Consider the following 144,179-nt stretch of genomic DNA (forward strand, 5'->3'; position numbering starts at 1 on the left):
GCGTACTTTGAGATCCTCTTCCCAACTGCTGATCACTGCCCTTAAGGTTTCACTCTCCCGGGTAGGGGGCAGATCTTTTCATGCAGTTGCCTCTCGGCTGTGGAATAGCTTACCTTTCCCTCTCAGACAGAGCCCTGACCTCCTTACTTTCAGGAAGAGTCTTAAAACGTGGCTCTTTTAGTTGTGATCCCCATTGCAGTGGTTTTGCTTTGTTCGACGTTATGTGGCCTAGGTTTATTGCCTAGAGCTGCGACACTCCGTGGAGTAGCTGTGCGCTTTATAAATATGAGCTAACATAACATAACCTGACAGTGCGCCCACTGTTGGCCCACGAACAGGAGGGTAACCGGGATAGCCATGCATGGGATGCACTGATCTTTGGCGTATGTGCTGGCAGTTGCATATCGGAGATTGCGCAACTCCTCGTGTGCAGTGACCACATCGAGGTGCTCTCCTATTGGGCCGTGTTGCGGATTGGGAAAATGGTGTAGACTGAGCACATCTGCCCAGACCAGTTAATGGATTGGCTCACCCTGGTGTTCCTTGAACCCGACAACGATGTACTATTGGAACACATTGCACATGAAGCTGCGTTGGCATTCATGGACGAGTAACTACGTTCCTGCAGCCTACATCGGATTATCACCCACAGCACAGGTCCCAACACCTTGTTGCATCGTGGAGAATGCTCACATATCCCACCACAACAGGAGGACATGTCTGCCTTCGGCTGGACTCTGAATGAATGCATGTGCTTGGAACTATGCGTGTGTACACACACCTGTGCAAGGTGATGCAGTTCCATGGTCGGAACAGCACAGCGTTGTTTGGCAACGTTACCAATTTGGACACACTGCTGGGGGAGAGTACACACATGGCAATGTAGCACGACATGTGACCTTGTCGGACCCTTTCACCTGATCACTGTCAGCAGAGTAGACGGTCGGTGGAGTTCGGTGGCAGAGCACTAGGCAGACCCCATAGGCTGTAAGTCGTGCCCCCTCACACGGGGCAATGGGCAGACGCCAAACAACACATGACTCGTCCAGCAAAGCAAGGTGAGCTGAGACCGTTGCCATCCGTAATGATTAGTGTTCATTTCGGCCTTCCCATTTCCTGCACCTCGAAAGGTTCCCATGCTACATGCAAGTGTCTTAAGCATGTCCCTGCATGTTGTGGCTGTTGCCTTGTCCGTACTGACAAGCACATGCCAATGAAGTCTACTCAACTTCACTGGTGTCTGACTGTGATGAGTGTTGATTAGATTAACCACTCGTGTGCCACAATGAGCATCGTCCCTACACAGGGAGGGACTGACTGATGCATGTACAATGGGGGTGGGTCCCTTTTGACAGCTCCACCTCTGTGAGCCAGACATTGTTTTGGGATAGTTGCTGGCAGTCCTGTGCACTTACGTGTCTTCAGAAATGTGAGTATGGTGTCCAACCTCTGACCATGTGGAGCAATGTCATAAATCATAACAGAATGTGTTCACACAGATGTGTGTGAGTAGGTATGCGACGTGAAGTTCTGTTGTCACATGTAATGTAGGACACCACTTCTGGTCTGCAACCGATTTGGTCATTCCTACACACAGCCCTATTCAATACATGGACGTGTGCGTATGTTGGGTGGTTGTGAGATTGTTGTCAGCTGATCAGCCAATTCCAACTGGCATCCCAACACACGGCGTTGAAATTCCATGTATTGTTCGTGGGGGTCCTGGGAGACAGCCGTGGTGGTGTGTGTTTCCTGCTGTGTGGTCTGTGCAGGTGGTGGGGGTCACCTCGAGGCAGCTGACCTGCCCTGTTCCTGGGGGTGGGGTGTGATGGCTGTCCATTATCCGTTGGAGGGTGTCTTGACATATGTGCAGGTTGTCCTCAACATCATTACTGATGGGATTTGTGGTCTGCTCTGCAGTAAGTGTTGATTGTCCCTCTGCAATGCTAAGGGGAGATGCAGGTTAACAAAGTTTTCTTTGTATGTTAAAGCTTTGCAGAGGTTTACATACTGACTGCATGACAATGCACATTGTAACTGTTTTGGTGGAGCTGGCGATTTGATGGCAGACAGTGGGATTTTCGTCTACATGACGGATGTGTGGTAGTACCCGTACATTATCATCACACAGTGTCAGGCAATGCCAGATGTGAGTGGACAGTTACTATGCACAAGCGGAACCTGTTGTGTCCTCTATCCTGTGGTGTAGGTGTTGCACTTTGTACCACATTGCCGTCATTGCTGATGTTCTGTGATTGCTATGTGTGTGTGCTGCATTGTGGGGGAGTTGTCCCTGCAGCTCTGATTTTGTGTACCCTTATCCCTTTAAGGCGGTGTGCCTTTGAATTGTGTGCTTTTCGGGGGTTGAAATGTGTGCGACTTGGTTCATATGTGCTCTTGGACAGATTTTCTGGCCTTGTGCATTGTTTGTCTGCTGCGTGTATTGGACGGCATGGGTTGTGGGTGCACGTGGATAAGTCAGAGTGTGACCTGCTCCTTTACGAATGTGATCCACACTGGGCCACCTCCATGTCGAATCGTGCACCATGTCATGTATTTTGGCTGCTGCCATGCTATCGGTCATGCAGTGTCACTTGCATAGTCAGTGTGGCTCACACAGCCGCTGCATTTCGGGATTCATCACATGTGCATGGCTCGGTTGTGTTGTTGGTGATTTGGAGGGAGCCCATATGTGTACATGGTGGATGGAGCCCTACTTGGTGTTTATATGTGGGCTGCAGTGATGCAAGTGTATCAGGGACATGTTCCACAGAAATTGTGCGTGTGCAATGTGCTACACATGATTGTGCATGTGTGCCATTGTCCCCATCTTCCCGGTCCCCCAGTACCTGGTGGTTACTCAGCCTGTCGCTGTTAAGTCAGATCATTTCGAGCTGTGTCCAGGCCCCTAACTCCTGCCACCATCTCCACACTGATGACTGTGGCCACCATTTCCTCCAGCTCCTTCTGTGGCGCAGGACCCCCACCTCCATCTCCCTTGCTGCCTTCCTGTTGGTGGCGAGTTTCTCCTTGGTTTGGCTGTGCACTTCATGCCAGTGCCTCTTCACCTCCATTGACCTCCTCGACACTCCGACTGCATTGACATTGGTGACGATGGACTGCCATATTTCCATTTGGGTTGCCAGTGTCGTAGTGGAGGTGACGAACAGTTGTTGATGGTGTTCTATCACCTCCGTGACGATGAACCGGTCTTCCTGAGGACTGAACCCCGTCTTCCTCTTCTCCTTGCCCTTCCCCGAACACGGGGTTCCATGCTGGTATCCGTGTGGCTTGTGGAGTTCGGCTTGTCCTCTACACTCGGTCTGGGTGCATCCATGGTGCTACGTAGTTTGAATTGGTTTTGGTGTTTTTTTTGTTGTTGCTTTTATAGTGCATTTTCCCGGATGACGCGTGGGAATTGCAGGCCTGTCGCTGGTTTTCGCTGATTTTAATATCACGCTTTGGAGCATCTCAACTTTTTGGACGTTTGTGTTTTGCATCTTTTGTTTGTCGTGTTGGGTTTTACGCGGTCATTTGGCATGAGATCGTGCTGCTATTGGTGTTATTTTCTCGTGATGGACTGCGATATGCATAGTTGCGTTAAGCTGAATTTGCGATGGTTATCACACGTTCTTGAGAATATCCCCCTATATCTTGCTTCTCAGGGACCCTGCTTTGTTTAGTAGTATCCAAATCATGCCATTTTATAAGGCTTATGGGGAGAAGGGGTCCTGTTTGTTCTAAACCATTTACTTTACCAATATTTCGGTCCTGTAAAAGTGATTCATTGTGCGCATCAAGTGTTAGAATAGAAGGATAGGAGAAAACATGCAATTCCATTTTCTCCCTGTTCACACACAAGATCTGCCCATGTTGCAGACATCTACTTGGCTAAGTCAAGGTTTTTATACTCCATGTTGTGTGAAGATTTTTTAGTGTCCTCCAGCGTGAGTAAAGAAGTCCCATTATTTTACCTGGTGAAACCTCTGGCTTGCTTTCTCTCTCTCTTTGGGACCTCTGTTCATATGTAGTAATCATTTGAATGTTTAGTGTGTGTCTTATTCCCCCATTTCTACGGAAGAGCGAGACCCATACTCTTTTTGTGTAAACAATTCTGAATATTGTGTATACCATGTATCCGGCCTTTTGTGCTTGGTAATGCCAGCTATAGAAGCCTTGTCCAGCTTAGTTCAAATTAGTGAAATCCCGTAGGTAGCAGCGGTTACCAAGATTACACCCCCATTGGAGGCTTCCTGGATCACACCAGAGCACGGGCCTCTATAATCCCCTCTCCAAGAAAGTCACAGAAGCGATGGGAAGAGATGTAACACCGTCGGAGGCATAGAACGTGTAGGTTAATAGCCCAACTAGACAGATTTTTCATTCCTAAAACATTCCTATGGCCGGATTACACTTTTGATAATACCCACGCCTACTCTCTGGTTTCACAACACACAAAAAAGTATAGCAAGCTATGATTTACTTTCAGAGTGTGGGTGTTTTGTGATACGCTTTGGAAAAAGGAGAGCCATTACTTTGATAAAATAGCTCTCAGACAATTTGTGGCATGCTTCAACAGCAGGTTCTACATTCAACAAAGTGTGTCAGGATGGGCTCTAACAATCTAGTGGGAACTGTTTTTTGTTTTTTTCGTTTTTTATAGGATCAGGGGATTGGTTATGTAGTTGAACCCTAATCATGACTTGAAAAAAACGTTTGTTGGGTTTAATTTTTCCCATGCACGATTAACATCAAAGCATTGGAGGCTAATGGAAATGATACTATACCTCCAGCCTAATGAGTCTACCTGTTTCATTCCCTTTTGCTAATGCAGCCAAAGTCGGAGGCTTTCTGCAGGCCTGTGAGATCCCCTTTTTGTTCCTATGCTGCTATCAGAAATGTCTTTAATTAGCACATACATCCTATATAACAATTGCCACAAGATAGATATTAACAAAACTCACTTTGGGATTGCTTTTATAGATAATCCTATGGAGTAGACACAAACATAAGATACTTTAAAACATTAGAGGCTCAGAAAAATATTTGAACATGCAAAATGTGAGACGTGCTGCTTATTATGTTTGCATGTTTATATATGTTGCCTTTTTGGATTTTGTGTTTTGTTGGGATGTAGTGTATAGGTGGATAGGTTTTTAAATTATAAATATACATTCATTGATCATTTTTTTGTTAATGTTTTTAATTGATATTGTATTATTAATTTAAAATTTAATAATGTAATTAAACATTTTGCTTCATTTATGTGTATCTCCTATTTTTTTTAATTTAACAAATGGGTGTCTTGGGAAAGTAGTTTATTATTATAAGGAATAATAACTTTTATAAATATCGAATTATATTTGTGATATATTTTTCCTTCATTGAAGAATGTTATATTTAAAATAAATTTGTGTTTTACAATTAAACTATATACATCAAACAAGTTTAATTACAAAAATATATCAGGGTTCAAAAAATCTATTATAAATATGAACCCCAGTTTAAATATGAGCACTCATTTCATTAAAAGGCAATTTAAATTGAATTTAAATTCAATATATTTATTTTTATGAAACTATAATTATGGGTAAAAGGATGGTAATTTATTCGTTTATAACTCCATTGGAATGCATTGTCTGAAGGCTGGCACAGTGGTCCCACATTTTGGTGGAAATATTACTTGGCTCAGGCTTAATCCTCGTGGACCTTGTAGGAGATGTGGTGTGTTTGAAAACCAACTCAAATATTTGTGAGCCAATATGATTATCCTACAGAACAAGTATAATTACTGATTTGGATGTAATTGCATAGGAATGCAATGAGGTATGGGCGACCTATTTGGCCCCACCTGTTGTGACAAATTGCTCTCGGCTTTGACAATTTATCTTCATTTATCTTAGAGGGAAGTGGTGTATGAAAAACAACATAAATATTTGTGAGCCAATGTGATTTGCTTATGTGACAAGTATGATTACTTATTCGAACATAACTGCATAAGAATTCTTTGGGGTGAGAGAGACATGTTTGGTGCCACTTTTAGTGACAGATTTTGCGCTGCTTAGATGATAGTGTAGATGGTTGCTCTACTTATTAAGATTAATATAAATTGAGGGGTATCTGATTCAGCCTATGTCTTGGTGCAAATGTTCTTTGGCTTAGACTAAATCCTAATAGACGTAACAGTGGTATGCATTGTGATTGAAATACAACATATTCATTTTTTGACAATGCAAAGTCTGTAAAAATAGAGTTGTGTCATGGTTTTGCCTTTCTCAAACTCTCCACCCCTTCTCCTAAAAAGACAACCCAGTCCTCAGGTAGGGGTATGTAGTGTTCTTTATTCCATGTTTCTTTCATGTTTTGGTTTTGTTTAAAAAAATAAAAAAATGATAGTAATAGGGCTCTAGATAAGTTGCACTGCCGCAGAGTATTATTCAGGTTTCTCAGGAAAAAAACACAGAGCTTTTTCTTCTGTAAGGTCCTTCCCGTATTTCTGGATTTTTACACTGGCTCTGGGATACCCCTCAAACAAGGTCTGAAAAGTAAATCTGGTCAGGCTTTTAACTAAGGATCAAGTCTTGTTGTCCCCTTCACCCCACTCGTGTTTTCCGTGCATGGCACTCCTCAGTGAATTGTGTGATCAGCGATTTATATCTTACTATTTGCAGTGCTCTTTTCTACCCACCACCTTCTAAAAGTAAGAAAATGTGCACTAGGCACTTGCCTGAGACCACCACCCTCCTGGCCCCTGGTGCTGGGAGTACCAGTGTTAGGCTCCCTTGTTGGACCACTTTACTCAATCGTGTTGCTCCCAGAGTGGTCCTCACGTTCTGCAGCCTCGGTCTCTTCCAGCTTCATCGGACTTCAGGATGGCGCTAGGAGTTCAGCCCTAGCCTCCGGATTTTCTTCTCCCGCATTTTTTCCCTTGTCAGTTGTTTTGCCTCGCTGTTTCTCCTCCTCATTACGGCTCTCTTCTTTGGCGTGTCCGTTCCTGCTTGAAATCTCCATAGCGTCGCCACTCTTGACTACACCCCTTAAATTTCGGCACTCCTGCAAAGATCTTCTGGGGTCTCCTGAGCAGCTAGAACAGGATAAGGAAATCCTGAGTGGAAGGAGGCAGTGGCCATATTGGATGTACCAGGATCCGTACTGGATTGATTACACTGCCCCCTCAACAGGAATAGACGTGAGGGCCATTTAGTCGCCAGACAGTGAGATAAGTCCACATTCGATTGTACCTTGCCTGGGACATGTAGGGCTTGGAACGAAAAAGGCTGTAAATCAAGGAACCATTTAAGAATTTTAGGGTTTGTGTCTTTAACAAAGCAAGCCAAGAAAGTGGAGCATGATATGTGAGCAAAATCAATGAACATCCTAAGAGCAAGTATTGTAGGTCTTCCATAGCCCATTTAATTGCCAGGCACTCCTTCTCAATAGTGGCATAGATAATTTCTCTAGGAAACAACTTTCTGCTCAGAAATAAAATGGGACGCAGGTCACCATTACCATCTGGTGGAGATAAAATTGACACGAGACCTCGACCTAAGGCGTCAGTCTGGAGGACTCATGTGTTTTTTAAAATCAGGGCACATGAGAACAGGGGCATGACAAAGTGAGTCCTTTAGTAGGCGGAAGCTTTTTTCATGAGTGGCAGACCATGGGACATGTTGCCCCGGAACTTTCTGGACAAGTAGGTCTGTGAGGGGGCTGGCCACCTTGGAGAGTTGGGGAATGAATCTTCGGTAGTAGCCTATGAGTCCCAAAAAGGAACCTATGTCCTTTTTGGTAGAGGGGGGTGGACTGTTTTAGATAGCCTCTAATGTATTCCCTTTGGACCGAATGTTTCCCCCCTGGATATTGAATCCCAAGTATTCAATGCGATCGGTACTAAAAGTAGTTTTGTTTGGGTTTATGGTAAGACCTGCTTGCTGTAGGATCAGTAAGACTTGTTCTAGATGTACAAGGTGTGTTTCCCAGTAAGCACTGTGGACAACTATATCGTCTAGGTATGCGACAGCATATTTATTATGTGTACGTAGAAAGACATCCATAAGTCCTTGAAAGGTGGCTGGGGCACCATGAAGACCAAATGGAAGGACCTTAAACCGATAAAGTCCAGTGGGGGTAGAAAAAGCTGCTTTTTCACATGCATACGAGGTAAAGGGGTATCTAAGGACCAAGTCTTGGTGTCCCCTTCACCACACCTTTGTTTTCCATGCACGGCACTACTCAGTGAATTGTGTGACCAGCCCTTTATATCTTACTATGTGCAGTGCGCACTCCCACCCACCACCTTCTAAAAGTAAGAAAGTGCACGCTAGGCATATGCCTGAAACCACAGCCCTCCTAGGCCATGGCGTTGGGAGTTCCAGCGTTCGGTTCCGTTGTTGGACCGCTGAACTCAATTGTGTTGCTCCCAGAGCAGTCCTCACGTTCTGCAGCTTCATCGGACTTCGGGATGGCGCTAGGAGTTCAGACCTCTCCTGCGGATTTTCTTCTTCGCCTGCGTGCTTTCACTCATCGGTTGTTTCGTTGTGCTCTTTCTCCTCCTTGTTACGGCTCTCTTCTTTGGCGTCTTCGTGCCTGCTTGAAACCTCCATCGCACCGCCACTCTTGACTCGGCCCCTTAGATTCCGGCACTCCTGCAACATTCTTCCGAAGGTCTCCTGAGCAGCTAGAACATAATAAGGACTCCTGCAACAATCTTCCGGAGGTCTCCTGAGCAGCTAGAACATAACAAGGACATCCTGTGTGTAAGGAGGCAGCGGCCATATTGGATGTCCCAGGATCCATCCCGAATTGATTACAAGTTGGTTGAATTATTTAAGGTTCACTTAATGAAATCTATTCTATATAAAATGTTGCCTGTAAATTAAATGCTGGCCAAATAAGAGGCTTACTTCAGCCTGAGAATACCATGCTGGCTAAATAGGAGGCTAATTTCAGTTTGCGAATAAGATGCTGGCAAAATAAGTGTCTAACTCATTAGGCATTAGGCAGCCTTGGTTCTGAATCCTAAACGTTTAGCAGTGCCAGCAGCAAGCTGCTATTAAGAACTTTAGGACACTAGTTATGTTTTTTAACAAATGAAGCATTGCAAATCTTAGCTTTGCAAAAGAACACACATCACCTCCTCAGTGTGTCGGAGCAGAGTGGTTGAAACATAATGCTTAGAATGTAAGAATGTAGGCTTTAACTAAATTAAGGATAACTTAGGCCTTTTCATTCATTTTTTTACTGTGATGCTGCAGTCTAACACATGACTGTAGTTGCTATTTATTCTCATTCACAATAAAAATAACTTGTCTGCTTCACTAGCTGAGCGATTTTCTGTAGCTAAGTAAACAGAGTGTACCTTTTCAAGGACAGAGAGACTGTTCCCGTTTTAATAACATCCTATGTAACATTTCATGTGCTGACAACAGATATAGTCTATTCTAGAACTCGCTGTAGTAGAATGGTGAGAAAATCTTCTAATGGATTCTATTGCAATTATTGCTCTTTTGCTTGCTTCCTATTCATTAAGAGCATGTGAACTATGTACTGATGTAGTAAATGTGAGACGTTTTGTATAAATAAAACTATATAAGAGCGTGGTTTCTCCATGCTAGGAGACACTTTCCACATTCTTAGAAAGTGAATCTATGCTGGATTTCTATTAGAACTTTACTGAGTTCTTTGCAGCATTCTTCATGATGTATATACTTATGGGCTACCTTATTGTATGGCCCAGCTTATACATTTCAGTATTTTACTTGTTTGAGTAAAACTTTAAACTAATATCCATGTGGGTCCTTCTTATAAGAAATGTTTAATACTCTTGCCTTCTGTATTTTCATGAGTTTATAAATGAGAGTGTTGGGTCCAACGGGGAGCACCAAAGACCAGTAGGGACTACACCACTATTGATCCGATGTTACTGTGCTGAGTAGAGCAAAATCGTGGGGTGGTTCAGTGCGTTGGCAGATCTGGTAGTGGAGCTGAGGGATCTGTCTGGATCCCTCAAGTACTGATGGGATCCACATAGGTAAATTGGCTTCAGAACTGAGAGCTATGATCACATGGTATGGACAGTTGTGCCCAGAGATTCAAATTGATCCATCCCATATCCTGATGCTGACCAGTGATGATTGTGAGGAGACGAGGACTGATGTGGTAACCCGAACACACAACATAAGTATCAATAGGGATCACTGTGTGCACATAAAGGAGGGTGGACTAAAAGAGGTGCCTTTTGGGATCTGTAATGAGAGATGGAGTGTTGAGATGCAGTGGAAGGACTTCGAATTTAATTACTACGTGGCTGTGATTCTTGGGCTTATAGGAACAGTAGTTATTGTTTCTTTGGTGTTTCGCTGATTTTTTAGAACCGTGCTGTGAAAAAACTGCAGGGCATATCAGCAACAGCCAGCGATAATTATCGCTAAGCGCATTTAGCGCGAGTATAATTATTGCCGGCTATCGCTGGATGATATCGCCGAGATAACGCATTATCATCAATGCTTATCTCCAATGCGATGAATAATCCAGCGATAGCGACAAAATGTGCGATTATCGCTGGAAATCCAGCGATAAAAGCACAGTGATAGGCAAACCCTTGTAGATAGGGCAGGGTGGACTCATCCCTACAATAAACCTCCCATAGGATATAATGGCTAAGTAAGATTCAAAGCAAGCGTAATGAAACCTGCGATAAGCGCAGTTAGCGCTACTTTTATCATCGCTATACGGGTTAGCGGCCAGATTGATAATAGGAAAAAGTTTTGTTAGAGACATTTTCCACGTTATTTTAGTAAGGTATGCCGACTTTGCATATCATTAGCGTTGCGACGCTGGGCGTTAAGAAAACGGGCGCTGAGGCATGGAATCACGCGCTAGCATGTCCTTGCTAATAAAGCGATAAAATTATCACCGCTTTTCGCCCGAAAACGGACGGTAAAGCGGCGATAATTTTATCGCGGCCCCTTGATGATATGCTCCTGCTTTGTTATGGTTTGTGTCGGTTAAAGGTATCTTAGGTATAATTTGTAGATTTATCAGATAGTTGTAGTGTCTGCTAATGTGAGGTGTGCTGTAAAGCACTATCAGTCACACCCAGATACGGACGTAACTTTACTATTGTGAGGATGTTCTAATTAGGGCTGATTGTCGTTCATTCCTAAGTGCACAGAAGTGAGCAGATTGGTCAGGGCAAACTACCACAGGTCGAGAGTCTGCTGTGTGAATGTCATTCTGATCGACTAGTTCATATAGACATTTCATTGTCATGGAAGAAGCCCAAAAAGCTGAAAAGTATTAGAGAGTGAAAGAGAGCAGAGTTTGATAGCACATGGGCTGTTTACATCATAGGGTGTTGCGGAGGTATTGGCTGGCAGATGCCGAGAGCCACACTATGATAGGCTGCCCTTTGCCTTGGTTGCACTGTGATTGGAGAACAAACAGAGAACTCTATGTGTGAGAGGGAGACGAGTGAAAGGAGAGGGGAAGTTATATTGGACATTTAAAGGGAAGAGCCTCGAAAAAAAAGAGTCAGCAAAGGAGTAGAAATTTCCACCAGAAGAAACACCAGCTAGGAAAATAGTGGCAAAGAAAGGGTTACACATGTGTATCCTGCTCAAACAATGGCATCAATACACTGAAAAAGATGGAGAATTACAGTTCCACCTATGTGGCACCTTCCAAATACCTACACTTGAAAATTTGTGAAGGAGAAATTATGATTTAAAGCCTCAACCTAGACCCACTCAATTCAAGGCTTTAAACCTTTGGGAGCAAATGGCAAATGAAAAACATTGAAAGAGATTTGCACTTAAAACCTGCAATAAGTTCTATCCTTTGCAAAATATTCAGGAAGATTTATAAGAGGTAGAGAAGGTGGCGAGAGGATTGATTGAAACGATAAGCGCTTTCCCTCTGATAGCCAGTGAGACATTGGGAAAGGAGAATCCTACCTCTCAAAGCTGGAAACGGAATCAGAAAGTGAAGAGGAGGATGCTTTTATTGACAAACGTCTAAGTTCTGGGCCATCCCTGAACAATGCAGCCCGAGGTCATAGTGGCATGAATAATCCCTTTGGCGAAAACATGAGAGGTTTCATTGCGTCCTTTGTGTACAAACTTAGACCCGAGATCAGTTCAGAGATAATAGAGGATGTGCTTTGCTGGCAGTCAAACCCACTGGATGAGATCCTGTAAAATGAAAAATATTGTAGCAACTCTCTAGAGGCCAGGTGAAAGGGATTGAATGAGAAATTCATGATTGCCCAGGCTAAGCTGCCACAAAATGGAGGAGTGACAGGAATGAATATGACTAAAACAGGATTTGGCTTAGGTGATGTTAGGCTTGGCATCTTTTGGTGTGTTTCCCCTGAATCTTTGCTTTCTAACCTCCCGGTTTTGACTCTGTTTTTGCTGGTTTAGTGTCTCTGTGCACTTTCTCACTACTGTCCAGTGTTAAAGTGCAAGTGCTCCTGTTGTAAATTGTTGTTATGAATTGGTGTTTCCATGATTGACTGATTTGATATACTAGTCAGTCCCTAGTACAGTGCACCGTGTGTGCCCAGGGCCCGTAAATCAAATTCTGCTAGTGGGCTTGCAGCACTGGTTGTGCCACCCACACAAGCAGCCTGTAAATGTAACTCTGGCCTGCCATTGCAGAGCCTGTGCGCAATTTGTAACTGCCATGTCGACTTGGCAAGTGTACCCACTTGCCAGGCCCTAACCTTCTCTTTTCTTACATATCAGTCACCCCTAAGGTAGGCCCAAGGTACCCCTGTGGGCAGGGTGCAGTGTATGTGAAAAGTAGGACATGCCCTGGTGTGTGTAGCATGTCCTGATTGTGAATTACTGCCAATTTTGAGTTTCACTGTTGCAAGGCTCCCTGTTCCCATAGGAAAGAATGGGGACTTTGTTTATAACATCTTATAAATATAACTACCTCTGGGAACAAGGTAGAAAAATAAAGTTTAGTATGCCTGAACTCGGAATCTAAAGATGCATCTTTTAGTAAAGGTTATTTTTACATTCTGTGTTTGAAAATACCACTTTTAGAAAGTAGGTATTTTCTGGCTTAGCCATCCAGTATCCTCTGCTTGGTTTGTGGATTGATTGTCTGGCTTTGGAATGACAGGGGCTGGGGAGGAGCAGTGGCTCCAGAGAGTCTAGATGGGTCAGGGATGGGCTGAATAGACCTGGGCTGCATTTAGAGTAGGGGGAGGAGATTTCTTTTCACCTGAATCGGCCTGGTCTGCCTCTTACAATGCTGTCTCGACCTCCTGCCAGGAAGCTGCACCAGAGAAGACAGAACTGGTTCTGACTGGGCACAGACCCTCTCTGCCTCCAGAGAACAAAGGATTTTGGGCTATAAAAAGTGGGGCCCAAACCCTTAAACTTTAGACCTCTTTTGGCACTGGGGACTGTGTGTTTTCGGCTGCAACAGAAGTAAAGCAAATTGACACCGTCTACGACGCCACTGTCGCCTCCGTGTCCTGAAGGCACCGCAGAGGGCACCACCCAATACCGCACTGCAACCCTGGTCTCCCCGACGACGCCACCTGATGCCGCCACCAAGCCGCTGCTTGCACCGTGACCTGTGGGCACCGCACTCCGCGCTGCCTCACTTCACGCTGTCGCTCTGGTATCTCCGGCGCCACCGCTCCACATTGACATCGACGCTGCTGCTTGCACCGTGGTTCGAGGGCACCGCTCGTAAGTTACAAAACGCACCGACCTCATCCCGCACCGCAGCCTTGGCCTGCCGGTGCCATCGATTCCAGTTCATCAGCCAACGACAGTGCTTCAGCAACAACAAAGCCGCTGCTAGCACCGTGACCTGCCAGCAATGCAACGAGCACTACATCACTTCGCACCGCAGCCCTGGAGTCACCAACGCCGCTGGACGGCCGTCACCGAGCCTCTGCCTGCAATGCCACCTGAGGGCACCGCACGCCGCAACGCTGGACTTCGCACCGCAGCTCCGACACCTGCCAACGCTGGCACTCCCAACTTCAACCGCTAGCAGTTCCATCTGCAACGTGTGACTTTAAGGGCCTTCCGACGCCTGCACCGACTTCCGGAACTGATGCCTGCAGATGCTGTGCTTTCGGAACTCATCGAGAGGTCGCTAACACCCTGCATTTCTGAAGGTAATGTTTTGCAGGTCATACCGACACCGTAACTGGCCCGCGACGCCGCGGTCAGCCAGAACTGTTTGGATTTGTTGTTCACAATGCTGTGATAGCCCCAGGCAGAGCTAACGACTTCAAGGAACTATATTTCAAGTCTATTTTGATTACAGAAGATTTCTAAGTACTGTATTGTGGATTTTTAACGTTTTTGGTCTTGTTGTAAGTATATAAATATATTGGATATTTTTCTAAACTGGTGTGGTGTCCTTTTGTAGTGCTTTCACTGTGTTACTGTTGGCTGTGTGCAAATGCTTGACACACTGCCTCTAGGATAAGCTGTACTGCTCATGCCAAGCCACCAAGGGGGTGAGCAGGGGTTATTTTAAGAGTGTAACTCCCTTATCCTGTCTAGGAAGGAGGGTCCCTACTTGGACAAAGGTGCAAGCCCTTGCCAACTTGAGACCCCCATTTCTAACAGGTGAAAACAGTTAGGAAGTAAGTGTGCATGGGCTTGGGAGATGAGGGAGTGTAAGTAGCATAAACATTGGCGCCTTTATGAAGGTTACTCCCTTCCAAATTTGTAACAAGGTGGGACACTGGAAGAGGGAGTGTTGGCATAAACCCAACAGGGAACAGATGGATGCCCAAATAACAAACCCAGTTCCTCCAATGCTAAAGCCTCGGATGAACCCAAAATTGATATAGCTAGGGTTGCCCAAGATCCTTTGACACACATGCAGATGCAGAATGGAAATCCCCATTTCCAGCAAATTCTTAGAAATCAGCAACTTCCATTTCCAAATCAGACATCATCAGACCCTGTTTGAAAATTCCTTTGCACAGGTCCAAAGATGGTGCCTCGGGAGGAAAGAGGACTGCATACTTGGCAGCTTTGGAAGTGGATCAAAGTGGCCCATATGTGAAAGGAAACATTAATGGTCACCCTTTGCCGTTTGAATTGACAATCAATCAACCTTGTTGCGGTCCCGGACTTACCCTTCTCTGGAAAGGAGATCCAAGTTGTAGGCATTTCAAATCAACAACATACAAATCAAGTTTTAGCTCCTGTTCCGGTAAAGATAGGAACTGTTAGTGATCAGCACCAACTTGTCATGTGTAACTCAAGCCCCGTAAATCTTCTTGGAAGTTATCTTTCATGCAAGCTCAACTACATGATATATTGTATGTCTGTTTAATCAGAAACCCATGCAGCAGATGCCGAGTTTACATTGAAATCACAGGACTCACAGATTTGAATGTATCCCATTTTTCAAAGGAAGATTTGCCCCACAAGATACAAGAAGCAGTCAGAGAGGAAGTTTGGTATTTCACTGGGAAGGTCAAAGGTTTAATCAAAGAAACTGCCCCTTTAAAAATGACCCTGGGAACTGATGCGTTTTTTACTCAACGCGCACATACAAATTGACATCAGAAGCAATACCTGGAATAACACTGAGCATATGATAGAGCAGGGCATTTTGAGGGAGATCATTGGACGTCCATGTAACTCTCTGATTTGGGTCTTGTAAAAAGCAAATAAAAAGTAGGAAATAATGCAGGAGATTATAATGATAAACCAGATAGGCATTCCATACTATCCTGTTGTATCAAACCCAGCTGTGATTCTATTCCAAATACCCCCAGAAGCTGAGTGGTCAATGGTCAGGCATTCTTTTCCATTCCCCTTCATGAGAGCCAGTATTTCTCCACGTTTCAGTTCAGAGAGAAAACTCTTGTGAGGAATCACTCTCCTCAAGGGTATACAGAAAGTCCCTCATACTTTAAACTAGAGATGCTGCAACTTCCATTCAGTTCAACCCTAGTGCAGTACATTGATGACTTGCTCATAGCATCGATAACAAAAGAAGGAAGCAGACAAGAAGCCATAGTCCTACTCAACAATCTTGCTTAGAACGGGCACCAGATCGAGAAAGCAGCCAGAAGGGTGTCTCCGGAGCGCACTAAGGTTGTTCTCAAAATGAAATTCCCGACCACCCAAAGAGAGGTGCGCAGGTTTTGAGGCATGGATGGCTGCTGCCGAGAATGGATTCCCAATTTTCCGCTTGTGGCAAAGCCCCTACAGTGACTTACACAAACTGATGTCAGTGACCCGGTACCAAAGGATGACAGAAGCGGAGCATGGAAGCTTTCTAAGAGCTCAAAAATGTATTCTACAGTGCACCCACTCTTGGAATTCCAGACAACACTAACGATTTTATTATTTTCTGTCATGAACGAGATGAGTGTGCTTTATGTGTGTTAATACAGACCCATGGTGATTCGATTGACCCCATAGCTGCAGCACTGCATAGTTGTCCCAAAGAGGTTGCAGTGATGAGTTTAAGTATAGAGTAAAGAATATTGTGATGGGTCACCCATTAATTGTCATGGTGATCCATTCCATTCAGGTTCTCATGACCCATACACGCACACATCATCTTACAAACATTCACTTAACCTGCTAATCCTTCTAGCTTCAGAAAATGTATCGGTATGTCGCGGCAATGTCCTGAATCCTGCAAACTTGTTATCAAGCCCAGAGGAGAATGGTGTATGTGAATTTGACTGTAATTGTGTAGATGTAATTATGCACAAAACCGAGACCTGACATAGTGGGTGTGCTCCTTACTGAATTAAATCAGACCTTGTTTGTTGACGGCTCATGATTAAGAGACAGACATGGTATTTTAGGAGCAGCTTACGCCGTCTGAACTTTGACCTATAACTGTAGAAGCCTCCTACCTCTGCCATGTAACATCTGCACAAGTACCCAAACTGATTGCTCTCATGAGAGCCTGCTGTACCTCTGACGAATTGAGAGTTCACATTTACACTTGCAGCCAGTATGTATTTAGAGTTCTGCATAATATTGACCAGTTGGGGCCCCAGAGATGCTTTTTGACCTCATCTGGCTCTTCTATAAAGAGTGGCCTATATATTTTGAACTTGTTTGATGCACTCCAATTGCCAAAGGAGATTCCAATTGTGAAGTGTCCTACACGTAGGAGCGGTAATGATTTTGTCACCTGAGGGAATCACTATGCAGATGAAGTCGCCTGATATTGCGCTCAAGTCCAGCACATTTCACCTCAATGAATCATGCAGTGCAGAAGGAGAGATAGCTGTGAATAGGCTACTGAACACTGCAAGCTTTCAATGAATTGAGGGAGATACAATATGAAGCCCTTCTAATTGAGAAAGAGCAATGGGAAAAGGCTGGATGTGTGAAAGATGCTAGTGATATTCGGGTGTCAGGTAATGGCAAACCTGTGTTGCCCGACTCTTTGTTACACACCATGGTAAGACACATCCATTGCCTGAATTCTGTAGGTTGAGATGGTATGCTAATAATTTTCAAACGTCATTGGTATAATCCCTAATTCCCGAACATGTCAGATAATCTATATCTGCGATGCACACTGTGCCAGAAGCAACACATGGGCAAAAAGGCTACGGTAACCGTGAGTCATATAGGAAGATCTGATGGTCCTTTCAACCATCTCCAGATTGATTTTTTGGAGATACCCCAATATAACCAGCTGATGCACATATTAGTCATTGTTTGCTTGTTCTCCTGTTGGGTCGAAGCATATCCCACTAGGAGATATGATAGTCTGACAGCTGCTACGCTATTGCTGAGGGAATTGCTCCCTAATTTTAGGATGCCAGATCATCTCGAATCACTTCAAGGAAGTCACTTCAAAAACAAGATCATGTAGTTACTATGAGCTACTTTAGGGTCTGACAAAGAGATTCCATTGCAGTTACAGACCAGAAGCATCAGGAATAGTTGAGAGAGTGAATGGGACAATAAAAGCAAAAGTGGCAAAAGCTTGTGCCACAAAGTCTCTCAAATCGCCAGATGCACTTCCTTTGGAACTCATAAGCATTTGAAGCACTCCTTGCAAGAGAACAAGATTCTCCCCACATGAAGTGCTGATGGGAAGAGCTAAGAGAGTCCCTTTAGCCTCAGTGGCTGCCCTTGTAAATATTACAGATGATCTAGGCCTCGAGTATTGGAAAGGACTGGCTGATATGGTGCATTATATCTCCCACCAGGTTGATGGTACCACCCCATCTGTGAATGCTGCCCGGTGTCATGATTTAAACCATGGAGACTGTGTTCATCTTAAGCAGCACATTCGCATGTCCTGCTTGGAAGAGAGGTGGAGAGGCCCACACCAAACCATCATGATGACCAATGAAGCTGTGTAGTGCTCTGGATTTCCAAATTTGATACATACCTCCCATCTCAAGGAGGGTTAGACAAACAGAGGAAGAAGAGCCGACTTCTACCAATACTCTGAACCCAACCCGATTTGTAGTCTCCGAAGCATCTGAGGAGGAGGAAAGGCCACCTGAAGTTCCTCAACTTCCAGCAGAGACAGCAATCTCAAGAAAAGAGCGAGAACACAATCTAAAGTCACCAAGACACGTGACTCTAGACCTGAAGTTTTTAATCTGTGGGGCGCAACCCCCAGGGGGGCTGTGCAGTTATGGGAAGGCGGTCGCACATTCCTCAGCCTCTTCAGCTGAAGTTTCATTCAGGGACTCTCCTGTGCTGTAAAACCGAAGCCTGGCAGACAGATAAACACGCCTTTCTATCAGTTTGCTGCTGCAAATGTGCAGAACGACCTAATCTGCAATTGTGAAAGTGAATCTGCAAATATAAAGGATGCTTGGAAGCCAGTACTGGCTTTAATTGATCAAATCACTTGAAGCTTCTTTTTGAGTGGTAATGCAAAGAGTTAGAAACAGAGCTGTGAAGTGCGTGTTTAATTGTCATTGTATTTACTGTCCCTGAGGAGGTGTTGAAGGAAGTTATCTAAAAAAATAAAAACAAATTTAAAGCATTACGTACGGTCTGGATAGTACTAAAATCTATATTTGAGAAGGACCAATTTATTATTAAACTTTTTGAGGTCTTTGTAGTAGTCTATCTTTCACTGTGTGTAAGGCAAGTATTAAATAATGCCTTACATATTCAAAGTGCTTTCTGTCACAGGCTGTGACCTCTTAGCACTAAAGTCACTATTCCCCACTGCACTAACCAAGATTTAATTCTGTGGCTCTCTGTTTACACACAAACCTCTGCAGTGCATTAACTAATAGAGGTTTTGTACTATAGTGCATTTCCCAGTAGCAACTTTTTATATTTATTTCTCATTCAAGCAGGCCGTTATTTTATATGTAGCTAACTGACGGTGAAAGACCTACAAAACATACAGAATATTTTGTTTTTAGACACAGCTTTGACCCCTTCCCGTGTTCAGCCTCTCGAGACCCTCTAGCTCGCCCAAAACTGAAGTCAACAACAGCAACAAACTAATATAACCAGAATTAAATGTTTGCTAAAATATAAGCGTTTGTTTTCATAATGTTAAAAATAAAAACCTTTTTAGAAAAACAGTATGAAAGTACCTGGAATTAAAGAAAGCATCCTACTTGGACCTTACAGTTCATCATTAATGATAGTAAATTTTAAGTTTTAATTATGATGAATGATGTTCAGCAACCTCCAGTTCCATGCAGTTGTAAAAGCCAAGCTGTCAGCATCCCATGAAATATAGTATGGGTCTCCTTGAATGTCTTGCACTAAAATGACTATGCAAAAGACGCACTTTCTCACAGAGATGCATTACCTAAGCAAGATAAAAAAAATAGTACTGTGGCTGTTAATCACAAATCTTATGTGAGTAGGATTTCTTATGTTCCCCATCCTCAGAGTACATTTGCTTATAATGTGTACTATCAATTGTTGACTGAATATACAAAAGTTATGAATATTCAGAATTGTTGTATTTGTTTCTATCTTCCAGCTTCAGCAGCCAATGGATCAGCTTATTTCCACCTACCACTTTCCTATGCTTTTTCTTGCAGCACATTATTGAATTTGTTTGGTGTCAAACACCTTGGAATCATACCTCCACACCAGTAACTGGTGTGGGAGGTATGATTCCTCCCCACAGAGCCTTACAGCATAAAATGGATGCTGCCAGCCACAGACACGAGTCTGCCCTCCTGCTGCTGAGCCAAGCTCGAGCAGGCAGCACAATAGGCATCCTGTCACAGGGAGGTGCAAATACCTCCCAGACAGGATTTAGTGTATTGGAGCTGGGTGGGTGCACTTCCAAAGTGCCTGCAAGTCTGCATGAGGGGCACATTTGGTGTCCCTCTGCATAGTTCAGTTCAAACCAGTCCTGGGAGCCGTTGGCTCCTGCTCTGGCGTGAAACTGGACAAAGGACATGGGAGCAATCGCCCCACTGTCCTGACCCTTTCCTTGGAGGGTTCCCTGAATCTGTCCAACCCTCTCCCGTGGGTACAAAAGGGCTTACCTGGCTTTAGGACCCTAGATTTGACGTGGACAAGATTCTGATCAAGAAACAACTGACCTTCGACCATCTGGACACTCTGGACTTCGCTGTACTTGGACTGGGCCCGACTTCGTCTCCCTCTCCGTCCAAAGCATCGTCTGTGCCCGTGCACCATACAGGCTCCTTGCAGGACCTGTGGAGCATCAATGACAACTGAAGTATCTCCCTTGGGGTGGAGTCACCCCCTGCATTTGCAGGCACCGTAATGCAACTGATCGGTCTGCTGCTCCTCAGCTCCTGCAGACTCTGAAGGCTCCAGCAACACAGGAGGTGGGTTCCTATATTCCTTGAGATCGAGCTGCCCTCTCACTGAGTTTGAGGCCAGTTTCCCTAGTGGGGAGCGCATAACCCAAACCCCTGTGCACCGCGTGCATATGCTTGTTGACATTCCTCAACTAAGTGCATTGGGCTATCGATAGCCCCAACCTCTGCGCACATTTCATACAAAGGACTTTGGCCTCCTCGCACTCTGTGCCCTGCAAGCTGTGACTTTGTGAAACTGCTAGAGGTCCCCTCTAAACTCCTGTGCCTTCGGCCTGTTGGTCCACTTGAAGGACAACACTGTTTTTCATGGGCTTCTCTGGTTACTCCAGGCCTGCCCAGACTCCCCTCGCTGTGGTGAGTTCCCTGGTCCTTTCTGGGCCAGACCGTAACCATCTTTGACCTTCTTCGTGGGTTGCCGTTGCGAAGGCTTGTTGGTGCTCCCACGGACACCGACTCCTCAGCACTCGACATCCTTCGTGGGACATCTCGTATTCAGCTCCTGGTTGTCCTTGAAGTCTCCTGGTCTCTGCAGCTGTAGAGTCAAGTTCTCCATCTTCACACCTGAAGCACTCGACATCGGTGGGCATTCATCTACCGAGCCCCTGGTCACTCCTGAGTAGCCCAGACTCTGTCCCCTCTGCTTTCAGGTTCCTTTCATCAAGAATCCACCTGTAGGTTCCACTGGACACTCTTCTCCTTTCCAGCAGTGGCATTTCCTTGAAGACTCCCATTGAGAACCATAGCGGTTTCCGATGCCACTTCAGCCCTATGCACCCGGCTTCCCTGGGATAGGTAACTCTGGTACTTTGGTATCCACAGGTGGGGTGGCTCTCCAACCTTCTATGTTCCAAAGGGTTTCCTCTTAATCTACTGGGAAGGGTCCTTAAACTTTAAAACTGCAACTGCGACTCTCCCATTCAATTGTACTTAGCACGCGATTGTGTTCTCACACTGCACACGTCCTCCGTGGGGTCCCTACTTACTCACCTTAGTGGTTCCTTGGGGTTCCAGTGATTCTATACCCTCTAGACACTGTCTTGACTTGAGTTGTGGTTCTTATATCACTATTTTAGTATATGGTTTGGTCTCCCCCGGGGCCCACTGTGTATTAGTGCTACTCACGATTGTTTCTGTGCTACAGTATTGTGTGCTTTGTGTTTATCTGCGTATAGCAGATACTTTGAGGTATTTACGGTGTGTTATAACAATAAATACATATTCTTATAATTACTGCGTGGTTCTCCTTTCATTTAATCAATACTATAAGGTTGCATTCTGGTAAAACAAGCTGCTTAACATTCCTTCAAGACTAAGCCTAAAAGCTGCTCTCCACAGCTACCACTTGGATAGCTTTCTAAGGTTATCTTTGACCTCTTAAATCACCATAAGGGTTGTTTGGACTTGTGCAAGGTGCCCACTTTAGTTAGTAGATATCATTTACCAGGCCAACTTCTCGCACATACCATATCTCTAATGCTTTCAAGCATGAGAACACAATTACATTCTTTACTCCACTGACTAACGTGAACCTTACTAACAGTGATACGCATGAATTAACCTGCAAAATTTATCGAGATGAGAAAATCTTTATAGGTGAACTGAATTAGAAGATAAAGAAAGAGGAGGAAAAGGTAGGTAGGGAAGGTAGAATACGAGAAATTGGAGAACCCGAAAAAGAAGAAAGATCGACATCCGAAATTGACCTTAGAGCTAGAGAAAAGAGGGATGTTATGCATGGTGCGCAGACAAGAGGAAAACGAGATAGTGGAAGACGTAGGAAGGAAGGAGCGAATGTGACCATAGCTATTTAGTTAGAAATAGGGTCTTTGCAAAACTGGATGTGAACATTAGGGAAATATATTTTATGCTTAGTGAGTCAGCTTGCTTTCAATTGCAACATAATTGGGTAGGACTTTGTTATGTAGCCTTAGTTTTCCTGAAGATTTATCACACAAATTACCTAAATGAAAAACTTGACAAACACCTGAGAAACAGCAAATGAAGTGTCAGACAAATAATGAGCAATATGTTCGGTGCACTAATGCCCTCGGTAGGAGTAGTATTAAATGATTTGAAGATTAGAAAGCTATCGACCTTATTAGATAAGCTAGCCACAAATACAGCTGGAGAAGCAGGGCACAAGTAGGGGGTACAAGTGAGTAGATGCATCAACCAACTATATGCTTAAATTTGTCCCAGTGTAGATTTCGGACACTGGGACACTTTCAGCAGCAGGTGTAAGTTGTCTGCTTTCGTTCCGAGCAGCAACGTGCAGGCAAGGAGAGGGCTTTTTTATTTAAAATTCTAGCTGCCCCAAAGCTAAGGCCGAAGTTAAGGGACCACGAGGCCTCCTTTTGTTGCAGTATCCTGTCTGGGAGCTATGTGGAGCCTCGTACCTAAATGCAATGGAGGGGAAACAAAGGCATGCACCATATTAATTCACAGCTACTTAAGAGAGGCATGTATTTGACCTTGTTCAGCCCCTGTATATAAGAGATATGCATGCACTGTAACAATGTCAAATGTGTTGGTCTGTTCACAACGTACACAAATAACTATTTAAGTACCACTATTTTGATTTATTTCTTTTATAGCGCTATTCATCCCATTGCAGGGTGTCAGAGTGCTTCACAACACATGTAAACATTCTACATTGACAACAAATCATGTGTGTAAATCAACGTACAGATGTGTTACATAAGACAGTGAGGGTAACAAGGTGTAGGAGTCTCATGCCCTTCATAACTCACTGTGCTATATTAGAAGGATTACAATTTATGAACCACAAGCAACAGAAGGATCTTTGTGTTAAAAGCAGAACCCCACTTACCTAGCTACATAAAATAATAATCTGACATCTCCACGTTACATGATGTGTTTTGCAGGAGACATATTAACCTTCTATGCAATTTTGAATCAAAACTAGGGCTAGACAAAATACACACCCCTCCAGCAAATGTGTGAGCCGCCAGAGTTATCTTGCCATTATTATTATTCCCTGAGATTTACTGGGCACACAAAGATCTCTGTAGCAGGTGCCTTAACCCCATGAGATATTTTTGAATGCAGACTTTGCAACTACAGAGTTACTGTCATATTTTTCATTGCTGCCAATTTCTTTGTGGCAGAGTTTTGAACAAATAAATGTATAACTTGAGGCCCAGATTTTATTTTGGGGGATTGCTTCACTTTTTAGCACAACCCTGACACAAAAACTCACTTGTTAAATCTTGTACTCCGCTCAAACGTATTGTTAATAGAACTGCTAAACATATGTCTGTGTTCTTAAGATCTGATGTTACTTCCTGTGAGGTCATGGGTTTTTGATGCCACTGCTATGATGCTACGTGCAATATTGTGCGCCGTGATGTCATGTACCATAATGTCACTTGCATACTGCCTAACTTGGTTAGTCCCTCCACTTCTGTTTTTTAGGACTTGTGCCCTGCGATCACTAACTGTGATTAAAAATAGATGCTTGCTTTGAGAGCTATGATAATGCAGATTTGCGTCACGCTTGACATGCTTTTGCTAAAGGAAGTGGGAGTCTGCAAATTAACCTATGCAAGGGAATGCTGTGCGTATATGCCTAATGTAGATGACCAGCTTGAAAGTTACATTGCAAGTATTACTAACATAACATAACTTATGAGCTAAAAGAAAGAGGAAACAGGTGCCTGGGAGGGAGTAGGTTCTTTTGTATTATTATATTTAAAAATAAATTAGTAGGTGTAGTCTTTAGTTCAATTTTAGGAAGGAATTGCCAAACTAAGTGAATGGTTAGGAAGTGTAGGTGGAGGAATCTTGAAGTTGCTTCTAACCCCTCTCCTAAGTACTAAAAGGTGTTGCATACGTGCATCTTTTCTAAAAATTGTACACGAGAATGTAATCAATTAACGAGTTAAAATGTGAGAAATGTAAACCTACAGCAATGACTGGGAGGAAAAAAAGAGGACCGATGTTGGATTTGGGGCCTTGCAAAGTGACTTTTATGACTACATCAAACAATTGGAACGTTCTAAACTAAAGAATGAAAAACTGATGATGAGTGTCCTGTGATGAAGATAATTGATGATGTGCGAATATTTCAAAAATCATCGTGGGGTTGTGGGAGCTAGCTGGTTAAAATGTAATGCTCAGAATGTAAGACTGTAGACTTTAGCTAAACTAAGTCCTTGTCGTCCATTTTTACAGTGACGCTGTAGTCTAACATGTGACTCTAGCTGCTATTTATTCTCAGTCAATTGGATAATAAACAAAAGGTTTTAGTTAGCCTCAGATTTCACTGATACAAAACCATGGAAATTCAGCAGTTATACTTACCTGAGCTAACCTCAACATACTCTTGCAATGCACTGCTTATGACCTCACATATTACATCACTCTTGACATGGTCAGTGACATTAGTGGTGACATTTCAAATGAGATCACTGATGACATCATCCTGTGAGTGTAAGTGTTTTGTAAATGTTTCTGAGACTTAAAGCTATATACTAAGCTACATCAAAAGTTATATTACTATTCTTTCAGTACTAGTCATTAGTCGTACTATTTCTAACATATCTCATTGGAGTGGCTGTGTGACTGTCTGTATCAGTGTGTGAGTGGATGTCTGAATGGCTGCATGGGTGTGGGAGTGGCTGTACGGATGTGTTTGTGGGTATGTGAGTAGCTGTATGGGTTTGTGAGGGGCTATGTGAGTGACTGTATTGGAGAGTGAGTGGGTGTGTGAGTGGCTGTATGGCTATTAGTGGCTGTGTGAGTGGCTGCATAGATGTGTGAGTGTCTGTATAGGTGACTGAGTGAGTGCATGGGTGAGGGAGTGGGTGAGTGGCAGTATGGGTTAGTGAGTAGCTGCTTCGGTGTGTGTATAGGTAAGTGAGTGGGTGTGTGAGTGGTTAATGGATATGTGAATGGGTATGTAAGTGGTTCAGTGGGTGTGTGAGTGGTTGTATGGGTGAGTGATGGTGTCACTGGCTCTATGGGTGAGTGAGAGGTGTGTGAGTAGCAGTATTGGTGAGTGGCAGTGTGATTGGCTGTATGGGCGGGTGGGTGAGTATCTGTTTGGGTGAGTAAATGGCTGAGTGAGTTTCTGTATGGATGATTGAGTGGCTGTAAGGCTGTATGAGTGTGGGGTGTCTGTAAGACTGGATGTGGTAGTGCCTGTTTTGATGAGTGGGTGCATGAGTGGCTGTATGGGTGAGTTAGTAGGGTTGTGAGTGGCTACGTGAGTGAGTGATGTATGAGTGGCTCTATGGATGAGGGATTGGTTGTATGAGTACTGGTGTGAGTCTTTGAATGGGTATGTGAGCAGTTATGTGGCAGTGGAGGTGGATATATGAAAAGTTATATGGGGTGTGAGTGGCTGTCTGAATGGTTCTGTGGATGATGTCATCAGTGATGTCATTTGAGATATCATCAGTGATGTCACTGACCATGTCATGAGTGATGTAATATGTGAGGTCATCAGCAGTGCATTGCGAGGGCGTAAGTTTTAGTTAGCTCAGGTAACTATAAATGCTGAATTTCTATGGTTTTGCATGAGTAAAATCTGAGCCTAACTATAATGTCCCTGTAACCTTTGGTTTTTTCACAGAATTTCTAAGGTTTTTTTTTAATTCTGTTTTCTAACTATAACGTCCCTGTAACCTTTGTTTTTTCATTGAATTTCTAAGGTTTTTTAAATTGTATTTCCTAACTATAACATACCTGTAACCTTTGGTTTTTTAATAGGCCTGGGTGTAAATTCCCGCTCCGCTAATGGAGTTTGCGGAATTCGGCAACTCTACTGATAAACTCCGCACTCCAAACAGAGCAGTATTTTTTTGTGCCGTTGGCGAGCACGATTGAGCGCAAGCGACCACGGCTGAAAACCTGTAGCGCGTCAGGAGTTCCCTTGTGGTTGAGAGAGGGGTCGGAGACTCTGACGACAAATCAGCAATCCAGCTGTGAGGGACTCATTTCTTGCAACAATAGGGGTTCTTGGCCACAGACGATCCTCAGCAGCCAAGGGGACTTCATTCTCCAACCAGTACTGTGCCAGGGTGCCCCTTTGCAGATTAGTTGAGAAAGAGGGTGGGGCCTCTGACGACATCTCCGCAATCTGGCTGTCGGGGACTTACTTGTGGTAACAATAGGGCTTCTTGGCCCCCAACGACCCTCAGCAGCCAGGAGGACTTCATCCCCCAACCAGTAGTGCGCCAGGAGGCCCTTTTGCAGAGTGATTGAGAAAGGGGCGGGCCTCTGACAGCATCTCAGCAATCCGGCTATGAGGGATTTGTGGTAACAATAGGGGATCTTTGCCCCCAACGATCCGCAGCAGCCAAGGGGACTTCATCCCCCAACCAGTAGTGCACCAGGACGCCCCTTTTGCAGAATGGCTGAGAAAGGGGGTGGGCTTCCAACGACATCCCAGGGGCCACCGCATTTATTTTATATGTTTAGCCCCAGCGATGGTGGTGGTCCCCGGAGCGGCCCAGTGGGCCCGCCAGCATACATATTTTTAAATGCCTTGGGGAGGTGGTTGTTCCCAGGGGCTGAAGGGGGGCAATGCTGGCCCCCCACACAGTTATTTGAGATTTGCCCTGGTGAGGTGGTGACCCCTAGGGTGTGGGGGATAATGCGACAGCACCCCCCACATAAATTAAAAGCACTGCCACGGGGAGGTGGCGGTTCTTAGTGCTCTTATAAGCCAGAGGAGCGGGCCTCATGGGCCCACCCTCCTATTTTTATATAATGCACCCGGGACCTGACTTAAGCGCGGGAGCCTGCACTTGGTTTTTTTATGCGAATATCTTGATTTCGCTGCATTTTTTTTTAAATGCTTTTTTTGGCCTCGCAGGGTCCCAGGGGGGACCCAAGACCAGGGCTTGGTGGTCAGGATATTCCTACCCTGCCCCCTTTTCTTTTGTTTATATTTTTTTGTGGGACTCGGCTGAAGCCGAGTCACAAGATGGCTGCCAACCCTTCATGGTTGAAGTGTTGGCAGCCAATCAGGGCGCTGCATTTCCCTGCACAAGCTTGATATTATTTATGAAGTTGTCGCAGCCACAGATATCACTAACTATATTCTCTTAAATTTCTCAATAACTACTGATCGGATTTACACCAAATAACAACAAGCATTGGCATAGCCAATAGGTCTCGCTTTTGGGACCTTATAAGTATTTAGTTATCCAGCACAATATCCTTGGTGCAACAACATCAACTGTTGCATGGCTAAACACTTATAAGGTCCCAAAGGCGAGACCTATTGGCTATGCCAATGCTTGTTTTACTTGTGCGATTACCCTGCCTTCTTTTGAACTATATCTGTGTTACAATAAAAGGAGAGTGTTATAAATTTGACATTCTATGTTGAAAAAACATTTGAAGAAAAAGTGACTCGTACAATTCTGTCTGATACGTGGACTAGCGCTGATTATAAAGAGACCATCTTAATGTTGTGAAGATTGCACGTATTCTGCTGATATAAACAAGGGGCGCTTTAGGAAAATGTGATCGATGTATGCAAGTCTAGTTTGCATAGACCACAGTGAAATTCAAAGTAAAAACATTCAAACAATATTACATCGAAGCTGCTTTCCACGCGAACTTCGCGCTTTGTTCTCTGAGGTAAGAAAACACTCAGTTTTACGGTCAGGGTACCGGGCGTGCAGGTTGCTGCTTGGAGATGTCGAGTGTCTGCTTTGTCTACGCCTTGCTGAAAAGTCTGCTCGCGCTTAATACCCAGTTAAAGGAGGCTTTGTTGCTGGCTCGGGGGCTTTGATATTTTAACAAATTGCCTCCTTTTGCCGTAGTTAAGCATGAGGAAGTCTGATATTATGTTCTGTGCGAGCGTCAGGAGATTGGAAACCGGGAGGCATTGTCATGCAGGCCCGGCTGTGCACGCACGGCTGGTGAAAAGCTTTATTGAGGAGACCTGGAACCCCAGGGGAAGGCAAAGAGGTGGAGGGAAGAGAGAGGGGAAAGGGCAATTTAGCGAGGTAAATTGAAATACACATAATGAGATGCAAAGCAGCGGGAGAATTCAGGAATAAAGAGAGGTGCAAAGAATAAAGAGGAAAGCCATGAGCAAGCACTGTTAGCACCTTTCCTAGTATGTTTCCATGTTCCCGGCGCATACTCGCCTTTTTTTTTTTGCCTCTAAGTTGACATCCTGAAATGTTGGCAAATTCAGGGCAGAGACTATTTCTGGACAAACGGTCAAAATTCAGAACAAAAGGGGAAGTCACGCAATAATGTAAAAGTAGCTAAATAGACTAATAAGAAAAGTACCAGTCAAAATAGGTTTTTGGTTTGTGTAATACATAGCAGTAGTGAGAAAAGTTTCATATGTAGCTGGACTTGTTTAAGGATTTAAAAAACTAGCCAAAGTACTAAGCAGAATTTGACTGCCAACACCAGGGACAGCTTCATGCTTAGGGCTGCACCCTCCCAAGAGAACAAGCATCAGCCGCGCGGCCGTGAAAGTGACACGGCCGCGTGGCCTTGAAACTAAAAGTGATCGCGATTGCGCACTGCCCGCGAGCTTAATGAGCCATGAAGAGGAAAGCCAGTTGGCGGCTGCGCGCACCCTGACGAGAGAGGAAAGCCAGATGGCGCCTCTGCTCGTCATTGTGCGCGTAACCGCACGCTCTATGCCACCCGGTCGGACTTTTAAATGCCCACTCACTAAATGTCTCGCCAGTGCAGCGCATGCGCTGGATCAGGCGAGACCTAAAAAGCATAATCTGCGTGACAAAATCCACCTTTCTGCCGAATTTGGTGTAATTCCATTCATCGGTTCGGGCTTTAGTTGTTCAAAGAACCTGTGAGAATTAACATAGGAAAACACTTTTTTTTATCACATCCTTTTTTCTCGGCCTCTGCTTGACGGATCACACTGAAACTTTCCATGCACAACAAGACCTAACGCGACACTTTTTGGGGGAAACTTTTGTGAAGATTCGTCAACCGGCACCAAAGTTATAGGCAAGTGAAAAAATGCTTTTTGAATGGAAACATGGTCTTAAGTATAACTACCTACTGGCAACCGCCAGTAGGTTATATATATTAACATTGCTAAGCAAAAACCGAGACAGACCAGACATAAATGTAACACAAAAGACTTAAACCCTACTTTTATCTTTGACCTGTTCCGTTTTTTTCTTCTCAAAGTCTGCTCACTCTACAAGTGTGACAATTCAGACCTCTCAACTATTAGAAAGGCTTGGGTATCGGATACTAGTCATTTTTAACATACATTAAAAATTAATTAACAACTGTGGTTGTATTCATCTCTTCATTGGACAAATAGCGCCACCATGTGGAAGACTATCATAAGTGCCACTGTAACAATTAAGAGTGGGGCTGCCAAGACAGGAAATCGCCAGCTCAAATTAAGCATTGTGAGGAGACACTTTCTTCACTCTTAGAAGGTGATTCTAGGGTGGATTTCTATTAGAGTTCTTTGCTGTATTTTTCATGATTTGTAGGTCTATGGACTATCTTATTCGATAGCCCAACGTATGCATATCTGTATTTTTACGTATTTGAGTAAGTAAACCATTAAACAAAGATACTTATCGATTGTTCTTATCAAAAATGCTTTAATCTCGCCTTATGTACTTTCATGAGTTTATAAATGGGAGAGACTAGTCCAGCGGGGTGCACCGAAGACCATAGGAAACACACCACTCCCAATTCGATGGCAACGAGTTTAGAATGGTGAAATCATGATGTGGTTCAGCGCGTTGAAGAGCGTTTCAACACTAAAATGTCCAGATTAAGCATACACGTTGTTCTATCCAGTGTGCCTTTTTCCAAACCCTCAATAAGTTCTGCCTTAATTAATGGTGGCTCCATCTGGGTCCTTCTGTTCCAAGACCGAGCTCACTCAAAAATCTTAGCAGGCTCTGGTTTCAATGTTTTCATTGATGAAAGCAATGTGTGTAAACAGGGAAATGGAGATCAACGCAAGGTTCAATCCCCTCTCGTTTAACACTCAGCTGTGGAAGATCGAGCGGCGCTGCACACTTGAACATGGAAGTCAACAGGGACTGCCGTCTAGATTGGCTCCTGGTGATCACGTGGCCACCACTAAACGGCCCCGATTAGCGATGCAAGCGTCGCTGTCACTATCCAGGCGGAAGGGGGCGGAGATACCTAAAATAGCCGCTCTGATTGGCTAGAAGCTGTCACTTGCTCATCAGAGCTGAAAGAGTGGACGGATAGGAATGAAAACAGAGCGCGGGCATGGCGATTCGCTGCGAGGCGTCACGTGCGTTCACAGCTGATCCCGGCCACTGGCTCTGCTCAGTAGCAGACTTTTCCCGGGTGGAGGAGCACGAGCAGGGACCCCAGAAGATTCCTCAGCCATGGCGACCCCTCAAAGCCTGGAACAGTCCCTTCCAATTGAGGTCCAGCACGACCGCCGAAGGAGGCAATTTTGTGTCCGACTCAACGGTAAGAACGTATGTTTTTATTTAGCCTTTCTTCCCCAGGTCGCTACATCACCTATTCCCTTTCCTGTTCGCCTACACTTGTCCTTAGCCTGACCCTTCGTGTTACTTTTCCTGCCTCCGTGCTACCATTGTATCTTAAAGTGATATTTTGTGTTTTCTAAAGTAAGATCCCATTGACGTTTCTCTCGATTACAGTCGTCTCTTTTGCTAACGCTTGCTTGTCTTTGAACCGGGTGTCTATAAATGAGCCCCTCTCTTTTAAACCCCCTTGTTTATTCTAATAACCACTGCTTTTCAGCCCTGTTGTTTATTCATCTGATTCCATCCCTGTATGCTTTCCCAAATTCTGTTTTCTCTCATACGTTTCTTTGTCTCTTGTTGCATCTTCTATTGATTTCTTCCTTATCTCTTTTGCCTGTTTTTCAGCCTGGTCTCGTATTTTGCATCACGAGTTCTCTCCTGGCCCACCTTTTACTCCTCACCCCACTAATGTTCGTTTTTTCCTCAGAGCGACCTCTTGCCCGTTACTCTGAAATTTGTTGTCTTTTTATTTTTCTAAGTTTCTCTTTTTAATCTGTCGAGCCTGGCCTTTACTTGTCTTGGCATAGGTTCCACTGCGTCTCTTCGCCTGCCCCCATCACTTGCTAGCGTCCTGTGCCTTTTGATTCTACTTACACATCTCTGTTCGTAGCCCCCTTTATTATTTCTCCCCCTAGCTCCCTTTTGATAACTCTGCCGCATCCATTGACGTAGTCTGTTTTCTGATCTCACCTATCATATCCCCTGACTTCTTTCTTGTCTCTGGACCTTCCCCCACGTCCTGCACTTTTCCAGAAACATTTTCTACTTTATTTATTCCAGACTTCAATCTTTCTCTCTGACCTATTATCTTTTCTCAAACTCCTTCTCTATGCATGCCTCTTGAACACCCACCATTCCATGCTCTAATCGGCTTCTCCACTTCTGTCTTTGGAACGAGACCCCTGTTCCCGTACACCCCTTGTTCGAGCCACCGTCTTTTTGGATACTGAATCATGGCATGCCCTGCAGCCTCTTACAGCTAATCGTTTGAACTCGTAGGACGCGTTTACTGCAGGGTCTGCTTCCCTTCGTTCTTTCATCATTCGCTTTCATGGTACAATGTGAGATTTCCTGCTTGCACCCAAGAGCGAGAATGTCAGCGTATGCAAATATGTGCAGAGTAGAAAGACTCCTCTGCTGGAAACAGCTGCCGGCTCAGCTGGTCGCCTCGCTTTGGTGACTCCTCGGTGCCAAGGGGAAGGGTGAGCGGGTCGGTGCTGCTGTATGTACTGTTACGCTCAGGAGCCGTGTCCTTGGAACAGCTATTAATAGGCTGAGGTTTGGACTCAGCACTTCGGAGGCTTCTAGAGCACAAAGTATGCCAAATAAATGTAGCCGCTCGCTCATCGCGCAGGCCGTCGCCTTTTAGTGATAGTCGCCCTCAGTGTTTACTTGTGGAGTCTCAGTGACGTCATCCTCCTTTCCTCAAGCACCACAGTGCTGGCAGGTGGCCCCGTGTCGTGTTTATCACTCTCAGTCGTCCCTGCCGCTTTAGCCACCAGCACTTTTAGATCCCGGGGCTTTGATTTGGAATACCGCTCTTTTAACAAAAAATGTATGTTCTTTTATAGAGCATAATCTCATCATAAACTACGTATCAACTAATACAGCACATACATCAAATTTACACAAATATTACAAAGCACAGAAAAAAATTGGAAACGCAGCAATTCCTGTATATCATTACTACTTCTAGGTCCGGATATTCTCTTTTGCATCCTAAAGAGGGTCATTGTTTTTGCTTTCTTTTCATCCCTGCTTATTAATCAAAATATGTTAGTTTTAGCTTTACCTTTCTTGCACAAGGTTTTCTTTGTACTATCGACTCTGACATTTAACCAAAACTCTTGCTGTGCTTCTGGAAGCTGAATTATTATTGAATGTCTGACTGTGTGGACAATGCACCAAATAACCTTGTACATATTTAACATGTGAACATCCACAATGTTGTTCTTCCGATCAGATGCCTTTGACTGGCTGTTGCCTCATCACCCCAGACCATAAAGGAAATCCCACAATAATCCATGGCCTCAACGTTGTCACCCAGTGTAAAGAAAAGAAACCGCTTTCCTTTTTGGCCAGGACTGCATATATGACTGTTTCTACAGTGAGCATTTTAGAATGTTTGTTTGTTTTGATGTCAGCTAGGGTTTAGAGATCATCAGTCGGATGCCTCTTAACTACTCAGCACAACGAATGATGGCCCCTACCAGGCAACACTAGGACCATCATTCTGACTTTCGCTGGATTCCAAATAAGGTAATCACACAATTAGAAGTCCTTACATAGTGCCGTCCTTGGGTGAAAATATTTTTGGTGCTCTATCAGTAGACATGTATTCTTTACTTATAATATCATTAGTATTGTGGATTTCTCCACAGTTTGTTCGGACAAAAGATTCAATCCTAAATATTCTTTCTATAGATGCTTCATAGTTTAAGGGAGTAGGTTTAGGTGGTCCATGCTGCTGTTTACATAATAAATGCTTTTTTTATGGGACAGGGTTGTGAGCTCTGTGCCCAGTGTCTGACTTGGAGGACCAGAGGATCGCACTTTGTCTATCCGTCCGGTTTGGGGAGCCCAGTTTTTGGTAAATCATTATTTTGGGCACACCTGTCATTTGTATAAAAGCACCACTTTGTAGTTGAGGTTGGACTTAACTGACTACTCCGAATTGGAGACTTCTAGGAGAAGAGTTGGCCTAATGGCTAGGGTGGTCGACCTCGAATCTGTGCAACTGGGTTTGAGTCTCGGCAATGATGCTAAACATCCTGTGATTCTGGGCAAATCACTTAATCTCCCCGTGCCTAACAAAAATGAATGTGTCCTCTTGTAAAGAAACTGGTGCTTTTGTAAAGCGCTCTGATACCCGATTCGGGTCAAGTTCGCGATATATAAAACTCTGGGGGGAAAAAAAGGAGGGGGGGAAGGAGACTTCATCCTTAAATTTTCCCTTTCCTTTTGCCTTTTCCTGTATATAGTATAAAGTTTAGCTTGTCTATCGAATATCTTAACACGAGCACGGGGTGTGGGTTCGAGTAATTATTATTGAGGGGACCTTATGAATTTAAGTATATTAGGTTGATTCGCATGCAGTTGAAACGGAAGTTGTGATCAATTGATAAGCCCCATTCGGTGCAAGATAATGCGTAATCTCACAAGAGATGTATACTGCAGAATCTACTGTGATCATGTCTGATGGTCAGTAATGCTCCACATTTTGCTCATTCAGGGCGGAATGTGGGAGAATTTGTATGTTTTGTAAATATTTATATTTTCATGAAACATATATATTTATGTACTCTATACAAGGGTTACATCTGTATATGCTGCTAAAAGTAGGATCTGCCTGCACAGCAATATGCTACAACATGTTACAAAATGGCGATTCATTTGCAAGGTGTTTACTGGTCCCTTCTTTATGTTGCTACTCGGAACAGGAAATGAGGATAAATGTATAAAAGATGGCCGTTTCAGGCACGCCCATGTACCATCGAGAAAGGCGACTACCGAAACGCGTCCGGTGCTGATAGTCATAATAAATCTTGTGGACTTTTCCCCTGTGAGTGCTGTGTCTTTGTACGAAAAGGACGAGGCGTGTAGCTGGAAAATATATATATATATATATATATATATATATATATATATATATAAAGACACATTTCGACCTGACGGTCAGTGTCGAAGCCACATAGTGAAGAGTGCCCAAGCTCCCTTAAAAAACAAAAACGTCACTTATAGATATGGTGAAAAGACTACCATGAAGTCATTCCTCATTTTACATTTATACCAGTTTTACAAACATTATGAACAGAATTCATGAAAAGGAAAGCTCAAAACGTGTCAGCCATCTGATTAAAACTCTTTGCGGATTAAACATTGTGGAGTGCGGGCTCTTGTGTTGGATCCAGCACAGTTCTTGTGTGTGATATTAAGTGGGTCATGTGCCCACTGCCAAGCACCAACCCCAGTAGGCGGAAGTTATCGGTTGAACTGCAGAATAGATAGATATATACTATATCGCCATACAAAAATATAACCAATTCTATAGCAACAATATGATGACTCTTTTATGAAATTAATAACATATAAAAAATGTAAAACCCCCCAAAACACCTTTACTAAAATTACTATAAGCATTAAAATAAATGTCAAAACAAATAGTATAAAACATGTAAACCAATTAATGCATTAACATCTATTTAACCAATATTATGAAAACTGTTAAGGTCTAAGAGTATTAAATGTACTATTCCCACTCAAATTTATGCTACAGTAGGGAAAGTGTTATACTTCGGGGGGGGGGGATTAGATTTACTATTCCTACTCCAATAAGTCCAACTGTAGAGAAAGCATTGGGCTTCGGAGGGTTACATTTACTAATCCCACTCCAGTCTGTGCAGCAGTAAGGAATGTGTTGGAATATCGGAAGGGTGAAATTTACTATTCCCACTCCAAACAGCGCAACAGTGGGAAAAGTGTTGCAGTGCGAAGAGAATAATTTTACTATTCATACTGTAGTCTGAGCGAGAGTAGGGAAAGTACTTCACTTCAGAAACATTACTTATAAGTAACCCCATGAATGTAGAAAAAATATTTAACTCTTAGGGCCTCATTTTTGTTTATTCAATTTTTATTTTACATTTCGGGTATTAAATCAGAGAACATAAGTAAGTTTACAAATTTGGACACTGATGCATTATGGCATCTAACATTGACCAACCATTACAGAGTAATGACTAGTGTACACATAGTATTTGTAGTGCCTAGGTAAATAGGGTGTAAACATTATGCAACATAACATTGATGCAGAAAGAAAACGAAAACCTCACATTTTTCCCCTTCCCTTACTGACTAAATGAGACAACGAACCATATCAGCATTCATATATCACCGCTGTATTCCGTCCACCTCCTCTACACCTTTATTGCATAACATATATATAACGCCTCCTTTGCTTCTTGAATAGTCCATATTCACCTTGGATACATGCAAGGGGTACACTGCGCCTGTGGCCCTACGCATTTCCCCATCCGACTATTACAACCACTCCTGCTCTCTCCCTACTGCACGCTATTCACTAGTTCTTGCACCACTTCAGCTCGGAAGAAGTACTTTGTGATTCCGAGTATTCTTGCCAGGATGTACGGAAGTCTGTCAGTATTGCATCCCATTCTGCCGTCAGCGACTGTTTTCGTACCCCTATAGTGTCTTTGCGATGGAGCGCTACACTTTCTGCCTGTGCCCAGCAGAGAAGTGACTGAAACCTAGCCTTCGCAGCTGGGGATTCAGGGGATTTCCAGCACCTAGTGAGTAACCGTTTGGCAACAATGAGTCCCAGGTCTATGTATTAGGTTGTTACTTTATACTTTTTAGGACTTTGGCATAGTCCTAGTGTACATGTCTCCCATGACCATTCTAGCACGTGTTCCGTGCAGTAAGTTGAATGTTTAATGACTGTTTCCCAGTAGGACTGTACGGTAGTGTTGATGTTAATGCTAATGTTAATAATAATTTATAGAGCGCACGTACACCGGGTGGCGCTAAGAAGGCTCAGATTATCAGCAGACAACTTTAGTTATAGGCTTGTGCAAATAGCCACGTTTTAAGGGACTTCCTAAATTGCAATATGTCAGTGCAGGAGCGGATCTCCAGCGGGAAGGAGTTCCACAGACTAGGGGCGAGTGTGGCAAATCTGCGGCCGCCCAGACGTACTCGTTTGAATACGGGGATGGTAAGAAGAAAGAGATGAGCAGAGCGAAGGTTCCGAGAGGGAGTGTGCCTGAATATCAAGGTGTTAATAAATTTAGGGTTGTTGCCATGCAGGGATTTGAATATAAGGCAGCCCACCTTAAAAGCACAGCGTTGAGGGATTGGGAGCCAATGCAGTTTCCTCAGCAAAGGGGTAGCTGGTTGCCATCTAGGTTGATGAAGGATCATTCTGGCTGCCTGATTTTGGGCCATCTGTAGCCGTTTGAGCAAGTAGATTGGCATGCCCAAATACACAGAATTAGCGTAGTCCAGAAGGGACAGGACAGTGGCAACTACCACTTTGATCAGAGCTTCCTGTGTAAGAAACTGATGTATCTTTTTGATCTTCCTCAGTTGAAAGAAACATTAAGAGATGACCGTGCCAACCTGAGTTTTCAGTGACAGGTCATTGTTGAGGGTGACTCCTAATGTTTTGGCCGATGGGGAAGGGGAGGGAGAAGGGCCTAGCTCTGATGGCCAGTAATGAGGGCCCCAGAATTTATGGCTGTCCCCTGTAAGAACAAGTTACGTCTTACCAGGGTTTAACTTAAGATGGTTGTGGTCCATCCATTGTTGGATATGTAGCATGGTGGCCTGAAATTAGGTAATAGAACTGTATGAGTTATCGACCGAGAACACCAATTGCAGGTCATCTGCATAATTATAGACCATCACATTCCTGTCTTTAAGGGACTGGATCAAGGGGAGAATGTAAAGATTAAACAGATGGGGGGAGAGAGAGCGGATCCTTGTGGGACACCACAGTTGGTTTTGCGTGGTGGGGCCAAAAAATGGTCTTGGCGGACGGCCTGGAAACGGTCCTCCAGGAAGGAGGAGAGCCAACGAGCCGCCATATCTAAGATGCCAGCTTGTTTGACACGGTCGACCAAGATAGTGTGGTCGACCGTGTCGAAGGCGGCGGAAAGATCCAGTAGCACCAGTGCTTGGGAGGGAACATTTATCCGCGTTGTCACGGAGAGTGTCCAGGACAGCCAAAATAACCGTTTCAGTAGAGTGGGCTGGCTGGAAACCTGCCCGATAGGAATTGAGGTATTTAGATTCTTCCAGGAAAGCGGACAGGCATTTGGCTACCTGGGCCTCTAGCACTTTTGCCAGAAACGGGAGTAGGGAAATGGGACGGTAATTAGGTAGAAGTGTGGGATCAGCACCAGGTCTCTTCAGTAGGGGGACCACTATAGCTTTTTAAAAGGCTTTAGGAAGTTTACCGGAGGTGAGCGAATCGTTCAGTAGCGTGAGTGATGGGCCCGGGTAGACTGATAGGCTGTCCTTGACTGTGTGAGGTGGATAGCAGTCAGAGGGCGCTCCTGATTTAACTTTGACAAGGAGCTCCTGAAAGAGCTCAGTACTAATGGGGGGGGGGGGGGGGGAAGCAGATGAGAGCACAATTGTTTCTGTGCATGGTGGCGGCCGGCGACATGGGGGGGGGGGGGAGGTTGCAAAGGAATGCTGGCTTTGATGGTGATTTTTTCCAATGAAATAATAGTTTAGAGAGTTGCACAATGCTTGAGAGGGCATGACCTTTGTGAGGACCCTGTCTGGGTTGGACAATTCATTCCTAATAACAAATATTTCTTTAGAGCTTTTGTTAGAGTTGAGAATACGTGAGGAGAAGTTAGCAGCTTTCGCTGTGATGATGGCCTTCATATATTCTCTCCGGTCTGAGGTGTATAGAATTTTCTTATCAGGGGAGTATTCCCGTCGCCACTGCCTCTAGTTGGCGCAAGAAGTCAGTGTCATCGATTCCCGGAGACGGGTTGGTGCTGGTCAGGGTGTCAAGAGAGTCTTTTTTTTATTGATAGCATTCCATTTCCTGGCAAGGCTGCCTTCGACTGTGCTAATTTTACGAAAAATCGGAAGTATGAGCGTGAATTTTAAGAGATGATGGTCGGACCAAACGCAAGGGTCAATTGTAGGGATTGAAGTGGTCATGCCACTAGTCCAAACTTGGTCTAGGATGTGCCCCTTCAAACGGGTGGGAGAGGAGACCTGCTGGCTGGCTAAAATTTAAGTTAGTAAGAAGGTCAGACAGCTCAGCAGATTGTGGACGTTCAAGAGAGTCATTGTATCAATTGTTAAAGTCGCCTTCGAGGAGGACCTTAGCGTGATCAGTGGCGAGTTTTGCCATCTGCTCGCTAAGTGAAAGGGGGAAGTGAGCCTTCTGATGTGGTGGCCTGTAGACTAATACACAGACGAAGGTGTCGGTGGTGGATTCAAGTTGGATTACTATATTTTCCACCTCATTGAGGGAGAGACAGGGCAGGGTGCTGAACCTGAAGTTGGTGTGAATAATGGCTGCAACTCCCCCTCCCGATTTACTTGATAAACGGTTGGCATGTATGATATAGTAGTTAGATGGTATAGCCGCCAGCAAATCAGGGGCGGAGTCTGCAGTGAGCCATGTTTCTGTCAACAGTAACAAATCAGGTGTATCAGTGAGCAGGAGGAGAAAGATGTCAAGCTGGTGTTTGACAAGGTAACGTGTATTGAGAGAGTAGATTGAAAGAGGCATGGGCTGGGGTTTAGCTAGGTGAGGTGAAATATGCCTGGGGGTGGTGGAGATCTGTATTTCTAGGAATGCACACCTTTTGGTAAGGATTCCTTGTTCAGGGATCAGAGACTGTTTTTCTCGGGTAAGATTTAAAAGGGGAGAGTGCATCAATTTAAGGGTATCTAAGGTGTAGGTGATAAGACGGATATGGTGCCTGGGCGCGGACGGGCGTAGACGGGCTTGCCTTTGGCGCGCGCGTCCGCTGCGCTCACGCACTGCTGGCTGCATTTAGTTCCTGTCCCTGCCCACAGCTCCGCCCTCTCACTGCCTGATTGGCTGCTACAGGGGAAGTCACTCTGGGCAACAGGGAAGCCGGAACAGCCAACTTACCCGCAAGTTCAATTCAATTGTTTTAAAAACACGAGAATACACAGTAAAATGACTCTATCAGTGCAATTTTCTAAAATACAAGTTAAGGTAGCGTTTTGGCAGCCTGTAAAGCGATCTGATAGCTCGAAGCCTATGCAGCCCCATAGCATGTGTAGGAGGTCTCCACCTATCATGCCACATCTGGGACATTTGGCATCATTGTGATTGAAGCATTGATTGATCTTGGTTGTTGTCATATAGGCTCTGTGCATTACGAAATATTGGATGAGTCGGAACCTAGTGTTTTGAGAAATGCGTGTGGGACCTTCTAAGATATCCTCCCATTCCCGCTCTGTGCTAGGTCATTGCAGATCTTCGTCCCCGTGGGCTCGAAGGAATGACAGTGGAGGTGTTGCGTGCAATCTCAAAGAGTCCGCCAACCATCTGGTGAGATGTTGGCCCGTGCCCAGCTCGGGCAGATACTGTATTGTCAAGTGTGTTGCAGGTTCTTGTGTTATATCTCCCCATATTATGCGCAGCACATGCAGCATGCAATAAAAATTGGCCTTGTGGTAAGTTGCAAATACCAATTCTCTGCACACGTTAGAAAGTTAACACATACAGTTACATCAATGTAACTTTGTGGTAATTTTCTAACGTGTGCAGAGGATTTGTATTTGCAGTAGAGTGGCCTGGTGACCACACGCTTGGGGATGTTGTGGTTTTTCCTTACCTAATGCACCGTCCCAGATTTCATGCTATAACCAAATTATATATGTGATAAGACCCTAGAGCGCCATTGCCTATTATCCACCACCAGCTCTGTACATCTTGTGGTAAGTTAGACTCTTCAGTAAGTGCGTTGAATGGTAACAGTTGACCATCACAGTATAAATCTCCTAAGGTTTGGATTCCCACCTCCTCCCATTGGGAAAGCTCTGCTTGATGTCGCCTGGGTGAGCTAAGTATGGGCAGAGAAGGCGCATATGGGGTGACCTTATGTGTGAGTCTTAGACTGCGGCGGAAGCAAGTGCAAGCCACTTTCGTTAGTAGTTGGGTAGGTGACATACCTGCCCTACCAGGATGAAATAACGTCACTAGTTGGAGATGGGTGTGGCCTGGTTGCTGTGTAACGGTGTCTGTTGGGCATCGGGCGCCAAGCCAGCGGGCCACACATTATAGGTAATAGTGTTCCATATTGGGCACAGCAAGGCCACCCCGGCTAGTTGGGAGATGCAGCTTAGCCAATGCTACCCTGCTATGCGTTCCATGCCAAATAAGTTGCCGCATGTCTCTCTCAAACACGCAAAAGAATGCTGGTTTGACATATAATGGTGGGTTTGCAAAGTGATAGAGGAGTCGTGAGAGCACTACCGTTTTCAGAAGCGCTATGCGTCCCAGGACTGCCAGAGGTAGAGTGCCCCAGAATTTCATCTGAACTCTTAGGGTCTCATTATGATGTCAGTCGTAAAGCATTCTGACCGACTTCTTGTTGGATTGGTTTCCGACTGACTTGGGTTCAGGGAGTCCGACCAACCGATTACGATGGTTCTGAACACCATTCGGTCAGACTCCCGTTGACTTCAATTGGAGCCTGTGTTCCGACAGATAACACAGGCTCCCATTGGGGGAAAAAAAGGGATGGATCGAGAAAACCTTGCACCCTGTGGCGGGCACCCCATGGTGCCTGCCACACAGTGCATGGTTGGAAAGAGGGGTCCCATGGGTATCCCCACGGGCCACAACCTGAGGCTTCTGGGTGAAGGGGGGGCCTGCTACAGGCCCCAAAGTTGGTTTCTGACCGCTGATCCCGGCACGGACAGACTGAGTCGAAACGGCTGTCTGAATCCAACGACGTAATCGGTCGGTTGGAAACGCGACCCATAGAGCTTTACGATTCTGCTCCGACTGACTCTCCGAATGCTGGTTGGAACCGATTCGGAGTGACCGACCGACTACCTTGTATCGTAATCGATAGGTCGGAAATGTTTCAGAGTCGGTCGGAAACTTGGCTTCCGACACTGGTTCGGTCAAACCGAATGCCATTCGGAGCCTTTCTGACCGACCATCGTAATGATGCCCTTAATATAAAAAATATTAATTGAAAAAAATATATATATATATATATATATATATATATATATATATATATATATATATATATATATATATATATGATTTTACGAGTTTTATTAGGTCCGCCAAGTAATTTATACCGATTGAGGTGTTTCATACATGCTTTCAATACAGGGAAATCCTTTTAACAATTGGGGTCCCCGTTATTGTTAATAAACCCTCATAAAAGATTTAACTTGCTAACTGGTATACTACTCATAGTATTTTACTCCTTTTATAGTCTAATTTTACATTTTATATTCTATTCTATTTTACTTGATAGTAATTATACTTGGTGATTCCCCGTAAGACTCGAGAATACACATATACTTATTTACAATGACTATTTGAGGCACTGCTCATGATCACTGAGAAGAGACAGATCTGTACCCCATGCGAAAATATAATAGAAAAACTCCATATATGATATACCAACCAGAGAAGGTAAATTCAGGAATGGATAGGAGAGATGTGTTAGAGCAATGACTAGGAAGTAGGATTTTAGAATATTTATATAATTCATATTTTACGGATTTTTATATTTATATTTATATGCACTAATTTAAATTGAACGTTATTTTACAAATTGTTTAACAAGTGTATTATATTTATTAAGTGTATTTATATGTAATATTTATTAATTGAATTCAACTATCCTCCATCACACAGCCTAGGAGGTATTAGGACAGGTTTATATCAAATATGATCACCTCCTATACCATCAGATCATAGCTCGCACTTCTCCCTTCCTAACCGTTTTTACCCCTCGCACATAGTTTTAACTTCATCCTTGTCTTTCATCTCCTTCCGCTTTTGCCAAGCACTCAATATAGTTTTCATTTTAAGCCAAGCTAGTATAAGGTATTTATACCAAATACATCTAGGCAGCACTGCACTTTATTATATTATATGTAATTTTATAATATAACTTTTAATAGATTTAAGAATTCAAACACATAATCTCACTTTATTATTATTATATTTTTTTGCTCCTTCTGATTTACCATAACAATGACATTAATTTGTTATGTAAGAACAAGAAATATTTAATTTATTTATTCACTTATTCAGACTTTGCTATTTTGCACATGATAGGCCTATGACACTACACATTATATATACACTCATTAACTTCAGTTAGCATTTATGCAATTAATAAATACTATATATAATTTTGTGTATAGCGGACATGAATTACTAGTAGATTTGTATCTATGTAAAAGACATATGTATTTACACAAGGCTCGCTGTATTCTTAACAAATCATAAGTATTTTGTCTGTCTTTCATGCACTATGGAAGCACTGGCACTTTAAAAATAGCTCTCACAGTCTGTAGCGTGTCATGTGATCAAGGCCGAGGGACGGCCGAAACGCGTCATGGCGGACTAACTGGTGGTGTGTAACGAATAAAACCTATTGCAGCACGGATTTGGGTCCATACTCGTCTTCTTTCCTCAGAAAATTGTGAAACGAGAAGTTCAAATATATATATCAGTTTACATAATTACTATTGAATAAAATAATTAACAAGTACTCGACAACTTGGCTGTACGCAAAGGAAAAATTCAATAAATGGTAAAAAGTAATATTCAATTAACTTCCCACCCTATACCCCTACAAACCTAAAAGTCCGCAACCAAAATATAAGTGAAAAAAACAATATTCCACAATATACTTCATTAAATGTCAATTAAATGATTGAGTTACAATTACTAATGAATTAATCATTACTTAACTTCTCGCCCTATAAACCCAACCTCCCACTACAACACTATAAATTCTTTATCATTAAATAAAATATTCGAAATCACTTATTTGCTGTTTAAAAAAAAAAATTGATCTAAACCATAGTAACGCATAAAATTAATATAGCCACTAAAATGATTTAAAAAAACAATATTTTTAACTATTCGTGAAAACGGTAATAAACATCCGTATTCTTTAAAACTATATTACTTGCCCCAAAAATCTGTATTCGTGTAAACAATATTAGTGCATCACAATATTTGCGTCATGATATTTAACTTCTGATGATTAAGTCTCCTGATATTTTAAACTCAATATTTTGCAACATAACCGTACAATTTTACACAATTTTTTTAAAATCATTTCGAACCCCCCCCCCCTCCCCCGAACTGCATGATGTTGAGCTGAGGCCATAATTTAAATCCGTTTCTTCATGTTCCAACCCTTCATCCCAATGGGTGTTGAAAAGCTTGTACATAGCAGCTGGTGGGCAGTGGACAAAGCTCGCGTGTTAAAATTCGAATCCTAGAAGCTTGCAGATACTTAGTAAAATACTGCAAGTACACCAGCAGTATGAATATTTGCAAGGTGCAGTCCAGAACTACACCACCACATTTTTAGTAAAATAATCTCAAAGGACATTTTGATTTACACATTAGAGGAGAGCTTCTAAAGAGTATAAACACATACTGGAGAAAGGGGCAGGGGTTAAACGGAGAATAAAATAAGTCCTGACAAAAATGTTCAAACCATTTTTTTACTGCACGAGGTTCAAGGCTTCAACAAGAATGGTGGCATTATTGGATCACGGTAACCTATACACCTTTCAAAACAGCCCCCATTGCCTGAAGCCCACCGGGAAAATGCCAGAGTGGCAACGTAATCTGTCCGCATTGGCTGGTGGTATGCATTTTTTGTGAACCAACTTTGAGCAGCCGTTTTGACCCACACGAGACAAACCACAAATAGCTTTTTGATTCTGTAGCTTCCGGTATTTGAAATAAAAATATTGTGTAACTTAATGCAAAGTAATGGATATGGCTAGGTGGAAAAACTACAAATTTGTCACATTCTAAAGTTATAATTAGGCAATACATGGCGTGTAAAGTTGCTATCGTGTTTGAAAGATCTTTGTTTTTCTTCTACAAAGAAAATGGAGGGAGACTCCCCAATTACGTAACAGGTTTTCGCATAAAGCCTTCTTGAAATGGATCCAGTTAATAATGATCTCTGAAATTAAAAAATCTTCCGAACATGCCACAGCTCCTGATTTAGGGACAATTCTTACTGATTAAAGAGTTGACTAATCGGAATTGTGTAATCATTATGTTGTTTCAGCAATAAGATTGGCGAGTATTTCAACTAGTCAGTTTATAATTGGGCCCATATTAGCTTTGGTATGATCTCCTCTGAGCCTAAGAGATTCATTATAGCCCTCTACCATCAAAGACTCAGTTTTGTAGTCTTTCTTCATGGCCCTCCGCAGTATCGGCTTGCAGCCCACTCAGGTGTCACTCTCAGCCTTCCCTAGTCCCCCTTGTAATCGGGTTTGTCACTTGCTTTAGTAAAAAAAAAAACTGGAACTGCTACGCAAATGAAATGACACCTGTTACCAACAGCATTCCAAATAAAGAAATTCAGATGTTCGCCTAGTAGCCTCTATACATGCCCACCCCCAGAATAGATTTTGAATTTGTAATAATCTCTGATACTGTTGCAAATATTCAGCATCACAGTGGTTGACCTTCTCATATCCACAACAGTCTTATTCAATGGTGGCACAAAAAAGGGATTAAACCTTGAGTTGGTTGGGCTTCTTATCTAGCTTGATTGGACTCATTCTCTGGGACTGTGCTGGAGCTGTGTTCGTTTTCTGGTAATGATTTTCTGTCTGAGCTGGGCCAGTTGCCTGGCCGAGCTTATTCTTATGGGCAGTCGTGTTTATTCTGTCGCATAGTCGGGCATTTTGTGGCACAATAGGGTTAATCGTAGCCATGATTAGGTTTATTCTTTACTGCAATTTGGTTTATTCTCAGATCTGGTTGTGTTTATTCAGTTACAATTGGCTTTATACTCTCGACCCACTGGGTTAGTTTTTTTTGGCACAATGGAAACTGTTCTCTTGCTTAGTTCTCTTTCTCTTATACAGAAGATGGGTATTGGTCTTCAGGGCAGGGGGTGATAGTTTTGTGGTACAGGTGAATTTGTTTGAAAACGACTGTGTTTTAGTCTGTCGCCGATGGGCTTATTCCTTAGTGCAGGTTTGTACATTCTTTGATACTCCTGAATGTATCGCAATGAGGAGCACACTGGTGGTCATGGTGAATAGAATAGTGTATATAACAAAGTAATTATGTTCTTCAAAACCTCTAATAAATTATTACTGATAAATGGTTATTGATGAGGGTATGACCTTGATATTCCTTCTTTCACTCTCATTTACAGTCTTTCCCTTACTCACTCCAAAGCAACTCGAGTTCAAGGCAAATTCTCATGATAAAAAATAAAATTACCCTCTGAAATTATCAGCCATTCGGTCACTGTCTGACAATCTAGAAGCGGCAGGTGCTGGTCATAATGTACAATTGGCTTACAATGATCCTTTTATTCTTGTGTAGCCTGGAGATTCTGGCTCAGTGTGCTTCAATATGAAGAGAACCAGACTTCGTCACTCGAATATGCGCCTTACATTTGTCTGTTTGCTGATATTTTATAGTGTAAAACAATATCTACTTTTTGCATATTTTATTCCTCCATATTTTGTAACCACCTTAATATATTAACACCTGCAAAGTCAGTGAAATACTAACTGCGTGTGAAAAATGGCCGTTTCTTCATTTGTTATTCGTTTATATGGCAGACATTTTATCACTTACTCTAAAAGTTTCTTGGCGCTGTTTAGATTGCACCACTATGTCACTTGATGACATAATTATTGACATTCTGCAGAAAACAGAGTAAAAACTGCCTAATACAAATGCACACTCAGTGGCGTGAGCATGAGTTATTACTAATAGGTTTACAAATAGGGAGCTGGTCAATTTTCACCCATCCACTCTGGGAGGGATTAACAGTACTCCTGACCTGTTGCAGGTTTGTTTCCATTGCTATTGAGTTTGCCACCTGCCTGGATTTGATGGGAACAGTGTTGCTGGATTGTGGTGAGACCTTTCCCATACTGAGTTATGGAGATAGCTTAATATGGCACAGTTTTGGTTTGCTGATTTGGACCTTGCCTGTTCCATTGTTGTTTTCCACTGCAGTGGGCCATCTATTCAATTGGTGAGCAGTGATCTAACAGACTTGGGTACCTCCAACAACCGGGAGAAACATGGCGACTTGTTCCATGGCAAGTGTAGAACCTGCACTGCTACTCCCATGTACTGTACCTATAAGGGTCCCTCTTTATTTGGGTGTGTACCTCCAGTCTTTTGGTCACTGATATATGTATCCTTATAAGGGTGTGAGAGAGCTGGCTCCTGTTAACTTCCTTGGGCGTGGGGAATGCTTTTGTCCAGATTTAAATGTCTTTATTGGAAGCTGACCGCGATGGCGTGAAAACCAAATGAAGCATGTCTATTGGATGAGTATGCATCGATAGCCGTAGTAAAGACTGAGTTGACCATCCTGAGCGTTCTTAAACAAAATAAAAATTGACAGTGGACTTTATTCCACCACAGACCGAGCTTGTAATTTCATCCTTCACTTTCATTATTTTGACACATGACACAGCAGGGAAAGGAGGGTTAGCCAGGTAGCAAAGTCCTTCTAGATTCTGAAGAAAGCCGCCCAACTTAAGAACATTTAATTCAGGGCTAAAACACATTGACCACTGTAGGATGATGGAGGTTTTCTATAAACTCCTGTTTGTAGACTTGTCCAAGTAGGACTTGAATGAAGGATTAATCGTGGGCTTGCCCAAGGATGGCGAAGTTCTGAGTGGAGGTGATGAGTGTGATGTTGATCAAAATGTGCCTGCTGCGTGTGATACCATGTTGGAAACCATTAAAAATGAAATCACGCTTGGTATGGTGTCCACAAGGAGGCAGATTGTAATACATTAAGTGACGTCTATGGCAGTAGAAGTAGAAGCCTGGAAGACAGGCTTAAAAGAATGGCAAAATAGCAGATTAGATGAAAAAGGTACGGAAGACCTGATCACCTAGGGAAAAATGTTTGCTAGAATCATGGAATTGCCTAATGGCAGACTCCCTTGAATTGGTGCTGAGGTACACTCAAAATAATTTGGGGACAAACAAGATCGAATGTGGGGCTTACAGCTGGTTAAAAAGAACTGCATACTGAATATTTTCATACAAATGTATTGTATGTGCAGTATTTTTTTTTTTTTTTTGGTCTGCTCATTTGCCGTTGATTATTGTGATCATAGATGTTCGAAAATTAGAGGATTTTCTTACTCAATACAATCCTTAACAGAGAAGGAGGCAAATGCTTAACTTAAGCATCCATACACGCTCCAAGAAAGTGCACATAGTGAATCTGCTGAATCAACTTGTTTCCTGGTTAGGAACAACACTTGTGGTGAAGCACTGCAGCTAGTGTGGGTGATGGCCGAGAGAGAGAGAGCTATTTTGGGATTGATTCCAACCCACCGCAAGTTATTGAGCTACCGCTGCAGGGCTCTCTTCATTTATGATTGAGAGCCATTTCAAACCCACACCTTTAACCACACGGCGGAGAAGCCCCGTTGTTTTATTTAAGTGCTCTTCTCAGTTCAGTCCTGATGAAGACTCCACCGTGAGGATACTATTTAATCCTGCACCCTAGGGGTCGAAATGTTGACAATACACAGACAACATACAACACAAACTCTGGTGACAATTTTTAGAAAAGTGGATGTCCCCTAGAGCTATGTGTATTTTCAGGAACATTTGACCTGTCACAGGCCGTAAAAGTTCATACCATGTATAACTGATGTATAGGTCACAAACACCTTTTCCCTGTCCTTCACCCACACGTTGCCACTTGACTCTCATTCCTTTTCTATCCACACCAAGAGCACTGTAATATATATTGCACTGAGATACAATTGAGCAACTTCGTTGCCATCATCAACTAATGTTTTGAATTTAATTGCATTGGATGCTTTTGTTTAAAGTAATAAATTGGACTCGTGTCATAACGAAAAAACTGGTGAATGCTACTATTTACTGTCGAACAAAAGTGCTGCTACCGTGACCACTTATCTATTTGTACTGTATCACTGACCCAGGTCGGGTAGTATTTGTGGGTCACCCCCCTAATACTCAATACTACACCCCAGATCAGCACATCCATTAGTGCACTACATTCTATATTTATTCCATGCCAGTGAAAATAAATGTGCTTAAATAACACAGTAGTTCGTGGCCAAGTACTGGGAAGCCGCAGAGCAGCCAAACCTCCAGAAATGGAAAACTGAGATGGACCTCTACTTGGGCTGAAAAAGTCGCATAAAAGGCCAGAGAGTGCCCAAAGAAGTTCCAAATAATATGGGGTCACTAACTTATGGTAGCAACCTGAGTACCACAACCTATTATTTGAAGACTGAATGATCACCAAGAATAATTTGAAAATGCACTGTACTCAATGCAGTTATGGTTGTCGGTGCGTGGTTGAGCACCTGGCATTGTTTGAGAAATATAGTAAAAATAAAATAACACAATAGTTAAAACAAGTAAACACACTTTTACTAATGTATTACCGCAGTGCAATGGCCAAATTCCATATTATTACCACAGAACAGCTTAATTTTCTTAAAAAAACAATGTTTCTTCTCTAACAGATTTGATACTACATTCATATGACAGAAGAAAACAGGTGTGTAATCCGCTCTGGTTATTTTGATTCCGTCTGATTGCACGCATTTAACCACATGTGCTCTGCACATGGTAATAAGCCTTTTCCCTATAACTGCCTCACTTCAAGCAAGCATTGGCAAAGCCAGTAGGTCTCACCTTTGTGTCCTATTGGCTTTGACAATGGTTTTTAGCCCACTAGTCAAGTTTACCAGACATGCACGAGAAGACAGTGGAACACGGAGAGGGTGGGAAGGAGGTGTAAACAACACTGAGGTGGGTGTGTGGGACATGCAAGCAAACCATAAGTGCAGAAGGGTGGCAAAAGCAACACAGGAGGGTAAGAGGAATGGGGATGCAACACAGGTTGGAGGAAAGCAACACAGAGGTCATGGGTGGGGGGAGCGAAACCACAGGAGAGAGAAGGCGAGTGCAGGTGGGGGAACCAACACAGATGTGGCAGGGAGATAATGGAGAGAAGCACTCAGGCAACCACAACAGAGAGGGAGCAGAGAGAAGCTCTTAGACAACGGAGAGAAACTAGTGCAAGGCACGCGAGGAGATAGCTCAAAAACACATGCACTCTCATGGAGTGCTCAACACAAAACAAAAATCTAATGCTTGAAAAGCAAGACGCGGGAGCAGAAATGCAGCAAGTCTAAGAGATGGTAACGAGGCAATGTTCCATGGGCGGGGAAAACACAAGATACACAAATGAACATGCAAATAAGAGTGAAAGGAGAACCAACCGATGGTAAGCTTTGGGAAGGCTCCAGGCCCCTCTATATTCTTGGTAAGCCTTACAATATCCAGCACATGCACTGTCTTGTAGGCACGACCTAAAAAGACAGAATGTCATAAACCATACGTGCAGGTTAATATGCAAATTATTGCCACTTTTGATTAAGGGATTGGACTACATAAACCACTTGAAGCTTCACCTCATGTGTTTTTTCTTTTATCCCCACACTCAACAATGGCAGTCGTTGGCCTATTACACTTTGCACTTATTAAATTTGACATGTCTATCATTATGTTTAAGATACCGCCATAGTAATAGTGTGTTGCATCCTTTCCTTCTTCCATATTAGGAGAATAACCAGATTTCACGTAGCCAACACGTTTGCTTGCATGCTATGCTGATATAACAGAATGTGAAAATTAAAACCCATAACCAAACTTACAATTTAAACAATATAACTAGACTTCATGTGTAATATTCCGGTCTTTTGCCTCCAAATAGCCATGTTTACTTGAGAAACCTCGAGTTGCCTTGATCAATGTCCTGGTATGGAACCTGAGAACCAAATTGACCAACAGCCACCACAGACTCCAGGCTCGACCATCACAAGACTAATCTTCCATTCCCATAAAAAGACAAATTGTGATTGTATGCAAGCAGAACATTTCAATACATTTGTCCAGAAAAGTCGCACCAAAATGGCAACTTTTCTTACTTGTGAACTGATTTCGGTCCTATAAGAAGTATTCTTTTGCATAACAAAATGAGCAGAGAAATGATGTCTTAATACAAACCACCGGGAAAGGATGCAACCGCTACTCTGATTGCTTGAGAACATGGTGACCCCAGACCTTCCCTGGGCTTTCCAAACATGACCTTGAACCCATGTCTGCAATTCAAGAAGGACCATAACAGAAACTGCGAGTACAAGTTAATGTTTAGCGTGTCTGTGGATTGAAAAAGTTGTTGTTTTTTATTTTTTTACTTTGAAACTATGGAAGGTAATTTGTTTTTGTGCCTTTTTATTTGCCAGTGCTATTAATCTGTGTGGGTACAAGTTCAGTGATGGTATGTTACTTTTTGGTTAATACCTTTTTGCAATCTTGGATAAAGGTAAGCGATAACTATTCAGTCAAGGAGTGTAAACTGCACTTTCTATTTAGTTGTATTGATTAAAAGTGTATGCATGACACTCTCTCTTGCTTTTTCCACATTCTCACCATCTCAAACTGTCAGACATTTTTACATTCACCCATTGTCACCCAACGATTATTTTGTTCTGAACACTCTTAGTGGAGAAGCACATACACTGATCTTATTAGCTGTAATACGTACATGAGTACAAGAAGTGTCTAATTCACCCCATTACAGCAGTCTCTTCTGTCCATTTGTTTTGTCCTAAATGTTTACACTAGAATCACTTCGGAGGACAAGAATATACTGAGTAATATGATTTGTCTCTTCCATTTTTATGAGCATCTTGCTCCCTTTAAATGTGTACCTTGGTTTATGTATATTTCCAGGATGCCATGACCGGGCGGTTTTGCTGTATGAATATGTTGGAAAACGGACAGTGGACTTGCAGCACACAGAAGTTCCTGATGCCTTCAGAGGCCGAGGCATCGCCAAGCACCTGGCTAAGGTAAGAACAAGAGAGAGCATTTCTTGCATCCTGGTTTAGCTTCCTTTTCGACCCTCAGGCTAAAAATAGAAAACAAAATCCCTTCCATCGACCAGCATCAATCTGAATTCTTTTTCTACAGACTCAAACTTTTCTCCGTGGTTTTCCCACCCTTGTATGCATACGGAATATCCTGTTACTTTCCTGGATGCGATCATCCTGGTTGCTACTATATGAGGGTCATTTCTTCAATCTAAGGAGTTCACCTGCTAAAGTGTTTATTTATTAACTAATCTAAAGTTTTCTTGAAATGATTGCACTGATAAGACTATAATATATAAAAGGAAATCTGACCCCATCTCCCTTTTTCGTACTGTGTAAACCCATTCACTCTGTCTGACAACTGACCTTTCATCTGCATAAGCTTGAAATCGCGTTTAAACCGAACATGCAGATGGGTGCAGGTATAATTAATGGATGTGCTTGAAGATAGTAGTTAGCAAAACTGATTAGCTCTGGCTGAGCCCCGCAAGTGACAAATGACCATGTAGAGAGCTGGGTAATGGTCTTCGTGGCTTATCAATAACCGCCTAGGAGGATGCATGTTGACATTCCTCATGAACCTATTATTAAAACAGCAGAAAATGAATACATTGTATGATGATCCATACAATAAGGAAAGCCGTTTCGACTTTCTTTGAACAACCCATGGAGGTGTGCATTGCCTGGCATATATAGTTGGTGACTGTTTCTAAAGGAAATTTTTGACCTGCTGCTTTATTTTTTAAAAACTGTTAACGTGTAAAAGGGCAAACCTGTATAATTTCTTTCCCAGGCACTTTTAAAGTGTGTGCAGGTTCGTAGATGCCCATAAAATAATATACTAAGCTCTCTTAATTAAAGCTCACTTCCAATAATGTTCAGGCACAACCTCTTTTGCCATGGTTGGGTGCTGCTGCAATAGAAATAATCACTTCTGCACCTTACAAATTTGTCTTGCAGGAGAGCCAATAACGACTGACTGATTCCATGATTTAAATAAATAGTGGCTTCCCATTTTAAGGTTTGCATTGGCTATGTGCCCTACCCCAAATGCTGGCTGTAGTCCTATGTCGAATATGGGTATCAAGGCAGAAGGTAACCTACTTGCTCTGCAAAACAGCAGAGTCCACCAATCATTGTCTTAGTGAGTAGTGTAAGGGCACAGTGCTTCTCAGGTACTCATCCTCTTGGTTGGCTCCCTGAACTTGCAGAGAATTCTCAAGAAATTCCATCCCCTCATCTGCATACTGCAGGTAAAGACCTGCTCTTCTACAGAAATGGTGAGGTAGGAACCCGAATAAGCCTTTCAGGTAGAGGCTTTGAAGAATTCCTGGATGGACCAAGTAGCTTGTCTTTTGAGGGGTATGGGAAGGATCATAATAACGCACTGGAGGGGACCTCTGCATATTTGCCAACCAGTGAATGAAAAAGTGAGTGTGCAGAAAAGAATAAACTAAAAAAAAAAAAGTGTTTTAGCAGATCCAGACATGGGGACATCTCGGCTCCAATGGGAGTCAGTTCCCCATTTTGTCTGCCAAATTGAAGAATGTGTTTACTCCCAGTGCAACGTGGAATACTCCTTGTCTGGCTAAGACGCCTTTCAGGGGATCACAGACTACAAATAGTGTACTTCTGCTGAATAAATTCAACTGCTAAAAAAGCCCTGTATTTTGAAAAGCTTTAAAGTCCCTAGAAGCCAATTGTGAATTAATGTGCATGGTTAGACGTGACCATTATAGACTATGTAAAAGAAGGGTAATGTGATGAAGGTAGAGCCTCATCTCTAGAACAGAACAGCTGCCTACAACTTTAATTGGAATCTCCACATCAGAAGTTAGCTCAAAGACATGGAACAATGATTTCCTCTTAAGGGCCTTTAAGACTGAAAACCGAGGTCTCCGGTGGCACCCTGTACTCACTGCAAAGGAGTGGGGCTTTGAAGACCCTCATGAAAATGAGTGCAAATGGATGTCTCCCCCCATCGGTGTGGTCACCAGCACAAAACACAGAGCTAGGAGTCCTTGTATCAATGCTCTGAGTCTTCAGTGCAAGTGCTAATTCATTAAGTTAACAAATGTATTACTTAATCGCAGTGTACCATTATAACCTTGTTTCAGTAATCTGCACTTTATTCTAAAAATAGTTGGTAGTAATATTATAAGCAGTTATCCCTGCAGAGCATCAGAGTACTGTATAGAGTAAACCGTGAACTAGGTGGAAAATACAAGAGATGTGTAATCCCAGTTTTTCTTGATTACATAGAAAGAGAGGGTTTACTCAAATAATTCTAAACATTAGGACTTTGAGCTATAACAAAGCTGTCTGGTGTTGAGAATGGGCCAAAGAGGAAAGCCTGCCATCTGGTTTTGGCAGGTAGGCAAAATTGCACCAGGGACTTTGAAAGATGGTGCCTGCCAAGGTATTGTAGACTCTGAGAATCAAGAGTTGGGAGGTGTTATAGAAACTCCTAAACCTCCAGTTCTTTTATAAAGTAGAGAATGGTGGGAAGATGCAGAGATTTAATGTTAGGGAGGTGATTTCAGACTCTGGGAGAACAGATAGTGTATTTTATTTATTTAGCATTAGTAACCTTTCTTTTCAGTCGGCAATGTTTTCTGTAGCACCAATGATGAAATATAAATTGAGGGTGAAGAATAACCGAATTTGGAGAAACATGAGGCATTGATTAAGTGTCAGTTGTGAAAATGATGGCAGACACGCATCCAATGCGATATGTTTTCTTTAGCCAAAATAACGTAAATGCATGCAGCATATTTATAGCTGATTGGCATAAACCACTCTTTCCTTTTTGAGTTAGTTTTTACATGTCCTTTCAGTGATGTTCCAAACTCTTAAAAAGTATATTGCACAGATGTCTGGTGGTAGAGAGTTGAAGTGTAGGGTTCCTAGAAGTAGGACTGGGAATTGGAGGTGGCGCAGGATGGCTTGGGCATGACTAATAGTTTGATAAATGGATCTTAGGTTTCAAATATGTGTGGTTCATTACAATATGTCATACAGGTAGTTGGGGTCAGACCATTTACTTCTTTTTATATAGGAGTCATTAGCATGAACCCAGTCTTAGTCATGGGTTTGACTTGTAGCATAGTTGAGAGCTTCAGTTGTGGCATGAAGGGTTAATAGGGATCCCCTACTAAATGACTATCACAGTAGTCCTTTCAGCTGAATACGAATGAGTTGCCAAACATTTAGAGTGTATTAGCTGGTGTATGAGTGTATCTTGCAAATCTTAAATGTTAAAAAATGTGCTGCAGTAGCTGTGTTACTCCTGAAAGCTTCTGTTTTTACGAATGAGCTAAAGAGAACCTCAAGACTTCTTGCCAATAAGGTGAAATCACGTAGTCTAATGGAAAGTGGAATGAGTTTTGGTGAGTGAGATGTGCAATGATGAGTAGGTCAAACCTAGGGCCACAGTTTCAGAAGTTCAACTGAAATGACCATATTGCCATCCAGTATCGGATTGCAGTGAGTAGTCTGAGAGGGGGGGGGGGGGGGGGGAGAAGATGGGGTGTAAATGTGGGAAATGAGGAAACGGTTTGAGTATTGTTAGCACAACTTTGAGATGAGAATCCAAATGAGGAGAAAATAGCTACATTTTGTAGTGAAGAAAGGGAGGTCAAGGACAGCGGTTTGTGGAATGCCTACTGAATGGGGCAGTGTTGATGTTATTGAGTCCTGAGCGACTGGAGCGGTATAAGGTGAACCAGATGGGTGTAAGGGCTGAGATCCCAAGGGAGTATGGAGCGGATGGTAGAGTAGGATGTTCATAAGCTTCAAAGGTGGCGTAAAGGCCCAAAAGTATGAAGATGGAAGCAATCGTAGGATGGCCTGTGATCATAGATTTGGGTACACCAGAGTAATTTCTATGAAGTGTATAATATGAAAACACGATCGGAGGGGTATGGTACATTGTTAGATGTAAATAAAATAAGTCAATAGAGAACCATTCTTTCCAGTTTCTTGAAGGGACAGGGGAGTTGTGATACTGGGTGGTAGAAGAGGTGGAAACCGCAGATTTTGTATTCTATATAAGTAGAACCACCATAAGTTTGAAATGTGTTGAATTTGTTCTTAATGTGAGGGAGTAGCTGAAAAAGATCAGGGGAGTTGAAGTTAGATGGTCAGAGGACAATGGGTTGGATGGTGCACTGGGTGGATTAGTGGTTTAGGCTATTGGAATGAGTTTAATTTGGGATGATGTGACAAAGTGTGCAAGTGTAATTGAATTGAAGGTCGGAGGTGTTGGAGGGCAGAGGAGCCATATGTAACAAAGGTAGGTGCCCCTTTTATTTGTGATTTTCAAAAGATATGTGTCCATCATTAGCAGATAAGGATGGGTCATTGATGAGTGAGCATAGAGGAGAAAGGAGGTTGTTGACAGCATGTGCAAGTCTTTAAGGGTGAAGCCGAAGAGAGATAACAAGGTTTTAAAAGTATGAATTTGTTGAGTTGTCATGGCATCAGATTGGGTGAAGAATAGTTTGTTTATTCTCCTAGGTTTGAGGTGGCCTTGTTCCCACTCCCTCACCCACTTCAGTAGAAGTTCTGTCATTTGTGTTAGAGATTACAAAAGCTTTCCGTTAACCAAGGTTGTGAGGAGAGAATGTGCAGTGTATAATATGTATTAATGGTTTGTTTCAGGGCACTGATTGAATGACAAAATGATGTTGTGGAGCCGATTGTGAGAGGAATGTTGACTTCCAAGTGTATTTAGTCATGATAAAATGTTGATGTGTCCATAAGGGGTTTGGTATGGAATACAGCTATATGCAAGTATGAGGTCTAGCTGTTCTCCATGCAATGTGTTGGTGTAGGGTTCATATTGATTAACAAGTGATTAGACCAGTTGTGAAAGTAGAGTGTATTGCAATTAAGTTAGTGTAAATTTTCAGCTTGCTGGGTGTGTGAGAGCCCTAGTTCCGAAAAGGGGAACCCCCCTTTTTTTTAATCTTTCTCTTTCTGTAAATGTGGGGTCACAGGTGACCTACCCCACACTACAGTATCTCACCTCTCCTGATCTTGAATCCCAGAGGAACCTCGTACCCTCCTTGTACACTGTCAATTTTCCGTCACAAAGAATGTATGGAAGTCGAGGATTATGTTGCGTTTGTCGGAGCAAAGATAGATGCTTCTCATGTTTGCTTTGAAAGGGGTGATGTCTTGAGGTTTGCTTTGTTCGCTCTCTGGATCTCTTTGTTGCCCTATGGTTGAAATCTTTTTTGAGGTGAAAGACCTGTTTTTAGGGTGGAGCTCCTTGTATAGTGCAATGCCTTGATATTATTGTGTGCTAGAATAGGACACTTATTTGGTACTCTCAAGAGTAGGGAATTCTCAGGTATCATTTGATATGCAGCTACATGTTCTATAGCCTTCAATGGAGGTAGAGTGAATTTACTGGGCTACTTTGTACTGTGTTCCACCTGTATAGTGAAAGGACTAGTGCTTGAACTCTGACGAGAAGTTAAAAGATGGAAAAGGTTTTAATCTTTTGCACAGGAGAATAAACTGATACTTTAAAGTGTGTTTTTTTATTTGGTCCATAGGCAGTATAGGATCTAAAAGACGTTGTGCTGTAGGTGACTGGGTGTCTAACACGTTCAAGATCATGTCTGATACCATGTTAAAGTTTGTGTTTTTTAACTGGATTCAGTTCTAACAGTTAGAATCCAGCTATGGCATCACCATTGTTGAGGAGTTTGATTTACTAGTGACAACTTGGAGTGTAATGAAATGTTGTCAGTGTATTGTTGTTTGTAATCTCTTGCTTGGCCAGTGGAACCACTAAAGATTCCAGATACAGGTTAAGTTACATTGAATCAGAATAAACATCTGAGAAACCCACACAAGTTATTGGGGGGGGGGGGTGCATGTTGGGCACACTGCTGCCTTGCAGATAAAGCAAATAATTTGAGAATGCCCCCCTACTGTGTTGGATCAAGGTGTGTACCAGAAAGGATTTCTAGCTTAACCGGTTGATCCTTGCATCTTGTTTGGCCCTTGCTCTGGTGCACAAAATCCTATGGATAGCCTCTGTGAAGGCAGATTTTGCTTATCTCGGGAAAGCAGATATCTTTAGTGACCCTAATTCTTTGACATCTCAAGATTTGACATGTGATAAGAGGCTGTTTCTGGATCGAGCCCTACTGGATAGAGAGCAGCGTGAGCTGAGAAACTCTTGGTGCAGACACACATGCTTTAGAAGACTTTTCAGGGTATGGAGCCGTATCGAGTCCAGGTTACCCATCAGCGAAACCGGTTTCTCCTGGCCAGGTTCAGGATTAACTTGTACGCCTTCCTGCGCTTGCAACAATAAGTCTCCGCAGGACACTCTACACTTTGTTTTGCTGCTATTTTAGTATGCCTAGGACGCTATTTTTAGTCCCCTTGCTGTGCTGAAGACCCTGATTTATTTTTTTTTTTTTTTTTTTCTCCAGTAAGGTCGGACTTGGTTTACCAGCTGATGCTCCCCAATGAATTTGTTATGTTTAATGTTTTATGAGCTGCATTGGTGTCTAGGAGATCGGTACCGGATTAGTTCTTGTACCATCTCAACTGATGGGGGGTTTCCTTTTTTTTATTGACTCATTTTTATGTAGAAATGTTTTACTGAGAGGATTTTGTATATTTTTTTGTATTCTTTTATGGTTGTTTTTGTCAGCCGAATGAAGATATTAGGATGATAATTTGAGAATGGTTTTGCAAATTTCCATTCTAATGGAGAAGGTGGTCTGAAGGACTTAGTGAGCTACTGTGCCTGTGCAATTGATGGGTTTAGGGGGATCAGTTTGAAGGAGGTCTCCTTCTCTGTGATATGCAAGGTGTCACTGACTACCTTTTAAAGAGGTGGGTTAAGTGATATGTCTTACGGAGAACTCTGATAGTCAGCTATGTGTTTTTGCATGTGTTGCCAACTTCTGATGTAATGAGGCCCTTGTGTGACTGATGTATGGTTTAATAAACCAACATATCATTTTGCAATTTCTCCTGTTCATACACCTTTGTGTCACACCACCTTTGAAGTTGTTCACAATTGGAATGTCCTTTATATACAACTTTAGATACAGTGATTCTTTACAAAGTAGATGTACACGTAGGTTAGAATTTACAGTAGATTTTGATTTTGTTATCTCTTAAATGGTAAATTGCAGGATTTATCATAGTGTCACCGTTTGGGCAATACACAGTGCTTTCACAACATGGGGCCGGATTATGATGCCGACAGGGTAGGTTTAAAGTCCGAACGCTGTATTATGATGATGGCGGTCTAAGTTCATATCGGATGGGAATCTGCGGGCTTAACGAGTCCTTCGGCCAGTCTGAAAACCCTCATAATCCCTTAAGGACTGCATTTCTGCCGTCGGGATTATGATGTTGGTTTCTGACAGCTGTCAAACTGACTTTGGGGGACCCTAGCAGGGCCCCTTTCCCCTGGCCCTCCACATTTGGCCCTAGGGGGCCCCTATTGTGCCACACTAAGCATTCCTGCACCTTGTGCCGGGCACTGTGAGGCGCCTGCCACACATTGCAGGGATGTTTAAAAACTTCAATTTTTCAATGGGAGTTTGTGCTGCGGGCAGTTTCAACCTGCCGTACAAGCTCTGAATTGAATAATGGAAATTTGCGACTGCACATCCTAATTATCAGTTGGAACTGCCGACCTATGATCGGGCGGTTCCTTCCACAAAACTGTGTTGGTCGTAGGCAGTTTATTAATCTTGATAGGGGATTGGTTCTTTCACTGCAGAATATATAACACTGGTGTGTTCACTGTGGAGAATCCACTTCAGCCTGTCTCATTGCCAACTGAGCCAGGTAGGACAAACAAAATTGTGGCTATGATAGGTCAGTGGAGTGAAAAATGACTCCACAGATGTGAAGCTGCAGCTGTTGCAATGACATCATGGATAGACTGGGAAAGATCATTTTCTTAAAGGTATGGAAATATGGCCGGGTAAGGAGGTCCTAGCCTGCTCCCAAGCAGAGACTTGAGGATTTTTGTGCCCTGGAGAAAAACGTATTTAGTGTCAAAAGCCAGAGAAAGAATCTACCTGAAATAGATGCACTGAGTTTACGTAGATTCTACTACATTTCATGCCACTTCACTTCTTCTCCTGTGTAATGAGTATACTATTACGGTGGTCACTACTTGATACCAGTTTTTAATGACGTGAATAACACCTACCCAGTGTGATCTGGAATTACTGTTCCAGCACATCATGGATGGACCACGAACAGGTGGTGGTTGAGAACATCCTTGTTACCCCGTGTTCTGTGGTTCTACAACCAAATTATTGACCCAGCCTGAAAATGGCTGTCGATGCATAATTTGCACACAGTTTGAACTGGCAATCTAGAACATAGTAAAATACCAGTTTTAGCTTTGTACCCTGTCATCACTTACATTTACAATTCAAAGTGAATACTCAGTTGACCGATTCAGTCTCAGATAAACATGTAAACCTTGCTGTTAGTCCAAATGTACCATGTTATAGCACCAGATGAGTGACACAAAAGATTGTACTCCTATACGTTAGACAACAGATGTTTTTTAATTTGAAGCATATTTACAATAAGTAGCAAAGATAGTACAATGGTCATGCCCAAATTAAAGGCATTTAACACATCCCAATATTCATAAGCACCGCTGTTCTTAATCTTAACATTAAAAATGTGACTGTGACTGGAAGTGGTCAGCTCTCTCCTAATCCCTTGCCATTATACTTAATTCCTAAAATATGAGGAAAAAAAGAAAGTAAAAGAGGCAAAGATATAGAAAAGATGACTTTTGCAAAGTTTACAAGAGAAGAAAGGGAAAGAGTGGCACATAGTCACCAATAACAAAAAAAGAGTATACAACGCTCCCTGGGATTTGAGCAAGTCAGTTGAATTACTTGATTTAAAGGGACACCTTCCTTTGCAGGTAGGAATCCGGATTAGAAGTTCTGGGACAAGTGAAAGTATGATAACTTTACGAAGTGGGAATGGTATGCTCGGACATGGGTCCTGTGCTCACTGTGCCACTGGATTCCGGCTAGCCTGGCTGATGAGGGGTGATACCCCGAACCGGTCCCAGGGTGATTGTTTCCGGTCCAGGGAGGACCTGGCCTGGTAGTTCGGGCCGGACTGTTCCCATGTGGAGCAGGGTCAAGACTGTTTTACATATGGCTGCGTCCAAACTGGGGTGGCATGGTGAGAAAAGAGCAAAAAAATGAAGGATTTAACCCATATCTGTGACTGGGGTGAATATTTGACAATGTTGAGTGTCCCGTCCCATCGGCTTTTTGTGTTGCCACATTTTGAATATATTCAATAAAGTACAAGTCTGTTTGGGTCAACAAAAATTATAAAAATTGCTGAGATGGGCCAGAGGATCTAAAACCTTTTGAAGTGCATGCAATGTGCGCCATTTAATTGACTATCACAATCCACAAATAAAAACTCATATGCTTGTGCATTATGACGATGTATCAGTTACAACCTGACAGTTTCTCACATCATTATTCAGTTCCCATACCTCAAGGTACATTGTAAGTGACAAAATAATAGCCCCACAATGAGGTTAGTCAATCCCTCACACGGTTCAGCCATACCTGAATAGTTTTCGACCACCCTCTTCTGCAAAGACCAACTTGCATCCCCATTTTTAGGTCTCGGCTTGAAGGCTGCGCTTGCGCAGTCTCGCTCCGAGATTTAATGATAGGAGTGCGGCTTTAACCCGCCCCCCCCCCCCCCCCCCCCCCTTTTTTTTTTTTTTTTTTTTTTTTTTTTTCTACCTCTTCTCCATTGGCTGGCCTCTGAAATACTGGTCAGCCAGTGGAGAAGGGCATTGTCTCTCCAAACAAGCCCCGTCTTTTTCGGATTCGGGGGTGTGTTTTTTCGATTCTTTCTCTCCTCTGGAATGTAAACATTTCAGCCAATGGCAAAGGGGGGGGGAAAGAAAAACACGCCCCCGAATCTGAAAATGCCGCTGCCTTTCTCCGAGGCATTTCGACTTGACCTCGTAGAAAGGCGGTGGTGTCCAGGGCGCTTCCTGCCTGAATCGGGAGGGTTGGCATGTCTGCTATAAGAACCGAACCCTCCAAGTTTTCCTCTGCTCAGCTGTGTTGACTCGAACCTTGTGACCTCCAGCAGATCTCGCTGTACTGACCTCAATGATTTGTCCTCCGCCTGTTGGTCATCGTCTTCCTCCTCCGGCTCTTCCTGCCCTGCGCCTCCACGGACAGCAGACCACGTCCACTTGGCCCACTGCACTGGCGATAGGATCTGCCACGGGCTGTACGCCATGTTTCCGAGCGAGAGAACCCCCCAAAACCGTCCCTCCTAAGGTCCTCTTTCAAAATGGAGGGAATGTGAAAAATGTAGAGACAGCGCCTGTCGGCGGAGCCTCGGATGTGGTTAGACGAGAAGCATCAGGTTCGTGCAGCTCGCAGCTTCCTCCTTGTTACAAGGAGCTTCACAGAAGTGCGGGGGGGAGATGTTGCTGCAGTGCGTCATGAACGGGGGATTAACTTGGAGAAAATTGCTCCGTTTTTGGCAGGCGGCTCGCATTGCGATGTTTTCACTTCATAGCCCACAATTGGGTAGCACCCTGGGGGGAGGCCGGGGGTGGAGAGGGGCCCCCGTATCCCGGACTCATCATTACCTCAGCCCCACCGAGGGCCCCGTGAACATCAGAGCAGGCTCCTCGGTGCAAGGCGCGCGGATCCCCGTGACTGGTTCCGGAGCCTCTGTTTTATAATTACTAAAAATGACAGGACGTTCAATGCCGCTTCTGGGTGCCGTAGGATTATTATGCCGCATAATTCCTCGTTCACCATAAATTGCGCTGATTGCAGAGCAGGGCGGCGTTCCCTCCAGTGGCGTAAATGTGAGGTGTGGTTTCGCCTTTTTAAATAGCTCTGTCATTAAGGGAGTCTGGCCTCCAGGCACCCGGCTCACAGAATCAGTGCACAAGAGACCAGCACTGTCGGAAAGATGTATTATTTAGTTGGCACCCGCTCTGGAAGGCAGAGAGGGGCATCGAATAGGAAGGTAGAATGCGGGCGGTGAGCGTTGTTTGTCTGTGGTGGGGTCTTGGGCATGGCCACCATAAGACAGAGCACCACAGGGGGTGACACGGGCACGGGAGAGCCTTTTGGTGTAACTCGCTCACTAGCCTGGCCCATCACTCACTGATGGATGCGACCTCCTCCCGCTGTCTACCTTCATTTAGGAATAAGTCCACAGTAACCAGGTCAAGACCCTTTACTGGCCACCTTCCAGAGTCCTCCGATCATGGTGCTGTGGTGGGTGGTGTGAGGTTCCCTGGAGGCGCCCAGCAGCACAAGCATCACATCCCTACCCCCCATTACCTGTGACCGCCCATAAAGCACAGGTGAGCAGGCATGGTCCAAGCCTGTAGGCCTGACTGGCAGGAATCACAGTAGTTGAAGGAGTCAAAGTCAGAGTCGGCTGCCTCAGATCAAGGCTTTTGAGTAAGGCGGAAGAGGCTTGAGCTGAGCAGAGGGCCGACCTACAATACTGCCAGCACTCAGAGGGTGCCCAGTTACAGACGCGTCACGTTTGGCAAACTTTCCACCGCGCCCCTTGCGTGCACGCTGACGCAGAGCCAGCGTTATCTGTTTTAGTCGCGCCGCTCACGGAGCCGTGACCGTAGCAGTTTGTGTACATTCACCTTCACAGAAGGATGTGAGCGGTCGGGCCACCTTGCCTGACTGTGCGACGCTTTTTAGGTGTGGGAGGCTCTACGTGTGTGTTGGAGGCTCTACGTGTGTGTTGGAGGCTCTACGTGTGTGTTGGAGGCTCTACGTGTGTGTTGGAGGCTCTACGTGTGTGTTGGAGGCTCTACGTGTGTGTTGGAGGCTCTACGTGGGTGTTGGAGGCTCTACGTGGGTGTGGGAGGCTCTACGTGGGTGTGGGAGGCTCTACGTGGGTGTGGGAGGCTCTACGTGGGTGTGGGAGGCTCTACGTGGGTGTGGGAGGCTCTACGTGGGTGTGGGAGGCTCTACGTGTGTGTGGGAGGCTCTACGTGTGTGTGGGAGGCTCTACGTGTGTGTGGGAGGCTCTACGTGTGTGTGGGAGGCTCTACGTGTGTGTGGGAGGCTCTACGTGTGTGTGGGAGGCTCTACGTGTGTGTGGGAGGCTCTACGTGTGTGTGGGAGGCTCTACGTGTGTGTGGGAGGGCTCTGCGTGTGTGTGGGAGGGCTCTGCGTGTGTGTGGGAGGGCTCTGCGTGTGTGTGGGAGGGCTCTGCGTGTGTGTGGGAGGGCTCTGCGTGTGTGTGGGAGGGCTCTGTGTGTGTGTGTGGGAGGGCTCTGTGTGTGTGTGGGAGGGCTCTGTGTGTGTGTGGGAGGGCTGTGTGTGTGTGTGGGAGGGCTCTGTGTGTGGGTGCAAATGCAATAGGTCTCGCATTGGAGAGTGATTAAGCTTTTGACGTTGTAAATAACCATGCCGTTTCTTTAAATGTTTTAAAAACAAAAACATAAACAAGAATAATGTCATGAGCAATGCCAACAGCTCTCACTTTAACAATGCCGAGACCGTTGCATTGTAAATGCTTGTTAGGATGCTGTTTCCATAGTAAATGCCTTTTTGTGTTGCCAATAACTTTGGTGCCGTTTTGAAGTACTGGGTATTTTAGTCCCAGCGGTGCAGGGGCACACACCCTATGACTTCTGGGTTCACCCTGTTCCGGACCTACAGAAACAGAGTCTTCTGGGTGAAGTCAAAGATTCGTTTATTGGCTGCAGACCAATGACAGGTATCCTAGAAGTACAACAGCGTGTATGTTCTCAGGAGACTGCTGCAAATCATAGGAACGGACTTCATCTTAAATACGCTTTTCCTTGCCTCAAGCATACATTCCTAGGTTTTATGATACGGCAATATACAAGTATACATTACAAAGAAAAGGCAGAGTCATGATGACCATCCCACATTCCAGTTCGGCCAGCCCACAATGATTTATACAGTAAGGTTCAGATCCCACATCGGATGTAAACAGACCCCCCAATAAACATGAGCATCTCCTGTTTTGGGAAACAAGTCATAAAGCAGGAACAAGCAGGTGTGGAAGAGATTAGCCGGAGGATTGTGTAGAATGAAAGGGTTTTATGACGGGTCAAGCCCTGATGCTAATCACAGGTGGACGGAGGAAGGGGAGCTCGTGAGACCGGTTTGACCTGGGGCAGCAGAGCCAGCTGCCCAGGTCACAGAGAAGTCAGAGGGAAAGCCCATGTACTGTGAGGCCCGTATTTACTCCATCATAGCCTATGTGAGGGCAATGACAAGATGGCCACTGCTTCCAAAATGGAACCCGCGTAGTGAAGCAGAATAACGTGTACGCAGTGCATTCATAGCTAGAACGATATATAAAGCACTCGTACATGCCGCATTTACCATTTGCGGTTTGCTAATACCAAGATAGGCAGGGGTAGGGCCCTGTCCCCTACGCGGTCCCGAATATTAAAGTACGACAGACCCTCCTTTTGCCCTTACATAGGCAATCACTATACTCATCTTAATCCGAGTCTAGGTCAATGTTCACAAAGTCATGGAGATGTTGCTGTAGCATCATCCTATTACTTAGCTCGTCCCTCGATACAGGTTTCCTTATACATAAGGTAGCACAGAGGCCACATATCGCAGGAGCACACTGTATGCACAGACAGAACAGGAAAAGAATGGCTAAGATCATTCCAATGACCATCAGAACTTTCCAACCCCAGGCAGATATCAATTCCCAGAACCACCCCACCAGTGACCAATCTCCCTTATCCACGTGTATGGCTTCAGATATTTTATGGAGTTTGGAGATGGCTTGATACACTGTTGGAGCATTATCTGGTATGAAAATGCAGCAACTGGATTGGATGACCTTGCATACCCCACCGCGGTCTGCAAGAATAACGTCTAGAACCATGCGGTTCTGCAAAGTCATAAGGCGATCCGCTTGGAGCTCAGCTGTCAGATTACTAAGGGCACCAGCCGTTACATTGACAGTGGATTCAACCACACGAGTCAGCTGTCTCAGGTTCCTACTATTGACCATAGGTCCCCAAAACGGCAGGAAACCCAAGAAGAAGTCTCCTGCTTCCTGACCGGCAGTATCCTCCTTACTAATCACACCTCTCACAACTCTGGTCTTGTGATAGTCAGAGGCAGCAGTAAATGTCGGCGGTAGCAAGTTCGCAATATAACATGTGCCCGAGAAATCAGGGGGCAGCCATGTATATGCTCGGTCATTACAGATGAAATATGTGCCCTTGGCAGCCAAAAACGCAGGGGAAAACTGTGACGGGAAAGTGTACGTTTCAGTACAGTCACTCCTTCCCAGTTGAGCTCTAGGATTCTGACCATTACCCTGTAAGCAGAACCGACCCATGTGGGGTACGACCCAGATTGGAGATGAGATTTTTCGCTGTCTTTCACCCAGACTAATACTATACCCCGTCGCGTTCCATCCTACATAAGGTCTCAACTCTTCTTTGGGAATGGATGAGTATGCATCGATATCCCTACTCATATCGGCAACTCCTTTCATCAAAGCCTTATTATTGGTGATAGGTCTGATGGAACGCGGTTGGCGAGGGGAGTATGTATCTAGAGCATAGAGAAACATGGTTTGGAATGCCCATGACGATCCATTATAACTATACGGCAGCACCAGGTAGGGAATACCCTTGTTAATGGTATGGGGCATTAACCCACACACCCAGCAATTGGTCGTATTCATTACCAGTTGGTGCTGGTGCAAGAGTTGGATAAACGAGTTATTTACGAACTCCGATCGTCTGGTCTGTTCGTGTTCAGGCAAAGGGTGAAAAGAGTGAGAGGAGGCAGTAGAAAGAGGTATAGGCTGTTCAGTGGGTTCAATGGGCTTTTGAGCGGAGAAAAACACAAATCCTACAATAAACATTATTATACTACACAGTGTAAAAAGGCACAAAAAGACAAAACATTTACTTTTTACAATTTTACACATCCTTGCGTTAAAGTTCATTTCCTCAATCGGTCTCTCCATCTTAAAAAACTCCATCCTCTACTCGGGCCGCTCGCGGTGGATGAGTTTCTTCTGCTAAGGAGTACGCCTGTCAGTCCAGGGAAACGCCCTAGACCAACCAGAACCGTTGACCTAGCGTCTTCGGCCTGTACCCCAAAGTCTTGGCACCGCGACCCTGCGGCAGAACCCGGATGGTGGTTCGAAAAACAAAAATCAAGAAAGTCCTTCAGATGGGAGAGCAAAAATGTCAAAAAGGAAATAGTGAGGGAATCTTTATTTGTCCATGGGCCTAGGTCTCAAATTATAGCGGAGACGGCCAGGTGCTGTTTGGTCTTGAAACAAAAGTTCAGGCTCAGTGGTGTCTAGTCGATTTGATGGTGGCACAGCTTCCTGCAGAATATTGTCACTCTCTTGGTCTGAAACTGTGCCTCTTATGCGTGCGTCACTGAATGGTACAAAACGAGGTACAGTGTCTGTCTCTGAGTCGGCGATACCCTCCTTGACCCACTGGTCATATGGCAGAGGCAAGGGGACTACTTTACAGTGGGTACCATGGATCCAGTGCTTCTTCCCTTTCACTCGCACTGCTGATCTTGTCGAAATAAGAACAAGATGAGGGCCGATCCAGCGAGGCTCGTCGTTGCTTTTGCGCTGGAAATTTCGGACTAGCACCCACGTACCAGGGTTGATAGGGTGTCCAGGAGGTTCAGAAGCTTGGGGAAGAGTATCATGTACCTGTTGGTGCAAAACACGCAGTTTAACAGTCAAATCATACAGGTAATCGAGCAGTACTGGATGCTCTATCTCACTGAACTTCATGGGCCTCGGTACGCCCCATACATTGGCCGGACGGCCAAAGACAACCTCGTAAGGGCTAAGTCCCACTCGTGAGTGTATGGTCATTCTGGTGGACAGGAGTGCTAAAGGCAGAGCGTCAGGCCATTTAAGACCGGTGCTCGCCTGGATTTTGGCCAGCTTGAGCTTTAAGGCTCCATTGTAGCGTTCTACTAATCCAGCTGATTGGGGGTGATTTGCAGCGTGGAACTTCTGCTTTATCCCTAGCCCTTCACATACATTCTTCATCACTTTACCCACAAACTCACTTCCATTATCACACCACACCATTCTTGGCATCCCAAACCTAGGGAAAAACTCTTTCACAAGGGCTTTGGCTGTGGATAGGGCAGTGTTATCTTTCAGAGGATAAGCCTCTATCCATTTTGAGAAAGCACAAACAACCACCAGTACATATTTCAGGTTGTTGCATCTTTCCATGTGAATAAAGTCCAGCTGCAAAACTTCAAATGGACATGATGGGGGTGCAAAGTGACCAGCTGGAGTTGGGGTTCCCCTACCAGGGTTGTACTTCAAGCATACTATGCAATTCTTGACCACATTCTCTGCACACTTGGGAATCCCAGCATTCTGCCATACTGGAGCCAACAACTTGCATATACCTTTCGTACTGATATGTGCCATTCCATGTGCCATAGTAACCACTGGAAGCACATATGCATCAGGCAACAACCATCGCCTATGTTCTGTCAGATCAATCCAACTGTGGAAATATGGATTTTTCTGATCAGTTATGTCCCCTATCTTGGACCCCAACGGTTCCATGTATGAATCACAAGTACATGTATGTCCCCTCCAGTTCCAGTTATGAAGACGCAAACACATGTGCGTCCACCGTCAACATGTCCTCTGTCAGATCCGCCATGAATAGGCCGGATATTCTATTCCTAAGTATGAAAGGCCACCGACTTTATATGGCTCAGTTACTCCATTTTGCAGTCCAGGCAAGTAGGCCCTGATTCTGTCATCGAACTCTTTTTGCCTTCTGCCTCTGAAAGCTCCAGTTTGAGCCTGCATCTGTAACCATGAACTTTGTCTCATTCTCTGCGCCGCTCACGAAGCCTGACATCAGCCCGCTGCCTGCCAAAAAAACTGTATTTCACCTTCGAGTTATCTGCTTCGTTCCCTGCCCAATGCATTCCTGTCTAGCAGTTTAAGTAAACATTCTTCCAGCTACCGAGCAAAGGCCCGGCTTCTCTGTCTTTATGAAAGTAATTCATAGCCCTATTGCTAGGAAAGATTTCCGCCCTCGCATCTAGTGTAGACACTTAGACGCTTGTACACGCACTAACAGTCAGTATAGTCAGTATAGAATAAGATTCTACTCGAAGAGACCTCTCTTTTGGATAACATAGTTCTTTAAACATAGGATGTTAGATATGATTTGGGATTAGGTTGACTTGACCCCCCAGACTTCTTGTCTCCACATGTAGAGCTAAATGTCAAGTCCCCTTCACCCCCTAGTTGCACGTCAATCACACGTCATACTGCTGCGCGCGCAACTATGCCAAGTATAATCTTATAGATCCACCTATATATGACATCATAACCAATTATGTTTCTGTTTTACTCCTCATTACGCCCATTTTTTGTTACGCAGATGAATCGTCATTTTCCTTATCAATTGTTACGCCTACCGCATTCGCTTCATTGTAATGTATGTTCTATAAAAGTCATTTCTTGTCAATAATGTATGTACTTCACTTCCTGAACCTCCGTGGTGATGGAACTTGGAGCAACCGATTATAATCGATTATTGGAATAAAGCCCATTCCGAATCTCTAATACCACGGATTCTGCCTCTTATTTTACTGAGCTATTTTATTATGTTTCTGTATCAAATTAAGTCCCGGTAAAGGAATTTTATTTACTCATCCAACTTACCCATACTTTCTCTCCACTTGCTTAACTCTTCCTCTGTGGCTTCAGCTTGAAGCGACTTCACACTCTATTGTGTTCTCACACATTCCCACATCATTAACCCATCTTGCGGGACCTGCAACATACATTCTAGTCTTCACATTCTGTGCTGTTTCTTTCGCGGTCTCATCAGCAAACGCATTCCCACGACCAACATCATCTGTGACTTTCCTGTGCGCACTGCATTTCATGATCGCAACTTGCAATGGTAGGGTCAGTGACTCAAGGAGATCATTCACCAACTTGCCATTCTGAATTTTAGCTCCATGCGACGTCAGGAACCCACGCTCCTTCCACAATCGCCCAAAATTATGAGCCACGCCAAAGGCGTACTGGCTATCTGTGTATATATTCACTCTCATTCCTTCAGACAACACACATGCTCTCGTGAGGGCGATTAATTCTGCTGCTTGGGCCGAATTATGTGGCACTTGTGCAGTTTCCACGACCGTGTGCAAAGTCGTGATAGCATATGGGAGCTTGAAACATGACCCATCTACCCATAAAGTGCCATCACACTCAGTCAGGGGAGTATCTTTTAGATCTACTCTCCCTTTCGTCTCTTCTTCTGTTCTGAACAGACAGTCATGTTGCTCAATCTCATCTGAGTCTGCTGGAATTGGCAACAATGTAGCTGGATTCAGCGTATTGCATCTCTTTATGTGTATGTGATTTGCTAGCAGTGTAAGTTCATAGCCTGATAATCGCGCACTAGTCAAGTGTTGTGTCTTGGTCCTATTTAATAATGTGTCTACAGCGTGTGGAACCATAACAATCAATGTATTGTCCATCACCAAACCAGCAGATTGTCGGATAGACATCGCTGCAGCAGCTGTCGCTCTCAGACAGCTTGGCAATGCCCTCGCTACAGGGTCCAAGGTTGATGAAAAATATGCGCATGGGCGCGGTCTGTCGCCAAAAGGCTGTGTTAACACTGACAACGCACAACCATCTTTCTCGTGAACATACAATGTAAAAGGCTTACTGTAGTCAGGGGTACCCAACACAGGGGCTGAACATAATGCATTACGCAATTCCACAAAACTCTTCTGGCACTCTTCAGACCATGGGATAGGATTCGGTGTGTCTTTGCATGTTAAGGCTAACAAAGGTTTTGCCAATAAAGAAAAACTAGGGAACCAATGCCTACAGTATGAGGTAATGCCCAAGAAAGCACGTACTTCTCTCTGTGTTTTTGGCACACTCAACTGTGCAATGGCTTGAATTCTTTCTGGGGTCAGTTTCCTTCCCTCCTTCGATAAGAGATGACCTAAGTAGGTCACTTCTTGTCGACAATATTGCAGCTTAGAGAGAGACACTTTGTGATGGAAAGCGGATAAATGGCGCAACAGTGACAATGTGGCTTCTTTACAGATCTTTTCAGTATCCGCAGCGATTAGTAAATCGTCCACGTACTGAATCAGGATAGCGCCACTAGGTAAAACAAGTGCATCAAGCTGCGCTTTCAAAGCTTGACTATATATTGATGGACTCTCACAGTAGCCCTGTGGAGCGCGTTTGAAGCGGAAGCTTCGGCCTCCCAGACTAAAACCAAAAATATCCCTACTATCTTCTGCAATTGGGATACTAAAGAAAGCATTCTTTAAATCAATCACTGAAAACCATGCAGCAGAGGCTGGAATCATCGTTAACAAGGCAGTTATATCAGGGACAACCGGAAACTGTGGCACAACAATCTTATTAACCTCTCTGAGATCGATCACAAATCTGTAGACAGGTGGCTGTGAAGGATCCGTTCGTTTTAAGACAGGTAAAATCGGGCTATTGCCAACGTTGCCTCTTGTCTCTTCAATCACACCCTTATTAATCAAGTCGCTGACAATGTCTAACAATGCTTTCTGCCCTTCATTAGAGATCTTGTACTGGGGAATACGTGGCAGTCTGACATTAGCCTTTAAAGTCACCACATATGGCGGTATCTCCAAGAGGCCCACATCATTGGGACCAGTAGCCCAAAGGGCATCCGGAAGGGATGACAATTCAGGCGGCATTGTGTTTTTAGACAAGTACATTGGGGAAATTACTTTCTTGCCTAATGTAAGTTGTACTCCTGAAGGAGAACAATACAGTGTAGCGTGCAATCTTTTCAACAAATCTAATCCCAGCAAATTCTCACCACAACCTGTTGTCAGAATCAGGGGTGCTTTCAGCTCGCAAGGTCCAACAGAAAGTGACATGGGACTAGAAATCGGGTTCCTAACTGGGGCGCCAGAAAAACCTACTGAAACATTTATATCGCCAGACAAAGGTGCGCCAGGGAGTTTCGAATGCATGATTGAACTCTTTGCAGCACCAGTGTCTAGCAGAAAAGGCTCCGTTACATTTGCTGTAGTCACCTCAACATACGGTCCACTCTGATCCACTGGCACTGAAACAACTCCCTCTCTCTGTCTATGGCTGTCCTAGTAATCATTACTTTCTGCATCACCGTCCTCTGCATAATAATCATTATTGTAATACTGGGCCGTATTACTAATCGCGTTAGCTTGCTGATCAAAGCTATTGATGGTACTTTGAGGCGGCAGAGGACGCGCATTCTGGGGAACACTTCCACGCCCTCTGCCTCTAGGAGCTTGCTGACCACCCCTTCCTCTGGCGCCATACATATTGCCGTTACGCTGCATCAATTTAGGGCAACTATATTTAAAATGACCTTCCTCTTTGCAGTATGAACATTGGTTGGGACCTACAGGGACACGTGGTTGGTAATACCCGTTCATTTGCTGATTGTTCTGAAACTGTTGGGGTTGGTGATAGACACCTTGGGGTTGCCTATAATTATTCTGACCTCCACGTGGCGGATAGGCCTGCTGTAAAAGGACCTTTTGTCTTTAGTTCCTTCGTTTTCTTCTCTGTTCTATCTTTCTCGTCCTTATCTCTATTCTCATAATACTGTGCAGTAGCCAGTATTTGCGCTGAAGAAGAAACAGCCCAAGAACTTTCTGAATCTTAACTTTTTACACAGGTCAGGAAGTAAATTCTGCACAAACTTATCCACAAACAACCGTTGGCCACCCTCAGTACTCATATCCTGCCCACTGTGATCAATAAACGTTTCTTCAAACCTAGTAAAGAAGTCTGACACTGTCTCATCTTTCTTCTGCTTGCATGCAGATAACTTGTCCCAATGCACGCGCATCGCGGGCATTATTGTCTTCATATACGTGATGATTCTACCAGGCAGTTCAGCTACTAAAGGTTCTGGTTTCGCACCACCCGTTTGTCTAGCATCAGCAGCAACAATGTTAGCCCATGTATCCCCTAGTTCTGCATTGTGATCTACATTACGAATTGATCCCCATAGAGGCTGTGGAACAACATTACCAAACAACATGTCTATGTCGGCCAGATTCATAATGCATGACCCTGCCGTCTGTGACAACTCTTTGTAATAACCTGCTGGGTTTTTACGGGGATCAGGCAAGGACTGCTTAAGCGCTAACACCTCAGAGCGCTTCCATGGAACATGCACCCAAACACGCTGGAAATGCGCTGCCACAGCGGGGTTACCACCGGCAGCTGCAACCGCTTCCTTCCATACCGGGGGAACTTCTCTCATAGGGTATTGTCGCGCTTTTACCTTTTTCCCCATAAGGACATCTTGTTCAAACAATGATTGTTGGCAATCATCATTCCTAAAGGACAATACAACCGCAACTGCTTTATCTACTCCACGGTCCACAATTATACCAGTTCCAAAATCGAACCTCACTCTACACAACTCCTGCGGGTTCGGATTTTTACCACTATCCTCCAATTCTTCACAGAGAATTTCGCACATTTTCTCAAACACATATCTCTGTTTTGGGGCATCCCATTGATGGAAAACGTTGACAACTGATTCCACATCATACAGTGAAGGAAAAACAATCCATCTACGCGCCATGTTATCTATTACCTTTTTCTCGTCAGGGTTAGGCAATTGGCTACGCAGTTGCTTACGCTGTAAACCAGGAGTCGCACCAGATGACTCAAAGAGAGGAGACATTAATGTAGTAACCACATTAGCTAAGCGCTGTCGCGCTGAAGGAGAAGCTGAGGCGAGAACAGGGGGAAAAATAGAGGGAAGAAAAGAGGATGTAGAGACAGGTACTGGAGTGGTGGAAGGAAGAGTGTTAGGGGAGGCAGTTGCTGAATTAGGCAAAGTCGCAGGAAGTGCGGGGGCAGTTGGAAGCACAACTGGCGGCCCTTGAGAGGGCTGCGCTACAGGGACAGGAACCGGCTGCAAAGCAGCTGACGGTAGCGGCAAGGCTTGCAGTATATGCACTGGAGGTGGCATATTTACAAGCTGGGGAGGCGCCGTGGCATTTTGAGCATACGGGGGTGGCGAACTCAACAAATGTGACATCAGGGGATCTTTCTCCTTTTCTTCGGACTCATTCTGCTTAGAATGTGGTAAAGCTGGGTAACATTTGTCAATCCCCAACTTGCGCTGTCTGTGCAATTGCTCACTCATCTGCTCCTCTTCATTGTCTTTAAATTGTACAGCTGCTTGCATTACTGTCATACCTTTCTCTCTCTTATTCTTTTTCGCTAACTTAATTTCCTTTTGTTTGGCTTCTTTTCGCCATAAGCGGAAAGAGTCAAACATCGCCGGCCGGGCTTTCTTCTTAAACAATTTAATTTCTAAATTATCTAAAATATCGGTATCAAAACTACCATTTTGGGGCCATTTTAAAACGCCATCTTTCCTGGTGTAGTGGATCCACACTTCGTTATATGCAATGGGGCCTACGCCATGTTTTACATAGAGCTCATAAGTTGGAGTTCCAACCGGAGGAACCGGACATGATTCCTCTAGCTGGAAATCTTTTCCACAACCCAAACAGAATAATCTACCAAATAGTCCAGAACCAGGCATTTTTGCTCACTAGTCTAGATCCAAACGTCAAAGGATTATCGATTACGATATTCTCGTGAATACACGAGTCCTCTGGTTTTGGCGTTTGCAAACTCCAAAGTACCAAATTACCAAATCAAACGATCCCGAAGGATACCAAAAACAAATAGGAGATGCTCCACTTATACTTAACTGAATATTGTTGATCGATGGCGTCACCAGAAGACTCTCTCGATTGTTTCGCTCTCTCAAATTCGTCAAGGGTCCAAAACAGGTAGATTAATCAGGGCAGCAGTCCTTCGTAGCCGTCGGGACGCGGAGAACCTCGCAGAAAAGACTTTCGGACCACGTCGACATGCAGGGGTCGATGAAGTGGCGGCCTTCCTCCGGAATTTCCACACGAAGCTCCTCACGAACCTCTGGCTTGGACTGGTACCGCTGAAATCGCCCCGAGTTGGGAGCGCCAAACTGAAGTACTGGGTATTTTAGTCCCAGCGGTGCAGGGGCACACACCCTATGACTTCTGGGTTCACCCTGTTCCGGACCTACAGAAACACAGAGTCTTCTGGGTGAAGTCAAAGATTCGTTTATTGGCTGCAGACCAATGACAGGTATCCTAGAAGTACAACAGCGTGTATGTTCTCAGGAGACTGCTGCAAATCATAGGAACGGACTTCATCTTAAATACGCTTTTCCTTGCCTCAAGCATACATTCCTAGGTTTTATGATACGGCAATATACAAGTGTACATTACAAAGAAAAGGCAGAGTCATGATGACCATCCCACATTCCAGTTCGGCCAGCCCACAATGATTTATACAGTAAGGTTCAGATCCCACATCGGATGTAAACAGACCCCCCAATAAACATGAGCATCTCCTGTTTTGGGAAACAAGTCATAAAGCAAGAACAAGCAGGTGTGGAAGAGATTAGCCGGAGGATTGTGTAGAATGAAAGGGTTTTATGACGGGTCAAGCCCTGATGCTAATCACAGGTGGACGGAGGAAGGGGAGCTCGTGAGACCGGTTTGACCTGGGGCAGCAGAGCCAGCTGCCCAGGTCACAGAGAAGTCAGAGGGAAAGCCCATGTACTGTGAGGCCCGTATTTACTCCATCATAGCCTATGTGAGGGCAATGACAAGATGGCCACTGCTTCCAAAATGGAACCCGCGTAGTGAAGCAGAATAACGTGTACACAGTGCATTCATAGCTAGAACGATATATAAAGCACTCGTACATGCCGCATTTACCATTTGCGGTTTGCTAATACCAAGATAGGCAGGGGTAGGGCCCTGTCCCCTACGCGGTCCTGAATATTAAAGTACGACAATTTGACGAAGCTCCGCTAAACCTGTTTAAAAAAAACTACTATTGTGACTATTTTGCCCATGGAAAGTTTTTTGGTGTGATCCGTGAAGCGGGGTTTGAGGAAAATTGGAGGGGGGGCCAGGACACTTTTCCTTAATTCATTTTTCCGTAAGAATCTTGGATACAGCTACAGCGCAAACCACTGAAGGGATTTACACTAAATTTGTCAGAAAGCTAGATCATGGTCCAGAAACAGTGCTTTTTAGGTCTCGCCTGTCGAAAGCAGCGCAATCGCTGACTCGCCATGCGTGGACCTTTTGCAATCGATTCAGCCAAAGCTGAATGCACGTGCATGCGATGGACAAAGATGGCTGCTCTCGCCATCCACAAAAGCTAAACGTGCATGCACACGGACAAAAAAATGCACGCGCATGTGGACAGCCTGACACCATTTTAATTAGCATAGGGATGTGCACACGCGCGCACCTTTTTCTGGGCCCTACGTGTCGCTCTCCGTCCCTCCCCTGAGGCCCGCTTAGTCAGGTAGGTGTGTTTAAAAATGTTTGAGTACATGCCATTAAAAAAAAAAATAAAACTTTATTTTGTAGACGAGACTTTTGACTTTTGTGTTATCATAGCATTGCTTGTTTTTTGGGGACATGACTTCTGTGCGCGCAACTATTAGCAGTGCATAGTAACATTAGAGTACCATACCCCTCCCCCTCCCAACCACCACCAACTCAAAGCTCGCCCCACATCCCCCGGAACCCATTTTGTGAAGGGAATGGTTTGCAGGCAGCTCCGACACGTTCAATCTATACGTCGCTACACATGCGGGACTAAGTGCTTTCGAGTCGTGTGTGGGTGGAAAGCGTTCGGTAAACCACTAATGTTGTTATTATTGGGAAACTGTGACGGGTTGCAGACTCCTTGCGCGCACAGCCGCGCACGTCCCATGAAGACATCAGCACATGGTCTCTCTCCGGAAAGGCAGGCACGCGCGCGTACAGTGTCCCCTGTTAGCTTCTTTACACAAAGCAGCCTCACAAGCAGTGCTTGGCCCATTATGCTTTGCTCTCTTATTTGATGAGACGTTATGAGATTAATTCGGAACTCCTTTTGAAGGCTAATGACACTTTGTACATCCTCATATTTGCTGCGCGTGTGACCTATTCGGTGCGTTTATTTTCATTTTTGCTCTGCCCGCCTCTCTGAGCCTGTTAGTAAAATGTGTTGCTGCCTTTGAGAAATATAAAGTGAGTAGAGATCAAGGTGGTGGCAGCCATTTCACAGCGCTGTCAGCTGGTGCAGAACGCATCAATTAAGGCTGCCATATAAGCCTAGAGAGGTCCAACTTAGAAAGGACATTAGTTCTCAGAAGATGTCTGGTCACAAAAGCCGGTACATTGTGGAGTCCGCCAGTACCGTTCTAAGACCCTCCTTCTCAGTTTAGGATGGAGAGAATTAGGGCAAAGGGAATTTATTATTGTGGCCTTTATCTCCCGCCTCCTAAATCCAGCCCTTACGAGATAAAGTCCCAGAACTGCGAATAAACGGGTAAGCTGAAATTACTGGGGCCTTTTACGTAGGTTTTCACTGAGTGTGTGGAATTTCCCTCTCACATATAGCATCCGCTCTGAGCAAGTGGGAGATGTGAGCTGTAGTGGCATAGCGGGTCCTGGTGAAGGTGGTGAGCGTGTTGCATACAGAGAAAGCTCCAGGGTTGCTAGGGGAGCATAGCTTGGGCCACCCATCTCTGGCCCAATGTTTTTACCAGCTGCGTTTTTGCACTAGGTACAATTGGGCCTGGCTTTCCTGCACCTGGTAATTTCAGGTGCAGAGTTCTAGTCCCCCTCCCCTCCCCCTCCCCCCAGCTCCCTTCTACCAGCTGCTCCATCCAACCTGTATTGGATCCCTCAGTATTACATTAAATCATGAGCTCTCACTGTCTAAAGGGAACCTGGAGCTTGAGATATGTTTGAAGTCCCTCTTTTCAATCACCTAGAAAGTGGCCATGGACGACACATAGGTGTTGCCAGGGGTCTCATATGCGCCCCTGGCTTGCACCTTGCAAACCCTAGCCATGGCTTTGCGACTCCTGGCCTCAGAGGTGGCAAAATCAGTGGCAAGAACACATGGGCGGCTACACATTCCATATTTTTAGCACATTTTGTTTACGCCATCACTGAATAATAGAATATTATTCACTATTAGTATAATAAAACATGGCAGACCATTCACCTGGAATCTTTATTGACAACTGTAGTAAGTAAAAATATTTTTAAATGTAAGTTGTGTGCATGCTTGAAATGAGTGTGTTTATGAGAGATAAAGTGTGTGTGTGAGCATGTGTCTGTATGTGCAAGAATATGTATGTAAATGAGAGTCAGTGATGGGTAGTGAGTGAGATTCTTTGAAATTGAGACACAAATTTAGTGTTCTTTGCAAGGGTTCAATTCACCAAAGATGCTGTTCTGCCATACGTCAAGGGGAAGAAACGAAAGCACCATAGTTACTAAGATACAGGGCATTGTTTCTCGTCCTGTGTTCTGGTGCACTTTTGGCAGCCACGCTCAAACACACACTCACACACACTCACACTCAAGCATATGTTTTTCACTGAAAGGGGAACCTTCCATTACAAAAACTGTGCTTTAATACTTTTCTCACTTTGCATGTGTGCTGTACAATGTAGCACACAGGCAAAGTTGGAAATGCGAGGGAAAATGAAAATGTTTCTCCTCGTTATGTCCGTCTTGAGCAGTCGTAAGATTTTGGTGCAAATTCTTCTCTACCAATGTTCTTAGAGAGGAATTTGTGTCAAAACCCATTGTTAGCTGCTTGGGAATTCCCATGCACCATCCATAGAACACCCACTTGATGCAAAGTGATGCAGAGCAGTACATCGTCGTGCAATTTTACGTTCATTTCAAAGCAAATCAGAATATTTGTTGGATAGTAAATCCCACCCTAACACTTTGCACTGGGTTTGCGTCACAAAAGTGTCCCGAACATGGTGAAAAGCGTTAGTAAATCTGAGGCCGGATTGTCAGTAAATAGAGCAAATATGATTAGGAGTGAATGCAAGTGAGTGAGATTGAATGAGTGTAAGGGGGTGTAAAACTGGGTATGATAAGTTCATGTGACATGTCTTCCTGTATAACAAATTGGGCATGGGGGTCATACAATGTCACTTTCTGTGATGTCATTAAGGTCAAAGAGTATATTATTTCAGTTCCACTACCACTGGCATTTGGGTGAATCGAGGACCATGAAAGTGGCATTGCCGTGGAAAAGCACTGCCAGTCTAGAGCAAAATCATACAGATTACACAAGTGCTTGTGTCCTTTTGCACTGACTTCTACAGATTACATGGATTGCACAATATCATAGTAATTGTGCTCCACTTTATGCGCTGAATTACCAGTGGAAAAAACGTAAATTTGCACCAGTCAGCATAAGCAAATACTAGTGGGAGAATGTACTGCAACCCGTGCATTCTATATTCTCTGCAAATTGGTGAAAAATTGCACCAGAACTGCAGCAATCGGTTATTTGCCCCTAGATTAATTCTGCTCATACTCTAATCGTTTGATTAGTAAGAAGCTTCTTGTGCCCAATTTTCAAAAAAGTTGTAACTTTGGATCGAAAATTAAAACGCCCATTCATTCAATTACCGATATTCCGGAGGGAAATTTGCAATATGCAATTTTTTTTCTAGCTAAGGCCCCCATCCTATCTGTGAGGAGACTAAACACTTTAAAAAAGCTTGACACCAAACAATTTAAAATGGTATCTAGGTTTTACAGAAATGCTGCACCCTGTATCTATTCCGCTTTGGAGAGAATGTGGTGCAAAAAATTCCTCCAGGGATAGAACAAGCATTGGCATAGCCAATAGGTCTCGCCTTTGGGACCTTATAAGTATTTAGTTATGCAGCACAATATCCTTACTGCTACAACACTAACTGTCGCATGGCTAAACACTTACAAGGTCCTAAGGTCAAGACCTATTGGCTATGCCAATGCTCGTTTGTATTTTGGTGTAAATCCTTTCAGCAGTATTTGCAAAATTAAAGTTGCATTAATCTGTATATATCACACGGCGCGGAATCGGTGAACCCAACAAATCTCAAGCTGACATCTGATTGGCTGCCACCACAACAAGCAGGAAAGGGTGACAGCCATCTTGGGACTGAGTCCAGAGTCCTAAGAAGGAACGTAAAAAATATACCTAGCGGGCTGAGTAGGGATCCCCTAGGCTTGGTGGTGTGTCCCGGAGGATCCGCACATCTGTAGCAAAAAAAAAACTGGGTGGGCCAAGGCCCAGGGGGCGGTTGTGGAGGGGAGTGTGTGGCCTCCGTAAAGCTAATTAAAAGGTAGGTGGGCCATGCGGCTCCTCCAATTTCTCCAATGTGGTGCTTGTGGGTGCTCTTGGTGGCCACTGGGGTGGGTCCCCTGGGCAATAATATGCTCGGATGCATGTCGCCCCTCCCCTCTGGTTTTGGTCCTGGTAGATGGGTCCCTGGGGCCTAATAGACTAGTGGAGAGGGGCTCTATGGCCCCCTCCCCTTTTTAATTCATCCTGGCCCTGGGGCCCCCATGGCCAATTAAGGCTTTGGGAGAAGAACTGCATGCCCCCTCACCTTAAAATACCACAGGGCTAGATATTTACATATATATTTTGACCATGGGGTCTCCAAAGGCACACCCTGTGCCGTGTATGCCAGCCAAAGGCTATCTGCGGGTGGGTTGGCCACAGGGCAATATATATGTTTTGGCCTTGGGGTAGAGTGTCCTGGGGGCCCTATGGCCATTCTATGCTGTGCACGCCAAGGGTCTTAGGAAGTAGAGCTTTCCTGTTGCTCAGGCTGACCGACCACCTGAAAGTGGCACTTCCTTTGCTTCTCTGCTTAGAAGTATTCACTATTTTCAATCAACACCTACAGAGCCATCATTGCGCTACCTTCAGAGGCATGTTTCGCCACCATTCATTATTACATTCTTGCTAAAGTGACACTTTCTCCCATAGGCCATTCAACTCATGATTTTTCATTTGCTTGGCAAGGGCACTTCATACTGGTACAGGCAATAAATAACACGCTGGTTTACGGGAAGAGTTGGTTTGTTTGGAATCCGCCTGTGGCCTAAGATACACATTGCTCACTTTCTCTGCAGCAGGCAGCCAAGACATGTCTCCAGGACAGAAGGATCCAAATGCAGGCACCCCACCGCCAGCGAGTGACCTTTGTTCCATGCAAAGTGCATGCTTTGGAACGGTCCCCACACTTTGTTAATGCCTGTGCATACCCATGAGCAAGGCATCTCCTGCTGGTGCTCCAACTGATTGCAAGACAACCCTCTTAAATATCCCTTGAACCACTGATCCCATTTCATCTATTGAGTTAGTTCGGATAGTCCTGTACCTTCTCCAATTATACAAGCGCAGCAGGTTTGCAAAAGTATGTGGGTATACCCCACATAAAATCCAAGCACTTTACCCAGCTCCGTCTCAGAAGCTGACCTAATCACGAAAGAGCACTTTCCATAAGCATCCTTAAATTCAACATGCAGCACTTTAAATTGAACCACAGCCTAGCAACTCCGCATGATGTGGTGTGTCTGGTTGCCCATACATCACAGATAGTAATGCGTTCTATGAGGCATAACCAGAATTGTCAACATTTGGGCTCTGATTGAAAGTAGTTGGGGGTTCGCTCGCAGGATGTTTGTGGAAACTCTGGATCATTTTCGAAAACAGAAGCTGAGTACTACTAGTATAAAACTAGATAGGATAAAAAACAATTCTGGATGGAGCATATACATTATACCAAAATGATTTTTTGTAAAATTATCAAATCGCATTGGATTAACAGCATAGTTCAGAACAAATGGAAAGGTGCACTTGGAAAATTGTTGGATCAGAAATGCTGGTCATAACTATTTTTGCGTGGGATGATTTGGACATTTTAAGGAATTTTGAGGATAATGATGAATTGCAAAGTGTGTTAGGTCATAACAAGTAAAAATTGGATACACATTAAAGGCTATTTTATAGAGAGGATTGGAGATTCTCCCCCAAGAGAATTTCAATATTGAGTTGAAGCAAATGATACTTTGTAACTCACACTGAGCTTGTTACAAAGATTAAAATTGAAAAGGGCTCTAGGGTAATTTTACAGTGCTGTTTGAAGGTTCTCCAGCAAAGAAATCCTAAAACATGTTGAGGCATATAATGTGCTTATAAGCACACTGGGAAGTGGTACTCCTACTTGAAATTGGATAGGGTTGAAAAGCATTTAACAGGAATGTGGGGAGGCTGGGCACTACAAGGATATTTGGGTAACATTATTGGCTGCAATGGGGCGTTTAAAAGTTGACTGACAAAGTAACGTTGTTCAAAACTGGGTGGCCTTGAATTCTTTTAGAGGGGGTGTTGGAAATCCCTTATGTTTAATCATTAAAAGGGACACATTTCATTAGGAGCTAGGAAGACCATGAATCAGTTGTCGGATGCTTCATTGTGATAAACAGTATGCTCAGTGTTTAGACTTGTGTAGATTAGTGTGAAGGTAATTGTTATTCAGTCTTGGAAGTCCTTTGTAGGCTTGTATGTATGTATGGGTGGGTGTGCCAAAGGGCTCTCACATTTTTCTGATTCAGGTGGTCAGTTTGTCTGTTGCTTGGCCGAAGTAAAGTTTTCTTTAGCTGTGCATCGTGGTGCAGATCTATAATTGTGAAGAGGTGGTGCATGAAGGAAAAGTGTGCGCGCTCTAGGTTTAAAGGAGTGGCTCTAAAGAGTTTTTTACTGCATCATGTGAGAGTGCTGTTAGTTTGCGGGCACTAGTTTGAACCCTTTGTCCACCCACTATCTACTCAACAGCATATAGGCATGGGTAAGGTCGGGATAACTGATCTGCCAAGCGATGGGTGTCTTAGCCACTGCTAGAATACATGGGTAAAATAAAGAAGTTAAGTTGGCTTGGTAAATAATGGCTGTTTGGGGTCGTTGTGTATTTAGATCATATGAGAAGTGTGTTTTGGAGCGATGCAACAAGCTGGATCTCCTCTCACTTTGCATTCTTCATGCCAGATTTGTCTTGTTTTCTGCCTCTGGCTCTTTCTGCCTTTCTGAATTTAGGCAGAAAGTGGAACAAACAAGGAAGCCCTCTTCCCTGGGAGCACAAGTGCTTCAGGAGCATAACATCTGTTTTTAAGGGTAGCATATGACCCTTCTGAAAATTGCCTACTAACAAAGGCCTTTCTGCCACAATCCGTGTCTGATTTTCACATGCACCGCATTGAAATGTCACAAATATTCCCAATGCATACATTCAGATGCCACATAAAAGCAAACGGAAAACTTGGCAGTTATTGTATGAAGATTGTGCATGGGGCAGTAATCATGCCCGTATGAAAATATGGTGTAGCAAGCTGAGCTTTTTCGGGGCTGATGCGTTGAAAGGTGTATGGACAATATTATAAGATCATTATTTCTGATGCTCGCTAACCCTACCCATTAAAGTAATAGGATACTGCTTTTATGACAGTCTTGCCACTTATGTATTCATGAGTGTTTCCCTACTGCTTTTAAGAAGGGAAAAGAGTGCAGCACTTGCGTCCTCATAGGCCAACTAAACTATAAAATGACAGGGCTTGAAGGTAGTACTCAGCCTGGGATTGAGATATACAGTCGCTGTAAAAATTAATCTGCCAGAGTTAGTTAGACTGAGCCAGTTACCATTTGTGTAAGGTGGAGCAGGAAACACTTCACTCACTCACTTTGTTCACTCTGAAAGGCGCACTCAGACTGAAGCTTATGCATGTGCATTTCACTGTGACCTGCGTGTTCCATGAACAGCTCAACTTACTGTTGGTCACATGCCCCAAACGACACCCTACATTAGGGGGGAAACAAACATTTGAAAAAGTGCTTGTGTGCAAACTTCAAAATTGTTTAAGTAGTTGATTCTAACAATACTCCCATCAGGTGTTCTGTAACACACCAGCAATAGAAAATGTAACGTTTTATACACACAATTTCTTCTGCACACTTCAATGATGTTTAACCCTCAGCCTAACCCACAAGGTGCAAGCAGTAGATTCTTTAATGGCCTTCCAATGTAAGGATGTCTGTCCTGGAAATGACCATCTGAGCATTGAATGTTTTTTCTACTACTCAAAAGATAAGACATAACGACCCATATGTAAACAAAAGATTGGGTGGTGAGGGAGAGAGGTAGCCAGATAGGTGAATGATAAAACGTAGCAGAATAACCTAGTAGAAGGAGGACAATGCAACACTGTCCAGCAGTAGCACACATGCAAAGGAGTGATGCACAAAGTGCAGTGGAAAAATAATGTTCGAGACATAGGAGCTGCAGAATTCAAACTTTTGCATAGATCGCCATCTGGTGTTGGGCTCGGATGATTTCAGTTTGTTGTTGTATTGGAATAAGTCTTTGTAGTCGCGAGATAGGTGACTCCTCCCTTGGACGATAGTGAGCATGGGCATTGGCTCCATCCCCAGATTGTTTTTTTCCGGCATCGGATTCGGATGTAGCTCCGGTTCGGTACTGTGTTTCCAAACCATCACAACTCAACGGTATTGTTCGCGTGCCCTTCAATGCGCTAAATCAAAAATACTCTATTCCGGTCGTCGACGCAGACCGCTGGGCCTATCGACGCCATTCGGGCCTACGGATAATGGAAAGGACTCCATTTTAAAAATGCCCCGAGTGTGGAGCTAGATTTTCACAGCGCGACAACCACAAGGTCTGCAACCTTTGTCTCTCGCCAAAACACGAGGAAAAAGATTGCCACGCCTGCGCCTCCTTTCGATCCAAAAAGACTATCCGTGATCGCCGGGCTTGACGACACGTTATGGTGCAACAGTTTTCACCGGTGCCAGAAGACCTCTTCGATGAAGGGCCCGATGTTCCAGAGGCAGAGGTTTTGGAGGAGCTTGACATCGTATCCGAAGCTGATGACTGACTCCAATGACCACATCACTCCAGGTCAAAAAGTGAGTACAACTGCCCCTGCCCCTACCCCACCTGAGAAAAAGAAGGCTCCGGTCAAAACTTCACCTGAGGACCTCAGTCGCGACCGAAAGAGAACTTCAGAAGCCCCGCCTCCAGGCCCGGCTCCGAAGACGCAGGAAAAGCCTTCCGGCGGCTCGGGACCCAGCAAGCCGCATATCGGTGCCCAAAAAACACAGTTTGTACCGAAATCGGGAATACATCCAACTCCCATTACCTCCAAAAAGGCCTCGGCATTGAGCTCTTTGGCACCGAAAGACCAAAAGGCCTCGGATCTGAACAAACCCCGAAAACCTTTGGATCCGAAAAAGATTATCGAATCGACATCGAAGGATCAAAAAACCCCTTCTAAGGCTCCAGAGCATAAATCAAAACCACGTTCAGAACCGAAAAAATGAGCATCGAAAGGAGATGCCAACCAGGAGGAACTGTTTCAACTAGATCCTATCGATCCGAAACAAAAGACATTGCACGTGGACCCTAAAACATGCCATATTGGCAGTCTCCCAACAAAGAAGAGGAAATTGGACACCTCGCACTCTCCTGAGGTGCCTGTGAAGAAAACAGACTTTGCAATTTCACCCCTACAACCCTCTTCTCCTGTTCTTCCTACTAAGCCTTGGTCTCCTGCAAAGTCTCCCATACACTCTCCTATACTCTCTCCACACTCACCACCACCACAGGATGATGATGACACTGCTATAATCACAGGACACATTGGCAGATTACAATGATCTTGCAGATCCTCCAGACCTTCCTGATCCAAAGGCATACCCAACACGGCCATCACCCCCAGATGACAACATAGGGTTTAGTCAGCATATTGATAGGGCTGCCCAACTAAGGGCTACAAATTCATTCAGACCCCATGGAGGGAGACTTCCTGGTAGATACTTTTGCCCAGTCACAAAGGACAATACAAACATTGCCCATGCTCAAAGGTGTCATTAAACACGCACCAGACATCTTTAAAGACCCTGTCAGAACCAGAATTCTCAATCCTCGCATTGATAAAAAATATAAACCCGCCTCCAATGATCCCACGTACATTAAAGGACAACTTCCTCTAGATTCTTTGGTAGTGTCGATTCTCAAACCTCCGGTGAAGCTCCACCTCCAGACAAAGAGTCTAAACTACTAGACGCTTCAGGCAAACAAGTTGCCTCCCAAGCAGCTAATCACTGGAGGATAGCTAATGCACAAGCACTGCTTGCCAGGTATGATAGGGCTCACTACGATGAGCTTGAGGACCTAATTCAGCATTTGCCTGACCAATACAAGGCCAAAGCCCATGATCTGGTCCAGGAGGGCAAATTCATTACAAATGCATCCATTAAATGTGCCCTCGATGCAGCAGACACTGCATCTAGATCTGTCAACACCAGTGTCTTACTACGCAGACAGTCATGTTTGCTCATCTCTGGTTTTAAACAGGAAGTGCAAACTACTATCTTGAATCAGCCGTTCAACCATTCCACTCCGGTCAGAGGAAGACTCTCACGTTTCCTACCAGTCTGTAACTCCATCACTACAGACAGGTGGGTAAGAGAAATGATCCAGTATGGTTACTGCCTGGAACTTACCACAAGTCCCCCCCCCCCCCCCCCCAAATACCGTCCAAACAGCGTCCCATGTCCACGGAACATCTAACGCTCCTCAAACAGGAAGTTCTCTCACTGCTTCAAAAGCATGCAATAGAACCAGTTCCCCTACAGCATCAATGGACAGGGGTTTACTCCCTGTACTTTCTAATCCCCAAAAAGGATGGTTCTCTCAGACCAGTAATGGACCTCAGACCTCTCAATTTCTACATACGGTCAGATCACTTTCACATGATCACTCTTCAACAAATCCTTCCACTACTTCAACAAGGCGACTTCCTTGCCACATTAGATCTCAAGGATGCCTTCTTCCATTTTCCTATACACCCTGCTCACAAGAAATATCTAAGGTTTACAGTGGACGGCAAACACTATCAGTTCAAGGTTCTCCCATTCGGAGTAACCACAGCACCCAGGGTCTTCACAAAGTGTCTTGCGGAGACAACAGATTCATGTTTTTCCATACAAGGACGACTGGCTGATAAAAGCCAAGTCACACTGCCAGTGTGTTCACCACACTTACCAAACAATTCAGCTGCTCCACTACTTGGGGTTCACAATAAACCTCACCAAGTCACATCGTCAGCCCTCCTACCTACATCTGTATCTAGGGGCCACAATAGACCCTTCCAAAGCTCTTGCATACACCAATCCAGCCAGTATGCAGACCCTCATCACAAAATTCCAACCCCAACACCCCCTACCACTTCAAGTGTTTATGCAGCTCATAGGAATGATGGCCTCTTGCATTTTCATAGTACCTCATGTAAGACTTCAGATGCACCCTTTACATGAATTCCTAGCACGTCAGTGGAACCAGGCTCAAGGTCCACTTTCAGGTCTGCTGTTGGTGGTCAGCTGCACACATCGCTCTCTACAGTGGTAGGACACACAAAACCTTTCCAAAGGGCGGCCGTTCCTAGACCCAGTTCCACAGATAGTGCTAACAGCGGACGCATCACTCACCCTCTGGGGAGCCCATCTCCTAAACCACACAATTCAGGGCAGGTGGACCACTCAACAAAAAATGCTCCGCATCAATCACCTAGAATTACTGGCAATTTTTCTAGCATTAAAATCATTCCAACTACATCTCATCAACAAGACTGTCCTTGTCCGTACAAACAATATGACAGCAATGTATTATACACCGAAACAAGGAGGAACACATTCTTTGCAACTTTCTGAACTAGTGCAAAGCATATGGAGATGGGCTATTCCGCAAAACCTATATCTTCTCGCAGAACATCTCCCAAGGGTACGCAATCAGATTGCGGATCTGCCAAGTCATCAGACACAGCAGATACACAAATGGGAACTTCATCCTCAAGTTCTTCAACCATTTTTCAAAATGTGGGGCTACCCAGACATAGATCTGTTTGCCACACATGCAAATGCAAAATGCCCAACCTTCGCTGGCAAGTTTCCACACCCGTTGTCCAAGGGCAATGCGATATGGATGAACTGGTCAGGCAGATTTGCATATGCTTTTCCGCCACTCCCACTCATTCCGCAAGTAGTACGCAAGCTCAAACAGTCTCTCAAGATGATCCTAGTTGCTCCAACATGGGCCCGGCAACCATGGTTCACAACCCTCCCGGAACTCTCAGTAGCTCCACACCAAAAACTGCGGCTCTCCCCAAAGCTGCTTACGCAGAACCATGGAGAGATACAGCATCTAGATCTAACTCAACTGAATCTAGCAATCTGGCTCCTGAAGTCCTAGAGTTCTGTTACCTCAACCTCCCACCTGACTGTATGAACATTATTAAAGAAGCCAGACACCCTACTACTAGAGCTTGCTATGCAGCCAAATAGAAAAGATTTGTCATTTACTGCAATAACAACAAAATTGACCTGCTAGATTCTTCAATTAAGAACATTATTTGCTGCATCTACAAAAATGTAATCTAGCATACACATCCATACGATTACATGTTGCTGCCCTTGCCACTTACCTGCAAAACAGACATTTGTCATTGTTTAGGGTACCCGCTATCAAAGTTTTCATGGAAGGCCTTAAAAGAATAATTCCTCCCAAAATACCACCCACTCCGGTGTGGAATTTAAACATTGTCCTTACTAGACTCATGGGTCCTCCGTTTGCACCTCTACACAAATGTGAACTACTGTTCCTTACATGAAAAGTGGCTTTTCTTGTCGCAATCACCTCTCTCAGGAGAGTAAGTGAGATCCAAACTTTGACCATACAAGAACCATTCTTACAAATGCATCATAAGCGGGTCCTTAGAACAAATCCAAAATTCCTTCCCAAAGTAATCTCTGCTTTTCCTCTTAATCAATCTGTAGAGTTGCCCGTTTTTTCCCCAACCCCAGATTCCGTAGCAGAGAGAGCTCTTCACACACTTGATGTTAAAAGAGCTCTATTTTATTACATTGACAGAACTAAACCTTTTAGAAAGACAAACCAACTGTTTGTAGCTTTCTCTCCACCTCATAAAGGAAACCCCATCTCCAAAGCTGGAATTGCCAGGTGGATAGTCAAATGCATTCAAATATGCTACCAGAAGGCAAAACGCACATTACCAATTCCCCCTAGAGCGCACTCAACATGCAAACTAGGGGCTTCCATGGCATTCTTAGGGAACATTCCCTTAGATTACATTTGTAAGGCAGCAACATGGTCTACGCCACACACCTTCACCAAACACTATTGTGTAGATGTGCTGGCAAAACAGGCTTCTGTATGCCAGGCTGTTCTTAAAACACTTTTTCAGACCACTGCAACAGATACAGGTGACCACTGCTAAGGGAGAGCACTGCTATACAGTCTATGCAAAAGTATGAATTCGGCAGCTCATATGCCTCGAACGGACAATGCCTATTTTCCAGTATGTGTTGCCACTCCTCCATCATCTTCTCCCCACATGCAGCATTCTCCCTTGTAAGGAAAATGCTACTTACCAGTATGCATCTGTTCTTGGCATGTAGAGCTGCAGAATATCATACGCCCACCCGCCTCCCCGGAACCTCTATCTGTTCCAGGGCTATCTTACTTGGATACACTCACATGGACATCTTTTCTGTTTCTTACAAACTCCATCATGGCGAAAAACAATCTGAGGATGGAGCCGATGCCCATGCACGCTATCGTCCAAGGGAGGAGTCCCCTATCTCGTGACTACATAGAAGGAAGTTGAGGTCTGGGATGAGTAAATAAGAGATGGAGGAGAGAAGAGCATGTAGAAAGAGATTCGAGAGAAAGAGAATCGGAGTAGAAAAAGTAGGTTTGGGATAAGTCAAAGGAGAGATAACGTGGAGGAATTTTGTAGGGTTATTTGGGATATCATAGTAGTAGAAAGGGCTTGGGATGAGCGAGAATGAAGACAGAGGATACATTGATAGAGGTGTAGGCTGATTGTAGGACAGGGTAAAGCTTTCAAGAGTATTTTTTTCTCTCTCTACTATAGGACTAACATAATACATATATAGATACATGATTAAATAGTAAGGGAAAATATGTGTAAGAAATGTAATATATTGAGATTTGTGTGTTTTTGTGGAGTAGTGAGAGGAGATATTGATGTTGTGGTTTTCTGGGAAAGGTGTATGTGCAGTACTGCTGGTGAGTGGTATTTGAATAGTACAGGGGTGGTGATGCATTGTGGGGAAGAGTATGTGGTGTGTAAGGGGATGGACAAGAGCATTTGTGTTTGATTTGATCACTGTCATAGGTAATGTGGGGGTTGAATGTAAGTGTTGTGTGTAATTGGTAAAAAGAGGGGGGGGTGTTGGTGGATGGTGTGATGGAAGGTTGAGTATATGTTTTGTCATGATAAAAGGGATCTATTAGGAGCATGTAGAGGATAGAGCTGGCGTTTTGTTTGAACAGGGAGTGTGTGTCTGGATGCATTAAAGTTATGTATAGTGTAGCGTTGTGTTGGTGATGTGTGGATGTGTTACTGGTATAGGACAGAGTTGTATTTTATGTGAGAATAGTTTGGGTAGAAATGTATGTAGGTGTGATTTGTGGGGTTATGTAGTGGTTCAATACACATTGAAATCTGCATGAGTTTTGTTTGTGGTGCATGAGTATAAATCATTTGCTGATATTGTGTTTGGATGTTAGTGGATGTGGAGGGCTCAAGGTGGTAGCTCGTAAGTGAAAATTGGGCAGCATCTCTAGCCTTGGGCCTGGCTCTAACCAGCCCAAACAGGCAAATGCCCTTGTCCTCTCCGGCTTTAGCCTTGATGCCTGGGCTGAGATGCCCTGAGCTCTATGCTTAATATTGCCCTATTGGCCAATGGAACCCTAGCCTTAAACCCTAGAGCCAGTGAGAGACCGGGCCCTATCAACCAATCACAGCCCTAGTAGCCAATCAAATTCAAAGGCCTATTCCTCCAGTCCCATAGGAAGCCCTAGCAGCCAATCAGAACCCTAGATTAAACAGCCTATGCTACAACCCCTCTGATATCAAGAACCATATACAACAGTACTCATCACTTGTAGACCACACAGGACCAAGCTTTCAGTTGACATCTACAAAATTATTACAGACATCCATGCCATCTGAGCACACTCATAAGCACAAAATACATCAGACTGGAAGTTGAATAGTAGTAAAGTAATTATACTAATAGGACTTTGGTACCTACCCTGCTACTTACCCAAAAGCATGAAAGATCTGCTACTTGCCCAAAAGCATGAAAGATCGTTAAGCAGATTTACCTCAGACCTAACACCTGTAATCACACAGTGAGTGAAAACAGGAGTATGGTGCAGCAGTGTATATAATAAATAGGACAATGGAACAATAGTAACTATTTGTTTGGTTGAGGTCCCTAAAGATAAGGTAGCACAACAATTCAGAACTAATCAGATTCTATTGCTATAGTCATCAATGGCATTTTGACCCATAGTGAATTGAGGGTCACCACCAGGACTGATACAAATAAGCAAAAGCAGCCAGTTCATTGATATGTAGCAAATGGACCACTTTCAAAACAAAAGAAAAATGGCAGAAAAAAACGCCCTAAAATGACACGCAATCTCTTCTAGAGAAGGTTTCCTGTATTCAATGACCAGATAATCTTCAGAAGCTGCAACAAGGTCAGCCATTCGTGGGAATGACTAGACACATTAGGATGCTGACCATGCGGTAGATCCCTACAACAGGTCACCTTGTCTTTGTACGGTATCTCTCTGGTTGGGTGCCAGACATGTTTAAAAAAAGGTCATTTTTGATGCAAAATCAGTTAAGTAAATTTCTTACATTTAATGAAACGAGTAAAATTGTCGGCTATATTGTAACCGTGAAACATTTTTCCGATGGGATATACAAGTAGGAGATTAGGACAGCCAAGAGGTGTTTTGCCTCCTGTATGGTGTGCAGGCCCGGGTTTATTTTTAGGGCTAAAGATTTCTGTGGTCAAGCTTCGTACTAATTTGATACACATGTGAGTAAAGTACAGCTCAGGCATTTCTGGAGTCCTCAATAATTCAATTGTAGTCCTAGCCCATTATATTAGAAGGGGTTCGGAGGTCCTGGACAGAATAATGTCAAGAAGTTACATAAAAATATGCACAGCATACCGGCATGGCAGGAATTAGAAAAAGGATGAGTTGCTGTGGTCCTAGAAGCATATAGATTTCCGTCTTTACTATCTTGTGTCAATGGCCAGGCAGAGACCTGCATATCTGTGCCACCCAGTTCTCAAAAGGGGACCCGGAACTCGGTTATTTCAGTGATAAGATCTGGGAATCTTCAAACCTTCAGGATCTTCTGTCTGGGGGCTCTCTGCTCCTCTTTTCCGGATAATTCCACTTTTAATATACCATCTCTAACAGTCAAATTTGAGTGGATTGTCGGCACAGTTCCTCCTTCTTTACCCCATTTCTCCCCTTATTTGGCAGCCTTTATCTCTTCGTTTCAGTTCTATGTGAGTGTCCTCCTTGGTTAAAAATGCACAAGATCTTCACTTGCTATGGTTTGGGATCTCCCACAACTTTCAGGCTGGCCGCCCTACTCGCATGTTCCGGTCTTTCCAGTCTTCTTTTGGCTTGAATAATAGATCGAATTTCTTCTACCTTAAATTTCTTCTGCCTCTCGTGTCTTTACTTGCTGAATTTTCCAATCTTCATGTCCCATAAAACCCTGCTTTGGCTTCACCTGTGCTTTTTATCACTCTGGAACTATAGCTTTTAACTTTTTTATCTATGCCTAGTCTTTATCTACATAGTGTCTTTTTATTGTTAATGCAGTACTTCTAATGAGGCAACACCCGGCCTTTCCTGTTTAATGAGATCACCCAGCTCCTTTACCCATCTTTTCCTGGGCCAGCATGTCAGGTTTTCGGTCAGCTGCAGTACTGCAGCATAGTGCAAAGAAGCCTTTATGTATTTGAGGACGGAAGTTTCTTCTTATCCATGTCATCTTGTGCCCTGCTGGAACCCTCCTTGGTGTTTCTCTTCATTTGGCACAGGGAGCTCCTAGTGGGGCTTGCTGGGGCTCGGGTATACCAGTGAGCATGTTCTGTTAACTATGACTAGATGGCATTTGCCTTGAGGAATATGAAGAAATGGTAGGTGGAACGCTTGAATTAATCTCACCCACTGGTAATCACTCTAGGCTGCATTGCATTCCATGATTTACGCACCATGTCATCTCAGACAAGAATCAGCCTTATGAAAATCAGCCTTGGTCCTGCTCCAGTACGAACAGTCTGGCCTGAACTGCTAGGCAAGGTTCTTTCTAAATCATAAGCACACCAAGGCTAATGTCACCTTATTTGGAGCTCTACAGTGGTGTGTAGCTTGGTTCCAGTGTCAAAGTGAGGACCGGACCCATGTCTGGGCATACAGAATACACTTGGTGCATTGCACTGAGGAATATGAAAAAAGTGGCTGCTGGAATGTTCCAGTTGATCTCAGCCACTTGGTCCTCTTCTCAACTATCATTTTTCTGACTGGGTAGGAAGCTTCCCTTTGCTGCTCACCGCTTCGGCTTTACATCTCCCCAGCTCACTGTCTACACTCTGTCCCCAATTGCTCCATTGCCTCTTGCCGTGTCCCACAACTGCAACGAGTTGAGCAAGCCACCTCAGCTTCCTCAGAACTCCGAAGAAGTGCAGACACCTTTGGACCACCTGGATCTGAATTGGGTCAAGGACTTTAAATCCCCCTTTAGAACATATATAAAATACGTTTGTGGTGTTTTCATTTTAATATTTGGAGTAACCGTACCTTCCCCTCTATTTTACTCATATTTCCCACTGTGATCATGCCTCTGACCCTTTTTAACTGTCCCATTCTGTGCCAGAGTTTGCTCTAAAACCTAGGAGGTTCTCATGTATTTAGCCTGAACCATTCCTCTAGTGTACCAGTTTGTGTGATGCACCCAAAAATGTGGTACTTTGAAGAATACCTCCCTCCACTGACTCCATGGAAGCATAATTGCTGCTGAATGTGCCACTAGCTTGAGATGTATGAGCGATTACCTCGCTTTGAGCTTCTCTTCTGATTGTCGGAATGCCCAACGGAGTGTGAAAATTGCAGCTGTTGCCGAATGCGAGTATTAATGTCCTCAAGTTCTCCATGGGCTGGTGTCCCATTTTGTCAGCAGAAGATCTTGATTCCTGTGTCTTCAACTCTGCGTCTCTTTATCAATGATCTTTAAGCAGTAGAAAGTCAGTCTTGTGTAGACCTCCAGCTCATGCACAACTGAGTTGCAGATGTATGCTTTTTCTTCAAGCCCATCACTCCTATAATCCCACAGCTGCACTGACAGTCAAGGAGATCTGCATGTTGAACTAGGTTTTAATGCTTTCCATTATTTGAGTACTATTGCCTTGCAGAAAAAGTGGTTTCGCTCCTCATTGAGTGGTATTCTCTGCATGGCTGGGTTCATCATTTTACACTCTGGTTATGGGATGCCAGCTTACTTGATGCTGGGCATGCAGTACAGGTATGAGTCCCCATGTGTTTAGAAGAGTTTGTAAGGCACGTTATGATTTTGCTTTCTTGATTGTGGTTTGTTCTTGACCGTTATGTTCACCTAAACACATTCTAATAGTTGATGCACTGTTAATATTGTGGGGCATTTTTTAAACTCCCTTGACTGAATGTTGAGGATATATTTGCAAACTTAAAATTGAATTAGTGTGTGTGATGTATAAAATCAACTGTCTGGGTGTTAATGGCATTCTGACCAGCAGATCTGCATTTTGGTAGTTTTCTTCATTTTGTCACTGTATTCCTACGTAATATCTGGTTTAAAGTGCATTAAAACAGTTGGAAAGGTGTGTTTGAGTTACATATTCTGTGCTTTTATTTCAACATCATCTCTTTGCTCCGCAGGCAGCCATGGATTTTGTGGTTGAAGAAGACTTGAAGGCCCACCTCACCTGTTGGTACATTCAAAAGTTTGTAAAAGAGAACCCTCTGCCCCAGTATTTGGAACGTTTACAACCTTGATACTCATAAACTTCCGAGCCAAATATCACAATACCAGCAAGAGGTGCCTCTTCTTATTATGGTTCCAAAAAAGGATGTGGTCTCCAGAGGGAAACAAGACGTTTTGAAGCTACTATTTTTTATTTTAAATGTGCGTACATATTTGTGTGAGCCTGGGGGTATGTACTTTGTGTCTTATCAGAGACCTCCAAGGGATAAACAGTATATGGATGGTTCATGAACTGTGTTTGGCTGTTCTTTTGTTGGTTTTTTTTTCCTTCTTATCGCACAGTCCTCACCCTCTCTAACCCACCTGGTTCTTGCTATGACACATGATGTGTAATTGCCACATGGGGACGGATAGAGGTTCTTCTTGGTCGGATACTTCAGCTTCCATGTGCCACGTCTCTAATGTTACACTATGGATTACTACCCTTTCCGAAAGACTTCCATGCTTGGACCACCCATCATTTTTAATGTGATTGCTGTCTGTTAAGAATCCTCAATGGCTGTACCAGTTCTTGAAGAACATTTCATGGTGATTATTGTTGCACTCTGTATTGGATGGGATTTCAGCATATGATACTGACCATGTTTCTCTTCAAATGACTTTCAAGCTGTCTAGTATCCAAGATGTTGAACTCAAGAGGTGGCTGTGGAAGAGAGTAAAAAAAGAAAATGGATTGCCACCCAAAAAAATACATTGTGTTTTTTTTGGGGGGGGGGGGGGGGGGTGTTGGGGGGGGGCATGGGGTTTAGCTGTTACACGGATGTAGCCATCTTTTCAAAGACCTTGACAATGAATTTGCTCTATATTAGGGTTGTGTGTGGAGGTCTCTGTTTATACTGCGTTTTTTCTCCTAAATATTGCTTCCTTTTTTGGGAGGCTTCAAGCAGAGATTTTGTTTGAACTGAGTGTCCTTTTACTCTGCAAATGAAATATGATGATTAAGTTCAACATTTGGGGGCAAGGTTGAAGTTGAATAGCGTTGCCAACTACCACAGAATGTTGAAAGTAGCACAGCTCAAAAAAGCAACTTCGCTTTAAATTTCATACTTCTTGTGCCTCTTTGAAGGTGGTTTAAAAAAAAGTTGATTCTTCAAATTAAGACCTTTCGCATGAATGGAAGAGTATGAACCCTCTTTAGTGTGTCAAAGTGAGCAACTTTCAGTAAGATTTACCACTCTTGGTACGTGAACTAAAAGGCTTTGTGCAAAGGTTTGTTCATGAATATTCCAATGCAGGATGAGTAAGTTCTCTGGCCTGTACTTCAAAGTGGAACAACTTTACATGCAACTGTATTTACTCCTGTAAAGACTAGCAAAAAGGGCAATTGGTGTTTTGAAATGCATGGATTGATTGGGTCATGTGTATCCAGTGACTCTGGCGTTTCATGTATTTACTCCTGTAAAGACTAGCAAAAGGGGCAATTGGTGTTTTGAAATACATGGATTGACTGGATCATGTGTATCCAGTGACTCTGGCGTTGCTAGTATTTACTCCTGTAAAGACTAGCAAAAGGGGCAATTGGTGTTTTGAAATGTATGGATTGACTGGTTCATGTTTATCCAGTGACTCTAGGGTGTCAGGAATATTTATCTTTAATGCCATTTAACAGACTAACCTATTTTTGTGAAGTCTGTATCCCCATGCATTCGGTTTAGTTTTGTGATGATACAAGCCCTGCCTGCACAAAAGGACCATTAACACCGACCTGGTTAGGTGAGGGAAGTCTTGTGTCTGTGAGTATCCTGTGTGCTAGGTCACTTTTTCTCTAGACAATTTCACAATCCAACAACCTGCTGGGAGCTGGTGCATGCCTACAGAATTTGTTTGCACTCTATTGCTTGTGACTGTAGAGGTTACCTGTGCAAAGCCAATATGTCTGAGCTGTCCCCACCTGAAATGACGGTTTCTTTTGCAGGGGTTTTCTTCTTTAAACAGAAGTGCACAGATGTTGGCATGCACTGAGTTTTCATGTGAGGTGAAACTACATAGGGCTGATCAGTGTTTGCAGGGACTGTCTCATGTATGCAGAGCCGCTTAGAGGTGGTCTTTATCAGCAAAATGTGCTCAGGTGAGGTAGAACCACCAATTGCTAGTTTGGTCTGCTGTGGTTGTCCACGTTAGGCAGTCACCAGATGCTGGTCTGTTCTCCCTGTGTGAGCGGAGCCACTACACGTCTGCGGAGTGTCTTCGGGAGGCAGCTCTACTTACAGCTGGTCGCTTTGTACAGCGGTTGCTACTGAATGCTTGGAGAGCTTGCAGCAATGTATGGCATGAAGGGCATGCTTTCAATGTAACGCATTGCTGATTCTTGGACCTGGGGTTCAGTAATGTAGCCCTGAAGATGGTCTGTAGTAGGGGGACAGAACCAGAAATCAAAGCTGAGGAGGGAAGGAAAAGAACAGTTATATGTGAACTTGGGATCTGACCGACTGGGGGCTTGGAGTCACAGAGGAGGAGTAACCCATCCTGCAAATCTTTCCTCAACCATAATACAACCCAAGAGGCTGAAACTGTGAGAAATGCCTAAGTCATGCCAGGGTGTGCAAAGCAGAACCTCTGGTTAACAGTATGCTTCCAGTCTCACAATGCATATAACTCTGTATGTTGATTTTAGGCCTTTTTTCACTGGATCTTCATGTTGTACATGAGATTGTACTGGGTTGGTTTGATTTTAATCTAAGCATACTTTTTATGTATTTCCTTTCTCCTTGTTGTACTTTCATTGTTGTACCTTTGTGGGCTAAAGTTCTTTGTCTGACTAGCCACTTTCAAGGGTTATCGATTAATTCTTGTTGATTCTCAGGGATCAGTTAAGGAAAAGAGCAAATGATGTTACATTGTTCCTATGAAACAACTTTAAGAAAGAAAATGTCATAAGGTTGCTTTTTTTTTTTTTGAAGAGTGATTCAATAGTACCGAAATTTGATTTACTCAGCTGAGCATACACACTATTCAGGAAACCAAGACCCCTGTAATTGCCCAGTACTTGGTTGATTCACCGGAGACATTTTTGTGCATTTTGATGATGGCTGACAGGTACTGGTTGAGAGCTCTTTACCTGTGATTTTGTTCAATTGAAACCAGACCCATGTCACAAATGGGTTTGCCTATTATGACTTCTTTCTGCTCTTTGGCCTCGATTACATGAGTTTGTGGACTGTATTCAGTGTCTAGATGCCGTAAACATCAAACAGAGTATGACCTCTCCATGGTCTTATTTCAAAGGCTAAACATTTTTAAACCGAAAAGGTAAGTACACTGATACCCAAACATGAAACTGGTGAACGTTTTGATATTTTGTTTGTTTGTTGAATGATTTGGTTGGATTCTCATTGTTTTCCCGTACAATGCAATGAGAAACAAAAGCATGATCTGTAGAACCAGGACTGTAGACCAAGCTTTCATTGCCACCATTCCTGATTTATTAATTTTATTTTTATTTTCAATCCAGTTCTTTCAAGAAAATTACACTAAAAATATTAAAACTGTACATCATTGTACCATCATGAATTGAGAAGTGCAGTATTCCATTTTATAGTCTCTGGGTTGTTTTTTCTCCAGTTGTCGACATTGTATAAAATCTCCCCTTTTTAGATTGCTCCTTGGATTTCTGGCAATCTGGATGGATTTTCTTGAAATACCCGTACATTGTCCAAGAGAAATGGATGGATAAAAAGTACAGCAGTGTTCCCCAAATCATCTTACCCCAGATGGGAAACTATGACAATCTGTAGATGATATATGGGGGTACAAGGTCAAACTTCCCTAACAAAGGGCTTCAGCCCCACATTTGGTTATTTAAACAAATTTAGAAGTGATGGATGCAAGTCATCTACTCTTACTTGCATGTTCACGTGTTTCTGGTACCAGCCCAGTGACCTATTGTTATCCAGCAGTACAATTCCTACCCATCCACTTAGTCTTAGTTCATTGGCTGCAGTAAATATGTTACTGTCCAAGTTAAATTTAGTGTAATCCTGAGCTTTTTATCAAGATACGTTTAACTTTGTCAACTTTGAAGAACATTCTATGCTCTCAACATGTTTCATTTAAATTAAAAACAATTTGCATACTAATGTGTAGATTGTTACTTTAAATGGCATAGATAGAGGTTCTAAAGAATCCTAACTGTTTGTTAAAAAGCTATGGTATCGTTTCACCGTCCTCATTTGGAGAAAATGAAATGTCACATTATGTGCTCCCTAATCCCAATCTAATAACAAGAAGTGATTTTGCATAACATCTGAATAGGTTGCTAGACCTTGTTTTCTTTTATAATACACCATACAACATTCATTTGGTGATTCATTTTCCAAACCTCAAGACAGTAGAGTACTGGTAACTGATCAATAATACCACAAACAACTAGCTATTAAAAATTAGGGACAGTTAAATCACTAAATACTGTTTAGAGAGCAATAAGCCAATTGGATACAAGGGTTGCAAATGGTCCACCTAGGTTTCAATATGCAACATGAGAGGAGCAATTTCTTCCTTAACCTACTCATAAAGAGCACCCCCACTGTTAGGTACTGCCTCCTGTTTCCTTGGTATCATCTGTGATTTTATTGAAAAAGCTATAACATGGATGTTAATAAAGAGGATATTCCAAAAGTGTTCAGATAAATTGCTTGATCACCTACTATCAGTGAACATTGTTTATCTGTGACTGCAGAATCCTAAATGTCATGCCAACAATCTGTATATTGAAAAATAGATGCAAATTGTTACCTTGACTGGTGAATTCCTGTCCCTTCTGTGCTGGAATCCACCAAAGTAGATGGGGACAAAAGGTTTTTTGATATTGAAAGTTAGTCCAGCTCTGCAAGAGCCTGTTAACTTCAAAGAAGTACACTTGCTGTCGCATTTAGGTAAGAGTGATTAAGCATTGCATTTCGGTACCAATATGAGGGTTGCCTGCTTCCTCCTTATGCTCTCGACCAATTATTTAGGAGGTGTACCCCTTATGCACATGCACTTGAGAGTACTTATTGGTTGAAAAGCCTAGATTTAGGATCCTCCATTACTAGACGTAAAGTCCTCCATTATTGGTTTATATTGAAGCCAGGTCAGAATATTTTGTTGAAATGAAGTAGTGTGCCTGTCTCGTAAATTGACCAAACTGGTTCAGAGAATTCGAGAGATTATCAGTCTCCTGCAGAAAGATGGCACAGTGCCTGATCACTTTCATCGGGTGTGAGAAAATTGTATCTCTAAGATCCCTTACTTGTTTTAACTGGGCTCACTGCAGCCTCACTGTGTTCCAAAATTCTAAGCCTCTATAGGTGTCAGAAAATCCTTCCACAAGAGGAAAGGTATTCTAAATCTTCAATACATATTTTTGTATTAGACTCCAAAAACCACCCACAAGGATGAAAAGAGCAAGACTAAGGGAGAGGCAAACTGGGAGAGAGAAAGTACAAAATGAGCCCAACAGTTTGAAACCGATTCCAGTACTGTTGGAATTTGCTTCTTATCCAGTATCCGAGATTGATTCTCGACCTTCTCAACAAAGTTCAGTGATTGAGCCTTTAAGTATTTCTTCAAGGCTAAAGTTTGAACCTTCGCAATATTTTTCTGTAATAGCAGCAGCATGGTTTAGAATTCCGCAAGGTTTCCCTCAAGCTGATTTTTCACCTAATGATTTAGGCTCTCTAATATATTTGTTTATACCCACCAAGTCCTTCACAACTGCCAATATTTTTGGCCAATGACTGGTCCCTAGACTTGTAATGTGTACAATAACTCTGCTGCACTAGTCGCTAGTATTAGCGCAAGACTCTGCTATGTCCCCAGTGCCCCTGCAGTTCGGACTCCCCAAGCAAGAGCAACAGCCCTCTGTGCTGTGGGAGAAAAAAAGAGATAGCCAAGAACAAAAGACTGTAGATTAGTTAACCCTATTTACAATGCACTAGATTACCCATTGGACACTATTAGCTTGGCATAAGATTCCCGTAAAGCCCATAGGAATCACATACGGGCATGCATAGATGGCTCAATCGTTCAAGCAAATATTTGCATGGCAGTCCCCAATCTTGATCATAATTACTGACTTGGAGGTAACAAATCCAAGACAAAGATAGGAGGTAGAAACCAATCTTTTCTTATTGCCTGCAAATTACTTACTTGTAAGAGGCCTACCCAGACATAATCACCTACCAGTTCCATATTTTCAAATCAATCAAAAGGGTGAGCGATCCGCAGAAGCATGAAAAAATAGGTGCACAAAAGCAAAAATAAAGTGCTTGAGCAATATGAAGGCACGTCGAGATGTCAGAAATGATTTGTCCAGCAGAAAGAAATTAAGGGCTAAATACAAGTCCACAAAATGTAGTTTACCAGGTATTAATTGGAGGAAAAGCAATTTAATACAGAAGTGCACCGATTATAAAGTGATGGGGTAGGCATGCTTTTACATGCTTACAGTGCATCTGTATTTGAATTGGCATGCATTGTACATTCTTATGCTTTTTTTTGAAAAATGCATTTATGATGATTCACAAGAAAAGTGCATTTAGGTCGAGATCACCTTTTCTTTTGCTAAGCAGGTCAGTGGAATTTTTAAGAGTCGTCCTGAGAAGTAGCCCCTCTTCTAATTATTAACTTTAGGGGAAGCTTGTGCATTTAATAATTGTTTACACATTATTATCCAACAGATAAGTCTCTTTCATCCTTCCGCCACAATACCCTAATTAATTGCGGACATCATCTTACCCTGCCCCAACTGCAATATTTGGGATCCTGGAGAAGAGATGGGATTTCTACCACGTGGCAGTGACAAGTACTGATAGTTGCCACAGTTTAGGTTGTGCATGTCCCCCACAGTTGTGTAGTGTCTTGCTTACTTTTAATCTATCCTGTTAAAGGTATGAATCTAGCTGGTGATAGGAAAACTAAGCTTTGTATCTTCATAGTATTCTGTGATGGAGGCCTTGTATTTTCTCCATTAAGCCCAATGTGATCATGTTCGATCAGTGATGTATATTATACATTTCTGCTCAAATCTCTGAATTTGGTGACGCAATAGTGGTTTGTGTTGAAAATTGTTCTGTGGCAGTGGTTCTTGAGTTGTAGTTGACTCCATTCCTCCAATGGAGGTTACTTTCTTAAAAAAATGATGCTTAGCAAATACGGTTGGGACTACATTCACCAGTGGCTGTCCATAGCACATGGGCTGCAGCTCCTAAGTGGCAGGAACCCTTCCAGGTATTGGGTCTCCATATCATGTCTTTGCAAAGTCAACTTAGGATTTCTGCACTGAAAGGAAATTCAGTGAGAATCAAATTACAAAACTGTGCAAATATAACTTTTTCTTACACCGCAGTATAAGATCTATTCAAAGGCGTGATTTTTGGAGAAGGCTATAATGCATTTGCATCTCATCTTTAATCATAATCACAACATAACCAAGAGAAGGATGAATACAAATGTAACATGAGGTTCCACTCCACAGGGATATTCTATTGACAATGTAGCAGTGTTAGCTAACCTAATGTCCACAGAGTTTGCGATTATTTAACACAAGCTCTGCGCTGCAGGATGTCTGATGTTAACAGCATGGACACACAGACCAAATTACCCTGCAAGCTTTTGTAAGTTGGAGGACAAGCACCATACATCAGTGTGCGAACTGTTAACAGGGTAACAGACAGGACATGGTGTGAAGAGTTAAAATCTATCAGCATGCAGGCTAGCACACATTTAAATATACAATTATTCTAAAACAACTGAGCGTTGATCAACTTTACTGCCACGGAATTGCGAAGCAAACTTCTAGAAAATAACACACTATAGCATTATTTAAAATATAGCTATACAACTGGTTCTGAAAGCCTTGCCTAACTAGAAACCACCCTAACATGAACACTAACCTCATGATCCAGCTCCAAGAGAGAAGTGCCAATAGATGGTGAGCTCCATTTTGGATGGATACAATTTGTTTTGTTATCTAATTCTATTGGTCTTCCTAACCTTCAGATCATTTCTGTTCTTAAAGCCTATGCTAGTGTGACTCATACTTTGAGGACAAGCTTGTCTGAGGCAAAGTGTAGGATGTCCTGGTGTATATTATTTCCAAACAGGAGCTTTTAGATCACTTAATAGGACTGGAAGGAGATAGGAGAAGGGAATTAAACTGTGCCACAAACATCAAGAAGCAGAGCTGTTTAACTTTCAGTTTTTCTCTGTGATTATTCATATGATGTGATGTAAACTGCATATGTATTATATTGGTGCTACTTGATCAAAAAGATGTATACCTTTGTACAACTGCACTACCTTAGAACTGTGTGTAGGATGTATTACCTTCTTTGTAGTTTCTTTCGCTGCCCTGTTATGCTCTACTGAAGAGTTTGCACGGTATGCGTGCCTTTCCTACTCAGGATATTTAGACATTACCTTTCAATTTTAACATCTGTCTACCTTGCCCTCCTCCCAAATGTGTTACAGTAAATTCATGATACTCTATATGTACAATAAAATCTGTGGCTTACATACTCCATTTCTCTTATTAGCATGGTAGAAAAAATTACTATGTTCAAACATATGCAATGTATCTACTATTTACACTTGAAAAATTGGCATTTTGTGACAAATATTTTGCCATATGTTACCACATCAAGACGCTGTTTAATACTTCTTGCTATAGCGAATGGGAAATGTTGCACAATGCTTACATTATTGGAGTGAGAGATGTATCCATGTCTGTACATCTTCCTTCTATGCTTAATTAAAAGGCACATTAAATATAGCAGAGAAGCAGACTAACTAAGGATGTGGATGACATTCAGATGCATTGATAAACTCCTTGGAGCAGTGAAATATCATACCGTACAGAGATTATCTTTATTGTAGATCGAGCACCCTAAGAAGTGTGTTGGTGTGTCAATATAGGGATAAAAGTTTAATAGGCAAAGGGAACTTTGTCTTTGCCCATTTTTGTCTTTCTCTGGCTGTCCTATGTTTTTCCCTCTGTGTGCTCGACAATCTGAGTTAACAGAACTCAATCCATGATTTTTCAACATTCCACCAGCAAGTTGGTAATATGTAGGCTGCCCTGTTTTCAGTGTTTAGTTTTTGTGGATTCAGTGGTGTTTTCTCAGTGTTTTCCAAACCTTTTGAAATTGGTGCTTATCAGTGTTTATTCAGCTGCCTAACCTCCAAAATAGACAAAAACTTTGTTTTGCCAGTGTTTACAAAACATCATTTTTTTTGCTGCGTTTGATATAAAGCATATATTTAATTTGAAGAGACTTGATACAGGGTATGTAGTGTCTCCCCTTTGGCAGTGTGCCCAATGTGCTTATGTTGTACTGTTTTAAGCATAGAACGTCTGTGTATTTCTCTCTCACTCTAGCATCTCATTGCCCCCTCTCTCTCTCACACTCTTTCAGGACACTGATTTACAGGACTATTCATGGATTTAAAAAAAAGTAAGTGTGCTATATCCAGATGTTTAATTAAACAAATTCCTGGGCATTGTAGGGGTGGTCAACCCTGCCAACAGCATAGTACCTTGTGAAACCTTCAAAACTTTGAATTGCATTAGATTAATTGGTAGCCCTGCATTCCGAGGCACCTAATACTTGTTGCTTTAAGCATGCTTACAATGCTTTTCTGCACTCTTGGCAGGTATGAATGTTTACACAACAGTAGCACCACATTAATACAGTCAGGCAAACTGTACCCATGGGAAATGTCTCATTCAAAGTCAGTCCTGACTTTTTAACACGCATCACATTGTATTCTGGGACTCAAAGTTTTGATAACACTAACTGTTGGGGTCAAAACCCCCCCAGTAGTAAAGTGCAGTTGGGTAAAAAGCCACGATTAGCTTGAGGTGTCACACATAACAATGGGACATTTCACAGCTATGAAGCTTGTTGGTATGTAGAAAGTAGGCCTGGGATGAATTTGAATTAGACCAGTGTAATTTGGGTAATTTTGCGTAACAAATTTTTCATGAAAATGCAGAGATTACAACATTACCCCATATCGTATAATTTCTGGGAGCAATTTTAACGTAAGATGTACCGTTTACGTAAATTTTGAATGTGAGTGGCCTCTCGTGTGGATTTTTTTTTTTTTATTATTTTTTTTTACCTGAGCAGAGCGTGCAACTAGAAATCCGAACACAAACAGCATTGTTTAGAACTTGTGCCATGGTACCTTTTAAAGTGGGCAGTCAACAAACATTTCAGTTAGATTATTTTATTTTTTTAACCTCTGCGAACTGTTCAGGTGATTTTTGATCTTAAAACTACAAATCAGAAAGCGAGCAGCGGTGTTTTTTTGAATGAGATGCATTTCATGTAATTTTGTGTAATCTTGTGTTAATTTCGCAAAATTATGCTACAGCAAATTACGCAAGATTTGCACATTTCTAGAGGAAAGTCCTGTGTCATGTTTTCATCACTATCCTATGTACATGAAGACCGCACTCTTTTCACAGGTACCAGTCACTCCACCTTGCTCTGAATTTTTAAAGCTTGGGTGTTTGGAAGGTGGCCTACTATCATTTATGACTTGTTAGAAACTGAGGTGGATGTATCGAAGGGTTTTACCCATTCTGTGTATGTGGGTAAATCTGTCAAGATTCTTTTGTGCCAACCATTTCGACAATCCGTAAAGGAATTAAACACTGTCAAAAGATCAAATATATTTTTAAAATTCCCAGATTCTCTATATTCTATAAAATAGATTGGATCTAAAACATGCTTCTAAAGCCTGCTTCTTTTAATTCAGGCATACAAACTGGAGGAAACAAAAGGAGAAGAAACAATATTTTAGTTACATTCCCAAACATCAAACTTCGTGCTGAATAATCTTAGACCAATCTTCCTTGCTGCTACTTTGTATAACACAGTTACATTGTATTGGCCCCTTCAGAAAGAAATAAAAATGTCTTATTCGCGCTCTCTTTTCTCTATATGCCATTTTAGCTTGTGGTTGTGTATATATTTATTATCGTGTTTATATTTGTACTAATGAAGACTTTCCCTTTAGGTGGGGTTTTATCGGTTTCAACCTAAAACAGGATTGCCTAGTAATATGGTTCTCATGGTTCCTCAAATTACTGTTATTAGAGACCAGATGTAGATTCGTCTCCAGTATGTGAGCTGCAAGTTCTGGGGAAAGTTTGCAGGTCCTGACTGATTCCAATACCCCCTTTGCATCATCACTGAATCTTTGTTTGATTACCTGTTCAAAGCAACGGTTGAAAGGTTCTTAGACCCAAATATGAAAGTTGTCTCATTTGGTGGGCATAACCAAGATTTAATTGGCTATTTTACCAAAGTTTTTAAATTCAAGGAATGGTCTGCTAAAATAATAATGTATGTGTCGTGTAGAGGTTTGTGTGTACTAGATTGGAGGGACCGAAGACTGTTGGAAAAAGTTCTGAAGCCGTGTGCGTCTGAACTAGTCTAAGTCTTTAGTTAATGATGACGCTTTAGCACCTCAAATTCTGCAAGCATTCTACAATATCTTTTTTCGCACCATTTATTTATTAAAGCTTTGGTGATAACATGCCACTTCAATACAGAAGCACTCCATCACAGTATTACAACACAGAGGGGGTACTAATAATGAAGCATGCACTGATGGGAATCAGCAGGGTGTCTCCAACACTGCATACCTATGTGGCCCAGGCCTAGCACGTTGTATTGCACACTAAATGGGGATTCAAGTGGAAATCATCGACGTTTTTGCTTTCAGGGGCCACAGATGGCTTGATTAAAAATGGGATTGATTGTTCATCCTGTGAGTTTCTTGTGTCCTGCTACGCAATACAATTTAAGGAGCCATTCTGTATGGGAAGAGTGAGCGGTCACCAGTGGCAGAGTATTCAAAGTTTAGCCGTGGCCAGTTGGCAAGTAATCTGCAGTTGTGGTAGGTTGATTTGGAAAGGTATCTGAGATCATGGAGGATGCCTAGGTAGAGCCAGGGGGAGATCTGGAGGATGACCCGCAACCATAAGTGATCCCAAATGAGCTTCCAATAGAAGGCAAAGAATGGGCAAGCCCACAGGACATGGTATGGGTAGCATTGGGCTGCATCACACAGCCAGCTCTATTATGAGGTAGGCGGTGAGTACTGTGGAGCTTCCAAAGTGTCCAATACTAGTCCTGTAGGATTTAAAAGAAACAAGACCTCAACTGAGATTCCCTCAGGGCCTTATGGTCTGAAAGGAGCAGCGTCCAGTCCTCCGGGGTATATGATTTGCCCAGCATAGGTTGCCAGCGGAGTCTGGTAGCTGAGAGAGATGGGAAGGAATGTTGCCCTTTATTTAGAACTGCAGAGAGACCTAATACTAAGCCTTTGTAACAGTCAAAGGCCTGAAGGTTTTGGAGAATAGGAGATTGAGGCAGGTCCCGCGTTGGGAGTTGCGCTACAGGCCAAGACAGTAAAATAGTTGATGGTAATGTCCAAGGTCTTCTGGACAGAGCCTGAATTCCTGTTGTAGTTTGGCAAAGGACTTGGGTTCGCCAGCTTTGAGGACATGATCGAGACAATTTTTCTAGGCCACCTAGTGGAGTAGGTGCGCACCTGCACAGAGGCCGGAGTTGTGCCAGAGGAAGGCATTTTGGGGGAGGTTGGGGGGTTCTCCCAGTAGCTGCTTAGCATCTCGCCAGCCCCTCGGGGTCGTTGCCAATATCGGATTAGAGGCTACTCTTAGGTCTCTGACAGATAGTGAGGGGGCGCTGTCCCCGAAGAAGTATGCAGCATTCCAGGTATGCTCAAAACGGGGTCTCTGTTAAAAAGAAGATTGGCTGGCCCGCAGGTATGGTGAAGGTGACCGCCCGGGCAGAACGCTCGCTCTCCTGCTGCGGTCGCAGAGACCATCCCCCTTCATCTCCTCAGTGGCGACACCGGAAGGTGGACATGCGTATACTCCTCCAGAAATTCTGGATACGTTTCGGACTTTTTATAAAGAATTGTACCGTACCCGGGGAGCGCCACCGCTGGCGGAGCTATCGAGCTACTTTGATACGATCCAGCTCATCTGGTTCAATGCACACCAAAAGGGATACTTCGATCGCCCCTTCGAGGTAGAAGACGTTAAGGATGCAATAGGCTCATTGGCAGCCGGAAAGGTGCCAGGACCGGATGGCTTACCGGCACAGTTCTATAAGGAATATGCGGAACTGCTGGCCCCCAGACTACTGGCAGTATATGCCGAGGCGGTTGAGGCGGGTATACTCCCGGAGTCGATGAGAGAGGCGGTCATCATTGCCCTCTTGAAACCGGACAAGGATGCCCAACACTGCGACTCATATAGGCCACTGTCCTTAATCAATACTGATGCAAAGATCTTCGCGAAAATGCTAGCAACGCGGTTACAACCGGTGCTGCCACTTATGATACGCCCCGATCAGTCGGGCTTTGTGCCGGGCCGCTCGACATCTCACAACCTTCGAACGCTATTTGGGGTGCTACACTATTTAGCCCCGCATGTAAAGGCCGTAGCGGTGCTGTTGGACGCCACGAAAGCGTTCGACTCCCTGGAATGGGGATTCCTGTTTCCCTTGCTGCAGCGAATGGGTATGAGTGAGGCATTTATTGGCTATATCAGATTGCTGTATACCAACATCACTGCTCGGATTAGAGTGAACGGGCTTATCTCTGCGCCCTTTGCCATTGGGAGAGGTACGAGGCAGGGCTGCCCCTTATCGCCCCTGCTATTCGCCATCGCTACAGAACCCTTGGCAGCCCGCATCAGACAGCATCATGCAGACAGGGGCATTGGTTTTTCATCAAGGGCGCTGACCATCTCCCTGTACACGGACGATATTACTCTATATATGATCGACCCGCAGGAAAACCTTTCGCCCATGACCAGAGAATTGATAGAGTATGGCTTGCTATCGGGAGTAAACATAAATTGGGAGAAGTCGGTTATTCTACCTCTGACGGCCGGGACGACTCGCTTTACCCCGGACTGCCCGCTGAAGTGGGCTGACGGGCCGGTGCGGTACCTGGGGGTCTGGATTAGCACGGACATACAGCAACTATGGTCGGAGAATTATGGGCGGGCACTGGGTTGGGTGGAGGAGCGGGTCGGTCGCTGGAAGCATTTGCCCCTTTCGCTGGCGGGCAGGATTGCGGTGGCCAAAATGGTCATCCTGCCGAAGTTCTTATACTTATTTGGGAACATCCCGCTGCCCCTGATTGCTAGTTTTCTGCGCCAAGTGCGCTCGCAGATGGTGGAGCTGGCGTGGGGGGGTAAGCAGCCGAGGGTGGCATGGGAGACCCTCACTCTCCCGCAGCGGCAAGGCGACTTGGCGGCACCGGATTTCCCACTTTATGCCTACTGTGCACAGGCACAATTTTTGCACTACTGGGTACACCCCACACCGTTTCAGCCACATGTGGCGATTGAGACGGATAGAGCGGCACCGTTGCCGCTCGCCGTGGCTGTTTATGCGCCGCACAAGCGGAGATGCACTGACATCGACCCGGTGCACGCCCTTAAATGGGCCTGGGATGGGCAGAGGCGCAGGGCCGGACAGGACCTCCTCTATACCAGATCGATGCCTCTACGAGATAACCCGATGTGGCCCCTGCTGCAAAATATGCGCACTGGGGAGCGAGCTGCGGCGCGCGGCCTTCGCACGGGGGGAGACTTATTCCCGGGAGATTCCTTCCTCACGCCGGAGCAGATGTGTGGTGAGGAAGCTCCGACGCTGCTGGACACACTAATTTACTACCAGCTACGCCACACATGTCAAAAACTGTTTCCTACATTTCCGGCACCTCCGCCGGATCTACTTGCCCTGGAGAACGTGCTAACGGTGGAATCGGGACGCAAGCTCATATCCCAATTGTACCAGCATATGCAATACAGCCATCCCGTAGCGATCCCGGCGGCGCGTGGGTTGTGGTCCGCGGAATTGGGTACTGACATCTCTGATGAACACTGGGATCTCTGTTGTAAGCTCCTGGAGATCTTATCCCCCAACTACAGACTTCGCCTGATACATTTCAAATATATCCATATGGTATATCGCACCCCTCACCGGCTACACCGCATGGGTTTGAGAGATACAGATAATTGCTGGCGCTGTCACGCACGCGGGGCTACTTTCTTGCATATGGCGTGGCACTGTCCCCCGCTGGCGTCCTTCTGGGCCAGAGTGATGGAAATAGTAGGTACAATCACCGGCCTGCTGATCCCGTGTACACCGCAGGCTGCACTGCTAGGTATCTTGCCTATGATCAAACCCAAGCACCGGAAGTTGCCAGCGATGCTCATTTTACTGGCCAAACGCCAAATTGCGATGCACTGGGGGGTGGCTACGTCGCCTAATATTAGGGAATGGGTAAAAAGCGCAGTATATTGCCAGTTGCAGCTCGCTCTGTATTGGGAGCTACTGCCGGTGCGCTCCAGGCCGAAGGATATCTGGGAGCCCTTCACACACTGGTTGGCGCAAACCACGCTCCAGGCGCTGTAATTTAAATGCTCATTCTTGAGACTGTCGGGAGATGGATGCAGTTCAGGTTGCATATGGGGCACGTTGGTCTACACAGATGGTTTTTGAGACTGCACGAAAGGGGGGGGTGGGTGGATGGATGGATGGGTCAGGCGCATGTTGTTCAGACATATTGAGGGGGAGCGGATCTACCGTATTGCTGGCGGTGGGTTGGTGGGGGGCTGTATCGTCAATAACATGTCATGTATACACGGCAGTGAGTTGAATTGTTTTTTGTTGCTAAAAAATGCAAATAAAAAGAAATAAAAAAAAAAAGATGGGCTGCAACCTGTGAGAGTTGGATGGCCAGACTGTAGGAGGTAAGATGAGGAAGTCAGAGGCCACCGGCCAATGTCGGCCTAGTCACAAGCCTCGAATATGTGGCTTATGCCTGCTCCAGATATAGAACCGTATCTCTGCTTCAATTGGTGCTAGCAGGGTTTTAGGTACCTGGATGGGCAGCATGCTGAAAATGTAGTGGAAACAAGGGGCTGTAGTTATTTTTACAGTTTGTACTCTCCCTTAAAAATGGAGATGGGACCACTTCAGGAAATTGTGTTGGGTATGCTCTAAGATGAGATGGAGGATGTCCTCCACCATGTGTATGAGGCCTCTATTGACTCACATAATGAGATAGCGAAGCCCACTCGGAACCCAGGTCGTGGTGTAACATGCATGGGGTGGCAGTTCTGGTCATCAGGAGGGCCTCACTCTTTGACCAATTGATCCTATAACCGACAGGCTGTGAGAAGACTTCAAAGTCGGACAGAACCACCACTATCAAGGATTGCAAGCGGGACAGCAAGAGCAGGATGTCCTCAGCATAGAGTCTACCCTGTTTGTGTGAGAATCCCATGCACCTCTTGGGACTGGTGGATTGCAGATGATAATGGTTTGATCACCAGGAGGAATAGGAGTAGGGAAATTGCCACCCCTGGTGGGTGCCACGACCCACAGTCTACAGAAATCCATAGCAAAACACTTCATCTGCAGGGAATTTATAGAGTAGGCAAACTTTCCAGATTAAGTCATCCCCTGGGGCCCATGCGATTTGTGATTTGGAAGAGGTACTGTCATTCAATCAGATCGAACACTGTTTTGGCATCCAAGGAGAGGGACAGCCTCCCTCAGGGTCATCTTTTGTGTACCACAGGGGGTGTGCTAGCATCCACAAATGATTGAGACCAACCACCCGCAGTAAAAAAAGTAGTTCGTGCGGGACTGGGTCCCATGGAGGGAGGAAAGGACGGTGTAGTCCTTCTCTGTAGGATGAATAGGTGCCACACATCGCAAAGGGTGTGGTCACTGAGTAGGTCACCAAGCAGTGCTGTATCCCGACCATGTTGAGTGCCGGTTTGCCCAGACTTGTCTAACGTCCGGCTGGGGCTAGGTTCCAGTCTCCGCCCATACAAGATTGGCCTCCCAAACTCCATGAAGGAGCAACGACAGGCAAGCCAGAAAGTAGGTTTTATCTGCAACAGGAGCATAGATCTACACTCACAATCACGAAGTGTTGTAAAATTCCAAACTTAGAAAATGCCCACCTGCCCTCCCTGTCTGGATGACCTGGCAAGTCAATATCTACAGAATCAGTATCACCAGTTTGCACTTCTTGGAGCAGCTAGTTGTAGTGGAGAGTTGCCCTTATCATCAACTGTCCTGCTACTACTAACAGTTCTGCTCACATAGTCGTGTCCCAGCCGGGTGGATTCCTCCGGGGATAGGCGAGTTTCCTGCAACAGGGCTATGTCAGTTCATTTGGTGGATAGGTAGTGTAGAATTTTCCTACATTTAACGTAATTGCTGAGGCCGTTAATGTTTAAGGATAGTATCCTTTGAGGTATAGACATGTCCAGGGCCATGTGTAGGAGGAGATCGAAGTGTGCTGCAGATGCTCATATCTATTAGGGGTGCAAGCCTATAAGGCCTACGGTGCTAGAATAAATTGGGTGGCGAGACAGGTGGGCTGAGGGAGTGGCTGTGACCAAGTGGTGGGGAAGGGAAAACTTGCTACTTTCGGCCTCTGACTAGAACTTGGGCCTCCCAAGCCAGGCCGGCACCTGCCCTGGCTGCCTGATGCTAGAGGCGGCAATGGGGAGGCATTTCCCGTAGGTGTGTCTGGGTAGAGGAGAGGAAGAGATGCTTGGAGGTGGGGTATACAGTGTACAACCCTGCTGAGGATTGTGTAAGATGTTGTTAGTGTGGTTAGAGGGGATTCCCACAAGGAGTGAAGGGGCCAGCAGGGACTATGGAGGCACTTTCCATGACACCCAACCCTAGGCGGTGGGGAGGAGGAGCTTGAAGACTTCTTACCTGTGGTTATTGAAGCAAAGGTTGTGAGGAGAGGGTGGAGCCAATATCCAGGTGTGTAGAAAAGGGTTATGGCGAGAGCAGCTTGCCTGAAGGGTCGTGGCAGTTGGGAGAGGTGAACCCTACTATTGGGTGCCATGAAACTGTGACAAATATGGAACTAACATTGACAAGAAAAAAAAAATGAAAAAACAAGTGAATGGATATTTCCAGGTCTCCATGGTTCTGCCGTCTGCTATAACTGGTTATTTTAGTGGGAATCGTGATTTGCCTCTGTCCTTGTGGAGTGCCTCTACCACTTGATGAAGCCCAGCTCTATCATATTCTATTCTGGAGGTACTACCTTCTCGCGGGTGCCTGAGCTGAGTTTGGGTGTGGTTCCAGGCAATTGGCAAACATCCTGGGTATTGCTGTTGCCATGGACCGGGGAAACTGTGTCTATTGAGGAGTCTTCGAGTGTGTCCAGGAATGCTTCTAGGTTGCCAGGATCTGTGAATTCCCGGGTGGGCACCACAAATGTCACCTACATCCTTCACATATTTGAGGTCCTGCTGTCGCAACTTGGTGTGGAGCGCCAAGAACCTATGCCACTGTGCATTCATAGTTTCTGAATAGTCCGTTACTAATGAGATCCTATTGTCACCGATGAGGGGGCCCGATGCCATTCTGGCTGGTTGCAGGATTGCCCGCATGTGTTGTTGATGACGTGCCCAGGCAATAATTGGTCGAGGCGAGGGGTGGTCAGGTTAAGGACATGGCAGGAATGGATTTGGTGTGCCTATTGAAATTCTACAGCACCTGAGAGATGCAGATGAGCCTCTGGGAGCATGCGAGTGAGAAGAAATCATATTCAATTGTTCCTCACCCACCAGGACTCCATGGATTCGGAAGTTTTTTTCTCCTCACTCCGTCTTCCAAGTCTGTCACTTTCTGATGCAAGAACTCAATGCCGTGGCCCCAGTCAGGAAGACAGTCAAACTGGGCTTCCACAGCATCTACTCAGTTGTCTACCCTGTCCAGTCATGTGCTGATCATCTGCATATCTTGCCAATGGATTTAAACCCCAATGTGAGATCTGACATTTTTGTATCCATTGAGGTGAGAGTGGATACAATAGAGATTTCCTTGAGTAGTGCTTCAATGGCTGTTCCTGAAAGTTCTGAGGTCATAGGCGAGAGGATGTAACCTTACGGCTGGAGCGGTCGACCTCAAAGCTGGGGAACCTGGTTTGAGTCTCGGCAGCGACGCTCGACATTTTGTGATTCTGGGCAAATCACTTAATTTCCCCTTGCCTAACAAAAATGAATGTGTCCTTATGTAACAGAACTGTTGCTCATGTAAAGCGCTCTGATACCCGATGTCTCAGGTCTAGTTTGCACACTATATAAAAAAATAAGGAAGGTTGCTCTCAGAGGCAGCTGAGAGGGTTTCACCGCTTCGGAGAAGAGCAGTTGTGCAGGTGGTCAGAAAGGGAGGCGTGGGACAACTATGGCTCTGGTATGAGGATATTGAGACTGAGGCCTCCACTGTATGGAGCACTAGTGAGGTGGACTGGAGAAAGGGAGGAGCAAGTCTTCCTGTGGAAGCCTCATACAATCACGAAGGGGTGCACACAATTGAGAGCATTGGGGATGGGGGGGCCCTTTTAGCACCTATCAGTGTATCTCTCCAAGAATTTGGGGGACTTGGTGTCCATGGAGCAGTAACCCCCTCAGGCCTAGATACTTTATTCTCCGGCACTAGCAATGGTGAGAGTCTATGTAAGGGACTGCTCTCTGGTGATTAGGTGGCTCCCAGAAGGAGGCAAAAAGCCGGGGCTGGTTTTCTAAGAATAGTATGTGCCGTGAGAGGGCATAGCGCAGGTTACCACAGAGCAACAACATAGGTCCATGCCGGGGTGCAAATCCACAATCAGCAAGAGGTCCTTTGGCGCACTCCCATCCCCACACAATGTCACAATGTCCAGGGTCCTCCTATGGCTCACTGTGGTCTGAATAGCTGGACAATGAAAATCGAAGTTTGGCACCCACCACAACCCCCCATGGGTCAGGGCAATGGCGATGTACTTGCAAACTGGAGCCGAGCAGGCAGGCGGCAAGAAGATCCTAGAACTGGTCTGCAGCATAGCCTGCTGACCCACATATTACCAAGGGCCATGGGAGGGCCAGGCTCCTAGAGGCGCTAATTTATTGGTTGATATGGGGAGCCCCACACGGCCTCTGGCCTCCCTGCAGTCCAGTTTATGCTCGGGCAGCACCACCTCAGCTCAGAGTCGCCAAACTGCTCTGTCTACGGCCTATCAATACCCCCCTGTTGATGCACGGGGGCCCACAGCAGCTGCTGCAGAGCCCCCAGCATGAGCACCACAGTCCATGGTGGACTAGGGATGCTTCTCGGGAGAGGGGCGGTCAACTGGAAAGGTGGATGAATTAAGCAGCTATGCTGCCGAGCGCGAAGGCAACAGCCACTCTCTCTTCTTGTGCAGCTTTGTGTGGCACCAGGACTGGCACAGTCCAGCCAGGGCAGGTTCCCGAACCTCCGCCCGCTGTTGTTCTCTAGCAGAAAAGCGCCATGCAGACAAGGCATAATGGTCAGCAGGGCGCAGAGCAAACTCAGGGAACAGCCATCTTACAGCTCTTCAAGCTCTGCCTCCTCTCCTCAATATTTTCAATTTAATTTAAAGGAAACTCAGAGGCTTCAGCCATCATATAAATGTGAGAAATTATTCCAGATCCAGGAAGTTGAAGCTAAGGAGAGCGCCAGTATCTGTACTTAAAGACTTACTAGATTTATTGCAGGAATTATTGGATAAGAGTACAATTGAGGAGGCTCAGTTTTCTGAGCAGATTTCTATCATTGTCTTGGCAAACAAGAGTAAGGTAAACAATGCTTTTGAGTGGATCGGAGGGCCCAAATTCTAATATAACTATTGACAAACATCCATTTCCAAAGGTAAATGAATTACTGTTCGTACTTGATGCTGCCACTATTTTTTCCACTATTGATCTCTATAAGGCCTACCACCAGATTGAGTTAACTGACCAGTCGAAGCCACTCGCAGTCTTTATTACACCTTTTGGGCTTTTACAATCTAAATCTGAAACAGACATGTTAGTAATAGATTCCTTACCTTAGAATATCCCCAAGCGTCAGACTGGATCCGGAAAGGTTTTGTGAGCAGTACACCTGCGCGTCAGTAGACGTCGTCGTACGGCTCTGCGTACGTCGTTGGCGTCATAGTCGCCGAGATGACGTCGCTGAAGCTACTTAGACGCACCTACGCAGGCTGACGTCAGTTCTTTCTTTTTCCACACCAGCAAGCGCAGATTCGGAGAAAGTGGTAACCCCAGTCATTTTTTGACTGAGTTTTTGGGGACTTTTGTCTCTGTTTTTTGGATACTTACACTCCAGGTGCATAGGTATGCCCGGTTTCAAGTCTTGCGTGGCCTCTTCCCGCACGATGTCGGTGACGGATCCGCACCGTCAGTGTCTCTACTGCCTGGGGCACGACTACGACTCCGAGTCGTGCTCCCCCTGCCGGGCCATGGCTCCAAAAACTTTGCGGGAGCAGTCCTGAAAGTGGCTAGAGGCCCGGGAGTTGGCTCCACGCCGTTCTAGGTCCCGGTCCCGTGGGAAGTCGAGGGACCGGCCACGGAGCCATCACCACCATTCCAAGTCTTCGCACTCGGAGTCAGGTAAGGCGAAGCACAAGAAGCCGAAGAAGCGCCGTCGCTCTTCGCCTTCCCCTAGCCGGTCGTGCAACGCGACTGAGGGTACAGGAGGCGCCACCCCTGTGGCTCCGGCAGAGCCTCCGCAGTTGCCGATGGCCTACCCGACCGTTCCGGGTCCATCGGTGACTCCAGCCCAGCTGCAGGAGTTCCTGTCAGCTATGGCACGTGTCTTCAGACCGTCCGGCCCAGACTGTGTGCCTTCGGGCCCTGCGGGCCCGACTGGGGGTTCTCGTTCTTCGACGTCGCCAGCTTCGGTCTCGACGCCAAGAGACCCCCATGGATCCAAGCATGGATCCCTGTCCATGTCATTTGGCCCAGTACGACCTCCACCAACATTGTCGGCCGATGCCGTCCCTGGCCTCCTCCCCGACATGGAGACGGTGCTGGAAGGGTGTCGACCGATTCAGACGCCGTTTGGGAATTTCGTTCCCTTTCTTCAACCACCTCCTTATGTTCCACCTGTTCGGCAGGCTGTGGAGGACGGGGAGGACTGTGAGGGGTCTGAGGACCCTTTCGCAGAACAATGCAAGTTAGACCCGGACTGGGATGAGGATCTGGAGGATGCAGGTGACCAGGATTATACTCCTGAAACTTGCTCACTGTCTCCTTTTACCATGGCTACGGAGGAGGGTGGTTCCTACTCTATGGTGTTGCGTATGGCAGCCAAGGCTCTCCAGCTCGAGGCTCCTGACAGGTGCTTTTGCCGGCGTCTTCTACTACGGAGAAGCTGCTGCCCTTTAATGATGCACTCTCAGACGTTCTTTTGGTCCCCTGGTCTAGGCCCAACACAGGGGCTCCTGTGGATAAGAACGTGGCCCGACACCATCGCCCGGCCCCGGGCGACCCCATTTTCCTCTCCCAACACCCTACCCCTGAGAGCTTGGTTGTCCAAGCCTGTGTGTCCTCGAGCGCATTCCCTTCCGCACCTCCAGAAAGGGAATCCAAGAAACTGGAGCAGTTTGGGAAGAAGATTTTCTCTTCCGCCAGTTCAGGGCTGCGGGCTGTGAACACCGCATGTCTCTAGGGACATTATTTCCATTCTCTGTGGGATACGGTTGCGCAAGTGCTGTTTCAGTGTCCGGTGGAGGCTCGGTCAGTACTCTCCCAAGTTCACCATCTGTTGTGGTCTTGACACTGCTGACTCCCTGGGCAGGGTGATTTCCATGACAGTGGCGCTACGCGCCACACCTGGCTGAGAACGACTGGCTTTTCTGGGGGTGTCCAGAACACATTGATGGACATGCCCTTTGATCGCACTCGCCTGATTGGCGATAAGGCGGATTGCGCGTTGGAGCGTTTTAAGGACTCGCGGGCTACAGCCTTTTGGCCACACGCACTCCTTCCGCTTCTGCTTTTCGCTTCTTTCGTGGTCAAGGAAGGGGTGCCCAAGCACGTTCATTTCAGAGCCACAGGCCTGCGCAGCAACAGTCTCAGCGCAGCCGTGGGGACCCATAGATGGGGGTCATGGGGCCAGCGTGCAGGTCAGTCCACCACCCCTACCCCCCTGCTGCCCCTGCCTCCAAACATTCCTAGTCCGGTGTTTCAGGCCCACCTGACGCCAGTGGGTGGCAGGATTCGCCATCACCTCCACCACTGGCGCACCATCACATCGGACAGGTGGGTTCTGGAAATTGTCCGAGGGGTTAGTCCCTCCCCTTCGAGATGACCAGCCCGGCCATGCCACCTCAGTATCACTGCATGCCGGGGGATCACTTGGCACTTCTCCAGCAGGACGTTATGGCCCTCTTGGCCATGGGGGCCATGGAGCGCATTCCGATGCCAGAAGTAGGTCGTGGTTGTTACTCCCACTCCTTCCTGGTTCCAAAGAAGGACAAAGGCCTGCATCCAATCTTAGACCTTCAGGACGTCAATCGCTTCCTCCGGAAGGAGAAGTTCAAGATGCTCACACTTGCTTAGGTCTTGTCTGCCCTCGACCCCAAGACTGGATGGTAGCGTTGGACCTGCAGGACGTGTATTTTCATATCCCCGTCCTGCCGGCCCACCGGCGTTACCTGCTATTCACAGTAGGGCAGGAGCATTTTCAGTTCACCGTGCTCCCCTTTGGCCTTCCTAGTGCCCCTCGGGTATTCACCAAAGTGAAAGCGGTGGTCGCAGCTCATCTGCTCAGATCAGTGAAAGCGGTGGTCGCAGCTCATCTGCTCAGATCAGGGGTTTCAGACTTCCCCTATCTCGACGATTGGTTGTTGAAGGTGGGCTCGCCCCAAACAGTCCTCTCCCACCTCCAGACTACGGCCGAACTCCTGCATTTGCTGGGGTCCTCCATCAACGTGCTGAAGTCGCACCTGATTCCCTCTCAGAAGCTCCTCTTCATCGGAGCGGTTCTGGACACGGCGCAGTTTCGGGTTTATCCTCCCGAACAGCGAGTCCGGGACATTCGGGCTATGATTCTGATCTTTCAGCCCTTGTCCTGGGTTTCGGTCAGGATGACCTTGAGGCTGCTGGGCCTCATGGCCTCTTGCATCCTGCTAACCAACCATGCCAGATGGCATATGCAGGCTCTGCAGTGGGACCTGAAGTTCCAGTGGGCGCAGCATCAGGGTAACCTGTCCGATTACGTTCAGATCTTGGAGGTCACTGCACAACAATTGCAGTGGTGGCTCACGAATCAGCATTGGGTCAGCGGCAGATCCCTCTCCCTTACCCAGCCGGAGCACACAGTGGTAATGGATGCGTCCCTCCAGGGATGGGGTGGCCACATGGGAGAGGCGGAGATCAGAGGCTTCTGGTCTCTGGCGGAGTCCCGGCTCCATATCAACCTTCTGGAGCTTCGGGCGATCCTTCTTGCACTGAATGCATTCCTTCCCTCTGTCAAGGGGAGGGTGGTGCAGGTGTTCACGGACAACACCACTGCCATGTGGTTTTGCAACAAACAAGGCAGGGTGGGGTCATGGACCCTATGTCAGGAGGCTCTGCGCTTCTGGACATGGCTGGAACGTCAAGGCATTTCCTTGACGGTTCAACACTTGGCAGGTTCTTTGAACGCAAGGGCAGACGAACTCCGGTGCCGGTGCCTGATGGATCATGAATGGTGTCTTCACTCGGAGGTGGCGCAAGGTCTCTTTCAACAGTGGGGGGAGCCTTGGTTAGATCTATTCGCCACTGAAGAGAACGCGCAATGTCATCACTTCTGCGCGTTGGATTTTCCAAGGCGGCACTTGCTCGGAGACGCTTTTCGTCACAAGTTAAGCTGCGGTCTATTGTACGCCTTTCCACCTATACCACTTCTACCCAGAGTGCTGAAGAAGATCAGGCGCGACTGGGCCCAAGTCATTCTTGTGGCCCTGGACTGGGCTCGAAGAGTTTGGTATCCCGAGTTACTCAGTATGATTAGGATTCCCTGATCCGACTGACTCTTCGGGAGGATCTTCTGTTGCAGCAACAGAGGACGGTCCTCCACCGAACCTGTCCAGCCTCCACCTACCTACATGCATGGAGATTGAGCGGCGACAGTTGATTCCGTTTGAATTGCCTCCTGAAGTCTGTGATGTAATTTTGGCAGCCAGGCGTCCCTACACTAAATCTGTATACGCCCGCAGGTGGAACAAATTTGTGGCATGGTGCACAGCAAAGGCTGTGGATCCCCTTTCTGTCCCTCTTTCAGAGGTCCTTTTGTTCCTTCTTTCTCTGGTCGAGCAGGGCTCTGCTCTGGGCAGTATTAAGGGCTACCTTTCTGCGATATCAGCCTTTCTCAGGCTTCCTGATCTGCCCTCTCTTTTCAAGTCCCCTGTCATTAATAGATTTCTCAAAGGCATTACTCACCTTTTTCCTCCTATTCCGTTTGTGATGCCGCAGTGGGACTTAAATCTGGTTCTTACTTTTCTGATGACCGCTCCTTTTGAGCTGCTTCACAACTGTCCGCTTTGTTTATTAACTTTGAAAACTGCTTTCCTGGTTGCCATCACCTCCAGTAGGCGTGTGAGTGAGCTCCAGGCTCTTTCCTGTAAGCCTCCTTTTCGGTCGGTTCATCCGGACAAGGTTGTGCTTCGCACTCGTCCTTCTTTCATGCCAAAGCTTGTCACTGCCTTCCACATTGGGCAAACTATCACCTTGCCAGTTCTGGGTGGATGACCAGCTCTTTGTTGGCTACGTAGGCGCCAAGAAAGGCCGGGCTGTACACAAGAGGACTATCTCCCGCGGGGTCGTCTTGTGTATCAAAGCCTGTTATTCTCTGGCTAAAAAGGAACCTCCAGTGGGGTTGCGCGCCCATTCTACCAGGGCGACAGCGGCTACTACAGCATTAGGACGTGGTGTCCCCCTGCAAGATATCTGTCAGGCATCCACGTGGACCTCACTGCACACTTTTACTAAGCATTATTGCCTTGACAGTCCTGTCCGGAGAGACGGCTTCTTTGGCCGTTCTGATCTCCGTGACTTTCTGGTGTTCAATAATGATCATAATGAACACTTTGAAGTTTTGGAAGACGTTTGCTCTTGAATATTGAATCATGGATTGGTTCTGTCGCCGGAGAAGTGGAAGCCTTTCGACTTTCAAGTGGAATACGTGGGGCACACTGTTTCATTACAGGGAGTGATCCTTAAGGAATCACTTGTCAAGGCCATCCGCAGTGCACACGCACCATGCAACAAAAACTACTTATGTCTTTCATTGGGCTTTGTGAGTAGTAAGCTACATTTGTCAAGACCTTTGCCTATGTCATGTAGCCCCCTGAAAACTGTTACATCAAGTAGTAGAATTTGTATGGGGTCCAGGCAACAAGACGCCTTTCGGACAATACAATAGTACTTTGAAAAAAAATCCTCATTAGGATATTTGTTATCGCTGTTGATGTAAGTGTGATTTGGGCCAGTTCTGTCATAAAAATCTGGTACCAATTAATAGGTAGTGGCTTATGCTCCAAGGAATCTCAACAACAGAGAAAAACATTGTCATTATAGAAAAAGAACTAACAGCATGTGTTTAGGCCAACAACCACTAGGCACTTTGTATATGGTGACAAGTTCATACTCTAAACAGATCATAAACCACTGGTTCCTATTTTGTCACCTGGTGGTGTAAACTCTTCAGCACATATCCAAGTTATGTTCAAATGTATCGTTTTGAGTTTGCGTATATCACCAGCAAGAAGAATCCACAATCTTATTGCTTGCCACGTTTACTTTGTCCCTGAAGTGAGGCTGAAAAAAGATGAGATGGGTGTGAGGAGCATATGTTTTATGCAGAAAGGCATGGCTAGTAAAGAGTTGTGGCAGTCAGAAGATGCCAAGTATGACGTACTCCAGCATGTGAGCGAATACACTTGTGCAGGGTGGCCACCCAGGAACAGATCTGTAGGCCCTTTACATTCTTTTGGCAAAGTTTCAACTAAGTTAAGTGTGGTGTTGGGTTTATTCAGGAGTGACAAGTATATTCGCACAGAAGGAGTTTGGGAAACCACCCAAGGCACCGTGAATTTATTGAGAACACAATGTTGGTGTCCTGAAATGGATGCTGATTGTTTTGTGAGGTATTGTTAAGAGTGTAGAGGTTGCAATAGGAATTTAAAAAACCTTTCTCCTCCCTTGCACCAAGTACCATTCCGAACCTTCCAAGTGCAAGGGAAACGAATCAAGCTAGGTACACAAAGCGGGATGGATAGGTTGCAGAGAGAAATGAAAGGTATAACATGGGCACGTCTCTTTTTTTTTTTTTTTTTTTTTTTTAAGATTATTAGCTCTTCTCCTGGGAGAGTAGTGTATTACCCCCTCCTTCACCTGTTTAGTCTCCATTAGCTGTGGTCTTTCTAATTCCAATATGTCTGGGTTTATCTGTGGTGCACGTGATTACATTGTGTGATGTGTGTCCTATACAAGGTAGGAGTTCTCTGTGAAGGGGCAGACTATGCCTGGTTCTGTGTCCTTGTAGAAGCTCCTGATTCTGTGCCTCAGAGACTTCATTGTTTGCTTTTGGCTTCTCCATGCATTCAGACCAATGACTGCCTGAACACAAAAACTGACCTAAAGTGGCGTGACCACCTGGGCGTATCTTCTATATCTGTCTGGAAAACACTTGTATGTGGCCATCTGTTGCCGCCTTCTTTTGTGCTCTGCCAAGGACTGTCTAGAATTTTTCAAGGTACTGCAGGACACAGCTGAACTAAGGCACTTGAGGTTATCATGTCTGCATCTTATTGATGACATTATTTCACCTTGAGAATTATGACCTGGATTTGGAAATTCATAGATCTTGCTTTACCAGCGTATGACCTGGAATTAGAATTCTTAGGTGAATCGTATGCCTTGATAAGGTAACTATTATTTTTCACGTCACAAACACTTGGCGGCTTACATCCTGTTTCTACTTAATCAGTTTCAGTGTGGATTCTCACAAAATCGAAAGCTCAATAAAAGTTTTTAATATAGTTCAGCTTTCCATCTCTTTTTTTTAAAAAGAGGCTCGATTTTGTTTACTTTGTTCAAATTATGTAGTATCACGGGAGATACTACACCTTTGAGGCTGCCTAGCCGGTCAATTTAGCGCTGTCCTTTCCTAATTTCTTGCAATTGGGGCCACGATACGTACTGGTGCCTCCCAATGCTTGACCTCAGATCTGGCATGGAATCAACTTGAGAGCCATGCTGGAACGTAGACGCAGATGTCAAGGGATGACTGTGTGTCTTTAATGTTGAGTTAGGCAGATATGAGTGACTGCCACACAGGTCTGCATGACTTGGGTGGCATTGAGTATATGATGGTAAGACTGAAACTACAAATTCATACAACAAAAAAGGGCACCCCATGCCTAGAAAGATGATGCACAATCTGTGTGTTTATCAATGCAGCCGAGAACATGTGAATGATAAACATGTTAGGACAACAAAATGTTACAGCGTTACAGAATTAAAGCCAACTACACAGAAGCAGATGATTGCGTAATGAACTTGGGGCCATATTAGCAAGAAACTGCGATAAACATTGCAAAGCGCGCTTCGCACAAAAATAATTAGCGCCTGCTATCGCTGGAATATATCACCACGCTACCGCTGTATTAGCAACAAAATAGTGCCATGGCGATTAAATAATCCAGCGATAGCAGGAGAAATGGGCCAACATCGCTACAAAACCAGCAATGTTGCATGGGGGACGGGGAAAACCTTGCTGATACGACCCTGTGGTCGTATCAGCATAATCCACCCCCATGTTAAGTATGCACTAGTCAGGTTTTGGGCAGGTGTTAAAAATCCAGCGATGACCCCGGTTAGCGCGACTTTTAACATCGCTAACCGGGGCCAGGGCCTCATTGCTAATAGGCGTTGGGTCTGTTAGCGGCTGTTTTCCTGGTCTTGTGGTCGGGAATGCCTACTTTGCATGTCATTAGCGATAAATATCGCTGACATGCAAAGCGGCACCCAACACGATAGTTTTCACGAGAAAGCTGTCGCTAACAGCAGTTCGCAACAGCTTGCTGATAGGGCGATAATAATAGTGCCGCTAAAGCGGTGATATTGCCCTTGCTAATATGCCCCTTGGTGTCTTATTCGTATGGTTTTTGTAATAAGGAAAATGGAGTAGGTAAAATAGGGGGAATGTACTTTTCACGATATGGGCACTTTAGAGTTTGTAGCTGGTGCACTAGGACCAGGGGGTGAGATCATGTGATACTTGGTGTTCACAGGTGGGGAGGGAAATGTTTGTTAAAAACACGTTGTGCTGGCTGACTCGGGTTAAAGTCAGAGCAGTTAAGAAGGTTACGCTGTTCGAGATGCGGCAGAAATATCGCAGGTACGAGCCGGGGCTAAAAAGCTTAAAATAGCAGATTCGGCAGTCAGTAAACTGGGGTAGGTTGAGACATTAGAGGGGGTTGTATTTCTGTTCGATTGGTGTAAGAATGTTTAAAATTTCACATGGGAGTAACAAAGTTTTATTTTCAATTCTTGAGGTTATTAGAGGCCGCATATAAGTGGACATTAAGAGGGGGTACACAATGGAAATTATTTAGACAAGGATGGGAGTATTGGGGAGGGTCTGTACAGGGGATATAATTAACATGTACATAGGAGCACTGTTTATTAAACATTAGTAGGGGCAAGGGGCAAAAGAATGTTTCATTATACATTACAGTTGTACGTGAATTGTGTTTTGCGTATGCATATTTTTAAACATCACAGATACCCCTGATGAAGGTCGTAGAAGACCGAAATGCATTGGGTGAATTCAAATATGCTGACCAGGATGAATCAAGTTTCGTAATATGCCTGTGAATAGCCCCGGATGGACAATTCTTGAGCAATCAATAAGCAAAGAATTTTGGAACTTGTACCTTTGACGTGACGGACAAACATTGTTGAATGATTGAATAAAAAGGATTGAACTTTGGAAACACTATTGAGTACGTGAATCAATTGGATTACATTGTGCATAAGGCTATGCAACTCATCTGTGACTTGCAAACCGCGCATCACAATCTTTTGGTAGGACAATAAAATAGACGTGCCCTGGCCAAAGCAGCAGGTCTCACCTTTGGGAGTTAATAGCTTTGCCAATGCTTTTTGGCGATCTTGAGCAGGATCAGTAAAAAGTACAATGCAAAAAGTAAAACAAGAAGCACAATGACATGGCTGTGTCATTCTATAGGCACGTGCTCATGTTACTATGCATACACACAACTACAGAATGGCGTGGGTGCCTTTTTGTTTTTATTACTTTTGTGGCAGACCAACAGCAATACATGGTGTTTATCCTTAATATTGACCTTAGAATATCGATGGGACACAATATTGAGGATAAAATATTGATTAAAATATTGACCGGTCAGAAAGTCTAGAATATCTGTACCTAACTCCACATATATGTAACTACTCGGTGCATATATCTTCAAGGTATGAAGATGTAGAGTTAGGAATAGTAAATCAATGCTCCCTAATATGCACTTACCTTTCGATATTTTGCCCCTCTATATTCTTGTACTGTATACTGGGGGTCGATATTCAATAGTACACTCCAATTTGGTCCTCTAATAAAAAATGGAAGTTTAAAAACACAACTGCAGGGGTGGGAAGCAGGATATATGGTGGAGTGGGTAGATAAGGGGAGAAACTGGTAGTGGAAGAGGGGATAAATTAAAAATGAAGCATTTTAAGGAGAGAACAACAAGTGGGAGACAGCAACACAGAACATTGGGGCAAGTGCCAGAAGTACACTAGAGAGAGCAACACGGAGCGCATGGTGGTGGAAAGAAGCAAAGACGGCGAGAGCTGGAAAACACATGCATTCTGGTGGAATGCTTAACCAAAAAGAAATTCCCAAAATTAAGAAGGGGAAGGACAAAAGTCAGCTTATCGAGCACATGGTACAGAGGCTATGCTATTGGGGAGGGACAATCACAAGATGGACAAGGAAAGCCATCGGTATGAAGTAAGGACATTAGAGAGTCCTGCTTGAGGAGGATTCATGCTTCCTCCTAAAAACATTTATGCCATCACAAAAGGCAATCCTGTACTTTTCTGTTCTTCCTAGCATCCTTGACCAAAGGTAAGGAGCCATTTCATGAACCAGCCACAGCAAGGGTAGTAACCTCCAAATAGAGAACAAATATAAGCACTCCACACAAGACCCTCAATACATCAAGGGAAATGTGCATGTTGATTCCTTAATCGTGACAATTGTCAGGAAAAGGAACAATTTACCCTCAACAACCTGGCCACCACTGCAAAAGGAGAGCAAGAGGATGGACATGGTGGTCAGAAAAATGGAAAGGGCAGTGGCTACACAATGGAGAATTGCCAACTTAAATGCACTCCACAACCGCTACGCCACCAGCAGTGGAACGAAATGGAGGTTTTCATGCAACACGTTCCAGAGGAGTTTAAGTAGAAGTTTAAGGCAGTCATTCAAGAGGGCAGTAATATTGCGAATTCCTGTCTCAAGTAAGCACTAAACACAGGGTACACTGTCAGCAGGCAGATCTTTACGGGCACATCTGGCTCAGGGCCTTCAGGATTCAAGACAGAGGTACAGGCATCATCATGACCTTCACAGGAGAAGCCCTCTTTGGAAAGGTTGTTTATAAGGCACTGCAACAAATTAAAAAAGACAATGAAACCACATAATCAATGGGCACATTGCAGTGCAGGGGATCCTTCAAGAGAGCGAGGAAAGCCCACCAGGAGACCAATGGGCAGGAGATGTTTCCTCCAGTCTCCCACACCAACTGCAAGGTTTCAGCCAGCAGACCGCGCACCAGCCTTCCACCAGAAATGGCAGCATCTGACAAGACAGCCCTTTTGTGGAAAACTGAGAGGGAGAAGCGAAGCAAACAAGTGACTCTCTTTGTCCACAATGCTGAAGCAGAACACCGGGGGGGGGGGCAATAAATCCAGGACTTCCTCCGGGAGTGGAAGTCTGTCACCTCAGAAAATTGGATACTAAAAATAACAATGTTCAGCAACTGCATAGAACTCAAGTTACCGCCTCACTTTCCTCAAAGAAAAGATCATAAAGGAAACAAGAACTCATACAACTGCGGCAGAATGTCAAAGAGGTAATCAAAAAATGAGCCCTAGAAATAGTCCCACAACAGGAGACAGAGAAAGGCTTTTACTCAGCATATTTCCTAGTACCAAAACAGGGGCTAATGCTTAGACCAAAACTAGATCTTAGATATTGAAACAAATTTATATGAATGCAAAGGCTTTTACTCAGCATATTTCCTAGTACCAAAACAGGGGCTACTGCTGAGACCAATACTAGATCTTAGATATTTAAACAAATGTATATGAATGCAACTCTTCAAGACGGCAACACTACAAGGAATAATCCCAGTCCTGAGTAAGAGTAGCTACATGGCCACCATAGACCTAAAGGATGGCTACCTACACATACCAATGAACAAAAGACACAGGCGGCAGCTGGGATTTGTGTTAGACCATGTACACTACCAGTTCAGGGTTCTACCCTTCAGCATAAAATTGGTACTGAGGATGTTCACAAAATGACTGGTGGCATACATGTGAGGAGCGAAGTTATACACGTCTACTCATACCTAGATGATTGGCTAGTAAAGGCAAGCTTGAGGCAGAAGTGCCAGTAAGACATACAAATGGTTATCTCCAAGCTACAACTGCTTGGATTCACCATAAAACAAAATAAATCATCTCTGCACCTAGAAGAGAGGAAAGTACTTTTGGGACCAACACTGAACTCAAAGACAACACACGCCTACCCAGTGCTCAAGAGGGAGAAGGCAACAAAAGAGTAAGCACACCTCTACTAGAAGGGTCAGGGTCTGAGGTGAGGACAATTATGAAACTAATGGGCATGATGGCATCTTGCATGCCCCTCATACCACAGGCAAGACTACATATGCGAGCCACACAGGAATGGCTCTGCAGCAAATGGTCACAAGCCACAGAGAGCTGGGAGAATCTTGTGGTTGTCAGAGAAAAGTAAAATGGTACAACCCAAGCAATATATTGAAAGGGAGGTCCCTCAAGCTACCAACTCCCACAGTGACCATAACAATGGACTCATACCACAACGGATGGGAAGCGCACATGGAGAGCATAAAGGTCAGGGGCCTCTGGAGTCCAGGGGATGCAGTGAAACACATAAACCTCCTGGAACTCCAGACAGTCTTCCTACCATTAAAAACCTTCCAGGTGCACATAAAGGGACAGACAGTACTGATTCAGACACACGACGCAACAATGATGTTCTACCTAAACAAACAAGGGGAAACAAAGTGGTTCAAAATCTCCAAATTAGCACAAGAGATATGGAAGTGGGCACTTCAACAGAACGCAACTCTAGTGGCGATACACCTCCTAGAAGAAAAGAACACCAAAACAGACAGACCAAGCATTCAAGCAAAACCCTCTCATGAATGGGAACTAAAACGAGGTATTTGACAACTTTTTTAGGAGATGCAGCACAGCAAGCATAGACATATCCGCAAGCCCAGAAAACGCGAAATGCCAAGACTTCACGCCTGTACTAACAGCCCAAAGGGAATGCCCTTTTGGTAAACTGGTTAGAGAGATTTGCATACACCTTTCGACCAATTCCCCTGTTCCCAAGAGTGTTGGACAAATTCAAGCAGTCAAACATGTCACTCATACTCTTCATCCCACTGTGGGCCAGACAGGCAAGGGACTCAGACCTACTATAGATGTTCAGAGGGCACATCATATCCATTAGGGCATCACAAGACTTTCTAGCAATGCAGAACAGGAGGATATGTCATACAGAGACAGCCACACTAAAACTAGCTGCTTAGCACCTGAATATATAAAATTCGGCCACCTTTAACTTCCCCACCCCGGACAATGGAAATCCTTAAGGAGGCAAGAAGACCGAGCACATGGAAGTGCTATGCTGCCAAGTGGGTCAAATACATCCAAGCAAGGACTACGAGAAACTAGAGACAAGGACAGAGGACAGCACAGTGCTAATTTACCTCACCCACCTATTGGACAACAATCTGACCTAAGCATCATTAAAAGTCCAACTAGTCTCCATAGTTGCATACACCAGAAGGATAACAGGGAACAGCTTCCTCACCCCGATGGTGGTGAAAATCTTACAGGAAGAATCAAAGGTAGGCCCACGAGAGCTGCACCAACCCCAATGAGAAACTTGAACGTGGTACTCGCACAACAAATGACAGAACCCTTTGTGCCTATGCACAAGTCAGAACTAAAATTCCTACCTGCCCCAAGCATTCACCATCCTTGAGGACTACCTACAGATCCACAAGGGCAAGGTGGTGCTACGAACAAACACTCAGTTTCTATCTAAGGTAGTATCACAATTCTAAGTCCAACAGAGATCCAGCTACAGACCTTCTTCCAGGAACCTAAGACTTTGCCCGAAGGGTGCTATGTACCTTGGACGCGTGAAGAGTACTCATGTACTACCTGCAAGAGACAAAGACACTAAGAAAAGGGAACCAACTCTTTGTTTACTTTGCAAGGGCAATGAAAGGCACACTAGTAACACAGGGAACCATTGCGCGCTAAATAGTAGAGCCAGTCCAAACCTGCAACACAAGGGCAGGGAAAGCTTTGCCTGCACAGCCCAGGGCGCATTCCACAAGGAAAAAAGGAGGCAAACCTGGCATTCCTAGCAAATGTGTCCATCAGCGACATCTGCATGGCTGCGACATGGTCTTCCACACACACCTTCACAAAACACTACTTTGTGGACATGCAGATAAAAAAGGAAGCACAGGTGGGACAGAGAGTACTACAACACTTGTTTGCAAACTCAAGCACTTTTCAGCCCGACCTCCCCAAAGAGGCAAATACAGCTACAATATAAATGCACAGCATGTGAATCCAGAAAAGGCTACGTGCTGAAAAACGAAATGGTAACTTACAAGTGGGAGTGATTTGGTGAGGGGGCGAACAGGCGAGGTCAACATCAAGAGAAAGGAAGGTTCCAAATACTAAAGTCACCAAAGGAAAAAAGAATCTGAAGATAGCATACACTCACAGGAATTTACGAGTCGCACGTCTGACATCACACAAGGGATGGACTTACCACCACGTCGCCGATGAAGAGGAATGAAAAAAAAAGAGAGAAGAAAGATGATTCCCACCCAACCACTTGATTGCAGAATAGAAGCACAGCATGTAAATCTACAAAACTCTTAAAGTTGCAAAACTACTCCGACTGGTAAGCAACCATTTTGTTCACATGTTCTTTTGTCAAAGGAGCCTAAAGAAATGCAATTGAAATGCCAAAAAGGAGGATACTGTATTGGATAACTGAAGTGGAAGAACTCCAATGCTACATTATTAGATCCTGTGTTAGCATCAAGGACTAAAGCTACAGAATAGGAATAAATGAAGACCTCCATTTGAATGAATCTGTATTTTAACTAATGAACCCAGCACTAGCGATGTCCAAGAAAATAAAATCTGACTATGAACAAAATTTGCCTCGTCTTGCAGGATCTCACAGTAAGGAAAAGTAAGAAAACACAACAAAGTAGACTAAAGCTGTACATGTTACACACTGTTGCTAGTGTTTGACTACTTATTTTAACTCCTGTTCCTCACTATTCAGATGACCACACGGATAGGCCATAGTACTGAGATATTTTTGTTGCCCTAGTTCACCTAAACGCCTGGCAGAGTTTATGGCTACCAAAAATGCAGTCTTTGCTAACACCCAAACCAACTCTGCCTTGTCTAATGGTTCAAAGGCATGAAGATGAAAACCCCTAAGAACTGTAGGTAAGTCCCGTGTCAGCTAGATCACTTGCTGGACTGGTTTGCATAACTTAAAACTTCTCAACAAATGTAAAACCAAAGAAGAGACCTTATCCATCTGTCCATCAGAACCTCTACCAGCTTTTGTAGCTGCCCACTGAGCAACCAATGCTGCTGGGGATACATTTGAGGAAGCCTTCCTGTACAAATTCTAGAATCTGGAAAGGATCCACTGAAACCAGGTCTTAACCCTTACGACACACTGTCTAGAAAAAGATTCCCCAGCTCTTCTGATATGCAGAAAGAGTAGAATGTTTTCTGGACAACTGAATATTTTCCGCTACTCTAGAAGAACATCCCAATTTTTCTAAAGCTAACCTTTCATGTTCCAGGCCGTTCGTTTTAGCTGACATAACGTCTACAGTCATAACAGAGGAAATTGCAGCGGGGATGGAATGAGAGGAAGCTTCAGAAACCTGCCCATGGACAGACTCAGCAAAAGGGGATACCATTGGTGCCTTGGCCAAAGGGGAGCTATCAAAATCACTGACACCCTCTCCTCCTAAATCTTCTGAAGCACCGTCAGGAGGAGAAGAATCAGAGTAAAGGCATACATTAGTCCCAGAGGCAAGGGTAATGACAGCAAATCTACTGCCCACACTTGAGGACAATTCATCTGTGTACAAAATACGGGAAGTAACGCATTCTGGGAAGAGGCAAACAAGTCTATCCAGGGAGCTCTGAACATCTGGCAGATCTGTATAAACAGTGACTGAGATAGATGTTATGTCACTGAGGAGGGGAGGTTGCAACTGAGAAACTCTGCTTGGAAATCCAATGACCCCTGAATGTACACTGCCTTCAATGACACTAGAGTCGCCTCTCCCCCTGAACAAATCCAAAATCCCAACAAATTAGTCTGGAGAATTCTTGCATCTCCCTGATGATTCAAGTAGCACCTGATTATTTGATTGTTTGTATGAACCATCAGATTCCTTCTTATTAAATAAGGATGAAAAAATGTAACTGCCTTCCACAGAGCTGTCAGTTCCTTCCAAATGGAGGAATGTGCTCTTTTCTCCTCCAACCATTGTCCATTGAACTTCAACTCTCCCAGAGTTGCCCCGCAACCCCATAAACTGGCATCTTTTGTCAACTGAACAGGAGTTGCCTTCTGGAATGGAATCCCTTTCTCCAGATTGGGTGTAACAGCCACCAATCCAACTTTGAACAAGTTCTGGGGCGAAAGGGACTACATACTTGAAATTGGCTTATTCTGGATCTCAATGACCCAAAGGATGATTCATCAAAGGTTTTAGATGTAAACAAGCCCATGGGACAACTGCTGTTGTTGCAGTCATCAAGCCATGTACCCTCAACAAATGCTGCACCCTTGCTGCCACCTGAGACAAGAGAGTGCGAAGGTTTGACTACAATGTCTTGATTCTGTCCTGCGAAAGAAACACTGCTCCTCTCACCATGCCGATTACAGCCCCTATGAATGGATATTCGGACGGGAGCTAGATGAGACTTTTGGAGATTCAGTTTGAAGCCCATCTGCTGAACAAGAGTGGTGGTATAATCACTGCTGTCAAAGCCTGTAGAAGAGAAGGAACGCACATTAACCAGTCATCCAAGTACAGGAAGATTGAGATTCCTGTAGGTTGTAAACATGCCACCATTGTGGCCAATACCTTGGTGAATGTTCTTAGAGAATTTGCCAGATCAAATGGGAGAACTTGAAACTGATAATGTCTCCCTTCCACAGCAAACCTCAAGAGCTGTGGGCTAAGCTTGTGTACCGGAACATGAGTAAGCATCTTCCAGATCCAATGTTGCAAGGAAGTAGCCCTTCTGGTTTAAAGGAATTATAGACGCTAGTGTAACCATTGTATTGTAATTGCATTTGTATAGTGCTTACTACCCCTGACGAGGAGTCGAAGCGCTTTTTTCGGCAAGTAGCACGCTACTCCGGGACCCATAGAGGATAAGTGTTGAATTAGTATAGTGAAACATGCAAGTAAATTTTAAGTGGTGGATAGGTTAGTTAGTTATTTGGATTCGGAAGGATAGCAGAAGGATAGAAGAGGAAAAAAGGTTTGTATTTATATAGCGCTTGTTACCCCCTGATGGGTGTTGAAGCGCTTTTCTGGCGAGTAGCACGCTACTCCAGAACCCATAAAGGATTAGTGTTGAAAATGAGTATAGTCAAATATGAAGTCATTTGGGTGGTGGATATGTTATTCAGTTATTTGGATAGAGAAGGGTAGGTGGCGGGATGGAAGAGGGAAAGAGGTTTGTATTTATATAGCGCTTGCTACCCCTGATGGGGTTTTGAAGTGTTTTTTTGGCGAGTAGCACTCTGCTCTGGAACCCATAAGGATTAGTGTTGAATTAGTATGGTGAAACATGAAATTAATTTGAGTGGTGGATATGTTAGTCAGTTATTTCGATTGAGAAGGGTTGGGGAGGGGTAGAAAAGGGAAAAAGGTTTGCATTTATATAGCGCTTGTAACCCTGATGGGGTGTTGAAACGCTTTATTGGCGAGTAGCACTCTACTCTGGAGCCCATAAAGGATTAGTAGTGAGTTAGTACAGTGGAATATGGAATTTGAGAAGTGAACATGTTAGTCTGTTATTTTGATTGAAAAAGATAGTGGAGGGATAGAAGAAAGAAGGATTTTTTTTATTTTTCATTTCTTTATTTAGGTCATAGCAGTAGGAGGAGGCTTTTAGATGAGTAAAAAGGGTTTTTGGAGGGGAAGAGTCAGATGGAAGAGTTTAGAGAGGTTTGTTTTGGGGGATCAGTATATTAAAAGTGGTGTCAGATAATGCAAGGAGGGGTAGAGTAGGAGAGAGTCTAGAAAGGGTTATTTTGGGTAACATAGTAGTGGTTTGGGATAAATGAGAGAGTGGATGTAGAGGATATATTAATAGATGTATAGGGTGAGAGATAGGTTAGTGCATTGGAAAGAGTAGTAGAAAGTAGTTTGAGATGAGTCAGAAAGTTGTGCTAGAAGATATATTGAGAGAAGGATAGGCTGAGAAATAGAGTAGTGCATTGGAAATGCCAAATTAGATGAAAGTGATAAATATAAAGATTCATAAGTACATTGAAAGTATATAGATGCATAAAGGATGTAAATATATGTAGATTAAAGATATTGATAGAGGTACAGGATGAGAAATAGGGTAGTGCATTGGATATGCTTTTTCAGGAGAAAAGTAACATACACACAAATCCAAGTACATGGAGGTACACAGATGCACAATGGAAGCAAGTGCATGAAGACCAAAGATGTTTTTTTAACAACGTAATTATTCTACATGTTTATACAAAGTAATACACAAAGATAGGTACTTATCTATAGTGAAAATAAATTGTGAGAAGTGTGTCTCAATGGTTAGAGCGGCAGACCCTGATGCAGAGGTCTGGCCCAGACCAGGGTTCAATTCCCGCCTTGGCGGGTCTTGGGCTCAATTTCCCCGGACCCGATAATTCTCGCCTCGGTGCCTATTCTAATCATGGGTCCCACTCTGCAACACTGGGCAATAGCTTGCTTAATCTCCACAACGGCCCCAAAAGCGCTAGGATGCCTGGCTTTACCTTGGGGGTGCCCAGGAGTGGGCACTTCACAGGGAAAGGCCAGGAAGGGTTCCACAGCGGTATGTGCACAGCGCCTGAGAGACCCTTTCGGGGGTGTGCGGAGCGCTATATAAATGCACTACATTTACATTTACATTTATTACTGAATGGAACATGGGCAGCATTTCTGGCCCTGGTCCCGGCCAGTATCGAACAGGCTCAAAGAGGCAACTGCCCTCGTCCTCTCCGCCCTTAACAGGCAACTGCCCTTGTCCTCTCCACCCTTAACAGGCTCAAACAGGCAACTGCCCTTGTTCTCTCCACCCTTTGCTGAGATGCCCTAACCCTGGCCTTTTATATCCCTAGTAATCAAGTGACCCCTCCAGCCAATGGGAACCCTAGCCCTAACACTATCCAATCACAACACTACCCCTAAGACTGGAACCAGTAGGAGACCAGGACCTTACAGCAAATCTTAGCCCTAGTCCAAGCTACCAATCAGTTTAAAAAACCCTGATCTCTAGGTCCAATAGAGACCCTAGCCTACCAGTAGTCCCAACCCAAGACCAAGCAACCAATGGCACAGGAAGCCCTAGTCCCTACTTCCAATAGAAAGCCTAACCCTACTCTTAGTCCCACACCTAGTCCGGCAACCAATCACACCAGAAACCCAATCACTACTTCCAACTAAAGGCCAAACCCTAGCCCTCCTCCCACCCTAGTCCCAACAACCAATAACACATGAAGCCCTAGTCCCTACTTCCGAAAGTAATCCTAACCCTAGCCCTAGTCCCAACCCTAGATTGATTGAATCACAGACCCAGAAACCAATCAGAACCCTCAAATACCCAACCAATGAGGACAATAACCCTAATCCAATAGAAACACCAGATACAACCACCAGTGTACACATGTACCAACCAATAGCAGACTATATAAGGTCCCAGCTACCTCAGACAAGGTATGCTGGCCAGGGAGTTGGAAGCTGCTGTTCTATTCAGACAAAATTGTCCTTTAACAATACTATTTGAATAAAACTTTACTCCCTCTCCTGGCCAAAGACTGAAGTGCCTATTAAAATTAAATACAGTTTAAACAGCACACAGCAGATTACTGCTGTCTCAGAGCACCCTCTGATGTAGAATATCTCTGTTGCTGGGGGGGAAGGGGTGGCTGGTTCCACTAACTTGTTAACACAAAATGGTGGCTGGGGGTGCACTGTTTAACATACAGGTTTTAGCACAGAGCAAAGGAGAAATTTGAAGGGAAAACTGGTAGTCACAGGGAATGAGAGGGAAAAACTACAGAGTTTGGACTGCAAATCCCACAATTCAACAGGTTAAATGGGAGCAGTCACGGGCAGGAAAAAACACAAGTCTAAACACAAAACGGGTGATAAATGATGCAATCACAAGCAGGTTAAAACTACAATTTTAAACTGTAACAACTACAGGCAAAGACAGTTAAAGAAATTTAAAAAAGAAAAGATGATTCAATCACAGGTAGGGAAAATCGTTTTTTAGGGAAGAGACAGCACTAGTCTGCCTCCTTACCACTTGCTGGACTCTACTCACTGCAATCTGGGGCACAGGTAGGCTGCACATTACAAGATGAAGGAGAATGATTTGGGGTGCACCCAGCAAAGCCTTAAGGGGCCTGGGCAGGTTTGAGAGGAGGGTTCAGATTTGCTTGGAGCTGGGGAAACCAATAAGCAGTCCTAGGTCTGCTGGCCTGGGTGTTGGGGCTGGGACTGGGTAGCTGCTTTATTCAGAAGTCTCCTAGGAGACAGACAGGCTCAACCACACTTTGGACTTCTGCAGGTAAGGGCCTAAAAAACTTGGCCATTAACAATAATGTTTGAATAAAACTTTACTCCCTCTCCTGGCCAAAAAACGAAGTGCACAGTCCCTATTAAATACAGTTTAACCAGCACACAGCAGAATACTGCTGTCTTTGAGCACCCTCTGATGTAGAATATCTCTATTGCTGGGGGGGAAGGGAGGGCTGGTTTCACTGACTTGTTAACACAAAATGGTGGCTGGGGGTGCACAGGTCTTACCACAGAGCAAAGGAGAAATTTGGAGGGAAAACTGGTAGTCATGGGGACTCAGAGGGAAAAACTACAGAGTTTGGACTGCAAATCCCACAATTCAAAAGGTTAAATGGGAGCCGTCAAAGGCAGGAAAAACCACAAGTTTAAACACAAAACGGGTGATAAATTATGCAATCACGGGCAGGTTAAAACTACAATTTTAAACTGTAACAACCACAAGCAAAGACAGTTAAAGAAATTCAAAAAAGAAAAGATGATGCAATCACAGGTAGGGAAAATCGTTTTTTGGGAGAAATGCTTCACCTTGGCAAACTTGTTCAGGGATTTGAGGTCTAATACTGGATTAAAAGAACCATCTGGATTCTGGAACCTTGACGAATATTATCTGGTAACCCTGATGAATTATGGACAAGAACCCATTGGTCTGCGATTCTCATAGTCCATTGCTGATGAAAGAACTGTAGCCGTACTCCCACCTCTGAATAGTGCTACGCAAACAAATGATGGACAGAATGCTGAATAAATCATACATTCACCCCCAGTCAAGAGATATGGGTTAAATCCATCGTTCTTTTGCTCACCATGCCACCCCAGTTTAGACCCAGCCATATGCAAATCACTCCACCCTGTGCCTCATGGGAACAGTCCAGACTGAACTGCCAAGCCAGGTCCTCCCTGGACTCGAAACAAGCATCCTGGGACCGTTTCTGGGTATTACCCTTCATCAGCCAGGCAAGCTTGAATCCAGTGGCACAGTGAGCAAGGTACCCACGTCTGGACATACACATCCTACTTAGGGTAAAAGTGCTACGCAAACAAATGATGGACGAAATGCTGAATAAATCATACATTCACCTCCAGTCAAGAGATCTGGGTTAAATCCATTGTTCTTTTGCTCACCATGCCACCCCAATTTAGACCCAGCCATATGCAAATCAGTCTTGACCCCGTGCCTCATGGGAACAGTCCAGACCGAACTGCCAAGCCAGGTCCTTCCTGGACCAGAAACAAGCATCCTGGGACCAGTTTCTGCGCATCACCCTTCATCAGCCAGGCTAGCTTGATTCCAGTGGTGTAGTTAGCACGTGACCCACGTCTGGGCATAACCTTCACACTTAGGGCGACAAATGCAAAAGAGACAATTGATGGACGGAATGCTGGACAATGCTAACATTCACCCCCAGTCACACAAATCTGGGTTTAATCCATCATTCTTTTGCTCACCCCACCACCCCAGTTTGGACCCAGCCATATGCAAATCCGTCTTTCTTTTGCCCACTACCCCAGTTTGGACCCAGCCATATGCAAATCAGTCTTGACCCTGTTCCTTGTGGGAACAGTCCAGCCCGAACTGCCAGGCCAGGTCCTCCCTGGACCAAAAACAAGCACCCTGGGACCTGTTTCTGGGCATCACCCTTCATCAGCCAGGCTAGCTTAAATCCAGTGGTGCAGGGAGCACGGGATCCACGTCTGGGCATACTCTTCCCACTCAGGGCGACAAATACAAAAGAGACAATTGATGGACGGAATGCTAGACAATAATAACATTCACCCTCAGTCACAAGGATCTGGGATTAATCCATCATTCTTTTGCTCACCACACCACCCCAGTTTGGACTCAGCCATATGCAAATCATCTTGAACCTGTTCCTAATGGGAAAAGTCCAGCCCGAACTGCCAAGCCAGGTCTTCTCTGAACCAGAAACAAGCATTCTGGGACCGGGAATGCTCAGACGTGGGTCCTGTGCTCTCCATGACACTGGAGTCAAGCTATCCTGGCTGATGAGGGGTGAAACCCCGAAACCGGTCCCAGGATGCTTGTTTCCAGTCCAGGGAGGACCTGGCCTGGCAGTTTGGGCTGAACTGTTCCAATTGGGCGCGGGGTCAAGACTGATTTGCATATGGCTGGGTTCAAACTGGAATGGCATGGGTACCAAAAAAAACATGGATTTAAGCCCAGATCTCTGTACTGGGGTGAATGCATGACATTGTGCTGCATTCTGTCCATCAATTGTTGTTTTTGCTGGGCATCTTACTGCTCCATAGGAGTCAAGATGCAGTTTGGGCTGAAGACGATCCAGATCTGAGGTATATGTCTGAGATAGGACAGCAGGCAAATGATGTACTAGAATGCAGCGTAGAGAAATTTACAGTGACCTAGATTGATTCAAGCATTCAAACATTCCACCCATCGCTTTTTATGTTTTTTTCTCAGTGAAATGTCCTAAGTACAACATGCATGGCCAGATGCAGGCTCCATGCTCTCAGGATATAAGACTAAACCTGCACCTCACTGACCAGGTCCAATTAGGCAAACACTGCTCTGGTTGTCTCTCATTAACTGGGGTCCTATCAGGACTGTTTTGCATTTGGTTGGTGGGCAAAAAAGACAGACTGTAATGTGTCCTAAGTAATTCTTACATTCTACCCATCACTTTTTTATATTTCAACTGCTATGCATCTCATTGAAAGAATCAAAACAGTAGAAACCCCTTATTTCATCTGCTCCTTGGCAAAGATGTCTCAGAATCTCTGCAAGGTAAAGAAAAGGCTGATCCGGCTGCATATCGTTGGTACCGTGAAACCTGTAGTGCAGCATTTGAAATGTATCCTTTTCCACATCCAAAAGAATGTGGAAGCTAAAACTAATAATCTTTTTTGACAGCACATCATCAAAACAGTGAAAGTTAAGTGCCAGGACCCACTCCATTGGTGGCCCCCCAAGTGGCTGTACCCAACAGACAATAAGGGGTCAGAGTATATATGCCGAGATACCAAGAAGAGCTCCACAAGGTGATTCAGTGTGGACCAAGCAGCTTAAACCATAGTGTTGTATCTTGACTCTGTGGTCTTGATATGATCTTGAATAAAACTACATGAAACTCATCCTGCGTACCTGACTCAATCACTACACATAGCAACTGCATCTTAGTGTTTAATACGTGCACATCGATGCCCAAGTGAAAGTCTAGTCAAGTCAAGATTGATCATCTTCAATGTGATCTCAGGGAACTGAGGGCTTTCTGTCACATGCAAGGTAGCCTGTTAAGGCTTAGCAAGAGCCTATTCCTGCAGGGCAGTTGGCTGCTCATTAGGAAAATACTATCCAAATAGGTTGTCGGTTTAGAACATGGGGGTCGCAGAGGCATTGTGGCACAAAAAGACTTTTGCAACAAAGTGTGGTTCCAGTTTCTGGAGCAGTCAGTGAAGAGGTTGTCAGCTAGAGCACAGGCAAATCTTGTGTTCGGGAACGACTGCAAATGGCCCCTTCGCCTGAAGGATCTGGGAGAAGAATACGTTACTTACTATCAGTAGTGCTCTGTCTTGTGGACACTTTATCTAACTGCAGATTCCTCACCTTTAAAATATCCAAGGTACCAGACTGGATCCAGAGAATTTCCCGGGAATGACTCCTGTGTACTGTGTGACTTTGTGGTGACTTGCACCACCCCGGGTGTGATGGAGCGCATCTGCAAATAGACACCACTCGTCCACACTGACATCGATTTCTTTGATTACTTCCACGCCCTTAAAACCGGATCAGCATAATCAAATTGTTGATGACAGTGTACTGATATATAACTTGAGACCTTTCTACGATGTGCAGATGTCAACTAAACAGAATAAGAAGGCATTAGGGTGGTGAGGAGTCTGCAGTTAGATAGGGTACTCATCCTGAAAGAGTGTTACTGAAGGTAAGTAAATTGTTCTACTGGTGGATACTTATTTTTTTTTTTTATTTCAATATTTTTATTGTGGTTTAGATTTAAAAAACAAGAAAAGAAGCCACAGCCCTTAACCTACGACACAAACTCAAGAAAGCATAGGAGCCTACTCATAAAAGCAAGAATGGGTCATGTTTAGACAGTAGACACCTGCCAACAAATGTGACATTGGAACATATGGACCCACATGTCATATGAATGAAACATCAGAAGTTGATATAATATACAATTAGCAACTTACAGATATAAGAGATGACGACTGGCAGATGTAGTCAATGAGCTACTGCACGTTGGCAAATTTAGAATAGCGTCATGGTTGGGCATTGTTATAATAGTCCAGTACAAATAAAGAAGTGGATAACAAGAAGGTGATAATAGAAATAAGGGGGAACAGTAGAGAAGAAAGGAGTGGAGGTTAATGCAGGGGAGACGTCGAGGGGGAATTGTCTAGCCGGTAAACCTACACACATTACAGAACGGCATACACATTCTTCTATTAAAAGAACCTTATAGAGCCAAGCAAATTATAGGTTAGAAGTCTCCACCATAAATCTGTCTAACGAGCCCCAAATATATTTTGTTTAACTATGAGGGACTAATTTGCAGCCTTGTCGAGCTAAGTACACTGTGGATGTAAGTAACCCAGGCCCATCTTGTGTGGAAGGAAATATGGGTGGCAGATTTCCAGTTAATTAAGATAAATTTAACTGCAACGGTTAGCAGCAGATTCAGGACTGCATGTTAGCCCTGATTAATAGAGTGGGGTAGTGTGGAGTCCAGTGGCCCAGGTAATACTGTGGGAAAGATCTATGCTGATTGGCTGTTTCAACACAACTGAGAGACACTCTGCAATTTTCATCCAATAGGGCTTTATAATTTGCAGCTGAAAAACTCATATTCAAACTTTCCAGGTTCTTGTTTACATTTACTGCAAATATCTGAGGCAACTAAGTTGACCTTAGCCAATCCCCTTGAGGACCAGTAGGCTAGGTGAATCTTAAAATGTATATATTGCGCAAGAGAGGACATGATTTTGAGGTGTAAGCCTGTAGAAAGTATACTAATCCAAGAATCCTTATCAGGGGTTCCCTATTTAGCTTTCCAGACTGTTTATTCCATTTAGGTGGAATCAATATAAACGCTTAGGGATGTTTTAGAGTCCAGCTGATGAAGACTCTTCTCCTCTTTTGAGGGGTGTAGCACAGCAAAAGATTCCGGCAGGATAATCGATTGTCTGACGTGAAAGGGTTATACCATCTTTGGCAAGAAGGCAATCCGACTCTTAAGAACCAGTTTGTCTGGAAAGAAAGTGGTGTAGAGTCTGCACCGACAATGCCTGCAGTTTCACTAACACATGCACAAAAGTGATCGCAAAGAGGAAGAATGTTTTTATTGTTAGAAGGTGGTGGTGTTGGTATGCTAAGCCTCTTGAGTAGCCCCTAAACTTTCTATAATATTGGTGCAATTGGTGGGCTGACAACAATAATCCCAAGCATCATGATGTGGCAGGACTATCTATAAATCACTCTGGCACTGCATCAGCCTTCTACCCTAAGAGTCTGGCTCTCAAAGAGCATCTCCATGACGGAAGCCTTGAAGTACCCAGAGAATTCAAATGCTCACATCCAAGCATGCTGCCTACGCATTATGCTCGTGCCAACAACGCTGCCTCTGTTATAGGTGGTTTCAAAGCAAGCTCGCAGAGCTCATTTTGTTGCATCCAGACAATCCTGAATCATTTTGGTAAGTGAAGCCATGAAGCCCTACAGAGTGGCCACAGATCTCTCTGGCATGTCCCACAATGCATGTGTGTACCTGCCTAGAGGACACACCATGTTAAAGAACCCTACTGCATTCCTTTCCCTTGGAAACTAGATCATCTACAGATCTGCTGAGCTCAGAAAATCCCTCAAGACATGGTTGTTCACACAAGCGTATGAATATACTCCAACTTGGTCCGGCTAGTCCTATACACAGCGCCATGTAACCAACCGGCGTGCGTGCGCTCTATAAGAATTTTATAACATAACATAACATACGGCAAGGGTGGCAGAGGAAAACATTTCTTATCACAAGCTTCAGTACACTTTGATTCTCTGTGTGGATGATTTCAAAGAAAGGAATTGTGGTTCAGTTTTCTTCTTGATGCCCATACTACATGGCTTTCTGGTGTAGAGTTTCTTGTTAGGAAACCAGGGTCCCCAGGGGCCCGTCAGTGTTGTCGGGCCACAGGTTTACAGACTCGAGGGGGTTGTGCATGTTTTTGATTGAGTGCCCCATGAGGGCATCCATGATTGCCTGGTTAAAGGGCAAAAGAGGCTCTCAGGAAACTGCCCTGGATGGAGTATTTCCATTAGTAAATTAGATTTAGTCTCAACAGTAGGCAGATGCAAGTCTGCCGCCTCTGCTTTGCTGCATATTACCACTGCAAAAGTGGAGCTTTCTTCCATTGGTGGACCAGGTAGCGAGTCCAGTTCACTTTTTCGAGAGGTGTCTAACTCGATTGCCTTCTATAGATCCCTCAATACCGTCTCAGAGTTGAAGCAAAAAGGGCCTTCAGTATCTGGTAATAATGCCAGCGTAATAGAGGTTGAGAGTCTAATTCAATCACTACTGGCTATCTCTTGGTAATTTCATTACATAGGCCTGGTGTGGGCAGACGTCTGCTCAGGTTGGACACAGGTGTTGGAACCAGTTCTGGTACAGAAGTTGGACGTGGCAACGATAAGGAGGGGCCTGGCATGTATGTTGGGACCAGAGGTCTGGACTTGCATCTGTATGGGCCTGGACATAGGTTCTGAGAGGGCAGTCAGTACTGGGGAGGGCCTGCTGGTGAAAGTCTCAATGGGGTCCCTCAGGTGCCATGGGGCTTAAAGGTGCTCCAAAGGGAACCAGTATTGTCTTGAAAATCTGCAGCATAGCTTACTGCTACATAAAGGCCTTAACCTCTTGTGCTGCAGTGAGGGACCCTTAATTGTTGTTCTTGCGACTTCTTGCCTAATTTTGAGTGGCTAAAAGGGGTCGAATTCTGCTCAGCTCACCGCGTGTTGGGGCTTTGATTTACCTAAAGACTTCTAGCAGGAGTGAAACCTTGCACAGAACCTACTCTGTGATTGAGAGTGGGAGCTACCCATGAGCAGGAAAAGGATCACTGCTTCATGACCTCTCCTTAAGATCTGCAATGTAGAGCTTTGTTTCCTGCTCCCTTGTCACCTTCGGATGCATGACAGCATATTTCGTGAACAGATCCCAGTCACCAAAGACACACTTTGAATGCTATGTGATCAACATTTGCTTCCTGCAGTTAGGGCATGGGTTTAAGCCTGTAATTTCTGGGAGAGACATCTTCCATAGCACACTGATTTTTTTTTTCAGGAGTCATCAGAACAGCGACAAAGCTGGGAGCGGAGCTCCAGGTCTGCACCAAAAGAACCGGGAAAGGAAGCAACTGATGTCAGAGCACATGGGTGGCGCCTATATGTGGCTTTGCTCCACTTCGCTTGGAAGCTTAGAGGTTGCCAGGAAGACAAACAGAGCTATTAGTGGCGCATGGGAGACACGACTGGGCGCACTCTCCAGATGTAATCTGGCATTTGAGCTATTCTAAAAGGGAGGAATCTGCAGGTAGAAGTATCCATCGGAATGTAGCAATATATCCCATTTATCCCTCAGGCCAATATCTAATGGTTACCATGGAAGAAAGCACTGAACAACTTATTCTTACCAGTGCTGTGATGCCTCCGGGTAGCCATGTGCTATATAAAAGACTTTTCAATTCAATTCTCACCATACAGAATTCACAATATTGCCAAGTCAGACAACGTCCCTCAGTTTAAGGCTAAAGACTTCAGAGACTTTAGTTCCTCCCAGTTTATCCACTGCTGGAAAATCACCCCCTGTGGCTAAAAACAGAGGTGAACGCTTTGTGGCAGCTCTCAAACAAAAATGTAATAATCCAAATTGACCGAAGACTCGGTTTACAAAGTTGTGTGTCAAATGAGGAATTTTTACAATAAACCACACAGCACCAGTGGAAAGTCTCCCTGAGAGCTGCTCTTTGGAAGAAAAAACACAAACATGCAGACTTCAAACATGCTTTGTATGGTGAAATGTGAGG

General features: G+C 44.4%; 1 protein-coding gene across 1 annotated transcript; it reads left to right on the forward strand.

The window, feature by feature from the left end:
• Nucleotides 1–30,976: 30,976 nt before the first annotated feature.
• NATD1 (N-acetyltransferase domain containing 1) lies at nucleotides 30,977–95,382 on the forward strand. Its single transcript, XM_085628902.1, has 3 exons — nucleotides 30,977–31,213; nucleotides 51,848–51,966; nucleotides 94,910–95,382. The coding sequence occupies exons 1-3, from the start codon at nucleotides 31,126–31,128 to the stop codon at nucleotides 95,024–95,026; spliced, it is 324 nt and encodes a 107-aa protein (XP_085485028.1). The 5' UTR covers nucleotides 30,977–31,125; the 3' UTR covers nucleotides 95,027–95,382.
• Nucleotides 95,383–144,179: the final 48,797 nt, after the last annotated feature.

Source organism: Triturus cristatus, chromosome 10 (assembly GCF_964204655.1).
Source record: "Triturus cristatus chromosome 10, aTriCri1.1, whole genome shotgun sequence".
In the NCBI taxonomy this organism is placed as follows: Eukaryota; Metazoa; Chordata; class Amphibia; order Caudata; family Salamandridae; genus Triturus; species Triturus cristatus.

What these genes read in the sequence shown, in the direction of transcription:
- NATD1 (XM_085628902.1), top strand. Translation starts at nt 31,126, where the DNA reads ATGGCGACCCCTCAAAGCCTGGAACAGTCCCTTCCAATTGAGGTCCAG. An exon ending in ATTTTGTGTCCGACTCAACG is followed by an intron (nt 31,214 to 51,847) that starts GTAAGAACGTAT and finishes GTATATTTCCAG; the next exon opens with GATGCCATGACCGGGCGGTT. An exon ending in TCGCCAAGCACCTGGCTAAG is followed by an intron (nt 51,967 to 94,909) that starts GTAAGAACAAGA and finishes TTTGCTCCGCAG; the next exon opens with GCAGCCATGGATTTTGTGGT.